The following is a 123,442-nucleotide window of genomic DNA, read 5'->3' as shown; positions in this document are numbered from 1 at the left end:
TGTATGGTAGTTAAGCAATGAAATGTAACCCAGGTTGGAACCATACATGAATTTGAAGCTTAGCATGGTAATTAGAGTGCCATGGCAGTGTTAGTGGCACTGTTGAAAATCGAGATTTTCAACATCGCCAGCGCACTGCTGAGCTGTTTAGAACCGACTCGATTTGATGGGGTTGTAGATGTCGCCAATGCCGCCCCAGTCTTTGTCGAGAGAAGATGTATGCGTCGCGCTCTCTGTTCTGGTCACTTCTGTTAGTCCCTTAAGTGGTCAAGAAGCCACGCCCATTATTTTATAGAGTTATTGCACATGGAGTATCAAGAGCAAGGAATACAAAATGAGGAACATAAGAAGCACAAGCCTTAATGATACGAGGAAAGAGTTGTTACTTATTCTGAAACTTGACATTAATAATGATAGATTTTAGGTTAGGTGCGGTTGTGCTATTCTCCACCCAGCCCTCACTTAAAAAAGATAAAACAAAATAAAAAACAAATGAAAAATAAAAATCGCTACTGACCTTACTGTTAACTTGCGGTACTTATTTATGGGGTTCAAAATACTCAGCATGATAAGAGCTATCCAGTGATATAGATAAGAATTATATCTGTGAGACAGGCAAACAACTTTACATTAACCAATTTTCCTTTGATAAAAATATGCCAGTACGAAAAAAAAATCTTCCTATACCCTCTTATGCCTTTATTTTTTTTTTTTAGGAATGCCCCCTTTGAGGTTACAGGTAGTAGGATTCCTAGTCCTATCCCCGTCCCGTTTTCTGTCGCCTCGTACGACTCAAGTGGGAGGAATTGGTGGCAGCATTCTTTTCCCCCAACACAGGGTAAGGCGAAAAAAGGAAATGAATATCCAGAGAAATGGTACAGGACAGTAACAAGGGGTGAGGAGACAGTATAATGGAGGGACAGTCGCATTATAATAAAAGTGTCATCATTTCTCTATGAACAGAGACTTCCTCTATCACAGGCAAAATGATGTGTGGCTCTGGTACGTAGTGGCGCCCCATATATACCCTAAAGTATCAACTGTATGCTACTTTGCCACAATAACATGCAGCCAATACCCCAGACGGGGTATATGGATGATGCCGTGATGCATGAGGGGGAGTGGGTGGGGAATGGGTGAGAGGGGGTGTGTATAAGAAATAAATTGACGCAGCCCGAAGGGATTTCTCCCCGTCTTCTACTTTTCTGCACAAGGAGACGGAGAGAGGAGGTCGCCGATTTAATAAAGCGGCCTTGCTGTGGATGTGATGTGTTTTACGACTTTGTTTCTGACCCAGGGCAGTGGACAAAATAAAGGGATGACCCGTCATCCAGGAGGTGCAAAGATAAAAGGGAGGGAAGAGGGTAGAGGGGAGTGGAGTATGTAGGGGATGGAATGGGTGGGAGTGGTTTTTATGCCTCTGTTTTTTGGCTTCCTACCTTGTAAGGGGGAAAAAGCCTTTGGTGTATGTATGTATGTATGTATGTATGTATGTATGTACGAAAAATAAATATATTTTAATGTTTTCCCTGCTCCCAGCACTGGCAACACATATGCAAGAGTTTTTAGGTTAGGTGCGGTTGTGTTATTCTCCACCGTAGCCCCCCAAAAAAAAAAAAAAAAAAAAAAAATATATATATATATATATATATATATATATATATATATCCATCGCTACTAACGTTACTATCAATTTGCTGTACTTATGTATGGGATTCAAAATACTCAGAATGATAGGAACTATCCAGTAATATAAACAAGAATTGTATCTATGAGACTAACACTCTTTCCTTATGCCCATTCAATGTGAGCATCGGTGTGGACACACAGGTCAGCATTCAACGCCGCCACCTGCTACATGCAGATCTGCATGATGCACAGCTTAGCTTGAGAGACGGGACGCCACGTGCGTTGTTCCTTTCTTGTATACTACAATTAGGTAAACACATACGCACCCAACAGGAATACTTGGAATCATACGCATCACATCAGCGACATCCGCACCATACACGGCGATTCTACGGCGGGAGGATGGCATCCCTATCCACCTCCTATCCCAGATTTTAGGCCGGTTACTAAATTGCCCCCACACTTTTACCGTATATATATATATACTGTATGTACATATATATATATATATATATATATATATATATATATATATATATATATATATATATATGCTAATAAGAACACGGGTACGTGTGTTCACTTATGCAAAGCAGACCACTTGGAAAAAGAAACTAACGAAGCAGAGCGCTTTCGTATATTACAGAAATACATAGTTAACATATACATGACTATGTATTTCTGTTCAACTATGTACTTTTTGCACTGAAGATGTAATATACGAAAGCGCTCTGCTTCGTTAGTTTCTTTTTCCTAGTGGTCTACTTTGCACACACACACACACACACACACACACACACACACACACACACACACACACACACACACACACACACACACACACACACACACACACACACATTTATATATATATATATATATATATATATATATATATATATACGCAATAACTGACACACAAATGTTACACTGCCGCCAACTACCACCAACCAAATTCGTTAGATTTCCTTTCTAATGTGGCTGCAGTCACCTTGCGGTTAGTCGGGTCTGTTCAGAAAACATTGCTGCATGGTGTTTTATTATAAACACATACACACACACACACACACACACACACACACACACACACACATATATATATATATATATAATTATCTATATATATATATATTTTTATATATATATATATATATATATATGTGTGTGTGTGTGTGTGTGTGTGTGTGTGTGTGTGTGTATGTGTGTGTGTGTGTGTGTGTGTGTGTGTGTGTGTGTGTGTGTGTGTGTGTGTGTGTGTGTGTGTGTGTGTGTGTGTGTGTGTGTGTATGTGTTTATAATAAAACACCATGCAGCAATGTTTTCTGAACAGACCCGACTAACCGCAAGGTGACTGCAGCCACATTAGAAAGGAAATCTAACGAATTTGGTTGGTGGTAGTTGGCGGCATTGTGACATTTGTGTGTCAGTTATTGCGTAATGCTAGTGAAGGCAAGTCTGCTGACATCCTGTGGTGTATAGCTGTACATTAGTCGCACTATCGTGCTTCTCTTAAACTGTGATTAGTTGAAGACGCTTTACCATTTTTTTTTTTTTTATTCAGTACAAGTACTCTTCATTTCCTTGGGAAGCGAGTATGATGGGTATAAGATTGGTAATGTTTACAAGTTTTGTTCCCAGCTACCTGAAAAATATGATTACTTTACCACCACTGTTTTTATAGTATTTATAGCATTTTTTTTTTTCATAAGATCAATCAGTTAAAATTCTGGTGGTTACGGCTGCTATTTTTGCAGATTATCAGTATTATACCCGCTTGCTGAAGTCTCTTGATGAATAGATTTTATGTAAATATAAGGTTTGGTGATCATTCCATTATATATTCAGTGGGCGAAATTGAAAAAAGTGTAATCGTGTCACTATGTTTCTGTCCAATCTGATGGAGCCAAAAATGTGAGCAGAACAGCAGCTAGCACTAGTTATAAGATTTTATGATGAAACGTCACATGATATTCAGGAATGTTTTATTTAATTCACTCACATGGTTATCGTGTATGTTGCATCTATCACAAACATAATCTTTATTTTTTAAACTACGTTTAGATTACAAGTCTTCAATTTGGCTAAGGATTTGATGGAGCACCAGTCATAAGTGGAGGAAGCAATGCTGCTCAGAAACGTATCCGTGATACAGCTCCTTTGCCTGATGAACTGCTACAGTCAGACTGTAGAGCAGGTGAAAGAATTTTGAACGATTGTGGTGTCGGGCCACCGCGCGTGAAAATGCTCTGCTGCGTCTGGAATGCATAATGCTACTTACAAAGGATTACAAAGGCAGAGCATACCGACAAGAGACCTTTTGGTCCAAAACTAGGTCGGATGAAAAAAAAGTATAATAATGATAAATAAATAACTAAAAATATATAATAATATAAATAGCAATAAATAAAATAAATGCATAGGTATAGTTAAATAGTAAACAAAACAGGTAAATAGTAAATAATAATGAATTGACATATAACTAATAATGAATAAAAATCAAACAAATAAACAAATAATATAAAATAAATGGCAGTCATTTCAGCATCTTGTTTAGGTGTTTATCTTAGGTGTTTATCTTGCTTAGGTGTTTATCTTAAAGCTTTATCTTAGGTGTTTATCTTAGGTGTTTATCTTAAAGTCTATCTTAAATCTTAAAGCTTCGAACTGAACTACATTGCACTACCTCTGCAGGAAGTTTATTCCATTCATTGACTACACGGTTGGCAAAGTTGTTTCTACCCACTTCCAGTCTGAGACCATTATTTCTTGTCGGATTCTCATTCAATGTGAAAATTTTGTCACTATTGATGTCAATTCCCATTAGAATCTTAAAGACCTGTATCAAGTCACCTCTGAGTCTACGCTTTTTTAGGGAAAACAGATTCATATGTTTTAGTCGATTTTCGTATGATTTATTTTTTATATTTGGAATCAGTTTTGTGGCTCGCCGTTGTACTTTTTCTACAGACGACGACTTGAGTCATATCTGTTCAAGGATTACTTGTGCAGATAGATGTAGAATTTGCTTACTTGTAGCATTTTTTTTTTTTTTATTCTCCAAAAAGTTGACATAATATTGTATAAGCTACAGAGCAAATGAACAGTTTGGAAAAGCGACAAAGCTCATTTCTTTGCTCCGGATGATTTAGCTGATTTACGAAACTCGTATTTGTTTGAAATAGAATAATGAAAAATAACGACAGTGTGATGATATAATCGTGCTGGAAACAATCGGTCAAGTATCTAACCAAGTCGCACGCATTTTAGCAACTTCAGTGAAGTCCTAGACTGTGTGATTACATTCCTGAAACTGCTCATGAAAGAATATGGACCGTCTACTTCAGTGGTGCAATAGAAAATCGCCAACGTGACGTCACAGTTACCTCGCTCTCTATCGACAGTTCAACTGTCACAGTTGGGCAAAGTACCATGATGCGGACAAACTCAGTGCATTTAGTGTATGAAAAGAGTAAACACAGGCGACATGCGAACCATTTCCATAAATTTTATTGTTAGAGGACGATCTCCCTGGGGCCAAGATCGACATTCGACGTATTGAATGTTATTCCGACATTCAGTTGAAGCGTTGGTTGGAGTGTCGAGGACAAAAAATTAGTAGAAACAAGGCCGAACTTGTGGAAAGGTACAACCTATTTTCCACGGCATCTTATGGCCGGTTTGGTCTCTTCTCTAGCAAGTCTAGGCTTTGTTTCAAGTTAGTTTCTCCATGCGCATTCCCCAGTCATTGCGGTGTTTTAAGGCTTTCAAGGTCGTACTTTGCCAGTGGTTATTTTACTTAAAATTGCTACAGGCCGCAGTCTACGGGGGGCCTGTTGATGGCATGCTATGCAATGCATATTGCATAAGCTTTAGAAAATTCAAATTATATTGATTTGATTAGGCATGTAAGGCCAGGGGAGTCACTCAGTTGGCAAGGGGATTACCTTTTTTTTTCAAAATAAGCATGGTCTTACATATATGTGTTGTGTGTGTGTACTGACCTCCTAGACCTAGTTTGTCAGTAAACGATTTTTTTTATTGTCTTTTAATTTTTCTGTGTGAAATTTTGCGTTGGATCAGGTGCTCACACGAGATCGGCTTTGTCAGTCGACAACGGCAAATGGTAGGTAAACACGGTCAACAAAATCCTGCAGAGGATAACATTAGTCGTGGTTTGCGGGGCTTGGTACGCCCGGACCTCACCCTTGCAGGAACTGTTCATACGTAGACGACGCAGAAGACGGTGACGTCCACGGTATGATGCCACTGCACTGGCGATACCCGGAGGAAGCCGATGTATCAGACACACAGTGAGGTCACCAGGTCACATCAGGTCAGAGGAGAGCATTGGTCGGGGGCCATTACTCAGAGCGGATGCCCTTACTAAACTCTACGCTGCGGCCAGGATTCGAACAGATTCCGAAATTCCCACGCAGTTACCAGACGCTCGCGTTACCGACCAAGCCACGATGCCCCCCCCCCACCCCGAAGAGGACTCCGTCAAAAAAAAAAAAAAAAACTATCAGTTATATTGAATATTGTCACTAGGCCTAGGTCTATTCTACCAATACCATGCAAGCCTAAGCCTCTGAGGCTCTGTAGTTGATGATGAATGAATAAACCATATTTGAATCGGACAACATTGTACTGTTTCAGCGCTTGGTGGACTAACCTGCTCTGTCCTTGAGAGGGTAGGAACTGGTTGTGGATGGTCGTCAGTAGGCCCAGATTCACCTACGAAATGGTTGCTGCATATGCGTATGTCTTTTTTTTTCGTGTTCTCGGTAGAAGAATCTACACGCTCGAACCCATCACTGACATTTTACAACTGCAAATGTGGTTTTGGAACATGGATCCAAGTCAATCAATCAAATCAGCCATCCTGAGTCCACTGCTGAACAAAAGCCTCCTTCATAGCATTCCATGATTCACACGACCGCGCCATCCTCTGCCACGTCACCCCTGCAAACTTTTCGATCTCGTCTCTCCACCTTCTGTCTGGTCTCCCTCTTCCACGCTTCCTATCTCGCGCCGTCCACTCAGTTACACACTTGCTCCATCGCTCATCAGTCGTTCGCACCAACTTACCTGCCCAATTCCACTTTCTCCCTTTTACTGCTTCCACAGTATCTTTCACTCTAGTCTGCTCTCTCACCCAACTTGCTCTCTTTCGGTCTCTCAGTGTTATTCCCATCATTGATCTCTCCATTCTCCTCTGTGCTGTTCTTAGTTTTGTTTCCATTGCCTTCGTTAGTTTCCAAGTCTCTCACCCGTAGATTACTGCTGGTAGAATGCATTGATTGTAAACTTTGCGTTTCAAACATAAAGGTAGAGAGCCTCTCGGAATCTTATTATACTTACCAAACACTTTCCAACCAATTGTAATGCGTCTTTTTATTTCGTTATCATGATCTTTCGTCACTTTCACCATATGGCCTAAATAATTATACTCTTCAACTTCCTCAAGACTCTCATCATCAATTACAATCTCTTTACTTTGAACTTTCGTATTGAACATTAGTTTGGTTTTACCTTTATTCATTTTTAAACCTACTTTGACACTTTCCTTGTTTAGATCACTCAGCATATCTTGCAAGTCTTCTGCTCTTTCTGAAATAAGAATAATGTTCGTTTGTACCCTGCTAGCGTAGCGAGTTTAGTATTGCTGTTTGTTTTACCGAGTCAAAGGCCTTCTCGTAATCTACAAAAGCTAAACACAGAGGTATATTTTATTCTGTCGTTTTCTCGATTAGTTGATTTATCGCCTGCAAATGGTCTAGGGTCGAATATCCGCTTCTAAAGCCTGCCTGTTCTCTCGGTTGGTTTCCATCTAAAACTTGACTTAGTCTATTTGTAAGGATCTTGGAGAATACTTTATATACATTTGATAGCAAGCTAATCGGTCGATAGTTACTAAGGTCCTTCTGGTCTCCTTTTTTATGAAGTAAAATCACTATAGCATTGCACCACGCATCAGGAACGCTTTCTTGACGTAAGCACTGGGTGTACAACTCAGCTAATTTAATATGAACTAATTTACCTGCGTCTTTCAACAGATCTATCGATATACCATCTTCCCCTGGTGCTTTTCCTCGTTTCATAGTTTTTAGAGCAAATTCTACTTCTTCCTTTGTAATCTCTGGTACACTAATAACGTCTACACATGGATTTACTGATTCAACTACGGTCTTCGACGAGTAAAGCTCTTGGTAAAAATCTTCTACTCTTTTTACCATTTTATCTCTACATTTAATTATTTCTCCATTTCAATCTTTCAAACATACCATTTGCTGTCTTCCTAAAGCATGTTTGCGCTCGGTCACTTTAATACTTTTACCCTTTCGAATAGTTTCCTCTATTTCATCCATATTTCTCTTTTCTCTAATCTTTGCCTTTTGTTGATAAGCTTGTTTAGTTCTACTCTTTCTATTTCGTCTCTTCTGCTTTTAATCTGCATGGTCCTTCTTCTTTTAATTAGGTCATTTGTAACTTGGGAGTATTTGTCTTCTCTAATGTTTTTTGTACTTCCTACTTTCTCTGCCGATCCTCTAACGATATTCACTAAATTCAAATTAATACCTTCCACGGTGTCCTCATTAGTTCTTAGAGCTTCGAATCTATTTTTAATTTCTCATTATCCTTAACCTTTGCAAGGCTTATTTTCTTTCTTAAAATTAGTTTATTTCTCTCGGCTCTGAAATTAAATTTAGCTGTGTAACCTACCATTCTATGGTCACTACCTATGTTGATTTTATTTATCACCGTAACATTGTTAACGCTTTTGCTCTCATCTCCTAATATGAAGTCTATTTTGTTCTTTGTTGTTCCATTTGGACTTCTCCACGTCCATTTACGACCTACACGCTTTTGGAAGAAAGTGTTCATTATCCTCATGTTGTAGTTCTCTGCAAAATTGACTAACATCTCGCCTCTGTCATTTCTTTCACCTACTCCAAACTTACCAATGCACGTCTCATCGCCCATCTTCTTCCCCACTTTAGCATTGAAGTCGCCTATTACCAACGTGTACTTACTTTTTTCTTGACCCATTACCTGACTTAAATCATCATAGAACGACTCAATTTCCTCGTCTAAACTCTGTGAAGTTGGTGCATAAACCTGAACTATCTTTAGAGTGTACCTTTTACACAGCCTAATCACAATCCAAGCTACCCTGTCTGACAAACTACTGAATTTGACTACGTTACCAGCAACCTCTCGGTTGATCAAGAATCCTACTCCACTAGATCTTTCTTTGTCCTTACCTCTATAGTAGAAACAGGTGGTTACCATATTGTAATTGTATCAGCTTTTCTTCCGCTCTTCGGACTTCGCTCAGTCCTACGATATCCCACTTGATGTTGTCTAGTTCTTCCACTAAACTCTCCAGCCTGTGATCTTCTGAGAGACTTCTTACGTTGTAAGTATAGATCTTCATTTTCTTCATGTTGTTTAATGTCCAAGACTTAGATCTGCTTGGACAGTACTTACTCACATTCGGTGGCACACTGCCCGTAAGCACACGAGGCAATGCGGTTGGACCTTTAAGAGACGATGATCCAATAAGAACGCCCGGTTTTGTTTTGGTTGTACTGTTCATATTGGCTATGAAGGGGGTTGGCAGTAATCTCACCTCCATGCCAACTGGTTTCTGGTGAGATATTTCTCTGGTGTCACCTTATTCATTATATTCGGTGAAGCCCTATATCCATAGGGTGCCCAATGGTCCACGCCGTCATTATGACGGTACACCATATATATATGAGGAGTTTCCCTGTTTGCCATCAGGGAGGTGCCAGTTTGCAGTGGGTCCTGCGACTGTGCTTGTGAGCTGCTCTTTGTCTGATCTTTCTTACAAAACCTGTTCGATATGGGTGACCCTGCAGAGATTGTTTCTCTATCGACATAGTTTTTGTAGTCATTAAGATTCTCAAGCCTATCCACCACGTCAAGGTAACTTTCGGATAGGGGGGTCCAAGTAACACCCTTCATATGCGGTCGAGTCTCATAACGCGAGTCACTACGACATAATCCATAGCAGCAGCTGGCTGGCATTTTGAAAAGTAGAATGAAGTCGAATCTCGTCAAAATAGTCGACAACGTGGATATTTTTCACAAGAATCTAAATAGTGTAGCGAGACGGACAGATTCGCTTGTCTGCATGGAATTTCCTGTGCTTAATAACACGTGACGTCAAAGCAGTGGGGGTTTCCATGTTTAAGAATTGGGCGGATCGCTGTTGCTGTTATCTATGTGTCCGATTGTACAATTCATTTTTGGTAACTGTATTTTTTCCAGTCACCAGTATTTTATGCAAGAGCCTCTTTCAAAAATTATTCATAAATTCTATGACCGGTGGCAGATTGAATACCATTGCGCTAGTATCGATTGGAAAAAATATAACTTGATGAGGGAACTGATTTTGACTATTGTTGGTGAATTTGATAACCGACATGACCATTGCAGGATTAAGCTGCATTGAATATGTTGTTCTTGTCATGAAGATCGGCATTGGGTCGGATGTAGCAGCTGGAAATCCTTCACTGAAGAAAGGGAACGCCGATGTGGTAACCTCCACTGACCATTTCGGCATGTTGTAATTTCAACATTGCATTATGTATGGTGTCTATATGGATGTACATGTATATATATATATATTTATATATATATATATATGTATATATACATATACATATAGACATATATATATATATATATATAGATATATATATATATATATACACACACAGGTAAATACACCATTCACAAGCACAGTGAACCAGAGCAGCATAGTATGCTTTGCAGACTGTGTTCACCATACACCACTTGGAAAATTAAAATGCAACTGACGATGTACGGTTACAGTTAGGATGCCTCACCGTCACACATACAATAGCCACAACATTAGCTGCTCACAGACACGAACACAACATATTATCTGAAGCGGAGGCCCTTTGATGGGAGTCCACGAGAGCGATCTGTTTCCCTCGTTGCTCTGATGATACCTAAACGGTTACACCTCAGCCACCGCAGGTAGATCAAGACCACAGCACTCACTGCGGTGTGGAGGAACCATAAATTTGCCCAGGTGTTACCTGTAAAGGACTCCTAGGTACTGCAAATGGTGTGATTCTGCGCTGTAATGATGGGTGCACCCTATTGGTTGAATGGATAAAGAAATAATGGGGAACAGTGATGTTTTTGGATACACACCTTGTGAAATAAGTTCATTCTATATTTTTCCGTTTTTATCTCGTGTAAAAAGCTTACGACGCGATCTATATTGTGTTTCACTTTTTCCATATAACTCAATAATAAAATCAACATTTCTCAGGCTAAGTTGTATATGAAAGGAAGTTCATGATCATAAAATTGTAACATCTTAATGTTATCTAATGCATGTGAGAGTAATACATTATAATCTAGCTCAGCTACTGAAATTGTATATCTTCATTAGAATTATTGATATACATTTGCTTCCTTTTTACGATCTGATGTAATGGTTACCCATCTGCTACGATTATTTTTACATGACGTTTGACAATCGAGCCACGTTTTCTGTGATAACTGAGTATCAGGAAGGAATTGATATACTCCTGTTAATACGTACAATTTGCGATTTTTAATAACTTTATTTTTTATGATTGCACAGAAAAGAATATATATGATTTATCAAGAAAACTGAATGTATGGCGATGAATTTCTACGCAAGATTGCAAAAAATCTGCAGCCATTTAAATTTCCCGCAAGTATGGCGTAACGAAGAGGGATCGGACTCGAGTTTGCTTCTGTAACAAACCCACGTTAAATGTAATTTAGAATTTTTATAAACTTAGATAAAAAATATGTAATCATAAAAGATATTTTTTCTGCGTATCTTGGAATGAGTTATACATACAAATGAATAAAGTTAAGCTTTCCCAGGAAATGATACCGTCAGCTGAGATGCTAGTGAGAGAACGCCGTAAAAAGTAGTTCTATATTCACTACTTTGCTCTATATACAATTTCAAAGGAACTATTTTGTAGTATTTTTTAATTTAAGAAATATAAAGCATATATTTTTTCTATATTAATGGTACCCGGCATTGTTCATTGCCATATACGGTATTTTGACATATTCCTCCGCACCGTGGCCGCCATCTACCATCTTCCGAGTTGCAGTGTACAAGTGAGCGCTTGAGATTGTGAGCAACTCTCATATTTCAGATATAATATGGCACTTAAAAGAATTAATAAGGTTAGTACAAAGCCTTTTATTTTCTCAGATTACCATATTTTAATATTCAGAGTACGCAAATACTCCCATGGTGCCGAATTTACTACAGAAAAGTGAAATAATGTGACGGTTGTGCTTCGATTGAACCTTATTTGGGTTTGGTTTTAAGCTCTTTCCTTACCTCAGTTATTAAGTACAGTCGACTGTAGACAATATCGGTTTCTAGTGGTATAAGACGCAGTTCGTGGAAGTGCTTATAGGTCGGGAAAATGTGAAAGAGGGCAGGGGAATAGTGTGACGGAGGTGGTGGTGGTGGTGGTGGTAGTGGCGGCTTTACAGTGTCCGAAGAGGTCGAGGGTGATCGTAGTATTACTCACAACTTTATGATTGAAATGTTATGTTATGCAGAAGGTGGTAAGGCTCCCCTTAAGGACACAATTAGGGAAACTTTGGCAGAGGCTGAGAAATATTTGTATGCTGTAGGTTAGGTAAAATAAGCGAGTTGTTGAAGGCATGGTATATTCTGGGCAAAGGTGGATGGGTATTTTTAACTCAACACCTTTGCCTTCATTATTTTTAATTCGCGTGATTTCGCGTAACAGAATTGGGTGCGATTGTCTTGCATACAAAGCTAACAAAAAAAGTTATGTAATGGTTGTCGTGTAGGTACTTCGCTAATCTTTAGTAGACACCATATTGCTGCATTGCAATCATATTTTTTCCTCCACCCAGATTGATCTTCCTAACCCCATTTTTCTGTGGATGGGTATTGTGGTTTGTTTCATGTAGAAGGGGTACATATTACTACCTTGTGTCATGAGTCTTGTGCAGGTGACTCATAGTATGGGGAGGAGTGACTAGTGTTGTATGAACCCATGGTATGTGGCACAGTGATTAAAGATCTGTTCTGCTGATAACATTGATATAAATAAAAAGCTGTAGGATTTCAGTGTGTGCAGTGAATGAATTTTTTCAGAATTGAAATTTTTGGGATTGAGTTCTGAAATTATTGTAGTCATGGTTGGTTTGTTGGTTTTTCAATTAGTATGGCTTTAAATTTGTAGGGTGACAGGCATTGAATGGAAATATATAAGTTACTTAGATTCTATAAAAATGGACATGTCTAAAGAGATTTTCATGTCAGGAAAAGATATATAAAGTTCTTTTTGCTAGAAAATTATAAAGTATATATGTACTTGATATTAGTAATATATTTGATATAATTTGTCTGAGATCATTTTATCTCTGTCCTTCATAAATGATTATAAAGTAACCTATTATCTGCAGACAGTTTACCTTGAAATATGGAACTGTGGGGTTAATTATATTTATGGAATTTCATTTCTTTAGGATAGGATTATGGTAATTTTCTTCTAAATCCTCCAGTTACCACGGGAATAATTTTATTCAAAAAAGAGGGAAAGCAAAGTAGGTTACTTTTCCTGTGCACTAGGGTTAGGTAAATACAAAACTCCAGATTTACAAACTCGACCTCAATTATAGGAAAAATTGTGGAAACTGATAACCAACTATAATTCGGATCAGCCAGCCTAGAATCTTATGTAGTTTTAATCCATGGCAAGGGGAGGGTCATATTAATATATCTAGTGAACCCATGGGTATAAGTTGTCTGGGGAAGAGTAATTGAAGTCGAGTAAAAAGAATGTGTAATTATCAGTAATAGTTATAAATATTAATTATTGAGGTTATGCTTTCATCACAAATTGGGATCTAGGGCCTACACAGTCATCTGGAAAAGTGCTCTATCATTCACCTATATTTTCATTTAATTTCTTGCTTGTAAGTGGAAAGAATACTATTGGTACATGTCAATTAGAATATGAAAAATTCCCCAATGCTCATTTGTTTCCAATCTGTACTCATGTACACCTTTACAGGCACTTTTATTTAAATTGTTACAACTTAACCATTGTAGCAAATATTAATTTCTTGTGTATTTTGCTGACTTTGGAAGCTCCTTGTGTAACTCAACTCTGCCTACAAGATGGCCGATAAGATGGCATGATTTTGTAATGTTGGCACTGAATGTATCAATTAAATCAGAATAATCACTCCAAAAAGCCAATTGCTGTTGAAACTGATAACAGACTTATGCATATTATCAGGAATGGTAGTAGTTGAGCATTTCCTCCATTGTTGGGAGACTTTTGCATTAACATGATGCATTTGTTAAATTCATATTGTCTAAACAAAATGCTGGAAACATTGTGGGATGTATATAACTTAGGATAAGGCTACTTTAATCAAACAACCATAATGAAGTTGGAAATTACCAAGGGTAAGGTGATTAGGTATGCAAAAGATATTGTTTAAAAATCCGAAGTTCACTATAACCAAGTAACAAACAGGTCACTTGTGTGTGTTCACTTCACTTTGGTCTTTGGATCACATGCTGGACTCGTGAACGACAGCTATTTCCCTCCTGGAAGAGCTCAGAGCTCGTATGACCAATCTATGGGTAATGTTGTAACCTTACACGCGCGCGCACACACACACACACACAACTCCGCGCCCACGAGACTTGGAGTAACGACTCGAAGCACAGCAATACTGAAATTATTTCAGCCCTGGGCAGGATTCAAACCTGGACCGCCATAATAATAGTCGGGGACTTTACCAACCACGCCACTGAGTTGTGCGTGTATGTGGTGGGGGAGGAGGGCTTAGGATTACTTTGGCAACATGTACCTCACTGGGGGGTCCTGGTGGGCTTGGCTTGGCAACCCCCAGGCGAGGTAACATGGTTGAAGATTAGGCCTGGTTTTGTAAGGATTTGGTATGGTTTAGATCATATTTTTGTCAATATATATTATAACTATAGAATATATACACACACACACACACACACATATGTATGTCAATCAGTAGATTGGAGTTTACAGGCTCTTTCCAGCAATACAAATTGGTAATTCACTTGTTCATAGAACTGGGAGGTGATGTAAAACTATAGTTTACTTGTTGAAATACTCGCACATTATTTTTGAGTTTCTGATCCGATTTTATTTAAATTGATTTATAGTTATTACACCCCCAGTAATTAGTTCGTTTGCATACCCATGCATTAGATTTGGTTGTTTGGTTTAGACTTTGAGATCAAATAATTTGAGTGACAGCTGGGTTAGATGCTTAGCAAATTGCTGGTATACAGGAGTTTTTACTCCAGTGCCTCCAGGTAGTGGGGATGCAAAATGGGTGATTTGTTATAGTATATGTATGTGTGTGTGTGTGTGTATATATATATATATATATATATATATATATATATATATATATATATATATAATTAAACGAAGTTTTCTTCATACCAAATGTCCTTTCCTCCAAGTGGGGCAGCAAAGTTGGAGCATACACTGAAAACGTTCTGTATAAGATACAGATTAAGTTGGAACCATACATGAATTAGAGTCTAGATATGTTAGAAAATTGGAGAATAGGAGACAAGACCCAATGAGCATAGCTCCTTTTCTGTATACTACAATTAGGTAAATACATACCTGGTTTCATCACTAAATCTCGGCACAATGTGGGTAGTCATCCCTACCCCTGTAACACTGCATGGGTCAAAGGAGCGCTTGCCTGGTTTCATCACTAAATCTTGGCACAATGTGCATAGTCATCCCTACCCCTGAAACACCACTTCCATCAAAGGAGTGCATTTTAAATTAGATAAATGAACATTCGTTTGAATTTTACTTGTTTATTTATTTATTTATTTTATTAATTTATTTATTATTATTTTATTTTATTTTATTTTTATTTTTTTCAATCCATCCTTGCCGTACTTCTCAGAATTTTTATCACAAACATGTTTAAATTTTTCCTTTCCGCCTCTTAAATTCCAATTATCTGCCCCATACAATGCTGTCGGCACAATCTCCCCCTTCATATGCATCTATTTCCAGGTTCCTATATCTATTTTCTCCAAGGCACTTGCTTGCTTCTCTCGATCTACAATTTACCTCCACTTCTCCCATTCCTGCCAGATATGACCCCAAATACCTAAAGCTATCCACTTCCTCCAGCCTCTCTCCTTTTAGATTTACTTCCAACTCACTGCCATCCTCTACCCTTGCACATTTCATCACCTTGCTTTACCCAACTTTACCTTCAACTTTGTCACATACCATCCCAGACTGTCAGTAACTCGTTTAATCCATCCTCTGACCCTGCAACAAGCACATTGTTGTCAGCAAACAACAACATGTTCCCCTCCCTTTTTTTCTCCATTTTCTTTAGCCATCCCCAGTCCCCTCACCTTTATCTACCTCACCACATGCATGTACACATCCCTGACACAGTCCCACCTTTACTCAAAGCACTCGTTCTATTTCCCATTCTAATACAGGCTCAACTACTTTTGTAAAAACTCGTGACTGCCCTGAACAGCTTTCCCCTAATCCTATAAGTTTGCAAAACCTTCCATGGTACCCTGTCATAAGCCTTTTCCAAATCCAAAACGTCCTTACCGTTTCCTCAATCTTTCACAGTATCATACAAATAAATTGTTACTTTAATTAAAATTCTTCTCTAGGTAGAAGTACAAATGTTATGCCTGTATGAATGAAAATTATTTGAATCAAAAGTAAAATTGTTTGGTATAAATTTGTATTGATTTGAAAAAAATGTGGAAGGCAGAGGGGAATAGAAGACCAAGAAAGGGTTAGATATTGCATGAAAGGAAACCTCAAGTGGTTGAGGGAGAAGTTGATATGTAATGAGACAGTGGTGGTAAACTTACTTGTGAGGCCCTGCTGTGGAGGGGGTGTTATGCTGCATTGCTTCTGACTTGAACAGTGGATGGGGGGGGGGCAGGGAACTAAGATTAAAAGGGAACTGTGCATGCCTCGCTAACCCTTCCACCCCTTATGGGGATGTTTGGAATATTTGTACATATGTAAATTACATAAATGCTAATTCATTTTGTATTATACTTTTTGGGAGGTGGGGGAGTGCTGCCTAGTCTTGGTCAGTTCCAGTTTATATATATTGTGTGTGTGTATGTATATAATATGTATAAATATTTATATATATAATTATATATACCAGGTGCGGCAGGTATTCAAGAACAGAGACCGTGGAATAAGGAAAGTGACACTGTAGATAGAGCATTTCAGTACCATTTACTGTTCTGTACAGGTGAATACATACCCAATACATGTATTCATTCTATGAAACCACCATCATTCACAGTAACAGCTTTTAGACGATGTCTAAACTGCTGTATGTGTGTGTATGATAATAATAATAGTAATATATGGTTTATTGGGTATAGCAGCATTACTGCTGAAAATATGCATCCTACAAGATTATATTATAAAACTATGAGTGAAAAGATGTTACAAGCATTACAAAACAAAACGGTAAGCTAAGGAATCGATATGGGGCTCTTCTTATACTGGTCTGTGCGTGCTCTGATCGGCTTGATGGTATTGTGGTGCCGCATCTGTAGCCGTGGTTGTGGTACCGGTGGAGGTAGCAGGTTCTGGTGCCAAGGATGTTTAACTAGGTGACTGCAAACAACCTCAGATTCTGAAGATAGGAGTCAGCAAGGGTAGGAAGTCCGAGTGTGGTGAGAGCGTGCTGATAGATGGTGTATTCGTTGCCAAGGATTGTGGGACAGGCTCTTTTCTGCACTTTCTCCAGGATTACAAAGGCGGAGCATGCCGACAGGAGACCTTTTGGTCCATAACTAGGTTGGATTTGAAAAAAATATATATGATAAATAAGAAAATAAATAATAATAAACATGCATATAGTTATACTAAATATACAGGTAAATAATAAATAACAATGAATTGACAAATAACAAATAAATGTAAATCAAGCAAATAAACAAATAAATATAAAATAAGTGGCAGTCATTACATCATCTTGCTTAGGTGTTTATCTAAATGAACCTTAAACCTTGTAACTGAACTACATTGCACTGCCTCTGCGGGGAGTTTATTCCATTCGTTAACTAACAGTTGGCGAAGTTGTTCCAACCCACTTCCAAATTAAATCTATTTCCTGACAGTTTGAAACCATTATTTGTTGGATTCTCATTGAGTGAAAATTGTCACTTTTGATGTTGTCATTTACCTTTAGAATCTTAAAGACCTGTATAAAGTCACCTCCGAGTCTACTTTCTTTTCTTTTTTTTTTTCTTTTTTTTTCTTTTTTTTTTCTTTCTTTTTTTTCTTTAGGGAAAACTGATTCATATGTTTGTCTTTTTTTGTCACTGTCTTTAATGGGATTTGGTGACCATACAGAAATGGCATATTCCAAATATGGATGAACTAACAATTTATATAGCTTGTTAATGAGAGATGGACCTTTGAAGACAAAAGATTGCGCAATCGGTCGTAGAATCTTATTTCCTTTCTCAGAGGCTGAAATACACTAAGATGATATGAGGTCATTATTGATAATTATGCCAAGATCCTTTTCACTATTCATTTTTGTTGACAAATTTCCAGATAATTTATTGTACTTACTGTTATTTTTACCTATGTGCCTAACCTTGTATTTACTTGTTAAACTTCATTAGCAACTTTTCAGACCATTGCTGTAATTTATCTAAATCTTCTTGAACAGCTAATTGATTTAAGTGATCATTTACTATTCTGCATAGTTTTGTATCAGGAAATTTGGGGACAATAGATTTTAGTTCGTGATCTATATCATTTATATATACTATGAATAGAAGTGGCCCAAGAACAGAACCCTAAGGAACTCCACTAGTAACATTTTTCCATCTAGAAGTTTTGATATTTAAAACAACTCTGTTTTCGATCTTTAAACCAATTTCTAGCCTAACTTAATAGGCTACCACTTCATGTGAAGCTAATTTAGTAAGTAGTCTTTCGTTGGGGATGGTATCAAAAGCTTTTGCAAAGTCTAAATATATTAAATCTATATTGTTTCTTTTGGCAATATTTGAGATGACCGTGTTGTAGAATTTGGGTAAATTAGTCACGCAAGAACGTTTCCATCCGAATCCATGATGGCTATCATTTATCAAACAGTTAATTTCTAAGTGATGTTCGATAGCATCTCTGTAATATGTATGTATATATTTTATCTTATTGTTTATCTTTATTATTATCTTTCACATAGATACTGATTAAATACTAGTCTCTTTTTAGAACATAAGAATGAAAGAGACTAAGGCCTACACTAGGCATTTCCATGTCCCATTACCACCTATCATCCCTATCCATAAAGTTGTCTTAACCTTTTCTTAAAACAACTGATAGTTTTAGTGCTCACCACATGTTTACTAAGTTTATTGTCATTGACCACTGTTGGTAAACCAGTTCTTGCCTATCTCCTTAAATCTAAATTTGTCCAGTTCAAATCCATTACTGTGAGTCCTGCCTTTTTGTCATAATGTGATGACCTTGTCTGCATCCCCCATGTTGAAGCCCTTGATCTTAATATGACCTTGTATGCATCCTCCATGTTGAAGCCCTTGATCAGCTTGAACACATCTATTAGATCATCATCCATTCTGTCTTTCCAGAGTGTGTAAATTAAGGTGTCTTTCGTTTCAGGAATGCATTTCTTGCTACCTTTTACCGCTATATGTGTGGATGGATATGTATTTATCCAATTGTAGTATACAAGAAAGGAGCAACGCTCAATAGTCCCCCCCCCCTTTCTTCTAATTTTTCTCCTCCTCCTCCTCCTCCTCCTCCTCCTCCCCCCTAGCCTCCAAATGATGTACAGTTCCATGATTTCCCATTATAATGTTTAGTATTGTTTGAGTTTGGGCTACATCACAAGCAATTCCAAGCATTTATGCATTTTTATGGAAAACTTTTCTTCACATCCTTTAAACATGTAGCCTTTCTTAATTTACTCTCATGACCTCTTAAAACCCTCCCATCTTTAATCAAATCTCTTATGTAAATGCAGTATTTAGTGACCTAAATACTGTATCACATCTCTCTTCAATCAATCAAAGTTGGCAGATTTATTCTTTCCTCGTATGGTTTATCTGCCAGGCTGGGGACCAGTTTGGTTGCTGCACTTTGTATTCTCTCAATCTTGATTATATACTTTGCTATGCATGGGAACCATACCACTGATGTCTACTTCAGTGTTTGATGTATCAGGGTATGTACAAGTTTTTTCATAATCCCTTCATCCATATAGTGAAATGCAACTCTAATCTTCTGCAGTTAGTCTGTATGTCTCCCACAATCATGCTGTGTCTGTTAGGTGACATGTTGTCTTTTATCAAGACTCCCTAATCTTTCTCCACAGTTGCTATTGTATTGGGTTCACTTCCCAAGGAATAGTTTAAGGTCTTTTCCCATCTGCCCATTTCCAGTACTTTACATTTTTTGGTATTGAACTTTTCTCAGTCTTGGATCTGCAAAAATAGTGTCTAGATATTTTTGCCATAGTCTATCATCCTCATTTTTAATTCTTCTGATTTTTGCATCATTTGCAAAAATGCTGGCATAGCTTCTTGTTCCTTCCATCATGTCATTGACATAGACAAAAAAAACTTATTGGTGCAAGCTCTGAACCTCGTGGAACACCTTGTTACTATTCTCCATCTTGACATTATAAACTCTACTACTATCTTCATGTGTCTTTCCTTCAAAAAATATTTCATCCATTCTAATTGTTTGCCTCTCCTCTGTGTGCATATACACACACACACACACACACACACACACACTAAATATATCCATCCTGGAACAAAGAAGAGAAAGAAGTGATTTGCTAACCATCTACAGAATTATGAAAGGGATGGAAATTCTTGATAGATGACTTAAAGCGGTACAGAAGAAAAACAAGAGGACACAAGAAGAAACTTAAGGAGGACAGTTACAGAAGATATCTGAAAAATAATAGCTTCCCACACAGTGATATCTGGAACAATCTGAATGGAAATACAAAAGCGGGTAACTACAAGCATAGCTCTCTTCCTGTAATATATACATACATACATATACCAAAGGCTTTTTTTCCCCTACATGGGGGTAGCCAAAAAGAAAAAGGCATAGAAACCACTCCTACCCTTTTCATTTCCTATATATTTCATTTCCTGTAAAATATAACTAGGTAAATGTACCAATGGCTTTTTCCCCCTTCCAAGGGAGATAGCCAGAAAACAGACATAAAATCCATTCCCACATACTCCACTCCCATTTACCCCCCTCCCTCTCAACAGACATTCCCCTCTTTCCCAATGCCCCTTTTACCCCCATCCATCCATCACATTTTTGGTCACCCCTAATGTTCACTCCCTCCACCACTGCCTTCTGCACCTCTTACTAATCTCTCATTCTTTCCATGTTTCCAAATCATCCCAATACTCTTTCAAGAACCCTATCTCCCTGCTCTCCTCCTCACCTCGTCATTCCTTACTCTATCCACTACTTGCTACCCTTCCTTCTATTTCCTTCCATCCTCCTTGTTCTACACACCATCTTTGCACACCCTGTAATACCCTCCTTGAAACATCCCCATTCTTCCTCCACTCCTAGTTCTACACTATCCATCACTCGCTCCCACTCCTCTCAGCTTCTTCTCATACTCATTCTCCTTTTCTTTCTCGTTTAAGCAGTTTACTTTGAGCACCTCCCTACCTTCTGTCCTTTTCCCCTTTCCCCATCTATCCTCCACTATCAACTTCCAAAAAATTATGATATTCCCCCACACTCTCTCCCCCTAGAATATGTACATCCAAAACTCTTCCTACTCTCCTCCTGGTTACCACTATGTAGTCCATTAACCATTTCAGTATGATTACACCTACATAGGCATCACGAGGGGGAAGTGTGTATACGAGGATGCTGGCATCAGCTTCTTGATTTTATATATATATATACAGTCGAACCTCGAAAGCCCAGACTAATTGGGGGGAAGGGTGGTCCGGTCATCGAAAATATCACCCTAACACCCGTAGATTTTCGTAGCGGTATACGTATAGGTAATGTATATGGCATAGAAACACAAGAATAATACTCTAACACTGTAATAATAACAATACTGTAATAATAACACTATAATACTAATAATTCTGTAATTGTAATACAGGCATGTAAATGTACTGTATATACAGTGAACTGTACTGTATTTTTTATTGCGTACACTGTAAATATCGGAAGGTATGCACGCGGGACAGTGGTGGCGGGCAGGGTTGCTGCATTTTCTGCACTACCGTGTAGAATGGTAGTGTTGCCATACCGGGGCATACATTTTTCTCAGGCGTGTGCAGACTTTCATAGCAGGATATACTTGTCAAACTTTGACAAAATGTTGGTTCTAGTTTTTTTATTCTTGAATGTATATAAGGCCCCCATGCCCTAACATATTCAGTAAGATATAGAAATTATTTTTTCTATATTATTATCGCTAAAAGAAAGCTGAAACTTTAGTGTAGATTGTTTTCTACACGGTAAAAATGTATCTTTTGGGGTATAATATTTTATAAGTAACACAATTACCAGTAAAAGTCATATTTTGATGTACCATTTATTATTTGATAACTAGTTCTATGATTTTTAAACAAGTTTTATTTTTTTAATGCTTTTAACAGCCCGCTGATATGTAGAAAAAAATTCCTTGTGTCCTTGTGCAGTTGCCACATGCCGCTATTTTACTACGTTTTGGTACAAAATTCTACGAAGCGGCAGCCCTGGTGGTGGCTTGACTGGTCCGTGTTTGAGTACACATGTATAGCCGTCGCTGTCACCTACCGGACAAATAGGGAACTTTGCTGGAAAAGTCCGCCCTTTGTTCATTTCAATCGGTCATACGAGGTCCGGGCTTTCGAGGTTTGACTGTATATATGTGTGTGTGTATATATATATATGTGTGTGTGTGTGTGTGCACACAAGTGCAAGCAATCACTTCACTGATTCAAAAATGCAAAATAACCACAGGAGAAGGGAAACTTGTAGACAGTAAGTACTTTTGTGTATTACATCTTCAGACTGAAGATGTAATATACGAAAGTATTTACTGTCTACAAGTTTCCCTTCTGTGGTTATTTTGCATTTTTGTATCACAGTGATATGATTGCTTGCATATATATATATATATATATATATATATATATATATATATATGACATGACAGTGTATGAATGGTAAGAATGGAAAGACACGATTGGGAACAAGACTTTATTCCTGACTGGTTTTGCCTTTGAGGCTTCTTCAGAGGTAATATATATATATACTGTATATATATTTTATCACGTTTTGTTTAATATTAAAGAAGAAAAAAAGAGAGAATGAATGACTTTATATATTATAATGCGAGTTGTGTGATGAATCATACATATGCTGATACTGTGTGCAAGAATATGACTTTAATGAAGTGGTTAAGGCCCAATCTACCACCCTTCCATCCACTGCCCTCTCCCATGTGTACTTATGCTTGACTTTCTTCCTAAACACTATTTGCTATCGTCAACTCTCCTTCTAGACATCTCCACCATCAACTCTCAACTGCGATTTTTTCATGGAACTCCACACTTCCCAACCACTCTGTATACATTGTGTGTGTGTGTATATATATATACAGGTAGTCGTCAACTTACGACTGATCGACTTTACGACCACGAGATGGTGCAATAATATCTAACATTTAATAGAGTAATAGAATTGCAATGTTATGCGTGGCAGTGCAGTACATTACTCCGCACGCTGCGAGACGCGAGTACGATAGTTTTCGCAGGCTGCCGGCAGCGTCAGCATCCCAGCCAGCTAAATATTCTTTCATTTTGTTTGTTTGAAGTAAAATGTTTCCTAATTTTGCCTTGCATTTTGTATTTTTATGTTTTGCAATTAATAAAATGTAACAGTATTTTTTTATGCCTAGTCTGTTGTCGATGACAAAATGTTCGGCACAACATTTTGCATTTTTATGTTTTGCGATTAATAAAATGTAACAGTAAACTTTGTTTATGCCTAGTCTGTTGTCGATAACAATATTTTCGGTACAGTACGTAAACGAAAAGAATGTGTTTTGAAATATTTTTTTTCCTAATTTTGCTTTACAATGATTTTAATGTAACCACCAAAAAAGGATTTGTAGGTCAAAGATGACAGGACTTTATTCAGTATGCGTAGGCCTAGGCTACGTTTCCTAACGAAAATGATAAAAAGTTAATGAATATTAAACAACGTAGCTCAAAGATAATAAGATTTTATTCAGTATGCATACGTTTCCTAAAGAAAGTCTGATGGTAAAATAATACAAAGGTTAACAAATACAGTATTAAATATCATAGGTCAAAGATGATAGGATTTTATTCAATATGCTTAGGCCTAGGCTACGTTTCCCAAAGAAAATCGGATGAAATTATAAAAAGGTTAAAAATACTATACAACATAGTTCAAAGATGCTAAGATTATTTCAGTATGCTAAATATACAATATATATATATGTATATATATATATATTATATAAAGGGTAATATATACTGTATATATAAGTATAGACCGACTTGCGTCCAGATCGACTTACGACCTGTCTGTCGGAACCGAACTCGGTCGTAAGTCGACGACTACCTGTATATATATATATATGTGTGTGTGTGTGTGTGTGTTGAATATAACAACAGCTTCTGCACTTAATGATTTTCTGCTGTGTTCTTGATTCTCTGGATTATACTACATTGGTTAACTCTTAGCTCTTGGAGTACTCTATTAAAGAGCATTTGGGAATTATTGCATGTGTGGTGACCAACTGGTCAGTGGAAAACTAAGTAATTCAGATGAAAAGTGGCAGCTGGTGTTTGAAGATTATGAAGCTTTCATCTTTGCTCTGGGATATCTTCATTTTTAATGACAAGAACTGTATAATTAGTATATACATACAAGGAATGTAGTACACTCAGAGGGTGAGTGTGACCTAAAGGGACCAATCAGGCGCCTAGACCATCATCCTTTAATTCTGGTGTGAACCTGAACTGTGGGTTGATAGTCCTAGCACTTGGTATGGTGCACTAATCATTATATTGACAACTTGAAAATAGGATTTCTTTGTATAAATTTCCAAGACTTATTGTTTATTCATCTTTTCCTATTGAATAATGCTTATTCTGTCCTGTATGTATTTTCTAGATGGGTTGCATGGTGAATGCAAAAAATTCTTTTTAATAGTGCCATGTAGGAAGTGTATTATTTGGTGGTGGTCATCTCAGTGTAACCCCCCCCCCCCTATTTCTATTGTATGACTTTAATGCTAGGCCAACATCCACTAACAACAATGGTGTATATGACTGTGTGCCAATCACTTTCTTGTGCTGTTCTATGAGTAAGGTTTTGGTATCAGTGATAAACAAGTGAGATACCAAGAAAAATAATAATAAATAAACCAATTTACCCACCCATGAAACAGAGTAATTAAAGGAAAAATTATGTCACTATAACAGCTATGCAACTTTACATGAGTTTCTCCAAAACTGGTGTTGAACATTTAAAGAAAACAAGATAATAAAAAAGATGTGAAAGGTAAAATCAGACAGATGTTACCCTCCCTTTTCCAACAAATGTGTAGGAAATACAAGAGGCAGAAAGGCCCCCAAAAAAATTAAACATTATCTAAATGCCCAGACTTAAAAAGAAGTAAATTTCTCTATGTACTTTTAAGTGCCAGAAGTAAAACAATATGCAAGGCCCTCAGTGTGTTTTTTAACATTTTTAGAATCTGAAAGAGTTGTACAAGGGTGGAAACTAGCAAATGTTGTGCCTTTGTTCAAAAAGGGGTGACAGATCCCATCCTGGTAATTATCAGTCTATTAGCCTTACATCAGTTGTCTGTAAACTAATGGAGTATCCTGAGGTGCAAAATTGGGTAAATTTTTGGAAGTGCACACCTGTGATATAGCGTTAGAAAATTCAATTTTAATTTTGTAATTTGTAATGTATCACCATATGTTTTTCTTGATGGGAATAACACGAAAAGTTGCTAAAGATGATACACAAACGGAGCCATGGCAAATGCTTGAGACAAAGTGCAGAAATCAAAGAAATTAAGGTACAATGATACCTTGAGATACAAAATTAATTTCTGTGATTGCCATCATATGTCAAAAAAATTGTATCTCAAAACAATTATTCCCGTTTAAATTTATGGTAATAGAATTAATCCGTTGCAGCAATACAAAATTACCCCCAAAAACTTAAATTACACAATAACAAGCACAGTTTATAGATAGATACATGAGTAACAACACAATGATAAAATAAATAACTATGATAAATGTTATCATATCATACCACGGAGACAGGTGATAGCGACGAATGGAGGTTAGTCACCAGCCAACTCCTTCTTAATCCGTATTAAAAGTAGGCACTCCATCTCATTATGTAGGTCTGTTCTAAGCTTTGAAATAATGGCGACACCTTTATTGCATCTTTCTGTTTAATGATTGTGGATATTGTTGATGCATTGCATCCATATTCTTTATGGATGCCTATGTTTTGGAATTATTTCATATTTACCTCCTTTATTTATTTATATTTATTTATTTTTATTTTTATTTCTCTCTCCCTCCCTCCCTCCCTCCCTCCACTGTCCTTGTCCTTGTCCTTGTCCTTACCTTTGGGACCCATGGTTCTGCACAAAAATAAAAATAATAATGCACAAAATGGGCACAAACATGATGAACAAACAGCAAAGATGTAAACGAGAAGACAGCACACAAATTGAAGCATTGGAAATCATTGGGAGCCAAGTGAACCTTCTGCCACCTACCACAGGTGTTTCAAATTATCACTCGTCACCACATCGTATCTCAAACATTTTACATCGTATCTCCGTTTTTCATATGTTAGGGTGATCATATCTCAAGGTATCACTATAATAAATTCATCTCTTCAAACCTAACCGAACCTGCTATGTTCGTTAGTGTATAGCTTTTAGCAACTATTTCTGTTATTGATTTCCATGAAGAAAAAGGTATATTACGTTGATACATTGATTTGTTTAGTCTCATGAAACTGAGAATGAGAGATCTAATTGAGGTTTTAAAAAGTGTCAAAAGGATTGAAAACTTAGATGTGGAAAAACATTTTAAAATTGACACCTCCAACATAACTAGGAGTAATAGATACAATATTGTAGGGGGAAAAATTTAGACATGTGCCAAAATACTTTTTCAACCACATTAACATATAGAATGGTCTACCATCTGTCATAGATTGTTCCAATGTAGAGGTATTCAAATAACATATCTACATTTACTTAGCTATAAATCCCTCACCAGAAGTATTTACTTATAGATAAAGGAAAAAAATAGCTGTGATGATAATAGGAGTACAAAAACGATCTAGAAAATAGCTCATAATTCCAATCCTAAAATCATACAAAATGCCAGAAAGCCCAACTTCCTGCAGATCAATCTCGCAAGTATCCACCAAAACCAAACTGATAGACATATAGCAGAAAGAATTGAAACAAAACTTCTAGTTTCCATAAGCAATATAGATTCAGTAAGGGGCTCTATCATCACACTTCTCACAAACATTACTTAAGAAATATTAAATGATGTAACAATGCACCACCAGAATGTATTTATAGTGGCAAGAGATATGAATTAGCCATTTGATAGTCCTCGGATACAGGTTTTGGTCAGCAGAACATTACTCCTCACAGTCTATAAAATGTGTATATAAGGCTATTTATTTTCTTCTTCATTCATGGCTCCATGGAAATATAATTTCCAGGTCATAGTGCAATAGCAAGGAGCCCCCTGTTCTTCACCTTTTTTTTTTTTTTTTTTTTTTTTTTTTTTTTTTTTTTTTTTTTTTGCTCTTTACATTATATAAAAGCATATTGGCTTAGCTTGTTGCACAAACTTTTGTCAAAAACACCATGTAAGGAGGGAGCCTTAATTAGTATGATATTTCACTTGTAAGAACTATTGTCATGGCACACTCATGTGAGAATAAATAGGAGGGGGGGGGGGCAGTTCACAGCTGATGGACCCTCCCATATCCCCTTCTGCTTTCTCCCTTCCTTGCTCTACAGACATTCCCCTCTTACTCAACATCCCTTTCACCCCATCCATCCATCCATCTCATCCTTGGTGGTCCCCTGAAGTTCACTCGCTCCACTTGTGCCTTCCACAACTCTTTTGCTAATATTTCATCACCCATTCTTTCCATGTGTCCAAACCATCCTGATAATCTTTCATCAGCCCTGTCTCCCACTCTACTCCTCACCACCTCATTTCTCACTCTATCTCACCTGACCCTTGCCATACTTCTCAGACATATCATCTCAAACACATCTAAACTTTTTCCTCTTGGCCTATCTCAAATTCTAAGTCTGCCCCGTACAATGCCATTGGCACAATCATGCCTTCATACAATCTCTTCTTTGCATCTATTCCCATATGCCAATTTCTAATCCCCTAAGCCATTTTCAGCTCCACTACCACTCCTTCCTTTCCTGTACATGTGACCCCAAATACCTAAAGCTATCCACTTCTGCCAGTATCTCTCCTTTTAGACTTCCTTCCAACTCACTGCCATCCTCTACCCTTGTACATATTATCACCTTGCTTTTACCCACATTCATCTTCAACTTTCTCCTATTGCATACCTTCCCAAACTAGTGTGCCACTAAATAGGTTAATTATGGTGATTTGTTACTACTAGATGAAACTGATTATTCTGAACATAAGTAGATACTCTGCATTTTAGATTGTTTACATGCTGTATAAGAACGAAAGAATCATGAAGTATCACTAAGAACATACCAATCCATTCCAAAATGACTAGGATTTTATTTATTCCTGTACTGCACACCGTTTGGTTTTTTGTCTGTTGTTATATCTATTCTAGGTAATTTCTTTATTATTCACTTATTTCTCCTGATTTTGTCTTTCTAAGCTTGTTTATCTAATAGATTTAATCAAAATTTGTAAAGACGGTCTCTTATTTGTTTTGCATAATGCTTTAAAAAGTGACATTTAGATCCCCATGTATGCTGTATACATGAATGGGCCTGCTATTGTTGCTGGGTGGTCATTATAAGATTTCTTTCTTTCTCAGTTCCATACATTATTATATTCTCTGCGTCTTCCCAATTGTGTATTTTCCTCAGTAGTTCTTTCTTCATCTTCATAATTCCTTAATTTGATATTAAATAGTCTGCTACACTTGACATGATCCCTATACATCAAATACAATGGCAGTGCATGAAGAATGAATGGAATTTGACATCGCTGCAAGGCAGATGGCACCACGGGTAGTTTTTACAAGAATGGAAGCAAACCATAATTTCAAGTTGCAGTAAATGAAAAAAAATTCTGTATTTTATTTAGCTATTACTGACTTTGGTAAGTTTCTAAAATCATATTCCAGTAAAACTAGATGCCTTTAATTTTCAAAGTGGTTATACTTTAATAAAGAAAGCAAGTTTTAGTTTTCATTTTATCAGTCTCCCAGCATTGCCCTTCTCCATTTGCAAAAATAAGGAAATTTGTATATGGGTGCAAAAACCACTGCAACAGCAGCTAAATTTCCAACCTTCATCTGTTGCAAGTTTTCAGTGGTAGGTAGTGTGACTGAAGTGATAGATTCTGAACCATTGAATTGATGTTCAGTCTAGCCATAGTAACCCAGTGTAAAATTACATATGAATATAGAGACTAGTTTATGCAAGACCAAATATAGCTAGAAATTATGTATTTGTATTTTAGAAGGAGGTGCTCAGATGAGAGGGAGGGTGGGAGGGGTGTGGAGTGTATTTGGGGATGAAATGGGTGGGGGTGTTTTTGTGCCTTTCCCTTTTTGGCTACCTCCCTTGAAAGGAGGAAAAAGCCTTGGTATATGTATGTATGTAGAAGTTCAAGTATAGTACTGGTCTGTATGAGTACTGTACACTTAACATGCATTATAGTTGCTCTGTGATATCATTCATGGGCTCAATGATGGATACCATCTAGTGGTGGCCCTGCAAGATTGACAGCAGAGGGAATAGTCATCATGTCACCCATCCTTGGAACCCATGAACATCCTCACCTTCATTTGAAGGTGCCTCCATGAGGGAGACTTGGTCTCAAGCCAGACCCAAGATGTCTACCAACTTTAATGGGGTTTTCCCCTAGGTTTTCATGCAACATACAAAATCCCACTAATACAATACAGCAAGAAAAGTCCAAAGTTTATATGTACAGTAGAACCTCTACATGTGAATTTAATTCGTTCCAGGACCTACTTCGTATGTTGAAATGGTCGTATGTTAAATCAAATATTCCCATAAGGATACACTAATTCATTTAATTCGTCCCACAGCCCAAAAACCTATGATAACTCCTTAATACTGTACTGCAGATAATTATACATAGCAATAAAACAAATGCATTAATGTATATAAGAGATGTAAAAGAAAATAATTTATAAGGAAATAGTCTTTTTGGTGGGTAGAGAGGTGGTGACTGAGATACATATCATAACTTAGGCTACTCTAACTTACACTAGGTGAACTTTAAACTAACTTAGCTTATATATGCGAAACTTCTACGGCTTCGTATGTTGGAAATTACTTAGGGTGTAGAGTCAAATATTAGATCGAATTTCACATCATGTTGGAAAATTTGTATGTTTAGGCAATCGTAAGTAGAGGTTCTACTATGTATATATATATATATATTAGACACAGGATAAATAGGGTGGAGGTGTCATGTTTTTGACTAAGACTTGAATGTGACAAAGATAATAGAAGGAAAAAATAATGTGGAATTGATTATGATTACAGTTGAAAATGGAGACATGAACAGTAAAAAATTTGTAGTAATATATGTGCCCCCAAGAACAGTCTTGGACAGATAGTGATCATTCCAAAATGTTGGAAGGCACAAAGAATGCATTAATTGAATTACTGAAAGGAAGAGGAAACATAGTGATTATGGATGATTTTAATTCCAAAGAAAATGTTGGGAAGAAATGACAGCGAAAGGTGGAGAAGACCTTTGGGGAAATATTCTACTAAATGTGACCATGCACATTGACTCAATGGGTAAAGGAAATTACCAGATATAGAAACAATGAAGAACCATTGAGACTAGATTTAATATTTACATCAGAGCCTGAAATCATGGATAAAATGAAATACAAGAGTGATCACATACTAATAGAATTCAAATTTAAAGAACAAATTGATTTGAGAAGAAATGAGAAACATAGAAAAGAAAGACTAATGTATAATAAAATATACTAAAACATAGAAAAGAAAGACTAATGTACAATAAAATATACTGAGAAACAAAAAAATTTCAAAATGCAAACTGGGAAAATTTCTTAAATGAAGAAACAAAGATGGAAGATAAATGGAACATATTAAAAGAAAATTATGAGGGAATAAAAAAATTTACCAAAGAAGAAACAAGAAAGGGCGTATGTAAAGTGTAAAATGTAACGAGGCTAAAGATAGAAGATAAAGTCAAATGAGCAAGTGGCAAATATACATCAAACTAAAATGAATATGTAAAAATATGCAGGAAAGAAAAGAAACTATGAAAAGGATGATTGAAAAATGCAAGGACCAATCTATTGTACAAGTATGTGAATGACAAACTAAAAGATAAACATGAAAGTGAAACTGCATCAAGGGAATAATTAATATATAGATGTGGAAATGGCTGAAGTTATGAGCATTTTAAATCTGTATTCATAGTTGAAAGTACACAAAATTGGGAGGAAGGACCCCCCCCCCCCTAATGAAAGAAATACTGTGACACAGAAGGAAATAAGGGACCAAATAAAAAAAAAACTTGATGTCAGAAAATCACATGGGCCAGATGGAATTTGAGATTGGATATTAAAAGAATGTATATATGAACTAACGGACAGAATACACGGTAATTGAATTTCACTCAAAGAAGGAAAAGTACCACAAGATTGGAAAAATGCATATATTGTACAAATATACAAAGGAGGGGACAAGGAAAATCCAACTATAGACTGGTCTCCCTTGCAAGCACGATAGCAAAAATGAGAAAAAGTTGTCACAAGTAAATGGATTAAACATTTGGAAGAGTATAATATACTAAATTCAAAACCATTTGGATTTAGACATGGAAGATCATGTGCCACAAACTTGAAATAATGCAAGAAAGGGACAGATGGGCAGAATGTGCCTTCTTAGATCTACAAGAAGCATTTGATAAAGTACCACACAATTTTTTTTTAATAATAGGTGGAGTGTAAGGGAAGTTGTTGGAATGGAAGATTTCTTGAACGGGAGAAAAATGAAGTTGGTACTTAGACAAGAACTCAACCTGGGAAGAAATGATAAGTGGAGTCCCACAAGGTTTCTGTATTCGCTCCGATGTTTGCCATATACAGTGTTCCCTCGCTACTTCATGCATCACGTTTTGTGGGTTTTTCCAAAATATTCATACATACATATACCAAGGCTTTTTTCCCCCTTACAAGGGAGGTATCCAAAAAGGAAAAGGCATAAAATCATTCCCACCCATTCCATCCCTGAATACACTCCATACCCCTCCACCCTCCCTCTTATCTTAGCACCTTAAAACTTATCATGCTAACACATGAATGTTGTGCCTTTCTCGTGTAAGTTTTGATAAATGATTAAAATATCATTAGTAAAGACTGGCTAAATTGAAATTACCAACTTTGGAACAAAGAGAGGTGACCTACTGACCATGTACAGAATCATGAAAGGCACAGAAGTTCTTGATAGAGAGGACTTACTAAATTGAGACGAGAGAAACAGAAGAGGACATTAGAAAAAATTTAGGATAGTTATAGAAGAGATCTGAAGAAGAAAATGTCCACACAGTGGTGGACATCTGGAACAAACTGGCAAAACAATAGTGTGTGCAAAAACCATACACAAATTAAAGAGCAAATTAGACACTGAGCCATAGCTCCCCTTCCTGTAAGATACAAGTAGGTAAATACACACACACACACACAATTGTGGATAAGGAAGAAATGAGAAACGGAGAAAAGGAAGACTGCTGTATAACAAAACTGATTTTGGGAAACTGAAAATTCTTTCAAAAAGTGAGTTGGGAAAACTTCTTTAATGAAGAAACACAGTTGGAAGAGAAATGGACATTATTAAAAATCTATAATGGAGTGGATAAATACATACCAAAACAAAAACTGAAAAGGCACAGCTTGGAAAAGGTCTTCCCCACGCACCTTTACTAGCCTGTCACAATGCCTCAATATATATATACATATATATATGTGTGTGTGTATATATATGTATATATACATACACACAATGTATAATATATTGCGTGTATAAATGGGCAGGAGATTTTCTATTAAACACGTAGTTAATATAGAGCAAGGTATAAGTGAAAAACAAAATGATAATGTAAGATGTGATATTGAAATTCAAAATTTGTCATAAAAGAAAAAATCACGAGTTTCTTAAAACCATGTACTTTAATGCTCGTAGTATTACAAACAAATTTCAAGAAACACAGGCGTATGTCAAAAGCGAAAATCTCGATATGATAGGAATAACTGAGACATGGTTAAATGGTACAGAGTTCGAAGCTGAATTTAATATTGCGGGATTTAAACACTTTCATCAGGATAGAAACCACAAGAAAGGTGGGGGTGTTCTATTGTACGTTAAAAACAATGTTCATGCTTGTGTTATAGAGAAAGTGAAACAGGATGCATATGGTAGTTTGTGGGTTGAGTTAACCCAAATAAATGGACAAAAAATGAATATAGGTGTGATATATAGGCCAAAGACATTATCATTAGCAGACGACAAACTGTTATTTCAAGAACTGTCTAGTTTCTGCAACCGGGATTTATTGATAATGGGTGATTTCAATTTTACTGACATTGATTGTATGACCCTTGAACATGGCCATATAGGTAGTCGCTTGTTTGATTTTCTTGGTGACAATTACTTAATTCAGCATGTAAAAGAGCCCACAAGATATGGAAACTTACTCGATCTTTTGATCACTAGCCGCGAAAGCATGGTAACTGATGTAGAAGTCGGTGAATCTGTTGCAAATAGCGATCACAACTTAGTTAGATTCAAACTCCTAAACAATTTTAGAATAGATACTTGTGCTTCTAAAATACCCGATTTCAGTAAAGCTCAGTTCATAGGACTACGTCAGGAGCTTCAGCTTACAGATTGGGAGGCAAAATTAAACAAAAGACCTGTAGATCAGATGTGGGAAATATTTCAAAATACACTCGCTAAGATGATTCAAACTTACATTCCTTTTAACGACAGACGTCCCCCAAATCATGCTCGCCCAAAGTGGCTCGACAAAGAAACTGAAAAAAGTATTGCTAAAAAGAGACAGGCTTATAAGAAATATAAGTGCTCGGGTGCATCTAACGACTATGAAAGTTATGTATTAATACAGAGAGATTTAAAAAAGACAATAAGAAAAAGAAAACGACAATACGAAATGAACATCGCTGATAAATCCAAAGAGAATCCCAAAGAATTCTATAGTTACATTAGAGATAAAAAGGTTGTTAGGAATCACATTGGTCCACTATTATCTTCTGACGGTCAACTTGAATATTCAAATGAAGGAATGTGTAATATCTTAAACAATTATTTTAGCTCGGTATTCGTAAACGAAACACACCAAGGTAAATTCCAAACTGAAACCTGTGAAAAGTCTGGGGTAAACTTACTACGGTAAATATAACAAAAGAAAAAATTAAAAGGTGTATAGACAAACTCAAGGTTAATAAAACACCAGGGCCTGACGGTTGGCATCCAGGAATCTTAAAGGAAATGAAAAATGAGATTGTTGTTCCATTAGAAATTATTTTCAAGAAATCCATCATATCCGGAGATGTCCCAAGAGAATGGAAGCTACCTAACGTTACTCCCATATTCAAAAAAGGTGACAAAAAGAAACCAAATAACTATAGGCCTATAAGTTTGACTTCGATCGTAGGAAAAATAATGGAAACTATCATCAGAGATGCTATCGAACATCATTTAGAAAGTAACCGTTTGATAAATGATAGCCAGCATGGTTTCAGACGCAAACGTTCTTGCATGACTAACTTACTCGAATTCTACAACACAGTTATCTCGAATTATGACAAAAGAAACAATATAGATTTAATATATCTAGACTTTGCAAAAGCTTTTGATACCGTCCCACACGAAAGACTACTTACTAAATTAGCTTTGCATGGAATAAGTGGTAGCCTATTAGGTTGGACTAGTAATTGGTTGAATGGTTGAAAACAGAGAGTTGTTTTAAATGGAAAAACTTCTGGATGGAAAAGTGTTGCAAGTGGAGTTCCTCAGGGTTCCGTTCTTGGGCCACTTCTATTCATAGTATATATAAATGATATAGACCATGGACTGAAATCTACTGTTTCCAAATTTGCTGATGATACAAAACTGTGTGGAGTGGCAAATGATCACTCAAACCAATTAGATATTCAAGAAGATTTAGATAAATTACAGCAATGGTCTGAAAAGTGGCTAATGAAATTTAACAAGTAAATGCAAGGTAATGCACATAGGTAAAAATAACTAAGTACGATTACAAGTTATTTGGAAATTCGTTAACAAAAGTGGATAGTGAAAAAGATCTCGGCGTAATTATCAGTAACGACCTCAAATCATCCAAGCAGTGTATTTCAGCCTCTGAGAAAGCAAATAAGATTCTAGGACTGATTGCGCGATCTTTTGATTTCAAAAGTACATCACTCATTAACAAGCTATATAAATCGTTAGTTCATCCACATTTGGAATATGCTGTTTCCGTATGGTCACCGAATCTCATTAAAGACATTGACAGACTGGAAAAAGTACAACGGCGAGCCACAAAACTGATTCCAAATATCAAAAATATATCATACGAAAATGGACTAAAACATATGAATGTTTTCCCTAAAAAAGCGTAGACTCAGAGGTGACTTGATAAAGGGAATTGACAACATCAAAAGTGACAAAATTTTCACTGAATGAGAATCAGACAAGAAATAATGGTCTCAAACTGTCCGGAAATAGATTCAATTTGGAAGTAGGTAGAAACAACTTTGCCAACCGTGTAGTTAATGAATGGAATAAATTTCCTGCACAGGTAGTGCAATGTAGTTAAGTTCGAAGCTTTAAGAATCATTTAGATAAATACCTAAGTAAGATGCTGTAATGATTATAATTTATCTTATATTATTTGTTTTTGTTTTATCATTTGTCTGTTTGATTTTCATTTATTATTAGTTATATGTCAATTTATTATTGTTTACTATTTACCAGTTTGTTTATTATTTAAATATACCTATGCATTTATTTATGTATTTTATTTGTTATCTACATTATTATAGTTTTTATTTGTTATTTACATTATTATAGTTTTTATTTATTATTTTGTTATTATGATTTTTTTTTTTTCGCATCAGACCTAGATATGGATCAAAAGGTCTCCTGTCGGCATGCTCCGCCTTTGTAATCCTTTGTAATCCTTTGTAAAATGTGATCTTATAATTGGGATAACCTTTTCCCAATCATATCACCAAATTATGAAACATTTTATCTCTTGGGTAGTGATTCAGGGCTATAAGGAAAGATTAAGCTTTTGTATTTTAGGTAATTTATGAAGTGCTCAGGTTTTACCCAATTGTGACAGCTCTGCTATAAATTTAATAAAAATGTCTTAATCCAGTAATAATAGACTGTATATCCAGGTATCAAGCAATACTGCATTTAAATATGTATGAATTTATTTCTCAATAAAGTACCACTTATAGATGTATTTGATGCTTCAGGAACTGCAGGACCTGGGCCGAGACCCCCCAGCACAATGCTCAGCAGGCCCAGTAGGAGATGATTTATTCCATTGGCAAGCAACTATCATGGGTCCTCCAGAAAGTCCTTTTCAGGGTGGCGTATTCTTCCTAACCATTCATTTTCCTACGGATTATCCATTTAAACCACCAAAAGTAAGTACAGATCTGATATGGGTTTCTATGTTGTAATATACAAGAAAAGATCAAGTTTACACATCTGTGCAGAAAATTATTTGTTAGCCTTCAGACCTGGTCTCTCTGTTTATTACCGTTACCTCTTGATGCCTTCCCATCCCAGACTTAGGAGATCTTTTCTTGTCAATATTGGCCTCCTCCAGCCAGAACAGTGCAGTCATGTCCTATCTTTATCATATTTCCTTTAATGTTGGCACGTTTATTGCTTCAACTCGTTATTTGTACAGGTGTAAGGACCAGTTTGATTGCACTTTTTATTCTGTGTTTATACATTTCACTTTATGGAGACCATACCACTAATAACAGGGTAGGACAGATTGTTTTGGCATCTGTTTTTACCTAATTATAGTGTACAGGAGGGAGTCTCTCATTATTAGGCAGAGAAATGCTGAAGATGAACAAATTAAAAAGTTCATGCCAGGAGAAGTTTAAGTATAGGAAGTAGTGAAGGATAAAAGAAACTAGTAGAGGAAGAGTGGGTGTTTTTAAAGTAGGAAGTCGTAAAGTGTACAATGAGTGTATGTGAAGTGGGATGAGTATGGGAGGGAACAAGAGAGGCATTGAAGAGTGGGTACATACAGCACTTGACTAGTGCTCCATTTAGGCACCACTACATAGTCCAATAATGCCCTGTTGACCTCTTTCATCTATTACCCTGCCCCATGTATACTTATACTTGTCACTTCTTAAACACTGCTATTAGCACCAATCCAGTCTTTGCTCCAACCCAGCTCCAGTTACCTCTTCCTTTACGCTGGGGACCCAGCACTTCACATAGCAGCTCAACAATACTGCCACATGTCAATTCATTGAATCACACAAAAATACAATATGGCTGCCCTCTACCAAATGACAACAAATGAACACTCTAACAGCTGCTATTGTAACCTTTCCTATTACATACATACATACATATACCAAGGCTTCTTCCCCCTTACTAGGGAGGTAGCCAAAAAGGAAAAGGCATAAAATCATTCCCACCCATTCCATCCCTGAAAACATTCCACACCCCTCCACCCTCCCTCCCATCTTAGCACCTCCTAGATGACGGGTCATCACTGCACCCTGTCCACTGCCCTGGGTCAGAAGCAGTGTTGCAAGACACAGCACATCCACAGCAAGGCCGCTTAATTAAATCAGTGTCCTCCCATATAAAGGAGAGGATGGGGAGAAATCCCTTCGGGCTGCGTCAAAATTTTGCTCACACACACTACCTCACCCCCCATCCCCCCGTCCATTCCACCTCATGCATCACATCATCTTCCATATACAACCATTCTCCATTCACCAGTCTTCTGTCCTCTCCCGTCCTTCCTCAACAGACATTCCCCTCTTCCCCAAAGCCCCCTTCACCCCATCCATCCACCTCATCCTAGGACGTCCCCTCATGTTCACTCCCTCCACATCTGCCTTCCATACCTCCTTTACTAGTCTTTCTTCACTCATTCTTTCCATGTGTCCAAACCATCCTAATACTCTTTCATCAACCCTATCTCCCAACTCCCTTTCCACCCCCATTCTCCTCCTCACCTCCTCACCTCCTCATTTCTCACTCTATCTAGCCTAGTAACCCCCATCATACTTCTCAGACACTTCATCTCAAACACATTCAAGCTCCTTCTCTCTTCCTCTCTTATGTTCCATGTTTCTGTTCCATACAGTGCTGTTGGCACAATCACTCCTTCATACAGTCTCCTCTTAGCATCCATTCCCAAATGTCTATTCCTCATTACACTTTTTAATCCACCAAGGCATTTACTCGCTTCTCTCAATCTACATTCTACCTCCACCTTCACTCCACCTTTTCCTGCCACATTTGCACCCAAGTATCTAAAACTATCCACTTCCTCCAGTTACTCTCCCTTAATGCTCACTTCCAGATTACTGCCACTTTCACCCCTTGTACATCTCATCACCTTACTTTTACCCACAATTATCTTCAGCTTTCTTCTATCACACACACTCCCAAACTCTACCACCAACTTCCTCAATCCCTCCTCCAATCCTGCCACAAGCGCAGTGTCGTCCTCAAACAACAGCTGGCTCACCTCCCACTTTTCTCCATTTTCTTTAACCATCTCCAATCCCTGACCCACTACCCTTGCATTTACCTCTCGTACCACCCCATCCATGTATAAGTTGAACAGCCAGGGTGACATAACGCATCCTTGACGAAGTCCCACCTTTACCTCAAACCACTCACTCTCTCCATTTCTGATCCTGACACAAGCTCTACTACTCTCATAAAAACTCTTGACAGCTCCTAGAAACTTTCCTCCTATCCCGTATATCCACATAACCTCCCACAGTGCCTTTCTGTCTACCCTATCGTAAGCCTTTTCCAGATCCATGAAGGCCCAAAAAACATCCTTCCCCTTTCCTATAGCTTTCTCACATATCTGTCTTACCACAAAAATCTGATCTTCACAACCTCTACCCATCCTAAATCCACACAGTTCCTCACCAATTACTCCCTCTGTTCCTCTCCCAATCCTCTCAATCAAGATCCTCCCATAAGCCTTCCCAATCTCAGTGAGACACACCACAACACCCTTCAAATCATACAAAACAAAGCCCTAAAAACAATTACAGGCTGCACAAATACAACACCTACAGACCATTTACACCATGAAACAAAAGTCCTCAAAGTCAAGGACCACCTCGACATGAGAGGCACACAAACACTTGCTGCAGCCACCACAAACACATCACACCCGCTACACTACATAGCAGAACACCCACACACACCAAGAAACATTAAAACTACACCCAAAGACCTTTATTACGCACAGATACTCTCTTCTCTTCCTCCACAACCACCAAATACCAGCCTCCGGAAACATATTCATAATCATATCACTCACCGCTCCATTAACACACTGAAAGACAACACACTGCTGCATGCCAGACCCCCTGATATCCACCCTTCTGAATCCTCTCTCCCACGAAAGGACAGAGTCCACTTGGCCAGACTGCGATGCGGTCACCACCCAGCACTTCTAAGCTACCAGAAGAGGCTGGACGACCGTGTTGTGAACAGCTGCCCAGGATGTAACACTTCACCCCATACCATACAACACATAATGGAAGACTGCATTATACACAATCATGCACGCAAACAACACAACATACACTCTATAAAGGATTTGTGGGAAAACCCAGTTTCGGCTGTGGCCTTCCTTGGGGAGACGGGACTGCTCGGACAGACAGTCTAGGGAACGACAACAACAACAACAACTACACTTAACAAGCTAATCCCTCTGAAACTACTACATTATCACTTGTCCCCCTTTCCCTTGTAAATTGGAACTATATAAGCACTCCTCCAGTCCTCCGGCACTCTACCTTCTCTCCAACAAACGTTAAATAACCTCACCAACCAGTCCACCATCACTATACCTCCTTTTTTAAGACATTCTGCATGGCATCCATCCAGACCAGGTGCCTTACCTGCTTTCATCATCTTAACTGCTGCCTTCACTTCATCCTTCCTTATTTCTCCTCCATTTTCCTCACTCATCATTCTCATTTTCTTAGCATTTCCCGCTGCAGCTATCATTCCCTCCCTATCCTCCTTCACATTTAGCAACTCCCTATAATATTCTGCCCATCTTCCCCTTACTGCCTTCTCCTCCATTATCATCTCTCCATCTGTACCTTTTACCTCTTCCTCTCTTAATTTCTTTCCAAAACATCTTTTTATTACTTTCAAAATTTTCTGTCATACTCATACCCCATTTTTCATCTGCTCCTCTTTGCCTCCTTTACCTTTTTCTTTTCTTTGTACGTCTCATATGACTCCCTCGTCCTATTTTGTAACCAATCTGTGTAAGCTCGCTTCTTCTCTTCTACAACCTTCTTCATTTCCTCATCCCACCATCCCACCATTCATTACCCTTCCTTCTATTTCCTCCTGTCCTTCTTGTTCCACACACCATCTTTGCACACTTTGTGACTCCCTCCTTGAACCATCCCCATTCCTCCTCCACACCTACCTCTACTCTATCCTTCACCCCCTCCCACTCCTCCTTCAGCTTCTTCTTGTACTCCTCCTTTACCTCTTCATTTAAAGAGTTCACTCTAAGCACCTCCCTACCTTTTGTCCCTTTCCTCTTTCTCCATCTATCCTCCACTCTCAACTTACCTTCCACCAAAAAATGATCTGATATTCACCCACCCTCTCCCCTTAGCACATGTACATCCTTAACTCTTCCTATCATAATCCTATTTACCACTACATAGTCCATTAAAGCTCTGTCTACCACCCTTCCCTCCACCACCCTCTCCCATGTGTACTTATGCTTGACTTTCTTCCAAAATACTGTATTTGCTATCATCAACTCTCTTTCTTGACACATTTCCACCATCAACTCTCCACTACGATTTTTTCCTGGAACTCCACATTTCCCAACCACTCCATCAATTGGATCCTTTCATACCCTAGCATTAACCACTTCACTCCGGACTTAAATCTCGCGGGCAGCAGCCAATGCCAGCCGTACGACGTGTCGTAATAATACTCGCATCATAAAATATAGTCACCGCTTATATCGATCGTTCTCTCTTTCACCCGCGAATTTTGAAAACCACAGAGAATGGGATTCAGGGCACATTTGGGAGAATGTAAAAACACAGGGGCGACTACAATAAATATAATCAAGACGCCGATATGGCAGCGTCGCTAATCCACTTGCTCCTCATGACGCATACGTAGGCGGCACCGTATGGAAGGAGTTAAGGTCTCCCAGTACTATTACATTTACACTTCTCCCTAAACCCTCTATGCACTCATTTAAATATATCCAAAAGGCCTCCCTTTCTTCTACACTCTTCTCATTGCCAGGCCCATATGCACTTACAAAAACCCACATCTCCTTTCCCAGTTTCACCTTCATCCACATTATCCTTGAGGAAACCTCCTTCCACTCCACTACACGTTTACCTATCTTTTCACTTACTAGTATAGCCACCCCTTCCCTCCCTCGCCCTCTCTTCACTCCTGATAACCTCCCACTTACACTCCCAAACTTACAATCGCCCTTCCCTTTCAGCTTAGTTTCACTCAAAGCCAACACATCCATCTTTCTTCTCACAAACATACTACCTATCTCTTCCCTTTTACTCTCATCTGTACCACATCCACACACATTAAAAGACCCAAACCTTAGGGTGCTGGTCCGAGAACTTCCAGACCCTCTTATGCCTTTGCTTTTACTTTTAGGAATGTCCCCTGTGGGGCTACAAGGAGAAGGATGCCCAGTCCCACTCCCCGTCCCTTTCTTCTCGCCTCTTACGATCCAAGTGGAAATACTTGGTGGCAGTATTCTTTTCCCCCACCACAGGGAATTCCCTCACCACAGAAAAAGAATACTCAGAGAAATGGTACAGGACAGCAACAAGTGGTTGGGGGACAGCATAACGGAGGGACAGTCGTAGTATAAAAGTGTCATCATTTTTCTATGAACAGAGTTTTCCTCTATCATAGACAAAATGATGTGTGGCTCTGGTCTGTAGGGGCACCCCATATAGACCCTAAAGTATCGACTGTATGCTACTTTGCCACAATAATAAGCAGCCAATACCCCAGACGGAGACCTTTCCTATTAAATACATCTAATATATTCCCTCCTCGTTAGGGCTTACCTGTCATCCTATACTTCCCTAGTATCTATTGGCTCATCTCTTACTTATGGACAGACCCCCCCCCCCCACCCTATACCAGTATATTTACATTCCTCCCAAAATTCAGTATATACAATAAAAGTAATACAAATCATATACACATGCCTATAGTATATGGCCAAGTCAGACCATACCCACTGTTCACCTAACCTACATCTATCCAACACCAATTTGTTCTATCCATCTTGTCTTGGATCAGAGGGAAGTAAGACAAATATTTGTATCAGTCAGATGTGATTAACATCTTTGTGGTGGTTTCATCTAGGGCAGTTTGATTCCAAGGCCAGGCCTCTCCTGTGGTGGTGCTGTATTAGAACTGAATGGTGTCCTGAACAAGTGTGTGCTGGTGTGGTTTTCTGTGGGGCTGATGTCTAGGGAGTGGGTGTTGAAGTCTTAAGTTTGGCAGTCTGTCTTGAAGTGTGGGAGAGAGAAATGGATCATTACCCACCCCTGCATAAAGAAGCAAACAAAATATCAACCACTTTCCAGAAGACTACAAGAAAAATTTACACCCTAACCCCACACACAAAATTAGATAGCAACCTTAAAAAAAAATCTGAAAAATCACAAATCTACTAATAGGAAAAAGAATGAGAAAAAACTAATCAACAAAATAGATGGAAAAACTGATGACAGCAAAATGTGAAGCCCCACATCACTGTGAAACAAAGGCACCACCAGTTTGCCAAGGATCACAAAGACTGGGACCTCATTCAGTGGCGTAAGGTCCTTTGGACTGACAGAGTTACCTTTTGTACAAGTAAAACCAAGGGAACAAAAGTGTGGAACTCCCTATCGCATCAGCATGTGACCCATGCTTGATGGTGACGAGTGTTAACCATCTGCCCTATCTTATGGGGAACCTTGTAATACTCCCTAAGGGCCAGACTGTCAACTCTGAGTGCTATATATTAACCTTCTGTAGGAGAATTTAGGGGGAGCATTTTGCCATAACTGGATGTGAGATCCTTCAGCAGGATGGCACCCCTTGCCACACCTCATGGGTGGCCAAAAAGTGGCTCAGTGACAGTGAGGTCAACTACATAGAGGATTGGCCTGGTCAGTCACCCAATATTTCCCTCATAGAAAACTTTGTCAGGAGGAAATTCCAGCTTCCCACTGTCAGAATTTGGCTGATTCTGTCCCCAAGAGACTCCAGCAGGTTATCAAAGCCAAGGACTTCCGCATCAGAAAGTAGCATTTGTTACAAAGGAGGAACGTGCCAACAGTAGACATTTTGGTCCATAACTAGGTCGGATGAAAAAAATTGCAATGATGAATAAACAAATAAGAAATATAAATGAATGATAAATGATAAATAATAATAAACAAACAACACAAATAAGTAATAGAAAATAAATGGCAGGCATTACAGCATCTTGCTAAGGTGTTTAAACAAATCTCAAAGCTTGGAACTGAACTACATTGCACTGCTTCTACAAGAAGTTTATACCATTAATTAACTACATGGTTGATGAAGTTGTTGTCGTTACCAAGACTGTCTGTCCGAGCAGTCCCGTCTCCCCAAGGAAGGCCACAGCCGAAACTGGGTTTTCCCACAAATCCTTTAGAGAGTGTATGTTGTGTTGTTTGCGTGCATGATTGTGTATAATGCAGTCTTCCATTATGTGTTGTATGGTATGGGGTGAAGTGTTACATCCTGGGCAGCTGTTCACAACACGGTCGTCCAGCCTCTTCTGGTAGCTTAGAAGTGCTGGGTGGTGACCGCATCGCAGTCTGGCCAAGTGGACTCTGTCCTTACGTGGGAGAGAGGATTCAGAAGGGTGGATATCAGGGGGTCTGGCATGCAGCAGTGTGTTGTCTTTCAGTGTGTTAATGGAGCGGTGAGTGATATGATTATGAATATGTTTCCGGAGGCTGGTATTTGGTGGTTGTGGAGGAAGAGAAGAGAGTATCTGTGTGTAATAAAGGTCTTTGGGTGTAGTTTTAATGTTTCTTGGTGTGTGTGGGTGTTCTGCTATGTAGTGTAGCGGGTGTGATGTGTTTGTGGTGGCTGCAGCAAGTGTTTGTGTGCCTCTCATGTCGAGGTGGTCCTTGACTTTGAGGACTTTTGTTTCATGGTGTAAATGGTCTGTAGGTGATGTATTTGCGCAGCCTGTAATTGTTTTTAGGGCTTTGTTTTGTATGATTTGAAGGGTGTTGTGGTGTGTCTCACTGAGATTAGGAGCCCATGCAGGACTCGCATAATTCATCACTGAGCGTATGCATTGTTTGTATATTGTTATATTAGTTTCTTTGTTTTGTCCAAATGTTGTTCCAGTGATTGACTTAAGTGCGTTAAGTCTAGGTGTGCATTTGTTTTTTATGTTTGTGAGGTGTTGTTTGAAAGACATGGATGTATCGTATGTTACACCAAGAATTTTCGGTTGATGAAGTTGTTTCTACCCATTTCCTGACAGTTTGAGACCATTATTTCTTGTCTGATTCTCATTCAATGTAAATATTGTCACTTTTGATGTCAATTCCCTTTAGAATCTTAGACCTGTATCAAGTCACCTATGATTTTTTTTTTTCTTTTCCTTCTTCAGAAAACGGATTCATATGTTTTATTAAATTTTTGTACTGGACAATTTCTTTTTTATATTTGGAATCATTTTATGGCTTGCCATTTTACTTTTTCCAATCTGACAATGTCTAATGAGATTCGGTGACCATACGGAAACAGCTTATTCCAAATGTGGATAAACTAATGATTTATATAGCTTGTTTATGAGAGAGACATTTCCACCATCAACTCTCCACTACGATTTTTTCCTGGAACTCCACATTTCCCAATCACTCCATCAATTGGATCATTTCCTACCCTAGCATTAAGGTTTCCCAGTTCTATTACATCGATATTTCTCCCTAAATCCTCTATCCACTCATTTAAATCTATCCAAAAAGCCTCCCTTTCTTTTACACTCTTCTCACTGCCAGGCCCATATGCACTTACAAAAAACCACATCTCCTTTCCCAGTTTCACCTTCATCCACATTATCCTTGAGGAAACCTCCTTCCACTCCACTACACGTTTACCTATCTCATCCAGGAGGTGCTAAGATGAGAGGGAGGGTGGAGGGGTGTGGAGTGTATTCAGGGATGAAATGGGTGGGAATGATTTTATGCCTTTTCCTTTTTGGCTACCTCCCTTGTAAGGGGGAAAAAGCCTTGGTATATGTATGTATGTATGTTTATGAGAGATGTACATTTGAAGTCAAAAGATTGCACAATCAGTCCTAGAATCTTATTTGCTTTCTCAGAGGCTGAAATACAATGCTTAGATGATTTGAGATAGTTACCGACATGTTTTTTATGTATGTATGAAGCTCGCTGGCTGAGTGGGTTAGGGGGTCGTTACTTGCGGCAAAGGTCGAGGGGATGGCGGTTCAAATCCTGCCACGGGCGAAGTTGAACCAAGGGCATGGTTCATTAAATTCCTCGCTACAAAGTCCTCTGTAAGGGGCACCGTCCTAGCCTTCCGATGGGAGGAGTTTGTGGCATTAAACCATATCACCATACCATATATACAGTGGAACCTCGCTATTCATACAAAATCCAATCCAGGAGGCTGTTCGAATGGTAAATAATTTTTTCCCATAAGATATAATGTAAATTGGATTAATCCGTTCCAGACCCTTTTAGGCTTGGTTGAATCACTAATCTTTTTTTGGACCCATTGCTGCACTAATTTTAATAAAAAAAAAAATGGCAAAGTAGCACAAAGTTTCACGAAGCTTGCGTGGATGATGCGTAGTGTACAGAAGTTAGCACGAGACTGAGCTGAAGCAACCACGTGGCGCAGCTAGTAACAAGGTGACGCTGTCCGAATCACGGGGCAAGCATACAAATGACGAGATGAATTTTACTTGAACAAGTTGGATGAGTAGAGAGGCGGACGAATGGTGGGGTTCCACTGTGTGTGTGTATATATAGACATACATATATACATATACCAAAGGCTTTTTCCCCCTACACAGAGTAGCCAAAAAGAAAAAGACGTAAACACCACTCCCACCCATTCCATTTCCTATATATTCCACTCCCCTCCTCCCTCACTCTCATCTTGAAATTTTTTGCGTATATTTTCTGAGTATGCAATATGATTCATGCTGAGGTTCTGGGATAAGGTGTTAGAATAATAAAAAACATACTCAGGTTACATAAGCAGAATAATATATATGTATGTATATGACACAAACAAACACATATTCTCGTATATTGTATTTTATGGCATAAAATATGCACTTTTTTTTTTTAAGCATTTAATGGTTAAAACAAGTTCAGTACTGAATGTGTCAACTGTATGTAAAGATCGTTTTTCTTTTTTAGCCTTATTGTGTGATATATTTCTCTTTGGACACAATGTTATGTTTTTTTAGGTTTGTGTTTTACCATTATTTTGATTCTGTAAGGTAATCTCAGGCTAGCCATTGATAGGAGTGTGTTGAGACATCTCTAGGTATTACTGATCAGGGGGGACTGGCAAGTGTTTTTTATGCCATAAAGTACAGTATATGACATACACTTGACCCTCTATTGCACATACTTAAAAAGCTGCACATATTGCACATGAAATTACTGCTATCACACCTGTCATTCAAAAACTCCCAGGTTAATACATCCCTTAATAGTTGAGTTTCTTTATATACTTTTACTGAGAAATAGTTCACATATTTCCCCAATTGTTGGTGTTGCAATCTTTACAATAAGTTCAATGTTCTCTCTATATTATATCAATTCTATTTTTTTTATCATTATCAACAGCATAAGAGAGGAAGAGAGAAGGAGTTTGAATGTGTTTGAGATGAAATGTCTGAAAAGTATGATGGGGGTTACTAGGCTTGATAGAGTGAGAAATGAGGAGGTGAGGAGGAGAACGGGTGGAAAGGGAGCTGGGAGATAGGGTGATGAAAGAGTATTGGGATGGTTTGGACACATGGAAAGAACAAGTGAAGAAAGATTAGTAAAAGAAGTGTGGAAGGCAGAGTGGAAGGAGTGAATATGAGGGGGTGTCCTAGGATGAGAGGGGTGGATGGGGGTGAAAGGGGCATTACAAAAGAGAGGAATGTCTGTGGAGGAAGGACAGGAGATAGGGGTGAATGGAGAAGGGTTGTGTATGGATGATGCTGCGATGCATGAGGGTGAGTGGGTGGGGGATGGGGGGGGTGAGGAAGTATGTATGAGAAAAATTGACACAGCCCGAAGGGATTTCTCCCCATCTTTTCTTCTGCATGAGGGGACGGAGAGGGGGGGTTGCCGAATTTGTGAAGCGGCCTTGCTGTGGATGTGCTGTGTCTTACGACACTGTTACTGACCCAGGGCAGTGGACAGGATGCAGGGATGACCCATCCAGGAGGTGCCAAGATAACAGGGTGGAGGAGAGTGGAATATATAGGAAATGGAATGGGTGGGAGTGGTTTCTATGCCTTTTTCTTTTTGGCTACCCCCCCATGTAAGGGGGGAAAAGCCTTTGGTATATGTATATTATTATTATTACTATATGGCCAGTATACTGGTGGTGGTTTAACACTCATTAGCAGGAAAAAATATATATATACTGTTTTATTTTACGGAGCCTTTTTTTTCCCACCAGTCATTTTTGATACTTCCAGAGCCATGTTTTTGCAGGTTCGATTTCTTTCAAATATATATATATATAATAATTTTTTTTTTTTTTTTTTTTTTTTTTTTTTTTTTTTTTTTTTTTGGGGGGGGTGGAGAATAAGATGCATGCAAATTTACAGGTTATTATTTTAATGTATTGATACAAACATGTCAAATTAGTTAATGGATTTCAATATTATGCAAATTACTGAGTTTCCTTAAGTTGTATAAGATCCACTTGCAGATTTTTGTAGAATAAAATTAGTAGTTTCTGAGTTTCTGCTGTTCTGCATAGTACTATGCAGGTCTTCTATGGTAGCAGTACAAGGTCACTATGTAATTTTCATTACTTGATATTAATCTAGTTATAACAACCTAATAGGTTAAACCTGTTTATATGATTATTTGATTAATCCATTAGCATGTAGTTCTCAACTTCTCATTCTCAATGCTCAGTTTACACTAGCTCTTTTAATCAGTTTTACTCACTCTTTAACTCTTGCACTTTGAATTTTTGATGATTCGATCCAGTTACTGTTATTTAGTCAATGGTGCATTGTACATGTAGTCAGCGCGTTGATTGGGCAGCTAGCTGCATGCAACCAATGAACTTCCCTGCATACAGGTGCCATGCAATTCGCAACTAGTGACATTATGTAGCACGATAGTTGTGTAAAGTCTAGTCAACATGTACTGGTATATGCGCGCATGCAGCTGATACGAAGCTAGGCTAGGTAAACCATTGAACTCTAGCAGCTATACCGCATACACATACGTACGTACATCAAGAAATTAAAGTTGATCGATGCGTTGCGTTAATGATATCGATTGATAATGCAGTGATTGATCATGGGTAAGTTGTGTTTGCTCTGATCCTTTCATCAATGGTGATGGGATTCAGGGATTGCCAAATGATGGATAATGCATGAAGAATGTTGAATCTTGCCGCGGGAGTGTTTTTTTGTGGGGGATCGCTCCCGCTATTGGATTTGCGAGAGCGACATTGGAACTTTCCCGAGCGAAATCGCTCATCGCTCCCGTGTATTTTTTTCGCTGCTCATTAGTTTCAAATGATAGAATTAATGGTTCCATGACTAGACAGTTTGAAAATTATTTTAGTTTATTTCTGCTTGATAATGGAAGAACTGCATTTTTATTGTCCTGTGTATGTTCCTATGTCTTTTGAGGTTGTTGATTATTTTGACTTTCACATTAATTTCTGTTATGGGATTCAAAATGTAAATATTCAGTAAACCACATAAAAGAACAGATGCAACTTTTACTCCCATCGTTTTATATTTTTGACTGAGAACTAGCTTTTTCAGCTCAAGTTGATGCAAGATCAAATTTCTTTCATCGATTTTGATCATTTACTTCGGCTGCAAGAGTGATAGGTAATCCTTCAGTATAGGGTTGTAGACTCCACAGTTTTATTATTTATGTAAGCCAGAAATCTACAAATGTTTTGAAAACAGTAATTTACCATTATCATTAATACAATTAATATATTCATTGATTCCATGAGTAGGCTATTCGGAAATTTAGTTTTCTTAAATAGGTCGATTTTTGTATTTCTGATTTTCTTAAATTTTAAGTTGACATTTTTAATATTTCAATAAGTTATTGTTTGCTTTTCAGCTTTTGTCCTTTGGAATAATTTGTTTTTGATAATGAGGAATTAGATATTGTTTATTTTATCTACAAATGCATTCAGCCCATGATACCAGTCAGCCGCAAAGGCAAAGCAGTATCCTAGTGTCCAACTTGCATTTGTGGCTACTGCACAACAATAGCGTAGTTACCTCCATCCCGTCCCCCCACCATTGCCCAGCAGAATACTGCAGCACCTGTGCAGAAAGTTAAAAAGAGAAGGAACTTAACCTATACTTAGTAGTTAGAAATTGTGATGATTGACAAAGGAGAAACTAAGCGTGATGTTGGGAAAAAAGTTTGGAATAAACGAGTCAACAGTGCATAGAATTTACCAAAACCTATGTTGCTGTTATAATTCTTGATTAATTTTTTTTTTATACTGTATTATTTCTTCATTTTATTACTATTATATGGTATAAAAATGGGCAAAATGTGACAAAATGACAGCTTGGAGGTCCTAGTGTCAGTTTGAATTATAGGTTCTTCTGTTCGGCTATCGCAATTTCGGGTACTGGGCAGTGATAGATGCAACAATTAGGTGTGATAGTGGAGGGTTCAGTTGTTTGTGTGTATGGTATATATAAATATGCTTGCTACACACACACACACACACACACACACACACACACACACACAAGAGAGACTAGCAAAACTTGAACTACAGACACTAGAGCAAAGAAGAGAGGAGATTTGATAGCTATTTACAGAATCATGAAAGGCATAGAAATTATTGATAGAGAATCTGATAAAATGGGATGATAGAAATACAAGAGGGCACGGAAAGAAAATCAAGAAAGACAGCTATAGAAGAGATCTGAAAAGGAACAGCTTTCCTCAGAGTAATTGACAGTTGGTGTGTGCATAAACAATACATGAATTTAAAAATAGTTTAGATAAAATGAGATATGAAGACGGGACACCACGAGCATAGCTCCCCTTCCCGTAAAATACAACTAGGTAAATACAACTAGGTAAACTAGGTAAATACACACACACACACACACCCTTTCACCGAATGGACGGCGAGAACTGGTGTTCCAAAGAAAAAGGAAAAACTACGTGGATCTCAACATCCAGAGAAGTGCCTTTTGTATTTATAGGGAAGGGGAGTGCTCGTGGAATAGTGGGGAAGTGATAGGGAAGGGATATTGAGGGAAATGGAAGGAATTGAGGAAGGGGAGGACTTGGTCCAAGAGTCAAGGCGGATTGTAAACAAACGCCGAACGGATGACTTGGATCTCGATGATGGGACTAACAAAATTGTAAAGATCAGAAACATAGATAAAAGCAGTTCAATGGAAGGTGAGGATAATTTTCAAGGATTTAATGAGGGGGGGCGGATACCAACCTCCCCCGACTGACAAAACTGGAGGAAAAACTTGAACAAATGACTGAGCATTGGGAGATTAGGTTTGGCAAGATGTCAAAAATTGCCGAGAAGTTTGAAAAATTGGAAGAACTAGAGAAGGCGAACAAAAACTTAACTGATGAAATAGAAGACCTAAAAAGACAGTTAAGAGAAGTAAAAGTGGAGAATGAAGAATTAAAAAAGAACAATAGAGACAATAAAGAAACAATAGCAAAAGAGGCAGAGGGGTGGAGGAAGATACAAGAAAATAGTAAAGTTGCATTTTCTGATATAATTAAACAGCAAATGAAAGAACAAACTGAAGACTCAGTTATCAAAGTGATGAGACAGCAGGAGAATATTGTAAGAGACTTAGCAGACAAAAAGAAATGTATAATTATATTAGGAATGGAAGAGAAACATAACCCAGATAGAACCACAAGAATCAAAGAGGAAAATGAAAAAGTAAGAAACTTACTAGAATTAGTTAAGGAAGATGAGCCAGAAATAATGAAACAAATCGAAGAGAAATTCAGACTCGAGAAATATAGTACAGACAAGACCAGACCAATTAAGATTAAATTCAGGTCACAAACGACGGCAGAGAATATCTTGTCCAAAACAGGGAAACTAACAACAAGTGAACAATATAAAAAGGGAAATGAATAAAGAGGAAAGAGAGGAGGAAATAAGGAAAAGACATGAAGCTAAGAAAAAAAACGAGACCAGAACGGAGACAGAAAAACAAGAATTCTACTGGAGAGTAGTGAATATGAAATTGAAGCAATGGAAAATAACAGAGAGAAACACAAAAGAAACAGAGAATACAATGGAAATAACAAAGTTAAAAGTATCCTACACAAATATAGATGGATTAATAACATGACTGAATGAACTGAACAAATATCTGAAAGAAAAAGATCCGAACATAATGGGAATTGTTGAGACAAAATTAAAAGGTCCACTACCACCCAACAGCATAGGACACAATGCATATAATTATTGGATTAGAAACGGAGAGAAAAAACAAGGGGGTGGAGTTATGTTCCTGACTAAGAAGGATATAAACGTGAAGAGCGTCACATATGGGAACAATAGAGTAGAGATGATCATGATAGAAGTAGAAGATAGAGATAAGAAGAGCAGAAAGTTTGTAATAAACTATGTGCCCCCAAAAACAGCCTCATGGGAAGAGAATGAACATAAAAGCATGTTAGAAGACACAAGAATAACACTAAACAAGATAATGGAAGATGTAGGAAGAATAGTTATGATGGGCGACTATAATTGCAAAGAAATATGCTGGGAAGAGATGACCGTAAAGGGTGGAGAAGACTCATGGGGAAGTGTTCTACTTGAGATGATTACTGACCACACAATGACACAATGGATCCAAGAGAACACTAGGTATAGAAATGAAGAAGAACCATCGAGACTAGACCTAATAATCACATCAGAACCTGAAATAGTGGAAAAGATAGAATACCAGGCACCAATAAGCAAAAGTGACCACATATTGATAGAACTTAGAACTAATGAGAAAAAATACATGAAAAGAAATGAACAATATAGAAAAGGAAGATTGATGTATGAAAAAGCAAATTTTGATATAAGAGAATTCTTCCAAAATGAAAACTGGGAAAGAATACACAAAGAAGATACAACAGTAGAAGAGAAATGGAATATTTTGACAAAAATCTATAAAAAAAGGAGTAGAAAAGTATGTCCCAAGACAAAAACAAGAAAAAGAATATGTAAAGTGCTGGTACAACAAAAGTTGTAGGGAGATAAAAGACAAAAGAGAGCCAAATGGAAGAAAAACAGAAGACCAGAAAAATGGAAAATATATACTTGTTATAGAAATGAATATGTACAAGCGTGCAGAGAGGAAAAGAGAAAATATGAAAAAGATGTCATAGAAAAATGTAAAGATCAACCAAAACTATTCTACAGATTTGTAAACAACAAACTGAAAAACAAACAAGATTTGGAGAAATTAAGACAAGGAGGAGTTGAATACACAGAGGAAATTGAAATGGCGGAAATTATGAACAAACATTTTAAATGTGTTTACAAGGGAGAACATACAACCTGAAGAGATTGAATGGAAAGAGAGAGTCCCCCCTATGAAAGAAATAGAAGTAACAAAGAATGAAATATTGAACCACTTGAGTACTAATCTTGATGTCAGAAAATCGCATGGACCAGATGAAATAGCAAACTGGATTCTGAAAGAATGCAGGAATGAACTAGCAGACATAATACATAGCATAATAAACAGTTCCTTGAAAGAAGGTAAAGTTCCAGAAGATTGGAAAAACGCAAATATAGTACCTATATATAAAGGGGGAAATAAAGAAGACTCTAACAACTATAGGCCAGTCCCTCTAACAAGTACAATAGCAAAAATTTGTGAAAGAATTGTCAAAAGTAGATGGGTAAAATATTTAGAAAAAAAAAACTTGCTAAATCCAAGGCAATTTGGATTCAGACAAGGACGATCATGCGTCACCAATTTAATATGTTTCTATTCAAGGCTAATAGATATAATACAAGAAAGAGATGGATGGGCTGATTGTGCATTTCTAGACCTAAAAAAAGCTTTTGACAAAGTACACAAGTTGCTTAAGAAATTAGAAACTGAAGGAGGAATACAGGGCAAACTGCTAAATTGGATGGAAGACTTTTTGCAAGAAAGAAAAAGAGTGATAAGAGACCAACACTCAAAATGGGATGAAGTAATAAGCGGTGTTCCACAAGGAACGGTTCTGGCCCCAATAATGTTTGCTATATATATTAATGATATGGATGAAGGAATTGAAAGCTATATGAGCTTCTTTGCAGATGATGCAAAACTATTGAAAAAAGTGAACACGGAAGAAGATTGTGAATCACTACAAAGAGATCTAAATATAGTACAGGAATGGAGTAGGAAGTGGGAGATGGAGTTCAATACAAAGAAGTGTAGTATAATGGAATTTGGAAAAAGTAAAAACAGAATAACAAGATCATATAAATTGGGAGAAGAAGGAATAAAAAAAGTAGAAAATTAAAAAGACCTGGGAGTCATTGTTATGAATAATATGTCACCTGAGAAACATATAAATAAGATTTTTGGAGAAACCTATAATTTAGTAAGAACAATCAAAGTTGCATTTACATACGTGGATGAAGAAATGGTGAAGAAAATTCTAATCACCCTGATAAGACCAAGATTGGAATATGCAGCAATGATATGGTCAAGTACAAAAAAATGTATAAAAAAAACTTGAAAGAATACAAAGAGCAATTACAAAATTGGCACCTACACTCTCAAAACTATCATATGAAGAGAGACTAGCAAAACTTGAACTACAGACACTAGAGCAAAGAAGAGAGAGAGGAGATTTGATAGCTATTTACAGAATTATGAAAGGCATAGAAATTACTGATGGAGAGAATCTGATAAAATGGGATGAGAGGACATGGAAAGAAAATAAAAAAAAGACAGCTATAGAAGAGATGTGAAAAAGAACAGCTTTCCTCACAGAGTAATAGACAGTTGGAACAAGTTAGATGAGAAAGTGGTGTGTGCAAAAACAATACATGAATTTAAAAATAGTTTAGATAAAACGAGATATGAAAACGGGACACCACGAGCATAGCTCCCCTTCCCGTAAAATACAACTAGGTAAATACACACACACATACATAAACTGGGATAAATTCTCCAAAGTGGAAACAAAGATGGAAGACAAATAGAACATACTCAAAGAAAAGTACAAGGAAGGAATTGATAAATATGTACCAAAGAAGAAGCAAAAAGAGATTTATATAAAGTGTTGGTATAACAAAAGGTGCAGTGAGGGAGTGAAGTGTTACATGAACTTTGCTGACAATGCCAAATTACTCAAGAGAAGATTACAGAAGAAGATTGCAGATTGCTACAAGAAGACCTGGACAAAATATGGGAATGGAGTCAGGTGTGAAATGAACTTAACATTAAGGTAGTGTAATGGAATTTGGAAAAAGCAAAAAATAGAATATCGGGTAATTATAAAATTGGTAACAAGGAAGTAAAAAAAAGTATTCAGAAAGGGACCTGGGAGTGATTATCTCAAGTGACTTGACACCTGATAAACATGTCAATAAATTAGTTGGAGATACTTTTAACTTAAGACCAATTAACGTGGCCCTCAACTACATGGATGAAGAAATGGTAAAGAGAATAGATAGTGGTTGCACTAATAAGACCTAAACTAGAGTATGCTGCAACACTATGGGCACCTAGCAAAAAAAAAAAAAAAAAGGAATTCAAAGCACCAATAAAAATGGCACCTACACTATCAAATTTTACATGTGAAAAAAAAAAAAAATTGGATAAATTACATCTATCAAAACTGGAATAGAGAAGAGAGGTGATTTGTTGACCATTTACAGAATTATGAAAGGGATAGAAATTATTGATAGAGACTACTTATTAAAATGGAACAGAAGAAAAACAAGACACAAAAAGAAGCTAAAGAAGGACAGTTACAGAAGAGATTGGATAAAGAATAGCTTATCACATAGTGATTGATGTCTGGAACAAACTAAAATGAGAAACAGTGAGTGCTAAAACTATACAATATTTTAAGAATAAACTGGATGCAGAGAGATACGAAAACGGGTCACTACGAGTATAGCTCTCATCCCGTAAAATACAACTGGGTACAACTAAGTAAATATGCACGTGCACACACACACACACCTTCCTGTAGAATGTAACTAGGTAAATACACGTTTGCACATGTGTAGCTGAAGTGCTGAATAATATAATCTATTAAGGGGGTACGCGACACCTGGGGGGGTGAATTTGGTCAAGATATGGCATTTTTCAAAACTGTGTTCAAAATGTTCGTATACCATTTAGAAATAAATCCCGACAAATAATTTTCCAGCCGCGCGCAATTTAAAGGTCTTGGGTGAGGTTTAAAGGGACAGAGTTAAAGGCGCAACCCACACTAGAGAGAGGCGTGCCATTTAGGACCTTCAGGCGCATCGAATAACGTTGAAATTTGATTGAATTTACGCTCGCCTAGTGCTTCAATGGCCAGTACGATAGTGGAGGGGAAGGGAGGAAGGTGGAGGGAGAAGTTTTGCTAACTTTGAGCGAAGCTAAGCGTCAGTTACCGGCTAGCTCTGAAAGGAAAAGTGCGCATGTCTCATGAGCTCTCATTGCAATCTATTACTTTAGCTAGTACATATTACTCTTTAGTACAGTCATCATGGGTAGCAAAAAGAACAAAAGAACATCCACAATGACAAAAAACCGCAGTCAAAGACGACTAGCCAAGACCTCACCACCTCTCACTCCACCACTGCCCTCACCTGCACCTCTGTGACAGTGACAGAGGTAAAGGACAACATTAGACTAAATTCAAAGAGGAAGATTAAATCCAAAGAAGAAAGCAAGAGGAAAAAGATCAAGGCTATACAGGAAGAAGAGAGAAGAAGGGACATCATATGATGCTAGAGGGGGTGCCCTACCAACATAGATTGGTGAGGGGAATCTGATGAGGAAAGAGAAGGCGCCCACTGCTGGAAAATAAACCTCTTTCCAATGATTTAGATACCCTGAAGACCCTCGGCAGTGAGGTTTCATATGAAGAAACTGCCAAAGGTGCAAAAAAGCAAATTATATGATGGTGTCGTCTGTGCGTCGTCACTACTGTGATATGCTTATACTTTAGTTTTTCAGTATTTAAAGTACTTATAATTAAAATATGTTTATTTGTACTGTACTTACTCATTATATAATAAGAATTAAGCCATGAAAAAATCAGTCAAATTGGTGAAACTATAAGCAAGGTACAGATATATTTATATTTCAAGTTGCCATATCTCCATTCGATATTTTTTTACTTTTTTTTTTTTTTTTTTTTTTAATCATAAAAAATCTAAAATACATCAGATTTAAATGAAACTTACAGGGAATATTAGTTTTAGTAACTGCTAGGGCCGATCGTTCGAATATTTTGAATAGGATGAAAGAGTTCGGAGTAATAATGGAAACGACCAAAAAAAAATTATTTTTCACGATTTTTGCCGGACATTAAAATTGAAATGCCTGTATGCAAAAGTATAAAGGAAATTGTTCAATTACTCAATGACCAGCCCTAGGTGTGCCTACTGACTAATCATAGCCAAAATATAAAACAAATTGGTCCATGTATTATGGTGCTGTGCACTTTTAAATGTTTCTACTGGTATACGTACATGTGTACATATGTACATGTTTACATACATCATTCTGTTTCACCTAAAATGTAGGCAACATAGATACCTGTTTACCTGAGAAGTTTCAGCTCTTTACTCTAAATAGTTTAGAAAATGACCTCCAGGTGTCGCGTACCCCCTTAAGTCAAATACAGCACCAATTCCTTTCATATGCTCGGGTGATTTCAGTGAACATAATATAAGAATAAAGGAGACTGCAAGAGACCATAAGGCCTACACTAGGCAGCTCCATATCCATCACCACCTGTCATCCCCATCCATAAAGTTGTCTAATCGTTTTTTAAAACAACTGATAGTTTCAGTGCTTACTACATGGTTACTAAGTTTATTCCATTCATGGACCACCCTATTAGTAAACCAATTCTTGCCTATTTCCTTCTTAAATCTAAATTTGTCCAGTTTATACCCATTACTTCGAGTCCTGCCCTATTGTTTTAATGTGATGACCTTGTTTGCTTCATCCTTGTTATAGCCTTTGATCCACTTGAACATTTCTATTAGATCACCCCGCACTCTACGTCTTTTCAGAGAGTGTAAGTTTAGGTGCCTAAGCCTCTCTTCGTAAGGCAAATTTCTGAGTCCATGTATCATTTTGGTCATTCTTCTCTGTACTGATTCTAGTGAATTTGTCCATTTTGTAGGACGGAGACCAAAACTGTACCCCATAGTCAAGGATGGCACTATCGCTAGATACATACATATACCAAGGCTTTTTCCCCCTTACAAGGGAGGTAGCCAAAAAGGAAAAGGCATAAAATCATTCCCACCCATTCCATCCCTGAATACACTCCACACCCCTCCACCCTCCCTCTTATCTTAGCACCTCCTGGATGATGGGTCATCCCTGCACCTTGTCAACTGCCCTGGGTCAGAAGCAGTGTCGCAAGACACAGCACATCCACAGCAAGGCCGCTTCATTAAATTGGCAACCCCCCCTTTCTGTCCCCCCCATGCATAAAAGGAGAGGACGGGGAGAAATCCCTTCGGGCTGCGTCAAATTTTGTTCACACATACTACCTCACCCCCCACCCATTCCACCTCATGCAATCACAACATCATCCATATACAACCATTCTCCATTCACCCGTCTTCTGTCCTCTCCCGTCCTTCCTCAACAGACATTCCCCTTAGAAAAATCTGAGTGTGAGAGGGACTTGGGAGTTCTGGTAAGTCTGGACCTTAAAACCAGGAAGCAGTGCATTAGTGCCAGAAATAAAGCTAACAGTGCATTAGGCTTCATTGCTAGGACAGTAATGAATAGAAGTGCAGAGGTTATTATTAAACTCTATCTAGCTTTGGCTTTGAGTGAAACTAAGTTGAAAGGGAAGGGTGAGTGTAAGTTTGGGAGTGTAAGTGGGAGGTTATCAGGAGTGAAGAGAGGGCGAGGGAGGGAAGGGGTGGCTATTCTAGTAAGTGAAGAGATAGGTAAACGTGTAGTGGAGTGGAAGGAGGTTTCCTCAAGGATAATGTGGATGAAGGTAAAACTGGGAAAGGAGATGTGGGTCTTTGAAAGTGCATATGGACCTGGCAGTGAGAAGAGTGTAGAAGAAAGGGAGGCCTTTTGGTTAGATTTAAATGAGTGCATAGAGGATCTAGGGAGAACTGTCAATGTGATAGTACTGGGAGACCTTAATGCTAGGGTAGGAAATGGTCCAATTGATGGAGTGGTTGGGAAATGTGGAGTTCCAGGAAAAAATCGTAGTGGAGAGTTGATGGTGGAAATGTGTCTTGAAAGAGTTGATGATAGCAAATACAATGTTTCGGAAGAAAGTCAAGCATAAGTACACATGGGAGAGGGTGGTGGATGGAAGGGTGGTAGATAGAGCGTTGATGGATTATGTAGTGTTAAATAGGACTATGATAGGAAGAGTTAAGGATGTACATGTGCTAAGGGGAGAGGGTGGGGGAATATCAGATAATTTTTTGGAAGGAAGGTAAGTTGAGAGTGGAGGATAGATGGAGAAAGAGGAAAGGGACAAAAGGTAGGGAGGTGCTTCGAGTGAACTCTTTAAATGAAAAGGAAAAGGAGTACAAGAAGAAGCTGAGGGAGGAGTGGGAGGGGGTGAAGGACAGTAGAGCTAGGTGTGGAGAAATGGGGATGGTTCAAGGAGGGAGTCACAAAGTGTGCAAGGATGGTGTGTGGAACAAAAAACAGGAGGAAATAGAAGGAAGGGTAGTGAATGGTGGGAGGAGGAAACAAAGAAGGTTGTAGAAGAGAAGAAGCGAGCTTTCACAGATTGGTTACAAAATAGGACGAGAGAGTCATGAGAGGTACAAAGAAAAGAAAAGAAAAGAGAAGTAAAGCAAAAGGTAAAGGATGCAAAGAGGAGAGCAGATGTGAAGTGGGGTAAGAGTATGACAGAAAATTTTGAAAGTAATAAAAAGATGTTTTGGAAAGAAATTAAGAGAGGAAGAGGAGGCGAATCAAGTAGAGAAGAAAAGGTAAAAGGTGCAGATGGAGAGATGATAATGGAAGAGAGGGCACTGAGGGGAAGATGGGCAGAATATTTTAGGGAGTTGCTAAATGCGAAGGAGGATAGGGAAGGAAAGATAGTTGCAGTTGGAAATGCTAAGAAAATGACCGTGATAAGTGAGGAAAATGGAGGAGAAATAAGGAGGGATGAAGTGAAGGCAGTTGTTAAGATGATGAAAGCAGGTAAGGCACCTGGTCTGGATGGATGCCATGCAGAATGTCTAAAAAAAAAAAAGGAGGTACAGCGATGGTGGACTGGCTGGTGAGGTTATTTAATGTTTGCTGGAGAGAGGGTAGGGTGCCTAAGGACTGGAGGAGTGCCTGTATAGTTCCACTTTACAAGGGAGAAGGGGACAAGTGTGAATGTAGTAGTTACAGAGGGATTAGCTTGTTAAGTGTAGCTGGGAAGGTTTATGGGATGATCTTGATTGAGAGTATTAGGAGAGGAACAGGGGGAGTAATTGGTGAGGAACAGTGTGGATTTAGGATGGGTAATGGTTGTGTAGATCAGATCTTTGTGGTAAGACAGATATGCGAGAAAGCTATAGGAAAGGGGAAGGATATTTTTTGGGCTTTTATGGATCTGGAAAAGGCTTACAATAGGGTAGACAGAAAGTCACTGTGGGAGGTTATGCAGATATATGGGATAGGAGGAAAGCTTCTAGGACCTGTCAAGAGTTTTTATGAGAGTAGTAGAGCTTGTGTCAGGATTAGAAATGGAGACAGTGAGTGGTTCGAGGTAAAGGTGGGACTTTGTCAAGGATGCGTTATGTCGCCCTGGCTGTTCAACTTATACATGGATGGGTTAGTGCGAGAGGTAAATGCAAGGGTAGTGGGTCAGGGATTGGAGATGGTTAAAGAAAATGGAGAAAAGTGGGAGGTGAGCCAGCTGTTTGCTGACGACACTGCACTTGTGGTGGGATCAGAGGAGGGATTGAGGAAGTTGGTGACAGAGTTTGGGAGAGTATGTGATAGAAGAAAGCTAAAGATAAATGTGGGTAAAAGTAAGGTGATGAGATGTACAAGGGGTGAAAGTGGCAGTAGACTGGAAGTGAGCATTAAGGGAGAGCGACTGGAGGAAGTGGATAGTTTTAGATACTTGGGTGCAAATGTGGCAGGAAATGGAGTGAAGGTGGAGGTAGAATGTAGATTGAGAGAAGCGAGTAAATGCCTTGGTGGATTGAAGAGTGTAATGAGGAACAGACATTTGGGAATGGATGCTAAGAGGAGACTGTATGGAGTGATTGTGCCAACAGCACTGTATGGGGCAGAAACATGGAACATAAGAGAGGAAGAGAGGAGTAGTTTGAATGTGTTTGAGATGAGGTGTCTGAGAAGTATGATGGGGGTTACTAGGCTAGATAGAGTGAGAAACGAGGAGGTGAGGAGAAGAATGGGGGTGGAAAGGGAGTTGGGAGACAGGGTTGATGAAAGAGTATTAGGATGGTTTGGACACATGGAAAGAATGAGTGAAGAAAGACTAGTAAAAGAGGTATGGAAGGCAGATGTGGAGGGAGTGAACATGAAGGGACATCCTAGGATGAGGTGGATGGATGGGGTGAAGGGGGCTTTGGGGAAGAGGGGAATGTTTGTTGAGGAAGGACGGGAGAGGACAGAAGACAGGTGAATGGAGAATGGTTGTATATGGATGAAGTTATGATGGATGATGATGTGATGCATGAGGTTGAATGGGCGGGGGGATGGGGGTTGAGGTAGTATGTGTGAGCAAAATTTGACGAAGCCCGAAGGGATTTCTCCCCAGGGCAGTGGACAAGGTGCAGGGATGACCCGTCATCCAGGAGGTGCTCAGAAAAGAGGGAGGGTGGAGGGGTGTGGAGTTTATTCAGGGATGGAATGGGTGGGAATGATTTTATGCCTTTCCCTTTTTGGCTACCTCTTTTGTAAGGGGGAAGAGGCCTTGATATATGTATGTATGTATCTATTTTCGGGGTTGTGTAGCCCTACGTTTAACACACTACACTTAGAGATATTGAAGTTCGTTTGCCATTTCACCGACCATGTAACAATTTATTAAGATCATCCTGCAGAATCTGGGCGTCGTCTCCTGACCTAATTAGGCGTCCTATTTTAGTGTCGTCCGCAAACTTACTAACATCACTATTTATCCCATCATCTAAGTCGTTTATGTACATAATGAACAATAAGGGACCGAAAACCGAGCCCTGGGGGACCCCACTAGTAACATTGCCCCACCTACACTTTATTCCATTTATGGTGACCCACTGTTTTCTGTTACTAATCCAAGCTCTAATCCATTCTAACACTTTTCCTCCTATGCCATGGGCTTTGATTTTATTTAGTAGTCTCTGGTGTGGCGCCTTGTCGAACGCTTTGCTAAAGTCAAGGTAAATAACATCATAATTTTCATTGTTATCTGACGCCTTATATACTTTAGTGTAAAAGGATAGAAGATTAGTCACACATGACTTACCCTTGGAGAAACCATGCTGTGAATCACGAATTAAATTGTGCCCTTCGATGTGTTCTCCGAGTGTATTTACTATTACTGATTCAAGCATTTTTCCTATAACTGATGTCAAACTGATTGGCCTATAGTTGTATATAGACGATCTATCTCCCTTCTTAAAAACGGGAACAAAGTTTGCCTGCCTCCAAGCAGTTGGAACAAAACCAGTGTCTACCGATTTATTGAATATTTCAGTTAACTGGTCTTTTGTTCCTACAGTATTGTTTACACATATATATATATATACAACCTATATGTGCGTGTGTATATACAAGGTCTGTTAGAAATGTATCAGATTTTTTTTTTTTTTTTTTTTTTTTTTTTTTTTCTTTTCTTTTTCTTCAAAACAATGTATTTGAATCAAGCACACTTGCATGAGCCAACCTTGAACTTTTGTGTGCATGCGTAATTTTTTTTTCTTCCTGTCGATAGTGTCAGTTGCTGGCAAGCAGCATTTCCATGAGGTGATATGGAGTGATGTCTGCAGTTTTTCATTGCAAGGTAAATGACGACTGGGATTTGGTTTCTGGGTCGTACTTGTACACCCAGGACTCGTCACCAGTGATGATGGTATTCATGAAGGTGAAGATTTGGCCATGAAGAGTGTGGCAGTGAAATTCGTGCCAAATCTGCTCATGGCGGAGTAAAGGCAACTTCGTGTTGAAGTCTCACAGGACATGCTGGACTTCACAAACAGTGACCCCAACTTCATGAATACCATAATCACTTGTGGCAGGTCTTGGGTGTACAGGTATAACCGGAAACCAAATCCTAGTCATTTTCCTTGCAGTGAAAAACCGCCAAGAGCACTACACATTACATCACGCAAATGCTGCTTGCCAGCAACTGACCATTGACAGGCAGGAAAAGATTCACGCATACACGCGAAGGTTCAAGGTTGGCTCAAGAAATAAATAAATAGATAAATAAAGTTGGATACTTTTCTAACAGACCTCATGTATATATCCCTGAACAGGGAACGTCCAAATTTATGATTTTGCATGGAAGTTGTACCACTTCTGGCATGCCCACTTTACTTTATAACTTTGAGCACTTCTTCCCATAAACCTTTGGTTTTTATTGTTTCTAAAAGTGGGCGTGCCAGAAGTGGTACAACTTCCATGCAAAATCATCAATTTGGACATTCCCTGTTCAGGGATATGTGTGTGTGTGTGTGTATATATATGTATATGTGTGTGTGTGTGTGTATATATATATATATATATATATATATATATATATATATATATATATATATAAACCTATAGGAATAGAATATTCCTTTGAATTGTATGTTTATTCTTTTAATGTACTTTATGATTTCGAGAAGGATTGTTTGTAATAGAATTTTGTTTACAGGTTGCATTCACAACTCGCATCTATCATCCAAATATTAACAGCAATGGTTCCATATGTTTGGATATTCTCAGGAGCCAATGGAGTCCTGCGTTAACAATTTCCAAAGGTAAGTTTTTTTTTTCTCTCTCTCTTTCTCTCTCTCTCTCTCTCTCTCTCTCTCTCTCTCTCTCTCTCCAGTAAAATGTACATTTCTTTTATTCAAGAACAGGTATTGTCTAACAAGAAATTGCTGACTGGGTTGTGTATATCTAAAGAACTTTAAAGAAGGTATTTTACAAACAACTTGTGTGGTGATCAGAACATATAACATTATTCAAAAGAAACATGGAATAAGTTCTTGAAAGACCAGTACCTGTGAAATCAAGTGTTACCTCGATTACAGCCCCACAGCAGCAGACAGTAGTCCTTGAACCCTCTCATAGATTTCACTTGAAAGAAACCTGAGACTGATGTCTACACAATAAGTTTAAGACTATATGTTGTTTGCTGAAAGGAGGAGGAGAGGAATAGCTGCATGTCAGTTCTCAAAATGTTTAAAGATGGAGTTATGATGTGAGGAAGTTGTTGGGGTTTGCAGATAGGTGACTGGGAGATGTCCTTTTTGCATGACCATAGGATGCACCTAAAGTTATTCCTTGCAAACAATAGTTAAGGATAAAATTGGATAGAAGGACATGACTAGTAATTTGACGAAGGTCAATACTGGTATCTATAATTTTGTTCTATCCATATAACAAGAGCTTTTTCCCTCTGATAAGGGAGGTAGCCAAATCAAAGGCATGTACCTATTCCCACCTATTTCACTCCCCCCCCCCCCACCCTTTCCACCCCTCCCATCTCTGCTGCTTGTGGATGATGGGTCATCCCTGCATCCATTTGCCTTAGGTCAAACGCATTACAGCAAAACACAGTACATCCATAACAAAACCACTTCACTTAATCAGCAACCTCCCCTCTCTCTCTCCCCTCATGCAGAAAAAGAAAAGATGGGAGAAATCACTTCTTGGTATAGGAAAATTATATGCAGATGGAGAGAATACTAGAAAAATGCATGAAGAAAATTGCAAATTATAACAATTATCTTGACAGTTTTCTTTGAGGAGTGTGGGGAAATTAATTTTCATTTTAAGTTATGCAAAATGAAAGATGCTGCATAAAGCAGTAACTGGAGTGGATGTGGGTTATAGGATAAAGGAAATGCATAGAAGAGTAAAAATATTTAAGAATAAGTACATATACCAAGGGCCTTTTCCCCCTTACAAGAGAGGTAGCCAAAGTCAAATGTATAACTCCATTCCCACCCATTGATCCCCACATGCTCCACTCATTCACCACCTCTCCCTCTTTTCTTGGGTCCTCCTGGATGACAGGTCATCCCTGCATCTTACCCACTGCCTTGGGTCAGAAGCAATTCAGCAAGACACAGCAAGGCTACTTCGTTTAATTGGCAATCTCCTCCCCCATCTCCTTCCCCTTCCCCTCGTGCAGAAAAAGAGAAGACTGAGAAATCCCTTTAGACTGCTTCAAAACATCATTGACACATACTCGGTAGCCCCCCCCCCACAGACACACACACCTATCCATGCATCACAGCATCCATATACAACCATTCTCCACTCACCCCTATCTTCTGTCTTCTCCCTTCTTTCCTCAACAGACATCTCCCTCATTCCCAACACCCCTTTTACCCCATCCATCTCATCTTCAGTCACCACCTCATGTTCACCTCATCGACCTGTCTTCCACACCTCTTTTATTAATTTTCCTTCTCATTCTTTCCATGTGTTCAAACCATCCCAATACTCTTTCATCAACCCTGGCTCTCCTCCTCACCTCATTTCTTACTCCATCCAACCTAGTAACCCCTACCACACTTCTCAGACATTTCATCTCAAACACATTTAAACTATCAAAATGTTCATCTCTTTGAGATGTGTGGGCCATTGATATTTCACTTTCACATAATTTCACTATTGTAATTCTGCCCTATAATTTAGGGGTGTCTCCTTGTACCTTTGTGAATTGGCACCACATTTAACCTTTTCCAATCGAGTGGCACAATGCCTTTTTTCAATGAATCTTGTCCGCTAGTTGTTCCCTACATTCGTTAACCTCTTCACTCCGGGGCACATCGCACGTCTGGCAGCATTAGCTGCCTGACGTGAGATGTTGCATCCTAATAATCACATTATAGAAAATAAAGTCGGTGCTCAATCGTTCGTTCTCTTTCACCCGTGAATTTTGATAACCATAGAAAATATGATGAAGCCAGTTTAGAGAGAATGGAGGTTACGTAGGTACGACTACAATAAATATAATCAAGATGCTGACGTCTGCATCATCCCGTACCCACTTGCTCCTCATGCCGCCTACATAGGCGTCACCGTATGGAAGTGGTTAAGTTTCTGGTTTGAAATCCCAGCAGGTACTGAAGCTTTTGTTACATCCAATGATCCCAAGAGATTGACCCCTTCCCTTCAACACTTGTATTTTTTAAACCTGATATTTTGCTCCCCTCAATTTTCTTTAAAAAGACCACCACCCACTGTTAACTTGGTGATTACTTCCCAGTGTCTCAATTTATTATTTATAACCCTGTAAAAACATTGTGGTTCATCTTTGCAGTTATCCACTACACCTCTTTCAACATTGCTTTCTTTCTGCCAGCAAATTCTTGCATAGTCATTTCTAGTTTGTAACAGTCTTGTGTTATTGGTTTTTCTCTTCCATTTTCCCCCCAAGCTATGTCATTGGCATATTTTGCGATATCACTTTTTCTTAAACCAGTCCTGTTTGGGCTTCTGCCACTAGTGTTTAGCACATGTTTTTTTCACTCCCCAGTCATAAACGTCAAGAAAGATTTCCCATTTCTCCTTATTCACATGGTATTCATGAATTCCTCCCAGTTTGCTTTTTCCAAGAATTTTTTTCAATCCTAAGTAATCTGCTTTCCAAAAATTCTCTTTCCTGTGTGATTAATTCCTTGGCTCTATTTCTTCATCTTCCAGGTGAAATTTAATTGTTAGATGGTCACTTTTCCTATGGGAGGAAAGGTAGTTCAATGAGCTTATGGTGGTGGGGTCTTTGGTTAGTAACACATTTAATCTTGTGGGAATGTCATCTCCTCTTTCCCAGGTCACTTCCTTTTCCCACTGGGTCATTGTGTTCTCCATTGCTAAACTTGAAAGGGTATTTCCCCAGGAATCTGCTTTGCTGCTTGCTTCCCATTACTCCCAGTTGACCTCACTGCAATTATAATCTCCAATAAAGGCTACATTGCTACTTCATTATGTGTGTATACATAATATACATAAGTGTTTCTTAGAAAAGTGTTTGACCAGACAAAAAGAAGATAGCCCCATCCCAAGAAGATGGATGGCAGCTATACAAGCTCATCTGCAGGCACCAAGTAGAGACACACACCCCACATACTCCAGGGGCTGTCACTTGGTTTGTAGCACATCTCATGCACATCTCCCTTGTCCATATATATATATTGATTGATTATTATTTTTACTTATATTATTTCTCTCTCTCTCCCCCCCCCCCCCCCCCATCCCACATCGGGAGGTCAGTACCTATTTGCCAGTTGCATTGAAACCAACCCAGGCCCATACACTTAGCCCACATTCTCTAAAACCATAAACTACACACACCCGTGCACACAAACACGCACACATACATATACAAAAGACTTTTTTCCCCTTATAAGGGAGGTAGCCCCAAAACAAAGGCATAAAAACCACTCCCACACATTCCATCCCTATCACACTCCCCTCTACCTTCTTCCCTCCATCTTATCTTGGATGACTGGGTCAGAAGCAGTCGCAAGACACGGCACATCCACAGCAAGGCCACTTTATTAAATCGGCGACCCCCCTCTCTGTCCCCTCGTGCAGAAAGGAGAAGAGGGGGGGGAAATTCCTTCAGGCTGCGTCAAATTTTTCTCGCACACACTCCCTCGCCCCCCATCCCCCACCCATTCCACCTCATGTATCACATCATCCATATATAACCATTCTCCATTCATCCGTCTTCTGTCCTCTCCCGTCCTTCCTCACCAGACATTCCCCTCTTCCCCAAAGCCCCTTTTACCCCATCCATCCATCTACTAGGTCGCCCCCTCATGTTCACTCCTTCCACATCTGCCTTCCACACCGCTTTTTCTCGTCTTTCTTCACTCATTCTTTCCATGTGTCCAGACCATCCCAGTATTCTTTCATCCACTCTCTCCCAACTCCCTTTCCACCCCCATTCTCCACACCTCATTCCTCACTATATCCAGCCTATCATACTTCACACACACACACACACACACACACACACACACACACACACATTCAAAAAGGATAATAATAGAAGAGATCTGAAAAAGAATAGCTTCCCACACAATGGTGGATATCTGGAATAAATTGGATGAGGCAACAGTTTGTACAAATACTATTCAAGAATTTAAGAACAAACTCAGCCTGAAAGGATTTCTCCTGGTCTTCTTTTTTGCATGAGGGGACGGAGAAGGGGGGGTCGCCGAATTTATGAAGCGGCCTTGCTGTGGATGTGCTGTGTCTGGCGACACTGCTTCTGACCCAGGGCAGTGGACAGGATGCAGGGATGGAGGGTGGAGGGGAGTGGAACATATAGGAAATGGAATGGGTGGGAGTGGTTTCTATGCCTTTTTCTTTGTGGCTACCCCCCATGTAGGGGGAAAAGCCTTTGGTATATGTATGTAAGAACAAACTTGATGCTGAAAGATACAAAGACAGGTCACTACGAGCATAGCTCTCTTCCCGTATAATAAAACTAGGTAAATAAACACACACATTTGTAGATGATGCAAAAACCATGAAAAGAATGAAAAACAAGGAGGATGGTAGATTATTGAAAAAATATTACACTTTTTGCATGGAGTTAAATAACAAAAATTGCAAAGTACTGGAAATTGGCAACAGTGGCAAAAGGCTATCTGTAAACTATTTCTTGGGAAGTGAACCCATTACAAAAGCAGAAGAGAAGAAAGACTTGGGAGTATTGTTAAAAGATGATCAGCCACCTGTTAGACATATCGGTAGGATTGTGGAAGAGACACTACTGCAGAAGATTAAATTGGCATTCCACTATTTGGATGAAGAGATCATTAAAACACTTCAATGAAACTGATCCGTCCAAGACTAGAATATGTCTAGTATGGTCCCTGCACAGAATGAAGGATACAACAGATTCAGAAGCTACAAAGGGTAGCAACCAAACTGGTCCCCAGCCTGGCAGATAAACCATACGAGGAAAGACTAAAAGTACTGGGTCTGCTAGCTATGAAAGATTGAAGAGAAATAGGTGATAATGATTAGTATGCAGATCACTAAAGTGGATAGATTGCACTGATAAAAGTGGTCTGATTAAAGATGGGAGAGCTTTAAGATGTCGTGGGAATAGATTGAGAAAGACCACATGTCGAAAGGATGTGAAGAAATACATTTTCCTTATAGATGCATATATATATGGAATAGTTTAGGTTATATAGCCAAAGCTCAAACAGTACAAGAGTTCAAATCTGAACATGATAATTGGAAATCAAGGATATAGATTAAGTTGGAACTGTTCATGAATTTGAGTCAAGGTATGTCAGAAAATTAGAGAATAGGCAGGACCTAATGAGTGTTGCTCCTTTCCTGTGTGCTGCAATTAGGTAACTATATGTACATGTACAAAATGCAACACATACAGCTATTAGTTCCACCAAAAATGCACAACAATTACCTACATAAACCAGTATACTGCAGCTACAACAAATGTGTGGCAAAATTTGCACTTACAAATACTTTTCTGTTTATGTACCAAAGACTTCATCCTTCTCATAAGGGAAGTGACCAAGTCAAAGGTAAGCACCTAGTACTATCTACCACCCTTGTTTCCCTCTAATCTTAGCTCCTTGTGAATAAAGGGTCATCCCTGGCTTTTCCCCCTGACAAGGGTGGTAGGCAAAGTCAAAAGGTATAATTTTATTCCTACCTGTTTCATCCCCATCTACTCCACTCCCATTCACCACCCCTCCTTTCCTCACTCTTTTCTTGGCTCCTAAATGATGGGTCATTCCTACATCTCGCCCACTGCCTTGGGTCAGAAGTAATGCAACAATACATAGCACATCCAAAGCAAGGCCACTTCACTTAATTGCCAACCCCCTGCCCTCCATCCCCTCATGCAGAAAAAGAGAAGGCTGAGAGAAATCCCTTTGGGCTGCACCAAAATATCATTCACACACAACCACTCCCTAATCCCCCCATCCCCCACCCACTCACTTCTCTGCATCACATTATCATCCATATACAACCATTTCACTAGTAGTGTTTTTTCCCCTTCCTTCCTCAACAGATATCCCCCCTCTTTCTCAATGCCCCTTTTATCCCCATCCATTCATCCCATCCTTGGTTGCCCCCTCCTGTTCACTCCATCCACCTCTGCCTTCCATGCTTCTTTTACCAATGTTTCTTCATTCATCCTTTCCATGTGCCCAAACCATCCCAATACTGTTTCATCAACCCCATTTCCCAACTCCTTTTCCACCCCTGCTCTCCTCTTCCTTGTTTCCTACCTTGTTGGGCCTAGTACTTACCATACTTCTCAGATATTTCGTCTCAAACACATTTAAAGTTCCTCTCGTCTTCTCTTATGTTCCATGTCTCTGCCCCATACAGTGTTGTTGGCACAATCACCCCTTCATACAATCTCCTTTTAGCATCCATTCCCAAATGTCTATTTCTCTTACTTTTTAATCCCCCAAGGCATTTATTTGCTTCTCTCAGTCTACATTCTACCTCCACCTGCATTTTGCCCATTGCTATTGGTCTGAAGCACTGCACCCAGTCGTAACTTGATTAATTGATTTCATAAGGTGAAGACCCAATGCCAGGTGTGTAGCTTTATGCACTTGGTTCTATTTTATATATATACCTAGGGCCTCTACCCCCATATATTAGAGGCAGCAGCAAAGGCTTTACCTACTTCACTCCCATCCACCACCCATTTCTTTTCTTGTATCTTGGCTCCTCATGCCTGGTTCACACAGTGACCTTACCTCTTCACCCCGTTGTGTAATGGGAGAAATTCCTTAGGGTTGCATCAAAATGTCATCCAGTCAACAATTCTCCACTCACACTTATCCCCTGCCTTCTCCCTTCCCTGTTCAGCATGCCTTTTCCCTTTTACACAAAGCCCCGTTTGCTCCATCCATTTAATTTTTGGTCATCCCTTCTAGTTCACTCCACCCACCTGCTTTCTTCACTCCTTTTACTAATTTTAACTCGTTTTTTTTCCATGTGCCCAAACCATCAGTAATCTTTCATCAGCCATATCAGCCAGCTTTCTATCCCCATTCCCCTCCTAGCCTTATTTCTCACTTTAGCCAACCTTGACTCCCCAATATACTTCTCAAACTTTATCTCGAATACATTTAAACTTGTCCTTCCATCCACTCCTAAATTCTAAGTCTGCCCCATACACTGTCATTGGCACAATTGCCCCTTCATACGTCTATGCATCCATTCCCAAATACCTATTCCTCGTGACACTTTTCAACCCCTCCCCAAGACATTTACTTGCTTCCCTCACTGCAGTTTACCTTGACCCTAGCTGCTCAGTTTCCTGCTACATATGACCCTAAATACTTACAACTTTCCTTATCCTCTAGCCTCTCTCCTTACTTGCAACTTGCTGCCACTTGAACATCTCATCACCATACTTTTACCCACACACGGCGGACACTGTCAAAGCAGGACGTACCGGTACGAACGCTCTGAGCCGCTAAATAGCGATTCACAAATGAACGAATTTCAAAGCGGACCTGGTTGTTTACATAGATACAGTGAAATGAAAGTGAATGCTCGGCACCAAAATGTAAACGTCATTGTATCTCCATTTATATATATATATATATATATATATATATATATATATATGTGTGTGTGTGTGTGTGTAATAAAACCACTTGGAAAATGAACTGAAAGGTGACTGAACATTTTTGTCTATTTAAGACATTTTCAAAGGTCACCTTTGAATGTCTCAAATAGACAAAAACGTTCGGTCACCTTTCATTTTATTTTCCAAGTGGTTTTATTACACATTTTGTGAATCGCATGTTTTTGTGATTCGCATATATATATATATATATACACACACACACTGAATTGAACACCACGGCATTTTCAGTTATTAATTTTCTTCTTGATATTTTCAAGTTTCCTCACTAAAGTTCTAATATTGGGAGGATGAGCGGAAACGAACTTTCCAAAGTTCTCCATTTTAATATTTGACGTTTCGACTACATAGTCATTATCAAGTTACAAGAACAGTTAAGGCAACACAATCTACAGATACGTTACATGGTCACAGGAAAAATAGAATGCTACACTCTTAGGTCAAGCGCGATCTTTAAACCTCCGATGACCTGACCCTGGAAGACTTTCTCAGAGCTTGAGGAGGGAGGGGGAGAGTAGGAGTTGGAGTAAGGTGAGGTGAAGCAGCGTGCTTAGCATACACAGGGAGGTTATGTATAGCATGTCGTGAGGACGTATTAAATAAAGAAATACGTCCTCGCGACATGCTATACATAACCTCCCTGTGTATGCTAAGCACGCTACTTCACCTCACCTTACTCCAACTCCTACTCTCCCCCCCTCACCTCTCCCTACCCCTCCTCACCTCTCCCTCCCCCTCCTCAAGCTCTGAGAAAGTCTTCCAGGGTCAGGTCATCGGAGGTTTAAAGATCGCGCTTGACCTAAGAGTGTAGCATTCTATTTTTCCTGTGACCATATAACGTATCTGTAGATTGTGTTGCCTTAACTGTTCTTGTAACTTGATAATGACTATGTAGTCGAAACGTCAAATATTAAAATGGAGAACTTTGGAAAGTTCGTTTCCGCTCATCCTCCCAATATTAGAACTTTAGTGAGGAAACTTGAAAATATCAAGAAGAAAATTAATAACTGTGAAAATGCTGTGGTGTTCAATTCAGTGTGTATAAAAGAAAACCTGCGCCCTAAGTATGTATGTGTATATATATATAATATATATATATATTATATATATATATATATATATATATATAATGGAAAGAAGCAAAGAAACTCCTCCAATCCTTCCACAAGCACAGTGTCCTCCGATTTATAAGGGAGGAAACAAGGAAGATCCATCAAATTACAGACTGGTCTTCCTGACAAACACAGTAGCAAAAATTTGTGAAAAGGTCATCAAAAATAGATGGGTTAAATATTTGGAAGAAAAAACTATACTGAATCCAAATCAATTTGGATTCAGACAAGGAAGATCATGTACAAAACTTGATCTGCTTCTCAAGATTAATAGACATAGTACAAGAGAGAGATGGTTGGGCAGACTGCCTTTCTGGACCTACAAAAGGCATTTGATAAGGTACCACACAATAAACTAATAAGGAAGATAGAGTGAATAGGTGGTGTCAGAGAAAAATTATTGGAATGGATGAAAGACTTCCTGACTGGGAGGAAAATGAGAGTAGTAGAACTAAATTCTCAAATTGGGAAGAAATGAAAAGTGTCCCGCAGGGACATGGATGAAAGAGTAGTGTGTTATATGAGGGGAGAAAGAGTTTTCTGTCTCTGGCAAGATGGACGGCTTGGATAGGTGGGTTGTTGTGGGTCTTAAGGGTTTCTTTCACACCCTCAATCCAGGTCTTCCTTGGTCTTCCTCTTGCCTTGTAACCTGATTTTTTCTTATTGTATGCTTTGCTGGCAAGTTGGTGAGGTGCCATGTGTGTCAGATTTCCAAACCACCTGAATGTAATGGAGGACAGGCGTTGTTCCCACCATTTCTCTGATTGTGGGGTTTCTGATCATGTCCCGTCTGGTCTTGTTGATGGCTCTCCTCAGACATCGCATCTTGCAGGTGGTTATTTTGCGTTCTAGACTTTTGGTCAGGGTCCATGTCCGGCACTGATCTGTCAAGGTGGGGATGAAGATGGAGTTAATGAGTTTGGCTTTGGTTTCATTAGGGATGTAGGGATGTTTGAGGAGTGGGGCAAGCTGGTAGCTGATGCTGTTGGCCTTCTGTACTCTTGTCTCAATCTCTCTGTTCAGATGTCCGTCTTAAGTGAAATACTGCCGAGGTACTTACTCACTGACTTGTTTCAGTAGAGTTCCGTCGATGCTGATTTTGAGGTTGCTAGGTGTTCTGCTAACCTAAATCGTCATGGTTTTGCTGATGCTGATCTTCACATTGAGCTTCTTGCACTGTGTGTTCAGGCTGTGTGTGTGTGCTCTTGAAGTTGATCTTTTTTCTCATGTACCAGGCTCTGATCGTCTGCGAACAGCATCTCATTCAGGTCTTCTGGGTTGATGTTTGCCTCTCGTGATTTTGTCCATGTAGATGATTAAAAGTAGCGGTGATAGCACGCATCCTTGTCTCTCTCCAGATGAGACATCGAACCAGTCGGTGAGTCCATTCTGGGTGTGGACTGCACTCATACTGTTGGTGTAGATGGCTCTGATGTTATCCAACAGTTGTCCCCTGATGCTGTACTCAAGTGTTTGCCACATCTTGTTTCAATTTACTCGGTCAAACACTTTTTCCTGGTTTACGAACACAAGATTCAGCTCTTTGTTGTGTTGGATTGTCTTTTCACTCAGTTGTCTGAGAGCGAAGATAGCGTCTGTACACCCTCTCCCTTTTCTGAAGCCCATCTGCACCTCACACAGCAATGGTTCCACCTTGTACCTTGTGCGCCATTCTAAGATCATTGCGTATATCTTGCCTGTGTGGCTCAGGAGCGAAATACCTCAATATGTGCTGCAGTCTCTTACTGCCCTTTTTCTTTCTCTTAAACAAACATTAAATAACCTCACTAGCCAGTCCACCATAACTGTACCTCCTTTCTTCAGACATTCTGGCTGGCATCCATCTAACCCAGGTGCCTTAACTGCTCTTATCATCTTAACAGCTGCTTCCACTTCATCTTTCCCTATTTCTCCTCCATTTTCCTCACTTGTCACTCTCATTTTTTAGCACTTCCCACTGCAAATACCTTTCCCTCCCTATCCTCCGCATTTAGCAACTCCACCACAGGGGGAATTCCCTGTGGTGGGGGAAAAGAATACTGCCACCAAGTATTTCCACTTGGATCGTAAGAGGCGAGAAGAAAGGGACGGGGAGTGGGACTGGGCATCCTTCTCCTTGTAGCCCCACAGGGGACATTCCTAAATGAAAAAGTAAAGGCATAAGAGGGTCTGGGAGTTTTCGGACCAGCACCCCAAGGTTTGGGTCTTTTAATGTGCATGGATGTGGTACAGATGAGTAAAAGGGAAGAGATAGGTAGTATGTTTGTGAGAAAGATGGATGTGTTGCTTCGAGTGAAACTAAGTTGAAAGGGAAGGGTGAGTGTAAGTTTGGGAGTGTACGTGGGAGGTTATCAGGAGTGAAGAGAGGGCGAGGGAGGGAAGGGGTGGCTATTCTAATAAGTGAAGAGATAGGTAAACATGCAGTGGAGTGGAAGGAGGTTTCCTCAAGGATAATGTGGATGAAGGTAAAACTGGGAAAGGAGATGTGGGTCTTTGTAAGTGCATATGGACCTGGCAGTGAGAAGAGTGTAGAAGAAAGGGAGGCCTTTTGGAGTGCATAGAGAATGTAGGGAGAACTGTCAATGTAATAGTACTGGGAGACCTTACTGCTAGGGTAGGAAATGGTCCAGTTGATGGAGTGGTTGGGAAATGCGGAGTTCCAGGAAGGAATCGTAGTGGAGAGTTGATGGTGGAAATGTGTCTAGAAAGAGAGTTGATGATAGCAAATACAGTGTTTCGGAAGAAAGTCAAGCATAAGTACACATGGGAGAGGGTGGTAGATAGAGCGTTAATGGATTATGTAGTGGTAAATAGGATTATGATAGGAAGAGTTAAGGATGTACATGTGCTAAGGGGAGAGGGTGGGGGAATATCAGATCATTTTCTGGTGGAAGGTAAGTTGAGAGTGGAGGATAGATGGAGAAAGAGGAAAGGGGCAAAAGGTAGGGAGGTGCTTCGAGTGAACTCTTTAAATGAAAAGGAAAAGGAGTACAAGAAGAAGCTGAAGGAGGAGTGGGAGGGAGTGAAGGATAGAGTAGAGCTAGGTGTGGAGGAGGATGGTTCAAGGAGGGAGTCACAAAGTGAGCAAGAATGGTGTGTGGAACAAGAAGGACAGGAGGAAATAGAAGGAAGGGTAGTGAATGGTGGGATGAGGAAACAAAGAAGGTTGTAGAAGAGAAGAAGCGAGCTTTCACAGATTGGTTACAAAATAGGACGAGGGAGTCGTATGAGAGGTACAAAAAAAAGAAAAGAGAAGTAAAGCAAAAGGTAAAGGAGGCAAAGAGGAGAGCAGATGTGAAATGGGGTAAGAGTATGACAGAAAATTTTGGAAGTAATAAAAAGATGTTTTGGAAAGAAATTAAGAGAGGAAGAGGAGGGGAATCAAGTAGAGAAGAAAAGGTAAAAGGTGCAGATGGAGAGATGATAATGGAAGAGAAGGCAGTGAGGGGAAGATGGGCAGAATATTTTAGGGAGTTGTTAAATGTGAAGGAGGGTAGGGAAGGAAAGATAGCTGCAGTGGGAAATGCTAAGAAAATGACCATGATGAGTGAAGAAAATGGAGGAGAAATAAGGAAGGATGAAGTGAAGACAGTTAAGATGATGAAAGCAGATAAGGCATCTGGTCTGGATGGATGCCATTCAGAATGTCTAAAAAAAAAAGGAGGTACAGTGATGATGGACTGGCTGGTGAGGTTATTTAATGTTTGCTGGAGAGAGGGTAGAGTGCCTGTATAGTTCCACTTTACAAGGGAAAAGGGGAGAAGTGTGAATGTAGTAGTTTCAGAGGGATTAGTTTAAGTGTAGTTGGGAAGGCTTATGGGAGGATCTTGATTGAGAGGATTAGGAGAGGAACAGAGGGAGTAATTGGTGAGGAACAGTGTGGATTTAGGACGGGTAGAGGTTGTGTAGATCAGATCTTTGTGGTAAGACAGATATGTGAGAAAGCTATAGGAAAGGGGGAGGATGTTTTTTTGGGCTTTTATGGAGCTGGAAAAGGCTTATGATAGGGTAGACAGAAAGGCACTGTGGGAGGATATGCAGATATACGGGATAGGAGGAAAGCTAATAGGACCTGTCAAGAGTTTTTATGAGAGTAGTAGAGCTTGTGTTAGGATTAGAAATGGAGAGAGCGAGAGGTTCGTGGTAAAGGTGGGACTTCGTCAAGGATGTGTTATGTCGCCCTGGCTGTTCAACTTATACATGGATGGTACTCCATGTATAAGTTGAACAGCCAGGGCGACATAACACATCCAGGGCGACATACACAATCATGCACGCAAACAACACAACATACACTCTATAAAGGATTTGTGGGAAAACCCAGTTTCGGCTGTGGCCTTCCTTGGGGAGACGGGACTGCTCGGACAGACAGTCTAGGGAACGACAACAACAACAACAACTTATACATGGATGGGGTAGTGCGAGAGGTAAATGCAAGGGTAGTGGGTCAGGGATTGGAGATGGTTAAAGAAAATGGAGAAAAGTGGGAGGTGAGCCAGCTGTTGTTTGCTGACGACACTGCGCTTGTGGCAGGATTGGAGGAGGGATTGAGGAAGTTGGTGACAGAGTTTGGGAGAGTGTGTGATAGAAGAAAGCTGAAGATAAATGTGGGTAAAAGTAAGGTGATGAGATGTACAAGGGGTGAAAGTGGCAGTAGTCTGGATGTGAGTATTAAGGGAGAGCGACTGGAGGAAGTGGATAGTTTTAGATACTTGGGTGCAAATGTGGCAGGAAAAGGTGGAGTGAAGGAGGTAGAATGTTGATTGAGAGAAGCGAGTAAATTCCTTGGTGGATTAAAATGTGTAATGAGGAATAGACATTTGGGAATGGATGCTAAGAGGAGACTGTATGAAGGTATGGGGCAGAAACATGGAACATAAGAGAGGAAGAGAGGAGTAGTTTGAATGTGTTTGAGATGAGGTGTCTGAGAAGTATGATGGGGGTTACTAGGCTAGAGTGAGAAATGATGAGGTGAAAAGGGAGTTGGGAGATAGGGTTGATGAAAGAGTATTAGGATGGTTTGGACACATGGAAAGAATGAGTGAAGAAAGACTAGTAAAGGTCATATTTTGACATAGATTTTTTCTACAGATATAAAAGCAAAGACAGGGTTCTTAGCAATGAGAAACAATCATAAAACAACAGCACTGTATGGGGCAGAAACATGGAACATAAGAGAAGAAGAGAGAAGGAGTTTGAATGTGTTTGAGATGAGGTGTCTGAGAAGTATGATGGGGGTTACTAGGCTAGATAGAGTGAGAAATGAGGAGGTGAGGAGAAGAATGGGGGTGGAAAGGGAGTTGGGAGATAGGGTTGATGAAAGAGTATTAGGATGGTTTGGACACATGGAAAGAATGAGTGAAGAAAGACTAGTAAAAGAGGTATGGAAGGCAGATGTGGAGGGAGTGAACATGAGGGGACGTCCTAGGATGAGGTGGATGGATGGGGTGAAGGGGGCTTTGGGGAAGCGGGGAATGTCTGTTGAGGAAGGACGGGAGAGGACAGAAGACAGGGGTGAGTGGAGAATGGTTGTATATGGATGATGATGTGATGCATGAGGGGGGATGGGGGATGAGGTGGAATGTGTGAGCAAAATTTGACGCAGCCCGAAGGGATTTCTCCCCATCTTCTCCTTTTATGCATGGGGGGACGGAGAGGGGGGGTCGCCGATTTATTGAAGTGGCCTTGCTGTGGATGTGCTGTGTCTTGCGACACTGCTTCTGACGCAGGGCAGTGGACAAGGTGCAGGGATGACCCGTCATCCAGGAGGTGCTAAGATAAGAGGGAGGGTGGAGGGTGTGTGGAGTGTATTCAGGGATGGAATGGGTGGGAATTATTTTTTTGCCTTTTTCTTTTTGGCAACCTCCTTTGTAAGGGGGAAAAAGCCGTGGTATATATATATGTATGTACAAAGAGCAATGACAAAGTTGGCACCAACTTTCTCCAAATTAACATACAAACAAAGATTGTCCAAATTGGAATTACCAACTCTGGAACAAAGAGAAAGAGATCTGCTGACTAGGATCATGAATGGAATAGAAATCCTAGATAGGAATGATTTGCTAAAATGGGACAAGGACACGAAAAGAAACTCAAAAAGGATAACAATAGAAGAGATTGGGGGGGGGAACTTCCCACATGATATCTGGAATATTTTAGATTAAGAAACAGTGTGTGCAAACACTATTCAAGATTTTAAGAAAAAACTTGATGCTGAAAGATACAAAAATGGGTCCACAAGCATAGCTCCCTTCCCATATAATACAACTAGGTAAAACACACCTTCCTTGCATAACGGTATCATCCATACACAGCTGCTCTCCATCTCCTGGCCTCGCCCTTCTTTGCTCAATACCCCCTTCACCCCATCCATCCATCCATTTCATCCTTGGTGTCCCCTCTAATTCACTCTACCTCTGCCTTCCACTCTTTTTACTAATCTTTCTTCACTCGTAATTTCCGTGTGTCCAAACCATCCCAGTTTTTCATCAGCCGTTTCATCTTTTCCACTCCTACTCTCCTACTTGCTTCCTTGTTTCTTACACTATCCAACCTTGTAACCCCTATCATACTTCTCGAACATATTCAAACTCTTTCTCTGCCTCTCTTAGATTCCAAGTCTCTGCTCCCATACAAAGCCATCGGCACAATCACCCCTATTTGTATCCATTTCCATTCCATTCTCTCAACACTTTAATCCCCCAAGGCATTTACTTGCTTCTCTCAACCTATAATTTACCTCTACCTTCACTCTTCCCTTTTTTCCACTTGCACCCCAAATACCAGCAATGAAAAGGTGACAGTGCAGCTTACAGTGGTTTCCACCCCTTTGTAACTTTCACTCCACTGCCAGTAACAGACCCAGTTCTTTGATCAGCACTGCTAAACATGTGCCAAAGGTGCTGGAAACTATATACGACAAGCCCTGTAACAGTAAACCCCAATATATCCATAGCTGTTTTTACATATATATATACCCAACAATTTGAAACTGCATTGAGATCAGGACATTTCCCACACACATGGCCACCACATGATAGAAAATGATTACTTCATTTGTTAATGTAAAGCCTCCTCAATAATGCACAAACTAGCCTGCCCAATTTACACAACACAATACTAACATAACTACATACATACCATCTTAATGCAAAATCCTGAGTGACAAAACAAATGCCTACATCAGCTCCCTACCCTACAGAAGGTGGGGGGAGACTACTTACAAAACCACAAATACCCTTGACTCTTGTATGAAATATAAGATAATGCACAACAGCAGCACAAAGTATTGAAATGGTGGTTAAAAGAAAAATGGTAGTGTGGACTATGGTATTGGTTTTGTTTTTTGTATTAGTTATGTATATTGAGGAATTAAATAGCTTGTGTGTTCATAATGCCATTGGTGATTCATTTGTAATATGTTTGGGGTGTAACATTGCTCTGGAATATTATAGTTTGTAATTGCGTGGTGGTTACAGCTCCAGTTCTTTGTGTACTGGATAGTGTTGGTGAGTGCAGTGCATTGGAGATGAAAGGGCTAGGACAGTGCCCCAAGACTTTCAGAAGCATGGGAATTTAATAGTATGCCCTATGTGCAAGCCACCATTTCCATTCCACTTATCTCACCCAATTAGATGCTATTAGTTACTCAGCCATTGAGCATCCCTGTTATAGGGTGCATAATTTTGTTTTAATGCTAATTTACATAACACAGTGTAAATGTCTGTGTGTGTGTGTATACATATATACATACATATATATGTGTGTGTATGTGTATGTATGTATATCCTATTCTATATGCTGAGAGATTTTTCCCCCTCATAGGGGAGATAATTAAAATATATATATTATTTTTTATTTTCAGTGCTTCTGTCCATTTGCTCGCTGCTCACGGACCCCAACCCCGATGATCCTCTTGTGCCGGAAATTGCACGGGTGTACAAGACTGATAGGGAAAAGTACAATGAGATGGCCAGAGAATGGACCAGGAAGTATGCCATGTGATCACCTCCCTTGCGCTCATGCCTCTTCTGCACATTCACAACTACCTGTCTCCTAAGTACGACCACCTGCACCACCAACCAACCAACCAGCTGCAGCCACAGGGTCCTGAGTGGTCAGTTGCAGCTGGCACAAGACATGTTCAGTCACGCTATTGGAGTACTTTCAACCTAGTGATTTGCTTCCCATCACATGATAAAACAAAAATAGAGTTGGTGAATAGATTGGTCAACAAGTGCCACTGTAATCATTAAAATCTCTCAAATGACAGTGCTTTCTTTCTGTTGGTACACCGACACAATGATAATGTAATCCTTTAGAGGCCAGTCCCACATGTGGGAACATGAACCTTATCAGGGACTGCCCATAGGGTGTTCCAAGGTACCAGTGCAAGTTTCAACATTTAGCGCTTTATTTAATTTCACCTAAAGCAGCCTACTATGTCATTGTTAATTTGTGATTATGAACCCAATCTATGAAGAGCAGGCTGTTGAATAACAATTATATCTCTTGAAAAGGAGCCTCTGACCTGTTGACACAATGCAAACAGCCTTTTTATTATGTAGTGCTGTCCACCTCTTGAGTGTTGTGTTATGGGTACAGTCTTGAATAAAAGAGTAAGGGACAGGGATAGGTGTTGTTCATTTTACATCATACTGAATTCATCATTTGCAGTAGCTGTTTATTTTTACCATTTATTGATAATATAATGATCATTACTACTAGTGTTGTTTGTCACTTGCCCCATATGTTGCCACTTGTTTCTCACCCAGTGAATGAGCAAAGGAAAATATCCAAACTGAACAAAACAAAACAAAAAGCAAACAAAAAATATATATAAAAAATGTATCCATGTTAATGGAAATTAAATTTCTTTCACCTGAAGGCCTCGGTGCAATGCCCCAGGAGCCAATTAGGTTGACATTGCTGCTGCCACCAAGCTGCTAACCCAGCTTGTCTCTGAGCTCCTAGTCTTCTTATCCCTTTACTTGTAATACTATAGTGTTGGAGCAGTTCACTCGTACTCTTTTGTAATGTATTTTAGAATTAACCACTTTAGTTTCCCCATGGAGAAGTCTGGTCCTAGATAAAATATGCCTTCCGATGACTAGTGGGAGTAAATCTACTGTTTGATATGTATGTATATATGTGTGTATATATGCGAGACACAGATATATATGTATACATATGTGTATATGTATATAAAATGATTGCCTCAAGTTTCACTGACTGGAAACTCAGAGCACCACAGTGACTGGATGCAGTCCTCAGGCCTTCCCATAGATCTCTCTCTCTGGGAAGAAACATTGGAACTGTTTCTGTCACTTTGTAGCTGTAGTAGGAGGGATGCAGTCACCGGTTATCAGCTCTCCTTAGGGAAAAAGTGGAAGTAGTGAAGTTGATAGAGATGTTGAACCCAGTCCGTAGACAGTGTGTCAGCCTCTGTGGCTCCACCATGTGTAGGAGAGGGTATTGATGGGTTTTAAAGACAGGTGGCAGGGATAGGTTTCTTCCTGACATTTGTTTCACAGGACCACCATATGCAGGTACCCATCGCTGGTCGTGTGTGTATGTGTGTGTGTGTGTGTGTGCGTGTGCACACGTGCATGGCTGTTGTGTGCACACTAGTATGTAAAGTTGATTATATATATATATATATATAACTACATATATATATATATATAAATGTGTGTCTATATAGATGCACATTCACACAGCTGTTACACAGTCATGGAGGGCTGCAAGGATTTTACTATAGGCTGTTTGGTTGATTTCTTAAAGTATTCTAAATTTTTTCATAATTCAGAAATTTTGTCAATAAAGGTGTACAGAACTGATTTAGTTTATAAATCCTATAACACTCAATTTCTTTAATAGCAACACTTGAGCAGTGGAAGTCTAAAGGCTGGCTGTCTCTACTGGCGAAAACAGGAATTGAGTAATAAGAGGAAAATTAGTGCCATCACTAGGACCAGATTAGTTCTCGAGTGACCAACTTTTCATTTCGTGTTCATGTAAAAGGCATAATCATGTATGAATTTTAGCCTTGGTAATCAATACCAAAACAATGCAGACACGTGTACAATGACCAAGGACTCCAAATACAGTATTATTGTAATGGAACACCATAGGTTTGGCCTCTACTTTGCTCAGAAAATAAAACTGACTTCTTAAATCATGAAGTGCAATAGACGTGGAAATAATGTCTTAAGAGATCAACAGAAGCCCAGGTTTAGTGGGCAAGTCTTGCTCTTGAGAGAGATCCTCCATAGAGGAGTTAGTGGTTTAAGATTCATTGGATGAAGAATTTTATTATACTAGTAACCAACAAATTTTAGCTTAGTTTAAGGATTGAGGAAAAGATTTGTGATTTTTGCCCACTCCTGTAATTTCCCCTTCTTCACTTGTAACATTTTATATATTAAAGGAATTATAAACAAACATTTTATATAGAAGTTCAATTTCACTTTAATGGTAACTCGACTTTAACAGTAAGCAGAACTATATCTGAACCTAAAGATGGCTTAAGTAACACTTGTTTCACATTATTTGCACAAAGTGCAACTAGTCCAGAACCAATTTAAGCCATGGTGCACAGCACACAAAACAACTTCGGTCAACTGGTAAGTTGTGATATTTTGAATACCTGTGCAAAATTTTACATGTGGGCTTAAAAAAAAACCCTGGGTTTCTGTTCAGGGGAGGGGGATATAAGGACAGCACTGTTATTACAAAGAAAACTAGTTCTTGTGCAGTCAATATTCAACATCCCTTCTACATGTACATGTATATGGTTTCACTTGGTCCATGATACTTTAGGAATATCAAAGTGTTCTGTTAAAGAGTCCAGGTGTCTGTTGAATTCTTCTACCTTCTCCTTGTGAGTCTTGCTGGCTTTCTTAAGAATTCGTTCTGCCTCCTGTGAATATGACCAAAGAATAAAAAGAATTAGTTTTGCCTACTGATGGGTGTATATGAATGGTGGCAAAAAAAAAAATCTTGCTATAGTCATCTACGGTACAACTTGATATTCTTACTGGGCTGAAATTCGTTACTAACCAAAACTTTCATAACAAAATTCAAGTAATTATAAATGCATATACTAAATCCTTTTACCCCTTACGAGGGGGTTGGTCAACTTAAGCATACACACCTATCCATAAACCATATGTTGTCCCCCCCACCCCATCTTGGCTCCTCATGGATGAAGGTTTCTTCTTGTCTACCAACACAATACTTGGGTCAAAGGCAATGCAACATGACTTCACAACAGGGCCTGACAGCTGGGGCTGGTTAACCTACTCTTCCCTAATCAACTTCAAATTTTTAGAGCAACCAAGGACTTGTAGTAATGGATTAAATTGGACATTTAGATTTAAGAAGGAAAGAACTGGTTTACCAGCAGAGTTGTCAACAAATGGAATAGACTTAGTGCTGAAACTACCAGTTGTTTTAAGAAAAGGTTAGACAACTTTATGGATGGGGATGACAGATGGTAATGGACATGGAACTGCCTGGCCTCGCAGTTTCCTTCATTATGTTCTTAAATCCCTTCAGGCCACACCATTACCCAGTCTGTTTACAACCACTATTCACATGTGTATCCCCCCCCCCCTTTTGTTTTGGATGGTGTAAATTATAATTCATAATGATAATTATTTGTCTAGTTTCACTTTAGTGGAAAACCCAGATGACTGGTCCTCAGGAAGAAACTTTGGACTGTTGTCCATTGTATTAGCATGGGGCAGTTTCAATGTCATCAGCTGAAATTGATAGGTGGGGGGAGCAGTCACTGGTTGTCTGCTCTGTGTGCAAAGGTGCAAGAAATATGCTTCAAGCTGATAAAGTAAAAAATTAGACCCAGTCCAGTGCCAACTGTCTCTCCTTTACCTCTTGATGGAGGTGAGAGAATTGACAGATTTTGAAAATGTTTTGCTACCTTGCAGGAACACCACAAGCAGGTACCTGTAATTGGTCCTTATATAATTATAAACAAAGAACAAGAAGAAAATACAGACTTTTATAAAAATATTTCCTTGTCAAAGCATGTCATACTAGAAATCAATTGTAACCATGAAAAATTTTTGCTACTGTAAAACTAGGATAGTGAATGCCACAAATTTTAAAATTATGGGTTCTGTGCTAACCTGGGTTCATAGATCACTGAATATTAAAATGGTTGAAATAATATAAATTATTAAAAAGATGTCCTGTGATTGATGTGTTTTTTCATATGAGCACTTCCTAAAACAGAGCAGAAATTATATAGTGGGGCTTTGTATCCACCAGCGATGAGAAGGGCAATCTTTGATGCAGTCAGTTTTCTGAATGCCTCATAACTTTTAAAACTGAAATATGAATATAATGTAAATTTTGCTGGTTGCTATTAATATGATAAGAAAAGTGCTCCTGGTCCTGAAATTATTACTGGTATTACAGTTCTCCATTCAGAAGTAATTACTCTGGTACTTATTACAACTTGCCCACAGAGACCGTTCACTTATTAGAACTTATAGAAACCATCCACAGTGTCAATAATGGCACCAGGGTATCCAAAAGCTGCATGAACAACAGGCCAGACCATTGCTACTGATGCGATCAGAAAACTGCTCCTGGTCCTAAAATGTATCATGACTGATGTCAGTTCTCCAGTCATATGTAATTACTCTGGTACCTGCCCACAGATCATTTACATTGACCATGTCAACGTAATGAAGAATCATGGATATCAAAAGTTGCATGCACAACAGCAGGCCAGACATATAATTTCCATTGCCATTTTATCTTAACACCTGTTGCCTAAAGTTTCATAAAATGGAAAACCCACAGCAACTGGCAATGGTCCTCAGGCCCACCCACAGATCTCTCTGGGAAGAAACTTTGGTCTGTATTATTATTTATGTGGGATTGTTTACATGTCATTGGCTGAAAGTGGTAGGAGGGGAACAGTTACTGGTTGTTGGCTTTCCATGTGTGAAAATGTGCCAGAAATACAGATGGAGATGATAGATCTTAGGCCCAGTACTGTATAGAGACTCGGCCCCTCAGCTGGATTTCCTGATGGAAGTGAGGTGGGGTACACAGGTCTCGAAAATGGGTAGTTGCACTACCCATCATAAGGACAACCACAAGCAGATAACTATTATTTGTCCCTCTCTTATTACTAGGAAACTATGAATAAACAATAATATTTACTTGTAAATCCTGCAACTGCCAATATTGTTAGAAATTATAAAAATAGAAACTTACTAAGTACAATGATGGGGACTACCTAAAATGGTCCTGCAAGGTGGAAAGGGAAGCTGCCCATTTTCATGCCCTGTCAGGAGGTACACCCTATGGAGCCTTGGGCCCCAAGATCAACTCCAACTGTATTTCTTACACTTTCTCACATATAGACAGATGACAACCACTGCTCCCCTGCCCCTACCACTTTCAACTGGTGACATAGAAAGAGTCTCATAATAATAAAACACAAGACAAATGTACAAAATTTCTTGCTAGAAAATCTGTGGGAGGCCCCAAAAACCATTACCAGCCACTGCAGTGCTACGGGTTTTCTGCTTACTGAAACTTGAGGCAACAATTATTTCATTCATTAAAATCTGTCCCTACAATACAAGGCACTGGCACAACATATTTTAGTGTGCCACTGGGCATGGAAAGTTGGCAGAACAATAAAAAAGCATCATGCTGATTGTGACCAGTATTGTTCAATTGTAGGCATTAAAACCAGGATTACCTGCCATATACAAACTTGTACTACCAGTCAATTCAGGTCATTCCTAAGTAAGGGCTCTTTCCAGTTTAGTCTAAATTGCTTCCTGAACCTGCCCAGCTTGCCCACATTGAACAATTTCTTTTAGAGTATTTTCCTACCCTTTGTTGATCCATGGGCCCTGATGATCTTAAGTTTTTATATCAACATCTAGCTGACTAATATACTAAGACATTATTTAAGCTTCAACAATTTCATAAGTGAAATACATATATCAAATAGCCTTTTCCCACTTCTGAAGAGGGGTTGTTGACTCAAAAGCATACACCCATCAAATACCAATCCAAAAAATCTGTTCATTGCCCCCTTTCCATCTATTCTTGTGAATGAATATTCACCCTTGTACCCTGCCACACTGCTTGGGTTAGAGACAATACATTAAGACACAGCACCTCCACACCAGGGCCAGATAGAACTGGTTTACTCCAAACAATTCATTACATGGTAAATAACATCTTCCTCCCCCATCTTCCACTCTACAAATATAGAGAACACAAGAAGAAATCCTTTCCAGCCATGTAATTTCCTTACCCATTTACAATAGCTCTCCATTCACACCTATCTTTTGCCCTCTCCCTTGCTTGATAGACATTCCTTTTGCATTCAATGCCCATTCACCTTGCTCATCCACCTCATTCTTGATCTTCACATTCTCCCCATCCACCTCTGTTTTCCACACATTTTTTGCTAACCTTTTATAGATTACAAGATGGCCTCTGACTCGATAGAACAAACAGCAATACTAAGCTCATTACGCAAGCAGGGTACAAACGAACAGATAATAGGAGTTTTAGAAAAGATTTATGCAAAAGGTACCACTATAATTTGACTACATAAAGATACAGAAAAGATCAAGATCGAGAAAGGAGTACAGCAAGGCAATACAATTTCACCCAAATTATTTACAGCTTGCTTGGAAGAGATTTTCAGAAGGTTGAGTTGGGAAGAGAAAGGTTTGAAGATTAATGGCAAATATTTGAACCACCTTAGATTTGCAGATGACATTATTCTTATTTCAGAGCAGAAGACTTGCAAGATATGCTGAGTGATCTGAACAAGGAAATCTCAAAGTAGGTTTAAAAATGAATGAGTAAAACCGAAGTAATGTTTAACACAAAAGTTCAAAGTAAAGAGATTATAATTGATGGTGAGAGTCTTGAAGAAGTTGAAGAGTATAATTATTTAGGGCAGATGGTGAAAGTGATGAAAGATCATGATAATGAAATAAAAAGATGCATTACAATTGGTTGGAAAATGTTTGGCAAGTATAACAAAATCTCGAGAGGCTCTCTACCTTTATATTTGAAATGTAAAGTTTACAATCAATGCATTCTGCCAGCAATAATCTATGGGTGTGAGACTTGGAAACTGAAGAGGGCGATGGAAACAAAACTAAGGACTGCACAGAGGAGAATGGAGAGATCAATGATGAATGCTGAGAGACCTAAAGAGAGCAAGTTGGGTGAAAGAGCAGACTAGAGTGAAAGATATTGTGGAGGCAGTAAGAGGAAGTGGAATTGGGCAAGTAAGTTAGCATGAACAACTGATGAGCAATAGAGCAACCCTCCAATACCACCATAATCAAGGATCCATCTTCCAACATTACATTGATTATCATGACAAAAAGCCACCCTTCCAGAAATTTATTCCATTACCATTCTCCACAGAGTCCATCCATAGATGTATGCAAATTGCAGTAGCCATCACTTCCCGACAACCCAACATCAATGTACAACTTTCTTCTGCCTTCATTCTTCCTTCAGCCTGCCCCAGGAGCAACTCTCCATTCAATGTCCGCGAGAGGCACAATACCTTCCACCAAGCCACCGTGAACCCCAGCTGGTATCGCCAGACATCAGAAGGCGAACCAGAGCCTCCTCCCATCACCCAAGATCACGGGAGGAACAGCAACCAATCAGAACCTAGCATCCTGGCCGTGCTGGGTCAAAAGAACCATGGAGCAGATCCAGTTTCTTCTCACTGCCAGAGGAAGTATCCCCCAGTCCAATCTGAGCCCAGCATTCCACCTGGGCCGAGTTGGCTGAGCCATTGGCCTCATATATAAGGCCTCTGCCTAGCCATCACCTTCAATTATCTCCAGCCCTCTGAGAACAGCAGATCACCCCAACAGTCAATGAAGTCTTCTCACCATGAAGAGGCCTCTTAGTGAGGCAAAAAAACTCGAGTTTTTTATGTTATTGTCAACAGTTTTTTTACATGCTGTTACATAAGTTTCAATAGTATTTATCGGCATTCTTCAGCGTTTTTCCTCTTCCAAGCACCATGGATGATTTCATCCGTAAGTTGAATGAGGATAAGAAGTTCTTTCTTAAACTCAAGAAACTACAACTCAAAATAGTTAAAGTTATTACTGCAGTTGATTTTAACCAAAATTGTCTCCAAAAGAACCTGTGCCCTAGAAATATGTATATATATATGTATATATAGGCTACCTCCCTTATAAAGGGGAAAAAAGCCTTTGGTATGTGTATGTATGTATATATATATATATATAGGCTACCTCCCTTATAAAGGGGAAAAAAGCCTTTGGTATGTGTATGTATGTATGTATGTATATATATATATATACACACATATATAAATATATATATGTATATACATATACATATACCGTAAGTTGAATGAGGATGATAAGAAGTTCTTTCTTAAACTCAAGAAACTACAACTCAAAATAGTTAAAGCTATTACTGCAGTTGATTTTAACCAAAATTGTCTCCAAAAGAACCTATGCCCTAGAAATATGTATATATAGGCTACCTCCCTTACAAAGGGGAAAAAGCCTTTGGTATATATATATATATATATATATATATATATATATCATATATATTTATATATATATACATACATACATATATATAAATATATGTATATATATATATACATATACCAAAGGCTTTTTTTTTTTCCTTACATGGGAGGTAGCCAAAAAACCAGAGAATGAAACCATTCCCACCCATTCCATCCCCTACATACTCCACTCCCCTTTACCCTCTTCTCACTCTCTTATCTTGGCACCTCCTGGATGATGGGTCATCCCTACATCTTCTCCACTGCCCTGAGTCAGAAGTAGTGTCGCAAGACAGCACATCCACAGCAAGGCTGCTTCATTAAATCGGCAACCCTCCTCTCCATCCTCTCATAAAGAAAAGGAGAAGACGGGGAGAAATCCCATCAGACTGCATCAATTTATTTCTCATACATACTCCCTCAATCCCCATCCCCCACCCACTCCCCCCTCATGCATCTCAGCATCATCCATACACAACCCTTCTCCATTTACCCCTATTTTCTGTCCTCTCCCGTCCTTCCTCAACAGACATTCCCCTCCTTCCCAATGCCCCTTTTACCCCATCTATCTCATCCTAGGTCACCCCCTTATGTTCACTCCTTCCACACCTCTTTTACTAATTTTTCTTCACTCATTCTTTCCATGTGTCCAAACCATCCCAATACTCTTTCATCAACCCTATCTCCCAACTCCCTTTCCACCCCCGTTCTCCTCCTCACCTCCTTATTTCTCACTCTATCTAGCCTAGTACCCCCTATCATACTTCTCAGGCATTTCATCTCAAATACATTCAAACTTCTCTCTTCCTCTCTTATGTTCGATGTTTCTGGCCCTTACAGTGCTGTCAGCACAATCACTCCTTCATACAATCTCCTTTTAGCATCCATTCCCAAATGTCTATTTCTCATTACACTTTTTATCCCTCAAGCCATTTACTCGTTTCTCTCAATCTACATTGTACCTCCACCACAACTCGTCCCTTTCCTGCCACATTCATACCCAAGTATCTAAAACTATCCACTTCCTCCAGTCTCTCTCACTTAAGACTTTCCAGTCTGCTGCCACTTTCTCCCCTTGTACATCTCATCACCTTACTTTTACCCACATTCATCTTCAACTTCCTTCTTTTGTACACATTCCCAAACTGTCACTAACTTCCTCAATCACTCCTCTGATCCTGCTACAAGCAATGTCATCAGCAAACAACAACTGGCTTATCTCCCACTTTTCTCCATTTCTTTTTAACCATCTCCAATCCCTGACCCACTACCCTTGCATTCACCTCTCGCACCACCCCATTTAAGTAAAAATTGAACAGCCAGGGCAACAACATCCCTGACAAAGTCCCACCTTTACCTCAAACCACTCTCTCCATTTCTAATCCTAACACAAGCTCTACTACTCTCATAAAAACTCTTGAGACATTCTGACAGGTTGATTTAAGTGGAGTAGGAAACACAGGGGTCTCAGTCTGAGTTTGTTCCTGACTAGTTTTGCAAGTGCTTTTTCAAAGGAATGTTGTACAAACAAGCTGTGGGTATTTATATATGAGGGGGACCTCACTACCTCTCCATGTTGCCAGAGTTGGCAACAACATTACATATTTATTGTAACAAATAATAAACAAATGTAATAATAATGATAATAATGGTAAATTCAATAAAAATTATGCACCTTTTACCTTTTTTTCTCTACTTATATATATATATATATATATATATATATAAAATAATTCCAACAGTTGCCCCCGGACTCGAACCCGAGGCTTGCAAGTAGCAGGTTGTTGCTCTTCCAACTACGCTACCGAGACTATAAGATTCTTCAACCTCAGGGTTAATCTAACCCCGCAGGATTTGAGTTGACTGCTAACTGCCGTCCTAATCTCAATTTTACGACGAACCAAGCCCACTTATAGCTAGTGGTTAAGCCGGTACGTATCCTTGATAGACTTTCATCATTGTAATACCTGAATGGAATCGCCAATGATGACGATGTCAATCAAATAATTCTGACAGTTGTCCCCGGACTCAAAACCCAAGACTTGCAAGTAGCAGGTCATCGCTCTTCCAACTACGCCACCGAGACTATAAGATTCTTCAACTTCACGGTTAATCTAACCCCACAGGATTTGAGTCAACTGCTAACTGCCATCCTAATCTCAATTTTACAAAGAGCCAAGCCCACTTGTAGCTAGTGGTTAAGTTGGTACATATATATACATACCATATTTGACGGCTTATAGGACACACTTTTTTCCTAAATTTTGGCTCAAAAAATTTATCTGTATCTTATGCATCGTAGGTAAAGTTGGAGACTTCCCGTGGGCATAGGCTAATCTTCTCTCTGACGCTCACTAACCCAGCTTACATTCAGTACTTTTACTAACCCTAAACACCATGCATCTTTATTTTTTTCCTGGTATTATTGTATTATTACCGGTGCTTTAAAATGAATTCGTAAAAATGAAAGCACTCTAATCTGAAATGCTATGACTTGCATTTATAAACATCAGCTGATTGGCGCTCTGACTTACCAGTAATGCCATCTGTTGGCGAGGAATAAACTACAGTATGATTGTATTGTTATTACTGTGATTGCTTTCATGCCTATACTAAAACTTGCTTAATTCTCGCTATTGAGATGTCATGTTGGGTATTGTTTGTCTGTACTGCCCAAATGCTTTTATTATTATTATTATTATTATTATTATCTTTATTAATATTATTATTTCCTGCTATTGAGCTGTCTTGTGTATGCTTATTGCTTGCCTGTACTGCCAAATTCCTTTTACACAGCTATGTTTCTGCTTGTGTAATGTACAGCTAGACTGTTTTCAACAATATATCCTTAAATACACCAATAAGTTTTTTTCTTGAATCTGACCTGCTGAAATGGGGTGCATCTTTTATGCCCATGCGTCTTATATGCCGTCAAATACGGTATATATACACACACATTATATATATATATACACATACATATACATATATAAATACATATATATATATATATACATATGTACATATGCGAAGTCAGCAAAGTATCTGATTTTATCTATTTCTATTTTTTTTTTTTTTTTTTTTTTTTTGAAAACCTGACAGGAGATATGGGTTTTTGTAAGTGCATATGGGCCTGGTAGTGTGAAGAGTGTAGAAGAAAGGGAGGCTTATTGGATAGATTTAAATGAGTGCATAGAGGGAGGGAGAAAAGTCAATGAAGTAGTATTGGGAGACCTTAATGCTTGGGTGGGAAATGAACCATTAGATGGAGTGATTGGGAAATATGGAGTTCCAGGAAAGAATTGTACTGGAGAGTTGATGGTGATGATGTGGAGAGTTGATGATAACAAATACAGTGTTTAGGAAGAAAGTCAAGCATCAGTACACATGGGAGAGGGTGGTGGATGGAAGGGTGGTAGAGTGTTAATGGGCTATGTAGTGGTAGATAGGAGTATAATAGGAAGAGTTAAGGATGTACATGTTCGAAGGGGAGAGAGTGGGGGGAATATCAGATCATTTTCTGGTGGAAGGTAAGTTGAGAGTGGAGGATAAATGGAGAAAGAGGAAAAGGACAAAAGGTAGGGAGGTGCTTAGAATGAACTGCTTAAATGAAAAAGAAAAAGAGGAGTACAAGAAGCTGAGAGAGGAGAGGGAGTGAAGGATAGAGTAGAGCTAGGAGTGGAGGAGGAATGGGGATAGTTCAAGGAGGGAGTCACAAGGTGTGCAAAGATGGTGTGTGGAACAAGGAGAACAGGAGGAAATAGAAGGAAGGGTAGTGAGTGGTGGGATGAGGAAGTAAAGAAGGTTGTAGCTAAGAAGAAGCGAGCTTTCACAGATTGGTTACAAAATAGGACAAGGGAATCATATGAGAGGTACAAAGAAAAGAGAAGTAAAGCATAAGATAAAGGAGGCAAAGAGGAGAGCAGCTGTGAAATGGGTAAGAGTATGACAGAAAATTTTGAAAGTAATAAGATGTTTTGGAAAGAAATTAAAAAAGGAAGAGGAGGCGAATCAAGTAGAGAAGAAAAGATAAAAGGTGCAGATGGAGAGATGATAATGGAAGAGAAGATAGTAAGAGGAATATGGGCAGAATATTTTAGGGAGTTACTAAATGTGAAGGAGGGTAGGGAGGGAAACGTAGTTGCAGTGGGAAGTGCTAAGAAAATGACTGTGATGAGTGAGGAAAATGGAGGAGAAATAAGGAAGGATGAAGTGAAGGCAGTTGTTAAGATGATGAGAGCAGGTAAGGCACCTGGTCTGGATGGATGTCATGCAGAATATCTGAAAAAAAAGGAGGTACAGTGATGGTGGACTGGCCGGTGAGGTTATTTAATGTTTAAGAGAGGGTAGAGTGCCAGAGGACTAGAGGAGTGCCTGTATAGTTCCACTTTACAAGGGAAAAGGGGACAAGAGTATGACAGAAAATTTTGAAAGTAATAAGATGTTTTGAAAATTAAAAGAGGAAGAGAAGGCAAATCAAGTAGGGAAGAAAAGGTAAAAGGTGCAGATGGAGAGATGATAATGGAAGAGAAGATAGTAAGAAGAAGATGGGCAGAGTATTTTAGGGAGTTACTAACTGAGAAGGAGGGTAGGGAGGGAAATGTAGTTGCAGTGCGAAGTGCTAAGAAAATTACCATGATGAGTGAGGAGAATGGAGGAGAAATAAGGAAGGATGAAGTGAAGGCAGTTGTTACATACATACATACATACATATACCAAGGCTTTTTCCTCCTTACAAGGGATGTAGCCAAAAAGGAAAAGGCAAAAAAATCATTCCCACCCATTCCATCCCTGAATACACTCCACACCCCTCCACCCTCCCTCCTATCTTAGCACCTCCTGGATGACGGGTCATCCCTGCACCTTGTCCACTGCCCTGGGTCAGAAGCAGTGTCGCAAGACACAGCACATCCACAGCAAGGCCGCTTCATTAAATCGGCGATCCCCCCTCTCCGTCCCCCCCATGCATAAAAGGAGAGGATGGGGAGAAATCCCTTCGGGCTGCGTCAAAATTTGCTCGCACATACTACCTCACCCCCCATCCCCCTGCCCATTTCACCTCATGCATCACAACATCATCCATATACAACCATTCTCCATTCACCCGTCTTCTGTCCTCTCCCGTCCTTCCTCAACAGACATTCCCCTCTTCCCCAAAGCCCCCTTCACCCCATCCATCCACCTCATCCTAGGATGTCCCTTCATGTTCACTCCCTCCACATCTGCCTTCCATACCTCTTTTACTAGTCTTTCTTCACTCATTCTTTCCATGTGTCCAAACCATCCTAATACTCTTTCATCAACCCTATCTCCCAACCCCCTTTCCACCCTTGTTCTCCTCACCTCCTCATTTCTCACTCTATCTAGCCTAATACAATACATGAATTTAAAAATAGTTTAGATAAAATGAGATACGAAAACAGGACACCACGAGCATAGCTCCCCTTCCCGTAAAACACAACTAGGTAAATACATAATGGAGTTTGGAAAAAGCAAAAACAGAATATCAAGAAAATATACAATTGGAACCAAGGAAGTAAAGAAAGTAGGATCCAAAAAAGACTTGGGAGTTATTATCACAAACAACTTGTCCTATGATACACAGATTAACAAAATTGTCGGGGAGACTTCCAACTTGCTAAGATCAATAAAAGTGGCTTTTGCTTACCTGGACGAAGACATGATAAAAAAAATATTGGTTACATTGATAAGGCCTAGACTAGAGTATGCGGCGACATTGTGGTCCCCCAGTACCAAAAAGAACAAAGAAAATAGAAAGAATCCAAAGATCAGCTACAAAAATGGCACCTGCACTTGCAAACCTATCATACGAGGAGAGATTGGCTAAACTGGAGCTACCGACACTGGAGCAAAGAAGAGAGAGAGGAGACCTACTGACCATCTACAGAATCATGAAAGGCACAGAGATACTTGATAGAGAAGAATTACTAAACTGGGACACGAGAAACACAAGAGGACATGGAAGGAAATTAAGAAAACACAGCTATAGAAGAGAACTGAAGAAAAACAGTTTTCCACATAGAGTTTTAGACACTTGGAACAAACTGGATAATGAAATAGTAAGCGCAAAAACCATTCACGAGTTTAAAAGCAAACTAGACACTGAGAGATACAATGGCGGGACAACACGAGCATAGCTCCCCTTCCCGCAAAATACAACTAGGAAAAAAAAAAAAAAAAAAAAAAAAAAAAAAAAAAAAAAAAAAGGGCATGCCAACAGGAGACATTTTGGTCCATAACTAGGTCAGATGCAAAAAAAAAAGTAAGCGCTGTACCTGTTTTATTTAGCAAAACATGATAAAATTCATCTAAGAAACTGTAAAGGTACTTCCCATATTTCTTATTTTCACATTTAGTAGAATATCTCGTCTAATAGGAATATATATATATATATATATATATATATATATAATTACGTAGTAGTTCCCACTTCTGATTTGGCCTGCACACTAAGTAAAGAATTAAGACACTCTAACATCCGTTTCTCATGTGACGCAGGAAAGAAAATCGGGGACATCATTAAACCAAAGATAGAAAATAATAATACCAACAGTTTAGTTTATAGAATCCCTTGCTCAGGTTGTGATAATGTTTATATTGGAGAAACATATAGGAGTTTGCCAACAAGACTCAAAGAACACAGAGCCGATGTCCGTCACCACCGTGAAACCAGCGCGTTCGTGAACCATATAGATGAAAAAGGGCACCTACCAAAATGGGATGAAGCTGATGTATTACACAACAACCTCAGTAAGAAACAGAGGAAAATGGTAGAAGCCATATACATAGCCACAAATAAATGCACAAATAACAGAATAGGAGATATTAAATTATCAAAGATAACAGCACTACATGCAGCAACAGAGTGGAAAACAACAGGACATCTGTTCACTCGTAGCACCACACGGAGCGCCAGTCCGACCAACCCGCACGATTTCGTGCCACCATGAATAGGAAGTGACCTTCCCTTATACCCTCTTTCTCCTAATATTTTTTGTATTTAATATCAGTTATTCTGTAATGCAAACCATTCTATCTGAAGAAGCATCACTGTGCGAAACTAGTCAAGGAATAAACTCCTGTTCTACTTGTGTGTTTCCCTCTACTCCTCTTACAACCTGTCAGGATGTCTTCATATATATATATATATATATATATATGTTGTGTGTCATTTTGACAAATGGAAATAAGTTCCACAGTAAGGACTCTAATCTATGCAGTAGCAACTGTTTATTCTGAAACAAAGGCAATAGCATCAAGCCACCCAGGCCGTACAATAGGAACCACCCAATTCTTGACCACCTGGAGGTTCCCTGATGGTACTAGGGCAGCTCTGTCTCTATTCTAATTTCACCTAGTATTTATCATGGCAAGCCATCTGACAAGTTGTAAAATCTGGCTTCCACAAAATAGGTATTCATTAAATCAGGCTTCTACTGTAGTAATTGTGGGCAAATCATGAGACTAAATATAATTTTGAGGAAATACTACCCACCAGCTGTATGATACTATTGGAAACTGATGCTACAATTAGGTCTTCTACTTTATCTATACATTGTGGATCAAAATGATGGGTGTGTCAAGATCATAATAATAAAAGGTACTCAAAAGCATCAGAGTAAGTCATAAAGTTTTAAACAAAACTTAATTCGAATTATGACAAAAGAAACAATATAGATTTAATATATCTAGACTTTGCAAAAGCTTTTGATACCATCCCACACAAAAGACTACTTAGTAAATTAGCTTCACACGGAATAAATGGTAACCTATTAAGGGGGTACGCTACACCTGGGGGTCATTTTCTAAACTATTTAAGAGTAAGGAGCTGAAACTTCTAAGGTAAATAGGTATCCATGTTGCCTACATTTTAGGTGAAACAGAATTATGTATGTACACATATACGTATACCAGTAGCGACATTTAAAAGTGCACAGCACCATAATATGTAGACCAATTTGTTTTATATTTTGGCTATGATTAGTCAGTAGGCACACCTAGGGCTGGTCATTGAGTAATTGAACAATTTCCTTTATACTTTTGCATACAGGCATTTCAATTTTAATGTCCAGCAAAAATCGTAAAATAACATTTTTTTTTGTCGTTTCCATTATTACTCCTAACTCTTTAATCCTATTCAAAATTTTCAAATGAATGGCCCTAGCAGTTACTAAAAGTAATATTCCCTGTAAGTTTAATCTAAATCTGATGTATTTCAGATTTTTTAGGATTAACAAAACGTCAAAAAATATTGAACGGAGATATGGCGACTTGAAATATAAATATATCTGTAACTTGCTAATAGTTTCACCAATTTGACTGATTTTTTCATGGCTTAATCCTTATTATATAATGGGTAAGTACAGTAAAAATCATCAACATATTTCAATTATAAGTACATTAAATACTGAAAAACTAAAGCATAAGTACAGACGCTCCTCTACTTACTTTCATTCGTTTTACGTTTTTTCGATTTTACGTTTGAACTGACTGTAAAAAAAAAAAAAAAAAAAAAAATTGAGTGAATTTCTTAGTTTAGCGCGCTCTCCGTAGTTCAAACGATACTTACGCATGACGCTGTGTCCATTGTTTACATGGCACAAATGTTATAAGTATTTGCATGCGTATGTTAAGTTTACAGGTATGAATATTGCAGAGGACATTACATCATAAAAATCTACGGGAATGAAACATACAAAATCGGAATAACTGAACATTTCGGTTAATCGGACATTTCTAATCCTCCTTGGAGTTCGTATAAGTGGAAGTTTACTGTATTTTACAATGTTATGTGTATAATTAATGATTTAGGGGTGTTTTATAAGATACGGTAATAGAATTTACGGATGTATAGTACAGTATGAACGGTCATACATTACTAGAACGTACAGTAACAACTTACGTTCATTTTCAACTTACGTTCAGCCGTTCGGAACGTAACTAAAACGTAAGTTGAGGAGCGTCTGTATATGACAGTAGTGATGACGCACAGACGACACCATCATATAATTTGCTTTTTTGCACCTTTGTCGGTTTCTTCATATGAAACCTTACTGCTGGGGGTCTTCAGGGTATCTAAATCATCTTCTCACCACACTCTAACAAGCGAATTTATCCACTGCAAAAAACTGCTCTTCTCCACAATCATAAATTCACGTTCATTCTTATCTCCCCTCTGTGCAATTTCAGAACTAATATCTAATTTTCTTGCTGCATTAGAGACGAATGAAGTACTTGATGGTGTAGAGCTGGCCACAGGTGTTGAAAGAGATGCAAGTGAGGGTGGTGGTGGAGTGAGAGGTGGTGAAGTCTTGGCTAGTCATCTTTGACTGTTTGCCATCTTTATCTGTTGTTGTTTTTTTGTCATTGTGGATATTCTTTTATTCTTTTTGTTACCCATGATGACTGTACTAATGAGTAATATATACTAGCTAAGGTAATAAATTGCCAGGAGAGCTCATGAGACATGCATACTCACCCTTTCAGAACTAGCAGATACCTGACGTCTAGCTGAGTTCAGAGTTGCCAAGCAGCCAGCCTGGCTATCCCTCCACCTTCCTCCCTTCCCCTCCACCCTCGTACTGTCCACTGAAGCACTGAGCAAGCATAAATTCAATCAAATTTCAACATTATTCAATGAGCCTTAAGGTCCTAAGTGGCATGCCTCCCTCTAGTGTGGGTTGCACCTTTAACTCCGTCCATTTAAACCCCCCCCCAAGAGCTTTAAATTACGCGCAGCTGGAAAATTATTTGTCGGGATTTATTTCTAAATAGTATACGAACATTTTGAACCTAGTTTTGAAAAATGCTATATCTTGACCAAATTCACCCCGCCAGGTGTCACGTACCCCCTTAAGTTGGACTAGTAATTGGTTGAACGATCGAAAACAGAGTTGTTTTAAATGGAAAAATGTTACGAGTGGAGTTCCTCAAGGTTCTGTTCTTGGGCCACTTCTATTCATAGTATATATAAATGATATAGACCATGGACTAAAATCTATTGTTTCAAAATTTGCTGATGATACAAAACTGTGTGGAATGACAAATGATCACTAAGATATTCAAGAAGGTTTAGATGAATTACAGCAATGGTCTGAAAAGTGGCTAATGAAATCTAACACAAGGAAATGCAAGGTAATACACATAGGTAAAAATAACAGTAAGTAAGATTACAAGTTATTTGGAAATTCATTAACAAAAGTGGATAGTGAAAAGGATGTTGGCATAATTATCAGTAACGATCTCAAATCATCTTATCAGTGTATTTCAGCCTCTGAGAAAGCAAAAAAGATTTTCGAATTAATTGCGCAATCTTTTGACTTCAAAAGTCCATCACTCATTAACCACTTCACTCCGGACTTAAATCTCGCGGGCAGCAGCCAATGCCAGCCGTATGACGTGTCGTAATAATACTCGCATCATAAAATATAGTCACCGCTTATATCGATCGTTCTCTCTTTCACCCGCGAATTTTGAAAACCACAGAGAATGGGATTCAGGGCACATTTGGGAGAATGTAAAAACACAGGAGCGACTACAATAAATATAATCAAGACGCCGATATGGCAGCGTCGCGAATCCACTTGCTCCTCATGACGCCTACGTAGGCGGCACTGTATGGAAGGGGTTAACAAGCTATATAAATCATTAGTTTGTCCACATTTGGAATATGCTGTTTCTGTATGGTCACCGAATCTCATTAACCTACACAGACGTCATGAGGAGCAAGTAGGTATGCGATGATGCCGATGTCAGCGTCTTGATTATATTTATTGTAGTCGTACCTACGTAACCTCCATTCTCTCTAAACTGGCTTCATCATATTTTCTATGGTTATCAAAATTCACGGGTGAAAGAGAATGAATGATTGAGCACTGACTTTATTTTTTATAATGTGATTATTATGACGCAAAATCGGACATTGGGCAGCTAATGCTGCCAGACGTGCAATGTGCCCCGGAGTGAAGAGGTTAATTTGGAAGTGGGTAGAAACAACTTTGCCAACTATGTAGTTTATGAATGGAATAAACTTCCCACAGAGGCAGTGCAATGTAGTTCAGTTCGAAGCTTTAAGAATCATTTAGATATGCACATAAGCATGATGCTGTAATGATTGTCATTTATTTTATATTATTTGTTTATTTGTTTTGTTATCATTTGTCTGTTTATTACTATTTGCTTAATTCTCATTTATTATTGGTTATATGTGAATTCTTTATTATTTACTATTTACCTGTTTGTTTATTATTTAACTATACCTATGCATTTATTTAATTTATTATTATTTACTTTATTATAGTTTTTATTTAATTATTTATCTATTTATCATTATTATCATTTTTTTTGCATCCGACCTTGATATGGACAAACAGGTCTTCTGTCGGCATGCTCCGCCTTCGTAATCCTTTGTACTATCCTTTCCAGTGTTATGGTAAATTCATGTTAGCAACATAAAAAATAACTACATGATATATTTCTATATTAACTACTTGCTGCCAGAAGTTTAACATAGTGAAGACAAAAAATAAACAAGCATACTAGAAGCAAGTTTCATGCTAAAAGAAAGTATGTCAACAAACAGCAATATAATTTCCTCATCACCTTACTGGACTTACCATTTTTCGCTTCCTCTCTTCAAATTTCAATTCTGCTTTTGTCTTTGATACACAAGTTTTCTGTTCAGTTGTATTACAATCATCTCTGCGAATATTTGCCTCTAGGTACTTTTCCTTGTCCTTCTTCTTCTTCTTTTTTCTGAAACAGGACAAAATGTAAAATTTACAGGGAATATAGTGAAATACACATTGGTACACAACATTCACAATGACACAATATTAACAAAACATCATGGTGTCATAAGAACATAAGAATAAAGGAGACTGTAAGAGACCATAAGGCCTACACTAGGCAGCTCCGTATCCATCACCACCTGTCATCCCCATCCATAAAGTTGTCTAATTGTTTTTTAAAACAACTGATAGTTTCAGCGCTTGCTACATGGTTACTAAGTTTATTCCATTCATCGACCACCCTATTAGTAAACCAATTCTTGCCTATTTCCTTCTTAAATTTAAATTTGTCCAGTTTATACCCATTACTGCGAGTTCTGTCCTGTTGTTTTATTATGATGACCTTGTTTGCTTCACCCTTGTTATAGCCTTTGATCCACTTCAACACTTCTATTAGATCACCCCGCACTCTGCGTCTTTCCACATATAAAATGTCAACAGATTAAAAGAGAGCATATTTTATTCCATTAGATCAGGATAAACAGGTGAAATGTTAGTGCCATGCTACATTGGTGTACTTTAGTCCCACTAAGCATGTTAACAGTAAGTCAAGTATTCATTTTTTCCTTATCATGACAGCTACGTTATACATGACTGTACAGCAGAAGGACTAATAATGCATTATCATTGAATTAATAATTCTACAATTGATTTGCAAGCCCCTAGAAATAAATGTTAAAAAATTCTTAATTGGTATTTCAGCTCTTCATGCGGGTTGAACAAGAACGTCTGTCATATTTTTTCAGGGAAGCTTCATTAGAATTTCAGAGTGAAGGAATTTCTACATTTATGATGTTTCAAGTCAGTGTACAGTATCTTTTTGTTTTTATAATTTCATGGAGGATAGGTGATTGTGTTTATTTTTGTTTTGATAAATGTCTTAGTAAGCATCCATCACACCATTACTGCCCAGCCACATTTTGTATTACACATTTATTACGAAAATTGGCAGTGTGAAATAGCCAGTTCTATACATCTGAATACTTACTAAATAGCACCTGCTTAAGGGAGCGTTGCCAGCAATATTTCAAAAATTCTGGTACATGAGCAAATTTTAAGTAAACATTTCAAAAGAATCTCTATGATGGTGGCAACATTCATACAAAGTTATACAGCTGTATTTCGTTTTTATTTATATACAGAATAAACTAGATAAAATATTGGCAACCTCTGGCAACCACAGTGCATAAAAAACATTCTGTATGTTGAAATAGCATCAACATTTTTATAGCTATTTCGTTTTTGCTACAGAATTGTGTTTATGGAGACATTTGGCAATTCCTCCTACCAGATTACCCCACAAAGACAGGGCATCAGTACTCTTCAAAAGGTCAAAGTAAGGTCACATCGCTCCTGGCACTCTCACCATATGCCACAATTTTGATTCCCCACCCTGTATTGTTGCTGTGATCATGGGAAAATTAACAAGAAACAAGGGAGTGAAGCAGCAAAATATAGAGAGGGCCTGTGAGTCCCTGATAAAGAAACAAGAAGAAGGAAAAACAAAGAAAGAGGAGGAAAGGATCACAGCTATACTCAGCACTCTGCAAGCCTCTACCAGCCACGCTCACCTTACACCTCCTTCACCCATGCCACACCACTCATCCTCATCATTTGTGCCCCAAGACACCTGACTGCTATTATTTTTATCAGAAAGCAATAGCAAACAATGAGCCAATACCATCCCACAAGACCATGAAAGTCAGTTTTGTACTGCCAAGGGAACTTCGTCAGACGGTTTGGAACAAATACAGGAGACTAACATCTGACAAGATTTTATCTACACGTCATATCCGGAGATGTCCCAAGAGAATGGAAGCTAGCTAACGTTACTCCCATATTCAAAAAAGGTGACAAAAAGAAACCAAATAACTATAGGCCTATAAGTTTGACTTCAATCGTAGGAAAAATAATGGAAACTATCAGAGATGCTATCGAACATCATTTAGAAAGTAACCGTTTGATAAATGATAGCCAGCATGGTTTCAGACGCAAACGTTCTTGCGTGACTAACTTACTCGAATTCTACAACAGTTATCTCGAATTATGACAAAAGAAACAATATAGATTTAATATATCTAGACTTTGCAAAAGCTTTTGATACCGTCCCACACGAAAGACTACTTACTAAATTAGCTTTGCATGGAATAAGTGGTAGCCTATTAGGTTGGACTAGTAATTGGTTGAAGGGTTGAAAACAGAGAGTTGTATTAAATGGAAAAACTTCTGGATGGAAAAGTGTTGCAAGTGGAGTTCCTCAGGGTTCCGTTCTTGGGCCACTTCTATTCATAGTATATATAAATGATATAGACCATGGACTAAAATCTACTGTTTCCAAATTTGCTGATGATACAAAACTGTGCGGAGTGGCAAATGATCACTCAAACCAATTAGATATTCAAGTAGATTTAGATAAATTACAGCAATGGTCTGAAAAGTGGCTAATGAAATTTAACACAAGTAAATGCAAGGTAATGCACATAGGTAAAAATAACAGTAAGTACGATTACAAGTTATTTGGTAATTCGTTAACAAAAGTGGATAGTGAAAAAGATCTCGGCGTAATTATCAGTAACGACCTCAAATCATCCAAGCAGTGTATTTCAGCCTCTGAGAAAGCAAATAAGATTCTGGGACTGATTGCACAATCTTTTGATTTCAAAAGTCCATCACTCATTAACAAGCTATATAAATCGTTAGTTCGTCCACATTTGGAATATGCTGTTTCTGTATGGTCACCGAATCTCATTAAAGACATTGACAGACTGGAAAAAGTACAACGGCGAGCCACAAAACTGATTCCAAATATCAAAAATAAATCATACGAAAACCGACTAAAACACATGAATCTGTTTTCCCTAAAAAAGCGTAGACTCAGAGGTGACTTGATACGGGTCTTTAAGATTCTAAAGGGAATTGACATCATCAAAAGAGACAAAATTTTCACACTGAATGAGAATCAGACAAGAAACAATGGTCTCAAACTATCCGGAAATAGATTCAATTTAGAAGTAGGTAGAAACAACTTTGCCAACCATGTAGTAAATGAATGGAATAAACTTCCTGCACAGGTAGTGCAATGTAGTTCAGTTCGAAGCTTTAAGAATCAGTTAGATAAATACCTAAGTAAGATGCTGTAATGATTATAATTTATCTTATATTATTTGTTTTTGTTTTGTTATCATTTGTCTGTCTGATTTTCATTTATAATTAGTTATATGTCAATTTATTATTATTCACTATTTACCTGTTTGTTTATTATTTAACTATACCTATGCATTTATTTATGTATTTTATTTGTTATTTACATTATTATAGTTTTTATTTATTGTTTTATTATTAATATGATTTTTTTTTTCGCATCCGACCTAGATATGGATCAAAAGGTCTCCTGTCGGCATGCTCCGCCTTTGTAATCGTTTGTAATTGTCAAAATATTCATTACGTGAAAAATACGCATTTGCGACAGAAATGATGTACACCATCAATCAAGACACAACATATCTCAGCAGAAACACGTGAGCCACATAAGAAAAACATTAGTTGGGTGAAACTAACAGCAAGAAATTTAGCAATTCATTGGTAATGCTGCTCAATAATAACATTGGTATGATGGAGTCAGCTGGTGGCACTCCCACCCTCAAAGGTGAAATTTATGTATTTTCATATATTTTTTAAGTGTTCTTGTTGATTACAAAGGCGAAGCATGCCGACAGGAGACCTTTTGATCCATATCTAGGTTGGATGCGAAAAAAAATCATATTAATAATAAAATAATAAATAAAAACTATAATAATGTAAATAACAAATAAAATACATAAATAAATGCATAGGTATACTTAAATAATAAACAAACAGATAAATAGTAAATAACAATAAATTGACATATAACTAATAATAAATGAAAATCAGACAGACGAATGATAACAAAACAAAAACAAATTATATAAAATAAATTATAATCATTACAGCATCTTACTTAGGTATTTATCTAAATGATTCTTAAAGCTTCGAACTTAACTACATTGCATTACCTGTGCAGGAAGTTTATTCCATTCATTAACTACACGGTTGGCAAAGTTGTTTCTACCCACTTCCAAATTGAATCTATTTCCGGACAGTTTGAGACCAGTTTCTTGTCTGATTCTCATTCAATGTGAAAATTTTGTCACTTTTGATGTTGTCAATTCCCTTTAAAATCTTAAAGACCTGTATCAAGTCACCTCTAAGTCTACGCTTTTTTAGGGAAAACAGATTCATGTGTTTTAGTCGATTTTTGTATGATTCATTTTTTATATTTGGAATCAGTTTTGTGGCTCCCCGATTGTACACCTGTTTTGCAATGCACATTACTCGATTTATTAGTGCTCCCCAGCCAAAAACCCTGATTTCCCACAGGTCCCCCCCAGATCGTTGGGAAGGAGATGTAGGCATATAAGTGCATAACTTCAATAATTAATTACTAGAAAAGTACACATTTGCGACAGAAATGATGTACACCATCGTTCATATCACATTTCTTACCAGAAACACATGATAAGCCACATCACAAAATCATTGGTTGGATGAAACTATGAATTGTCTGCATTTACTTTTAGCAAGTTTTTTTTTTTTTTTTTTTTTTTTTTTTTAAATAGGTAAAATTTTACTTTCGACCATTGTTGGAATATAGCAATACAAAATTAAATAGTAATTTTGTAAATTAAAATGTATGAACGTAATATGCAATTTTGTGTGCAGAAATGAAAATAAAAAAAGTTGCTAAAACAGATTTCTTAAGTAACGAAGTCGTGTACTACGAATGGTACGCCATGTTTGTTATGGTAGATTCCGACGTCGGAGAAATGAAAGGACGATAAATTTGTCTAAACTAAAGTAAACTAACCTAACCTAACCGGTAAAATTTTACTTTCGACCATTGGAGGAATATAGCCATACAAAAGCTAAGAGAGTAGTTGAAAAGCCCGCCAACGTCTCTCACGATGACGACGACGAGGACCAGCCGGATGATATCTAATTTGCAGGTAATGATTTATTAAACACAGGTTAGGTTAGGTTAGTTTAGACAAATTTATCGTCCTTTCATTTCTCCGACGTCGGCATCTACCATAATAAACATGTCGTACACGACTTGGTTACTTAAGAAATCTGTTTTAGCAACTTTTTTATTTTCATTTCCGCACACAAAATTGCATATTTCGTTCATACATTTTAATTTACAAAATTACTATTTAATTTTGTATTGCTATATTCCTACAAGTAACAATGGTCGAAAGTAAAATTTTACCAAAAAATGTATATTACATTGATGTATTTAAGTTTACAAAATCAAACTTTAATATTCTATTGCTGTATTCAATATTGCATTGGTGTACACTTCTAAGAAACTACCTAGTCCTAGGCTAGGTTTAGGCTAAGCCTAAGAGTAATTGCAATTGTGAATTGGACAACATATTACATAAGTACTAGTTTCATGTTAAATAAATAAATATCAATGTTTGTGTGATTCTGGAATTTTATTTATTACTCGGACATTACCTGTGTAAACGCTGATGCAAAGGGAGGCAATTCAAAGACAGGAATGATAAGGTGCCATGTAAAATGAGGGAAATTAAAATTAAATCACTTTGAATCAAAGTATCCCTTGGCCTGGGCTTGGAAGGACAAAAATTTTTTTTATCAGTGTACTGTTCACATTTTACTCACTTTTTAATTCCACCGTCACTCACACCTTTAAGTTTGAGAGATCCAGCCGCTGCGAAATATTCGTCCCCAGCCATAGCAGCGTTGCTTCTTTTATCAACGTAAGAACTGCTACTGTTGACTATTGATGACTAACGAGAGAAGTTACTGTTTACATCCGCATAACAGAAAATGGATAAAGTCGGGGTAAACTTAACAAATCCGCAAATGATTAGACTACGGTGGCCAAATACTGTAGTAGATACAGTGTATGCACTTATTTCAAACACTTGAATACAATTTAATCAATAAAATAAAAAATCGGAGGAAATTGTTCAGCAACTCAAATTGCACATGTTCTTTCGGAAATTATACCGAAAAAATGTTCATTGTGGGTAACTACTGTTTCTTCCGAATTTTTCTTTTAAATACTGACCTGCAGTAGTTCACCTGGTTAGTTCACCTAGCTAGTTACCCCTCATGTTAAAGGCACAGCATAAGAAAAAATGGCAAATTTCATTGCGGCAGCTCAGATCTGCAGGTATACTACGTATCTTATATTATGAATTCATCAATTCACCAGCATAATGAGCGAGACATTACATGGACTTGATGGTGCTTATTGCTCGCCTTACCAAGTTTATCTCCAAGTTGCACGTACCCTCCCTGCTTACATTACCTGATCATAGTTTTGCTCTGACTGTATTCGAGTAAACTACTCTGGTAGTAAATTTCAGCAATCCACTATTTGTCACAACTTTGGGTTGTGACACACGGCCTACTATTTCTTCCAGGGAAAAAAATACTTTTTTATTTTCCAGAGCCATTTTTCATTTTTTTTTTATTTCACCAGAGCCATTTTTTTAATTACCAGAGCCATTTTTGATACTTCCAGAGCCATGTTTTTGCAGGTTCGATTTCCTTCAAATAACTTTTTTTTTTTTAAACAAATCAGCCTTTAATTTTGGGGGGAGTGGGATGGGTGGGGGAAGAATAAGATACATGTAAATTTACAGGTTATTATTGATACAAACATGTCAAATTAGTTAATGGATTTCAATATGATGCAAATTATTGAGTTTCCTTGTTAAGTTGTGTAAGATCCACTTGCAGAGTTTTGTAGAATAAAATTAGTAGTTTCTGACTTTCTGCTGTTCTGCATAGTACTATGCAGGTCTTCTATGGTAGCAATACAAGGTCACTATGTAATTTTCATTACTTGATATTAATCTAGTTATAGCAACCTAATAGGTTAAACCTGTTTATATGATTATTTGATTAATCCATTAGCATGTAGTTCTCAACTTCTCATTCTCAATGCTCAGTTTACACTAGCTCTCTTAATCTGTTTTACTCACTCTTTAACTCTTGCACTTTGAATTTTTTATGATTCGATCCAGTTACTGTTATTATTACAAATTTCCTGGACAGTGGAAGGAGGAGGAGGTAGTTGAGGGGGCGTGGGGAAATACGTACCTCAAGGGAGTGAAGAATGGAGGAGGAGGATAATCTCAGTGGGGAAGCCGAAGTCCAGGAGATTCGCATTACCACACGGGACCACGCGTGCTTCCTCACAGCAAGCGTGTATGTACGTAAATCAAAGAGGGGTGTGGGGACAACTCATAAAGATGACCGTCTTTGGGTAATGAAACCCAGAATTCCTAATGTGACTTTTAATTGATAACTTGTTCAAATATCAAATATGGTTAGTATAGTCTATAAAGGTAGGTCTAAAAGTTAATTAATGGTTCCTATCGTACTCTGTCTCCCTGCGCTTCAACTAAACATCTTACAGTAACATCAAATAAATTGAACTTAGCATCTAATGTGGGTAGTGGGAGTGGATTCAGACGAGCACGGCTTCGCACCTCGGATGAGGCCTTTGTTGGCGATGGGCGGGAACTGCCTGGTTACGGTTGGCATCTCCGAGCGGGCACTGACGACGGCTGGGTAGGCGTCTCTCCGCAATTCTGCCAATGTCCCTCCGGTCTGGATGTCCCGAAAGGGGATGTATCTGCACCTGGCGGTCTTGATGCGATGATCCTGGTAGTCTACGCGATGTTGATAAGATCCTGATCACAGGTAACACGGAACGCCGTAGCACTGAGTTCATCACTAAAAAAGTTGCACGTGTTCACCTGTCACTGATGGTCAATCGGCCTTGAATATTGGATGGCGTTTAACCAGTTCGTAATAACGAAAGGAACTCATCGTATCCACTGTGCGAGATCGATGCACCTGAATCTTCCGAGACCGTGTAGGAGTTCCTACATGGTTTGGGAACCCACGCTAGACTGACCATAGGCACTCACGCTTGGGTCCAGGTGCCCATAGTAGAGTGTACACTGTTGCCATTTCCTTCAATTTCCCTTCGAGATATTTGAAGGGAGCACCAAGCAATGTTTGTGTGGAGGTTGAAACAGTTCCAATTGTTCCTTGAGGGGAAACACTATTCACGAGTGGGTAAGATACGATCCTAATTATTCTAATTTAACTAGTCTAGACAATTATTTGACAAACGCGCAGGGAGGGGGGGAAAGACCGTTACACCTGAACCGTAATGGTAACACTCAAACGAAACTTACAGACTAATCATAGAGCAGCAACTTACAAATGTAATAAGTAACAGTACACTTGAGAAATGGTGGAATCCCACAATCAATATTGGACATTCGTGACCTTGCACGCAAGCAGATGTACGTACAATGGCACTAAAGGGAGGGGGGAGGGTTTCCCATCGTAGAAAGGGGTCTCTCTAAACTTCGCTAAGGCACTGTAATTGATTGCCAAATTGGCACAATAGGTAATGAGGATAATGAGAAGGAAAAATGTCAAGAAGTAGTTACTAGAAGTCTGAGTTCCAGTAATTCCTAAGAGGGGAGGGAATTGAGGGCCGAAACAGGGTGAACGCAGACGAAAGCCAATGAAACCTGCGTCGGCTAGGCCCACGAGCGAAAGTATTTGGTAGCTGGGGTTTGAAAGCAGACGATAAAGAATGCAAATTAATTGTATTCCGTATGTCACAATGCAAAATTGTGACAGTTATTTAGTCAATGGTGCATTGTACATGTAGTCAGCGCGTTGATTGGGCAGCTAGCTGCATGCAACGAATGAACTTCCCTGCACACAGGTGCCATGCAATTCGCAACTAGCGACAATATGAAGCACGATAGTCGTGTAAAGCAAGACCTTGGTGTAAAGTCTAGTCAACATGTACTGGTATACGCGCGCATGCAGCTGATACGAAGCTAGGCTAGGTAAACTGTAGGAGTTTTTATTGTGAGAGCTGGCAACTGCGAGTCACGCTCGTGGAGACTACCCCAAGCGCGGGTAGTCACTAGTCAGTCACCCGCCAAGAGCCCTATTGTAAGCAAGCTTAAATAAAAACCTAACATGGCGCAGTGAGTATCCTTCCTATGCATCTACGATGACCACCCCGAGACGCCCTAGGCTCCCTGCCACATCAGGTAGACGGAGGGAAGGAGAAGGCCTCCTAGCACAGGCTCAGACGCTCTTACTGTCCCAGCAGGGATCCATAGCGGCTTTGCAGCGAAACATGGCGGCGATGGGGACAACAAGCCGCAAGGCGCCTTAGCACAGCTGGGTTGGAGAAGTGCGACCTGGACATGACTGCAGCAGACTTCAGGTCATGGCGTCGGTCCTTGGAAGATTGGATCGAGCTCAACGCTGTCGGCGACGGCGACGCCGCGCGCTACATCCGGCTTTTATGTGCCCCAAGGCTCCAAAAGGCGCTCGACGCCAGGTTCCCCAAGGCTCGTTGGGACACCCTTCCCGCTGCCGAGGCCCTGGAGAACGTCAGCAAATTACACTGTATAACAATGAAAAAAAAAAACGGAAATGAGACTATCCTTTTCTAGAGTTATTTTTTGCGTAGATCACGAATATAACATCCGTTTCTTTCTGTGACCCTCCAGTTCTTCGTAAATAGCAGTGCCCGCAATGTCTATCTGAACGGTATTTTTTGTTGCTTTTACCATTTATATAATTTTTCACATAGCTATGTGTGTTTTTTCCTAACAGGATACAGAGTTAAGATGCCTAGAGAATGCAAGAATTCGCCAGACAAGTTTTGTTATATATGTGGATCAGTTACATTAAGGCAATACAAGAGACAGTTGACTCAACGTGTAAAGAAACTTTATGAACTGTACTTTGGATGTAAAGTGGGTGACCAGGACAAAAGCTGGGCACCTCACATATGTTGTGTCAGGTGTACAAGTTCCCTTTCTGCCTGGGTGAAAGGCAAAGGGACTGGCCTCATGTTTGGCGTACCAATGGTCTGGAGGGAGCCAAAGGACCACTCAACAGATTGCTACTTCTGCTTAACGGATATTAAAGGTGGGTGTTCAGTGTTTATTTTTTACTGTTTTTATATATATTTTCAAGAGATGTATCAATAAAAAAGATCGAAATACATAATAAGTTGCACTTCCACTATTTTTGCACGTGATCACAACCAATAGTATCCATTTTTAGTCTGATTTTATTTTATTTTCCTGCAGGTCGCAACAGAAAAGGCAAGAAATCTATCGTGTATACAGATCTTCAGTCTGCTATTCGCCCAGTTCTACATTCAAGTGATATTCCTGTACCACAGCCGCCCTCTGAACTACCAAGCGATGACACGAGCAACTCAGACGATTCAGAATCTCAAGATGCAACGTATACGACACAACTTGAATCTGATAAGAATCCACACCTCATCACCCAACCAGAACTCAATGATCTAGTTCGTGATCTAACACTTACTAAGCAACAGAGTGAACTCCTGGCCTCACGTTTGCAACAATGGCACCTGTTGGATGAAGAAGCTCGAATTACAGTATTTAGGAAGCGTTCTGCAAATCTACAGGATTTCTTCACTTTGGAAAACAACTTGACTTATTGTAATGATATCAGAGGCCTATTCAGTGCCCTTGAGCTGTCCTATGAACCCAATGAGTGGAGGCTATTCATAGATGGATCCCTTTACAGCATAAAAGCAGTTCTGTTGCACATTGGGAACGCCATGCCTTCAGTTCCAGTTGCTTACTCAGTCATTTTAAGAGAGACATATGAGAACCTTGCTTTTATTCTAGACCGCATAAGTTACAAAGAGCATGAGTGGTTAATTTGTGCAGACTTGAAAGTAGTAGCCATACTTAATGGGCTACAAACTGGATACACCAAATTTATGTGCTTTCTTTGCAAGTGGGACAGTAGGGCCAGATCAGAACATTATATACGCTCAGAATGGCCATCTCGGGAATCTATGACGCTTGGATGCCATAATGTAATTCATGAGCCACTAGTTAAGAAGGAGAAAATCATTTTGCCACCACTGCATATAAAACTAGGCCTAATGAAGCAATTTACCAAAGCACTGCAACATAACAAGCCATGTTTCCAGTATCTCAAAGGGATCTTCCCTAAAATTAGTGATGCCAAGATTAAAGAGGGTATATTTGTAGGCCCTCAGATTCGCAAGCTTATAAATGATGAGGACTTTGAGGCGACAATGGATGAACCTGAGCTAGCGGCCTGGCATGCATTCAAAGATGTATGCAAAGGGCTTCTGGGAAAGCACCAAGAGTCCCAGCGAGAGCGTAAAGTGGAGAGGCTAATCAAATGCTACCAAGATCTCGGATGCAATATGTCACTGAAGATACACTTTCTTCATTCTCATCTGTCCTTCTTCCCAGAGAATGCAGCAGATGTGAGTGATGAACATGGAGAGAGGTTCCATCAAGATATAGCGTCAATGGAAAACAGGTACAAGGGAAAATGGAGCCCTGCTATGCTGGCTGACTTCTGTTGGAACCTGAAGCGTGACACGCCTGAGACGTCTTATAAAAGAAGAAGTAAATAATAGATTGTAGGTTAATACATCATATAAAGCTAACAAACATGCCGATTCATTATATATTAATTAAATAAATACAATGAAGACATTTAATCTGACTTTGGGAGCAAAATACATTTATGGAACCTTGGAAATCTCTATTAATTGCATAATTATTAAAACAGCGATTTACAAAAAATTGTGACGTGGCATGAAATTTTTGTTATCAAATTTGAATTCAGCACACTGAACTTCATAATAAAACACACATGAGAACTATGTTATTTTCTTAATCCTGAAATTTGTTGTACAGTGTTAGTGTTGCGTGCGGCGAACCAGGCAGCAGTGGTCGGACTTCTTTAGTGTCAAGCAGGCCTCGGGGGAGTCGGTGGGCGATTACTTCACGAAGTGTTCCCAGATGGTGTTAGATTGTGCTTTTCAGTGCCCAAGCTGTGACGCGAGTTTAAGTGAATATATGTTAGTGCGGAAGCTCATTGCTGGGTTGCGTGAACCAACCCTAAGACACGAGGTATTACAGTGCTACGCTCAATTCAAAGAGGTTTACAGCCTCAGATCTTACTGTGTGGCATTTGAAGCAGCTCAGAGGGACGCGCATGATTTCCCGCCAAACCGCCATCCCGAGGCTGCCGCTGGTGACGTCATGCACGACGCTGCGAGTGACGACGACGTCATCGCTGCTGCTGGTCCCGGGAAAGCCCGCCACCGCCCTTGTTGGCACTGCGGTGACCGACACCAGCCCGGTAGGGCAGCTTGCCCGGCAGCTAACGCCACGTGTCTTACTTGTGGAAAGCTGGGCCACTTCCTGAAAGTGTGCAAAGGAGGTAAGAAGCCTGCGAAGAAGGACGCTGTGGCCAGTGCTGTGGTAGCGACCGCTGGGGGTGATGAGCCAGCCACGGCTTCAAGTCATCGTCTCCTGGCCGGATGGCGACACAGCACTCCACCACAGCCATCGCAGATACAGGCGCGCAGGTATGTGTAGCGGGACCCAAGCTGTTGAAAGCTCTGGGCCTCTCGCCCAGGCAACTTAAGGGACGCACTGGCCTGCGCGACCTCGCCAATATTAACCTACCAACCTTGGGGACCATAACCTGCCACTTTAGCATCCCTGGCCGCTCCACCCAACAGGAGGTGTATTCCGTACGGTCTGTGCGGCAGGTCTATCTGTCCCTCGCCGCCTGCAGGGATCTGGGCCTGGTACACGAAGGTTTTCCGCATCCGCCACTACCGACCATAGCGAGCGTGGGCGGGGGGAGCAGCGACAGCCGGGGTCCGCCACCCAGACCAGCAACCATGCCTTTCCCTCCTCTCGAGGAAAACGTGCCGAGGCTACAGGAATGGCTGCTCGGCCACTTCTCGACATCGTCCTTCGACACCGACAGGTACCCGCTGCCGATCATGGCGGGGCCCCCTCATCATATCCACCTATCACCCGACGCTGTCCCTTATGCCTGCTACACTCCCGCCCCCGTCCCGAAACATTGGGAAGCGGAGGTCAAGCAACAGCTGGATGAGGACGTCCAGAGAGGCGTGATCCGTCCTGTCCCCGCGGGAGAGGCCACAGAGTGGTGTGCCAGGATGGTCGTGGTGGCAAAAAAGTCTGGCAAGCTGCGCCGCACGGTCGACTTCCAGAAACTCAACGCATGCTGCCTACAAGAGACTCACCACACCCCTGCCCCGTTTGACATGGCCTCTGGGGTCCCGGCACACTCCTACAAAACCGTGGCAGATGCGCACTGGGGATTCCACCAGGTGGAACTGGACGAGGAGAGCAGGCGCCTCACTACGTTTATCACACCGTGGGGCAGGTACCAGTATTGCTGGACGCCCATGGGACACTGCGCAGCGGGGGATGCATATACCAAAAGATTCGACGACGCCATCATCGACCTGCCGCGAAAATACAAGTGCGTGGACGACACACTCCTCTATGACGCAGGCATAGAAGAAGCCTTCTGGCATGCCTACGAATTTTTGGAAGTATGTGCCAAGGCTGGAGTGACACTAAAGCCGGAGAAATTTCGCTTCTGCCAGAGGGAGGTCGACTTCGCTGGCTACCACTTGGATTGGGACACATACAAACCGACTACAGAGCGCCTTACTGCCATCAGGGACTTTAAGATGCCAGAAAAACCGTCCATCACAAACGTGCGCTCCTGGTTTGGCTTTGTGAACCAACTGGCGCCCTTCCTGGCCACTGCCCCTCTTATGGCGCCCTTCAGGGATCTGCTGAAAAAACCAGCAGGTAAGGTTGTCTACTGGGACGAGTGTCTCCAGAATAGATTCACACAAGCCAAAGAGATAATCTGTCAGCTAGCCAAACAGGGGTTAGCATACTACGACATGACCCGACCTACCATCGCCATCACGGACTGGTGCAAGGACGGCATCGGGTTAGTGGTGATGCAGCAGTACTGCTCATGCCCGCCAGCCACTGCTCCACACTGCTGCAAGGGAGGCTGGCGCCTGGCATTATGCGGAAGCCGGCACCTTACCCCGGCCGAGTCGGGATATGCACCGGTGGAGGGGGAAGCTTTGGCGGTAGCGTGGTGCCTGCGTAAAGCCCGGCTTTTCCTCCTGGGGTGCCCCAACCTGGTTATCGCCACAGACCACCGGCCCCTAGTTAGGCTCTTTGGCGACAAGGCCCTCAAGAACATCACCAACCCACGGCTGTTTCTTCTGAAGGAGCAGACCCTGCAGTACAGGTTCACCATGCGCTTTCTGCCGGGGAAACACAACGCGGCAGCCGACTTCTTATCAAGGTATCCCGTGGCCAAGTCTAATCCGGACGAGATGGATGAAGAACAAGACGTCGCTATCGCCGCAGCCATGTCAGCAGCTACTGTAGCCGCCCTTGACCTGAGTGGGTGCGCCACCATCGACGAAGAGATGGTGCTGCAAACGGCCCTTGAGGACCACACCTACCAGTCACTGGTGTTAAGAGTGAGCAGCGGCGACTGGGAGCCCCACAGATCACGGGAGCCCGCCTGCCTGCGGCCCTTCTACGGTGTACGAGACAGACTGGCAGTGTCCCGTGGCCTAGTCACCTATACCTATGATCAGGGATGTGTGCGGCTTGTCATCCCTGAGGCTCTGCGACAACGAGTGGCAGCTAGCCTTCACGCCAGCCATCAGGGCCTCGACTCCATGCTAAGAAGAGCCAGACAGACGGTGTACTGGCCTGGAATGGAGGGTGACCTGCAGCATTACAAGGCCACATGTAACTCCTGCAATGCTAACGCGCCGTCACAACCACCTGAGCCCCTCATTCTCACCCCACCCCCCGATTACCCCTTTCAGCAGACGGTGGCAGACCTATTCCAGCTGGCAGGCCAAACATACCTAGTCTACGCCGACCGACTCACTGGCTGGCTAGAAGTTGCGCACCTACCCTCGGGTGCCACGTCCAGCGAAATCATGAAGCACCTAAGGCACTACTTCACCAGATGAGGGGCCCCAGAACAACTCTATACTGACGGAGGTACGAACCTAGTGAGTGGGGAAATGACCGCTTTCCTCAGGAGATGGGGCGTCACGACCCGCCTCTCCTCCGCTCAGTACCCTCAGTCCAACGGCCGAGCCGAGGCCGCCGTGAAGACAGCCAAGAGGATTCTGCGAGACAACACAGGGACCAGCGGCAGCCTGGACAACGACAAGGTGTCGCTTGCCCTCCTCCAATACCTCAACACCCCGCTACGAGAAGGAAACGCATCCCCCGCACAATTGACAACTGGCAGACAGCTACGTGATGGAGTCCCCACGGCCAAACAGAACTACAAAGTCAATTGTGAGTGGCAGCGGACCCTGGAGGAGAGGGAGATTCAGATGGCGCAACATCATGCAGAGATACGACAGAATAGCACGGGACAGCGACGTCGACGGCGCCGCCTGCAGCCGGGAGCCCGTGGGTGGGTTCAAGACCAGACTTCTAAGGCATGGAGGAAGTCTTGTAACGTAGTCGACGTCCACCCACACCGCCAGTATGCAGTGAGGATGGACGGAAGTGGTCGCATCTCACTGCGCCACCACTGCGCCACCACGGGGGCCATTATCACCCGGGGGTTCACCCGGGGGTTCACCCGAGGCGCAACCACCGACCCAGGGGACGCCTCCGCCTGATTCCTCGAGAAGGGAACGTCCTCAAAGGCACAGGCAAGATCTAAGAATATAAGGTCTAACCACTTCCGACCGAATTTCGAGGGAGTTGGCGCAGCGGGCCCGTGAACGTCACCTGGCTGTTCAAAGTGGGGTTCGCGGGCCCTATAGCTGTCAGTTGAAGCTGGCGCGTCGTTCGGGAATGTCGTTACTTTCGCTCGCACCGCTCCACGCAATTAGTTATATTCTGACAAATATTATATAAAATATATATATAAATATATATAAAATATTATAGTTCCTGTCTATATATATGAATATATAATATATATGATATATAATATATATATATATATATATATATATATATATATATAAAATATTATAGTTCCTGTCTTCCTTGGCGTTTCACAGTTTTCTTCAGTGTTTCACAAAGAGAAAACGGACCCAGCCTAATGACGTCAGAAGCTGCGCACAATAATTCAAACGGTCTGACCTGTATATTTAGACCTTGGGCACAGGTCTCGGCCGAGATGGCTGGACGACTACATAATCTAGCTGTTCAATTTTGTTCATATTGTATGTCATTGGAATTACCATTTATATTGTCTTGTTCAATGTAATCAGATTGTCAAGGTATTTGTTTTGTTTTTCCCTCACAATCTTGAGGGGGAGATGTAGGAGTTTTTATTGTGAGAGCTGGCAACTGCGAGTCACGCTCGTAGAGACTACCCCAAGCGCGGGTAGTCAGTCACCCGCCAAGAGCCCTATTGTAAGCAAGCTTAAATAAAAACCTAACATAAACCATAACGGTTTATTTGGTTCTAACGGTTCCCCCCCCCCTGCGCGCTTGCCATTTATTGTTTAGGCTAGTTTTAATTAGACTAGTTAGGATCATATCTTCCACTCTCGTGAGTAGTGACTACTCTCAAGGGACAACTAGAAATAATTCAACTTCCACATAAACGTTGCACTGCGCTCCCTTCAGAACTAGTGATTTGAAATTAGAAGTACCGGCAACAGTGTATGCCATCAGTGTATGGGTAGGCAGTTGACCCGACAGTGCCTGTCCAGCAGTTATCACCCTGGGTCCCCAAAAGGGAGAGGTGGGCCACTCGTACTCTCGGAATATCAATCGCGCCCTACCCTCCCATATGGTGGCTATCGAGGATTTTTACATTAACACGACCCGTTTACGCACTGTCAGGCCCTATACGAGTGATTCATGTGCAAAATCCCCCGGAGACTTATCGAATTGAAGACAGTGATGCGAGTGACGCCCCGACCCTCGTGGGAACGGGTTTGAACGGTGTCGCGACGAGGTCAGCCTCCAGTGAACACACCGCGCTTAGGGTGGGTGGAATCGCCACCATAGTGCCAATTCGTCGATTAGAGTGAGTAGTTCTCTCTTTTCGGGACATCCTGACCAGAAAGGAACTTGTGCCAGAGTGGATAACGGGGAGACGCTCACGGAATCGAATTCGCTTCCCGCCACGAAGTACCACCCCACGAGGACAGTCAGTTTCCTGCTGAGCTCGACAGCAAAGTTATCCTGCCACAGCAGAAGCATCCCGCCTGGACGAGGGACCCGCGCCTATTTGAAGACATCCCCGCAACCAGCAGAAGTCTCCTAGAGAGGGTAGCAAGTATCGACACAGTGGTATTTTAGCTAGATGTTAAAAAAGTCGCGCAGGTTAGCTAGGCACATAACAGTAGTAAATCTTGATTAATTCCTAAGGAAATTACTAAGGATTTGAGTTGCATGCCAATAATGTTTGACTGTAGAATTGATCTTGATCATTAAAACTCACAATAGGATGATCTGTTTGATTAGCCTAGGTCTCTGCTTTGATTGAGTTGTCCCACCTCCCTTTTTTTGAGTTATATACACGCGCACCGAGAAGGGAGCGCGCGTGGTCCCGGTCGGTGACTCAAATCTCCTGGACTTCGGCTTCCTACTGCAGCTATCCATCCCCCTTCACCCATCCCCTAAGGTAGGAATATTTCCCACGCCCCCACAACCACCACTTCCTCCTTCCACTGTCCAGGGATTTTGTGACACTATTCTTTGAGTAAATATTTTTTTCTTATATTAGCTCTTGTATATTTCTTGAAAATCTTCCTATCACGTCCTTTTAAATGGTATCTGTTCATTTTAAATAAGTTAGTGCTGCCTATCTGTTCTATTTCAGTGATGATTTTATAGTTTTCAATTTCATCTCCTTTTTCTTCAAGCATTATTCAGTGTTAATGCCAGCCTTTCCTTGTGCGATAATTATCTTAATTCAGGCACCAGTTTAGTAGCCCTTCTTTAAACTCTTTCAATGTTGCTGACGTCTTTCCTCAGATGTGGGGACAAGGCTTGAACAGCACACTCTTAGGTGTAATCTTTCATATGCTTTGTACAATATTTTGAATGTTTCTATGCATAAATAGGCTTAATCAAAGGAGTACTACTTATGCCTGAGCGTGATTATGATGAAATATTTAATGTCTACCAATGTCGCGCCCTTGCATGAATATCATACTCTTATGTAGCCCAGCCCCGCCCCCCTTTATAATTCTTCACTCTACAGCCCAGAAGCTCAAGAGCAACAAAAACCCAGAAGCTCATCTCACTAAGAGATGGGAGCTTTAAGAATGAACAATTGTCGGCCCGGTAAAAGTTTTTCAATTATTTAGATTTAGTGGTGAGGTCAGTCCACGAAATTTACACTTTTATTTTCAAAACTCCAAGCAAAGTGTGGTATGATTGTGGTGTGAGCATGGGTGTGCAGTTGGCACCCTAGCACGGGGTCAAAGGTCACCCTCTAGAAGGGTGTGAATGGGTGTCGGCCGAGGAGGACGCGTGAGTGTCGAAGTGTCGAGTGAACGAGGGGAGAGAAAGGAGTGAGTGAAAAATGCAGTGGAAGAAAATATAGAGAATAATTACCTAAGGTAGGTTTGTAGGATTTATAGGCGTTATTAGTGAAAGAGAGACTAGCTAGAAGAGCCTTCGTCATCGGGTCCTGCGACGACGAAGTAGGAATGTAACATTACGCGAACGTTTCTTGGACTTTGGTGACGAGGGAGTGAATGAAACTCGAGTGGGTTGCTGGATTTTATTCTCGTTAGTGCGAGTGTCGACCTAGGCTGGTCGGCGGTCAGGCTCCGAGGCTGCCCTGACCGCAAGGATGACCGCGGGCCTTGGGTCGCGCACCGCTGGTTACAAGTACTGTAGAGAGCTGCCTCTGGAAACCAAAGCCTGGCTCCTTATATACAAGCTTGCGTACGCTACAGTAGCAAAGGACCCAGCCTCGCTGAAACATGGCTCGGCAGGGCCTAGGTTGTGTTTTCATGAGGATACAAATGCCTGTAGTACAGGCGTAATATGGACTTAACCTACACAATAGCAATACAAGGCCGAAGGCCAGCTATTTCTACACCACATATACATTCCTTGTCCATCCCATTTCTGCAGCGACGATACTATAAGCCAAAATGTCTCGTAGACGCACATGTGGTGGACTCTGTTCACCACATTACCCTCCTTTCCCTGCGAAGCGTGGAATCGTGATGTCCAAACGGAAAGGCGACCGTGGGTGACGTCAGTGGAAGTGGGAACCCCCCTGAGGCGGCGTGGCGGAAGTGGTGGCTTCCCTGAAGTAGCGACGTGGATCTGCGTCAATCGTGACGTCCAGTGCGGGGAAGAGGTCGTGCGTGGCGTCAGTGGGGCTGGGTGTCGTTGGCAGCGGCGGCGACATCGAAAGCGATGACATCCCTGAAGTAGTGACGTCGATCTGCGGCGATCGTGACGTCCAGTGCGGGGGAGAGGCCGTGAGCGACGTCAGTGGAAGCGCGAACTCCCAGGAGGCGGAACAAACATCAAATGTTGGAAGCTGTGGCTTCCCTGAAGTAGCAACGTCGATCTGCGTCGAACGTGACGTCGAACGAGGGGGCGGTCGTGACGTCGATTTGTGGCGATCGTGACGTCCATTAGCGTTGATCGTGACGTCGAGCGAAGAGGAGGTCGTGACGTCGAGCGAAGGGGCGGTCGTGACGTCGAGCGAGGAGGCGGTCGTGAGCGACGTCAGTGGAAGCGGTAACCTCCTCGTCGGGGGTGATGTTAGTGGTGTGTAGGGTGCAGCAGCTGGTCGTTGTTGTCGGTCGTAGCGTGTCGAAAAACCAGAGTAGGCTGAGTGCACTCGCGTCAAAACTCCCGGGGTCACCAATGTAACATTACGCGAACGTTTCTTGGACTTTGGTGACGAGGGAGTGAATGAAGTTGCTGGATTTTATTCTCGTTAGTGCGAGTGTCGACATAGGCTGGGTCGGTGGTCAGGCTCCGAGGCTGCCCTGACCGCTGGTTACAAGTGCCGTAGAGAACTGCCTCTGGAAACCAAAGCCTGGCTCCTAATTTACACAGCTTGCGTACGCTACAGTAGCAAAGGACCCAGCCTCGCTGAAACATGGCTCGGCAGGGCCTAGGTTGTGCTTTCATGAGGATACAAATGCCTATAGTACAGGCGTAATATGGACTTAACCTACACAATAGTAATACAAGGCCGAAGGCCAGCTGTTTCTACACCACATATACATTCCTTGTCCATCCCATTTCTGCAGCGACGATACTATAAGCCAAAATGTCGCGTAGACGCACATGTGGGGGACTCTGTTCACCACAGGAAGAACAGCTCTAAGTTAAAGGAACTGTGCACCTCATCACACAACTATATATATATATACATATATATATATATATATATATATATATATATATATATATATATATATATATATATATATATATATATATATGCCAAGAACAAGGCGCCTAGCACAAAGAGGGAACCATTCCAGATGAGCAACATAACCCTAAAGCTGTTGGATGGCAATGCAGACGTCGCGTGGCTTAAGTAGGCAGAACTAGTGGCTAAACTAACTGGTGTCAGTGACGTCGCGAGCTATATTGCCATTAATCTGGAAGGCGACGCATTAGCCATCTATTTAGAAATGACAGAAAGAGATCAAGAATATACAGAAAAACAGAAAAAGAGGCTCAAAGGGGCATTCACTCAGAGTGCGTTCGAGTCATTTGGTCGACTAACCAGAATGCGCTGGGCTGCGTTTGCCAACGAAATTAGGAGATTAGTGGGACTATCGAGACTTAAAGGCGAAGGCTTGGAACAAGTAGTTTGAATGGTGTTTGTGAATGGTTTTCTAGACCAAGTTTCCGCAAATAGATGATGCCGACTCTGTGAGTATGGGCGTGTTGGTAGTCCGTGCTAGAATTTTCACAAAAAAACACAGAAAGATAGGCCGTTATCGATGATAGCGACAGAAAAATCGAAAGGCCTTGCACGAGATCGAGGATCGAGATGCCAGTACGATGACTCACCCGGGAAGACGGGAGACCTGCTGGATCAGAGGGGGGAGGGGGAATGGGCGGCGGACCACCTAGGATGAGATGCTATAGGTGTGGGTAATCGGGCCATCTCGCGATGTGGGGAACCAGGACACATCGTTCGACAATGTGAGCAAAGAAACGGACAAGGTGCGGCTGCTGTGCGAGCTATCGCTCAATCAATGTAAGGGTGCTCCCCAACTTTATGCCGATTGCAAATATCTGGCTGAGAGGAAAACATAAGAACATAAGAATGAAGGAGACTGCAAGAGACCATAAGGCCTACACTAGGCAGCTCCGTATCCATCACCTCCTGTCATCCCCATCCATGAAGTTGTCTAATCATTTCTTAAAACAACTGATAGTTTCATCGCTTACTACATGGTTACTAAGTTTATTCCATTCGCCGACCACTCTATTAGTAAACCAATTCTTGCCTATTTCCTTCTTAAATCTAAATTTGTCCAGTTTAAAACCATTACTGCGAGTCCTGCCCTGTTGTTTTAATATGATGACCTTGTTTGCATCACCCTTGTTAAAACCTTTCATCCACTTGAACACCTCTATTAGATCACCCCGCACTCTGCGTCTTTCCAGTGTAATTTAAGTTGCCTAAGCCTCTCTTCGTAAGGCAAATTTCTGAGTCCATGTATCATTTTGGTCATACTTCTCTGTACTGATTCTAGTGAATCGATGTCCATTCTGTAGGACGGAGACCAAAACTGTACCGCATAGTCAAGGATGGGTCTAACTATAGCTAGATAGAGTTTAATAATTACCTCTGCACTTCTATTCGTTACCGTCCTAGCAATGAAACCCAATGCCCTGTTAGCTTTATTCCTGGCGCTAATGCACTGTTTCCTGGTTTTAAGGTCCGGACTCACTAGAACTCCCAACTCTCTCGCACTCAGTTTTCTCTAAAAGCGTGTTATCTAATCTGTATCTATTTTCGGGGTTGTGTGGCCCCACGTTTAACATGAAGTTCATTTGCCATTTCACCGACCATGTGAACAATTTGTAAGATCATTATGCAGAATCTCTGCGTCGTCTCCTGACTTAATTAGGCATCCTATTTTAGTGTCGTCCACAAACTTACTAACATCACTATTTATCCCGTCGTCTAAGTCGTTTATGTACATAATGAACAACAAGGGACCCAAAACCGAGCCCTGGGGGACCCCACTAGTAACATTGCCCCACCTAGATTTTACCCCCATTTATGGTGACCGCACTAGTAGATTCCGGCTGTTCAATCACGATT

The 123,442-nt window shown here is 39.8% G+C and overlaps 2 protein-coding genes across 8 annotated transcripts; one reads left to right on the top strand and one right to left on the bottom strand.

Moving 5' to 3' along the window:
* Positions 1–10,067: 10,067 nt before the first annotated feature.
* Positions 10,068–81,483, top strand: eff (ubiquitin-conjugating enzyme E2 eff). 6 transcript variants are annotated; one of them, XM_076198866.1, is made up of 5 exons: positions 10,068–10,196; positions 36,594–36,767; positions 42,031–42,191; positions 63,678–63,783; positions 80,625–81,483. In XM_076198866.1, exons 1-4 carry the CDS (start codon positions 10,083–10,085, stop codon positions 63,769–63,771), a joined length of 543 nt encoding a protein of 180 aa, XP_076054981.1. In that variant the 5' UTR covers positions 10,068–10,082; the 3' UTR covers positions 63,772–63,783; positions 80,625–81,483. The 6 variants fall into 6 exon arrangements, with proteins under 6 accessions (XP_076054981.1, XP_076054982.1, XP_076054983.1 ...); XM_076198868.1 differs by lacking the exon at positions 10,068–10,196 and adding an exon at positions 11,712–11,868; XM_076198870.1 differs by lacking the exon at positions 10,068–10,196 and adding an exon at positions 12,235–12,261.
* Positions 81,484–82,403: 920 nt separating this feature from the next.
* Positions 82,404–107,545, bottom strand: LOC143033435 (protein FAM32A-like). 2 transcript variants are annotated; one of them, XM_076198874.1, is made up of 3 exons: positions 107,523–107,545; positions 100,988–101,126; positions 82,404–83,681 (listed from the first exon to the last, which is right to left on the bottom strand). In XM_076198874.1, the coding sequence occupies exons 1-3, from the start codon at positions 107,528–107,530 to the stop codon at positions 83,559–83,561; spliced, it is 270 nt and encodes an 89-aa protein (XP_076054989.1). In that variant the 5' UTR covers positions 107,531–107,545; the 3' UTR covers positions 82,404–83,558. The 2 variants fall into 2 exon arrangements, with proteins under 2 accessions (XP_076054989.1, XP_076054988.1); XM_076198873.1 differs by lacking the exon at positions 107,523–107,545 and adding an exon at positions 106,868–107,038.
* Positions 107,546–123,442: the final 15,897 nt, after the last annotated feature.

Source organism: Oratosquilla oratoria, chromosome 15 (genome assembly GCF_046742065.1).
Source record: "Oratosquilla oratoria isolate Oo_2021 chromosome 15, ASM4674206v1, whole genome shotgun sequence".
Taxonomy (NCBI): Eukaryota; Metazoa; Arthropoda; class Malacostraca; order Stomatopoda; family Squillidae; genus Oratosquilla; species Oratosquilla oratoria.
Note: the sequence above shows the minus strand (reverse complement) of the source record. Positions and strands in the feature narration are given on the sequence as shown.

Coding starts and splice junctions, on each gene's coding strand:
- eff (XM_076198866.1), top strand. CDS start 10,083: ATGACCATTGCAGGATTAAGCTGCATTGAATATGTTGTTCTTGTCATG. Junction 10,197..36,593: donor AGAAAGGGAACGCCGATGTG/GTAACCTCCACT, acceptor TTGATGCTTCAG/GAACTGCAGGACCTGGGCCG. Junction 36,768..42,030: donor ATCCATTTAAACCACCAAAA/GTAAGTACAGAT, acceptor TTTTACTTTTAG/GAATGTCCCCTGTGGGGCTA.
- LOC143033435 (XM_076198873.1), bottom strand. CDS start 106,941: ATGGCTGGGGACGAATATTTCGCAGCGGCTGGATCTCTCAAACTTAAA. Junction 101,127..106,867: donor AGTGACGGTGGAATTAAAAA/GTGAGTAAAATG, acceptor GTCCTGTTTCAG/AAAAAAGAAGAAGAAGAAGG. Junction 83,682..100,987: donor AAGAGAGGAAGCGAAAAATG/GTAAGTCCAGTA, acceptor TCATATTCACAG/GAGGCAGAACGAATTCTTAA.